Below are 144,179 nucleotides of genomic sequence, written 5' to 3' on the forward strand. Positions count from 1 at the left end.
GCCATTTGTGGCTTCGCATGCACGCAGAAGACATATTTTTTACATGTGAAAATTTTTGAAGCAGTTCCTTTTTTCATTAAGGCATAAATAAACATTGCATTTTTCACATTTCAAATACGACCGATAACCACAATTGTTTTGACATAATAAACGGGTTTTTTCATGTATCGGGATATGATCCAGCTTGTCACAACGTACAGAATTCAGTGGCAACTCTTGAATTCTTGCTGGCGTCTTCCTTGTTTTTTTAGCATGCCAAGTTTCCAGCGGGCGACCTGTTGGAGTAGTTGGCGTATGTGGCCGACTCGTTGGGGGTGTTCCGCTTGGAGTACCAGCTGCACTTGGACGGCCGCGTTTCCTCGTCACACTCTTTCCTGCCTTTCGATAGTGTTCAGAAACAGCAAGCTTGAAATCATACAAAGGCATGTACACGTCGGTAGTGCGACGCCATAACAACCAAGCATTCACTATACACATATCGATCAGATGGAAAAAAATCCTCTTGTACCAATTGCGAGATCTAATAGTGATTCTATAGAGGCCTAATAAGGAGTCTAATAAATCTACTCCCCCCATGTGTTGGTTGTAAGCATCGACAGCTTGAGGTGAAGGTATCTCGACATACTTTTTCTCTTTTCTGACATATCGCAATTGCTCCATTTCATCTTTTGTAAACCCTGCTGGTTTGTTAACATTATCTTGAACGGATTTTAAATTTGACTGTTCCACTATAAAATGTAAAATTTCGTCTGTGATGAAAAATTTAAAAAAATCTGCCGGAGATTGCAACTCTTCTATAAAATGCGGCAAAACGGTAGAACCAACGAATATAATTTTTTTTGCATTATATGCAGGCATTTTTTCTTCAGTCCAGATGATTTTTTCTTTGCGTGCCTTTCCTTTTTTCAAAGGTGTGGGTTTAGAAATAGTTAGTTCACACTCTTCATCTGAGGAATCAGGATCAGAATCGGGAATCATGACAGGAGTTTTACGCCGTTTTCTTGATTGGAGATTAGATAATGGCACATTATCGTCATCAGAGTCGGATAACGAATCGTCGTTACTTATGGATCCATCTCCGAGAATAGGAGTTACTTGTTTGGAACTACCATAAAAACGCAATGGTAGCATTATCTGAAAAAAATTAAATAATGTATTACTAATCAGTACACCGAATGCATGCGAAGCCATTTCTGAACTAACACACAAATATCTCTAAATGCATACGAAGCCATTAATGGCGTCACAGAAAAAAACATCTAAAACAAGTCAAAAACGTAACAACTTACAAAAACGAACACTAACACACATTAGCGCGTACTTTAAGTAAGTGGTAAATAATTTTAGTTATGTACATACTTACGTTTTTCACTTTTTATACCCCAACGAAATCACTCAATATTTGTTATCGTCGACACTCAGCGCACGCGTCACTTGAATGAAGTTTTGTTTACTGTGTGTTAATTCTATCGAAATTTTAAAACTACCCACTTATTTTGTTAATATTTGATTACCATATTTAATAGGTTTAAACCTTATATTAAAACTATTTAAGCGTGAAAAAAATTATAGAAACCTAGAAGCCAATTGTGGCTTCCTATGCGGTAAAGGGCCTTTGCTTGAGTTGCTCATATAAAAAAAAAGACTTATTTATCTACTTATAGTTTGTTCTTTTAGCATTAGGAAATGACGTGTCTAATTGTAAAACGCTTTTTAAAAATCAGTAAATTACTTATGAAAGCAAAATAATGTAAATAATTATAAATGATTCATAATTCTTAATATATTTGCCGTGACTTATTTTTCAAAAGTGTTTATCAATAGAAAGACAAGACGTCAAGATTAGGTAAACGCCTACCTTTTTTCTTATGCTAAAAAAACGAACTATAAGTTAAAAGTACCTACCATCAAGTATGTTTTAAAACGTATTCTAAGGAGCCGAAAACTGATTGCACAGCTCGCACTTGGCCCTTTTTTAATTGAAGCTCATCAGAATGCACAATTACCGTGACGCTCCGAAGAATCCGCTCGTTACTCCCGGGCACTGCATTTATAAACATTTGGCGGCGTTCCATTGCAGTATGCACATTTTGTAGTGTCTCCGGAGTGGTCGCTGACGAAGCAAAAACGTGACCGAGAGACGAGCCGAGGAAGGATGTAGTTGGCCGTTTATTTAGCTGTTCATGTTTAAACATGCCCAATTTAGGGATGCTAATTTTAATGCGTTCTAAGATTCATAGTAGCGATGCTACTAAGTATTTAAATATGCGAACCTAAATGCTAAATATTGTAGGTATGTATGTATTTATGTATGTAAGCACTTTATTGTATTTACATATACATAACATACACATACATATACAGAAAGGTTAATATACAATTCAATAGAAAGTATACAATGTACAAAGGCGAACTTATCCCTATAAGGGATCTCTCCCAGTCAACCTTTGAGCAATTGAAAGGAGACAAATAAAAATGACAGACAAACGAAAGCTATGTACAGAAAAGTAAGTTATATTAGGCTTATAACTACAAATTCGAAAAGGTATCTTGTATTACAAGAAGGTCAGATAATTTACACAAGTAAGTTATTGATAGTTCTCCAAATTTAAACGTATGTGTTGCCCTTTCAGTCCATTGCATGAACTGACTTCTGGGGAGAGCAGTTCCAGTGACAAAAAGCGTAGCAAAGCCACACGACTCTAATGCTAAATGCTAATTTTCTTTAAGTAATACTATAGTATACAAGTGTGTTATATATGGTCTATGGATATTATACGCATGAAAATAAATGATTTCATATGGGTTTGTTGTTAGTTGAGTACACATCCAATAACGGCACAAATAATTTTCACCCTTGCAATACTGCGTTGAATAAAAAGTCTCAACTGAAACACGCGCTACATTTGAATATTCTCTCTAAACCTCTTATCTCAAGCAGCCATCAAATAGTAAAATAAACTCTAAGTTTTTTGAAATAAGGATCGCAGTTCCATCCATGGAATGTGAATATATGCCGGTAACAAAATGTTGAGTACGTTCGAATGCGCGACACGTAGCAGGGCTGCAACAACCAACATACAGTTTTTATTTCCTGTTACATTCAACGACGAACAAACATTCGTACTTTCTTTAACGTACGACGCATGCAATATTAAAACGAGACTACTCGAGTATTGGACTTGTAAGTTTCAAATGTTTATGAGGTCACGGCTTCGTACAATTTCTTTGCAATTATTATTCTTCATCTCAGCCTCAACATCTAAATATCTGAATTTATTCGCTATAACGGGGTTAGTTTAAATATAATATTAATTTTATTTAAGTAGCTTACATTATTATAATCACAATAAATATTCTTTTAAACGTTAGTGACTTAAAATGCAAAGCAAAACGTATTTATTTTATACTGACAAGCAAAAAGCACGCGAAACACATAAAGTTATTGTTTTCGGTAATATTATTAATTTTACAGTACATATGGGGCTACTTTTCCGCACTAGTGCGTAAAATAGCACTTTTCGTGCGTAAGTATGTCGAAACTTTAAAGTGCCATATGTACTGTAAAACGCGTTGTTCGATATACGTGCGAATAGGTAATTCGCAACTCGTGTCGATTTAAAACACTCCCTTCGGTCGTGTTTTAATTTATCGCCACTCGTTTCGAATTTCCTCTTTTTCGCACTTGTATCAAAATTAACTATTATAAACTTCCGCTACACACCAATTCGAAAAATATATTAAAAAGTGGCCGTACAATTTTGCGGTTGGTGGTACCTACAAAAAAATTTCATAGATTATCTATCTATTTATTTCTAATGTACATTGCTGCTTTCATAATTATTCTTACAAAACGAAATCCCTAAAATTATTTAATATCTAAAGGTAAGATGTTATCAAATTATTCACATTTCCCATAGACTGCCAGAGTGTAATCAAATTAGGTACCTATTATTTTTTTCATAAATGTTGGTTCGTGTCTCTTCGTTCGTCGCGAGATGGAGAAATTATTTACTGGACGGCGGACGTAATAGAGAAACAGAGCGTAAAATTGCCTCTATCGGGATAACAAAATAACGCCAGCAGTGCTATACAAGCAAATACCCGAGATGACGTTATAGTTCATTTTTTTAGCATTAGAAAAAAGGTAAACAATCTTGATGTGTCTTTTTATTGAAAAACATGTTTTAAAAATAAGTCACGGCAAATATGTAACAATTATGAATCTAATACGATCATTTATATTCTTCTGCATTCATAAGTATAAGTTACTGATTTTTAAAAAGCGTTTTTCAATTAAAAGACTTATCAAGATCGCTTACCTTCTTTCTAATGCTAAAAAACCGAACTATAGTTTAACAAGTAACTAAAATCGTATACGTATTGTATACGATTTTAGTTACTTGTTAAACTATAGGTAATCTACATGTGTTCTAAACGGTTACCGGGCGTCTTTTTAGTCAAAGGGTACGAGAATTAGAAGATATTCTGTTCATAATTTCGTTTTTTAAAGAGTAAATCTCTCGTTAATACAGAAATTACCTTATGAAATATTTAAATAGAGGAATCCGGAACAATATGGGCAAATAGGGCAATATGAGAAGACTATACTTCCGCTCCACTTAGCATCAACATGGCAGGTACGTGATAGCAGAAAATACACGCTCAATAAGGATAAAATAAATTATTTTGACCTCGTATTAAAATTGCATTACACTATTATTACTGAAAATCTGGCGGTACACCTAGTAATTCTGGTAAAGACTAGGTTACTAGAATTACTAGGTGTACCGTTTCCTTGTCATTGTGATGATTTGGTACGTTTCGATAACGTGATAGCTCCTCTAATACACTATCTGCAATGATAGACGATGACTTTAGTCTTCTTCGTTGCCATGGCATAATACTTTATTGGCACAAGCCACAGATCATGTATTATTTGTTGTTTTTTTTTTTCAGTTTCCTTCATTTCTTATTTTCTTCATTTTTAGTTTCGGATTTGCTTTCTAAATCCTTGTTTTTAGAGTTCTGTACCCAAAGGGTAAAAAACGGGACCCTATTACTAAGACTTCGCTGTCCATCCGTCCGTCCGTCTGTCACAAGGTTGTATAGTCTCATGAACCGCGATAGCTAGACAGTTGAAATTTTCACAAATTATGTATCTCTGTTGCCGCTATAACAACAAATACCTACTAAAAATAAAATAAAATAAATATTTAAGGGGGCTCCCATACAACAAACACGATTGTTTTGCTCTATTTTTTGTTGATGGTGCGGAACCCTCCGTCCGCGAGTCGGACTCGCACTTGGCTAGTTTTTAAAATAAAACATTCTGCATCCTACATGTCGTTTGTTTACTTCATTATTCCGGTAGCTTACGTTATTTGATCTTAGATAAAGGGAAATGATGGGAAAAGAAAAGTACCTCAAAAGCAAAGAAAAACAATCCGTCGGTAAATTGGTAATGATACGACGGAATCCAGAAAAAATTACGCGAATACATCAAATAATACATGTCATCGCATGGAATATATACGCCATAGAGTAGGCGGATTTGTTATTTCAATTCAGACCACCCAGTATTCCGTACCTTTGTATTTGTGTTTTGCAAGTTTTGCTTACTCTTTTCTATTCTGTATCGTATAAGGAGTTTGTTGAGAAAGTTTTTTGACTTTGACTTTGATATCATTGATTTGTATGTGACCCTCTGAGTAGCCTGATAAAACCTGCGCTTCTGATTATAAACTGAAGATTATTCTGATGCTAGAATTTTTATTGTAATTATTTGATATGTTAGATTCAAGTTATTCAAGTACATATTTTATTACGATTTTGATTGCCCCTATTATAAATAAACATCGCAACTGTTAAAACTGTTTCCAAGAACCTTTACAATTTGTAACATGTAATAATAATCCTATTTTACAAATCTCAAGGAAATCGCCAGAAAACATATGTAACGAGCTTTCGTCTGTTGGAACGGTACCGAATTTTTTGGTTGTTATTTCAATTTAAAGAGGTTTGTAATCGAAGAACCTAATTAGTTATAATCATTGCCCGTTCAGTTCCGTGTTACATAAATACCTACCTATTTACAACTGCGCTTGTTCTTTTAACAAGCTTTTTCCACATAAGAAGGAGTGGAAAAATAAATTGCTATCCAAGAGAAATGAAGGCAGCTAAGAATGCGTACCACAATTCCTCCGGGTATTCTTTCCTGCACTCTATAATCTACTCACGCTTCATAAAGCGGAAACATGTTATGTACTTAGATATGGCTCCTTATCTCCAATAATAAATAAAGCGTTATAAATATTGGATTTTCAGTTTTAAATAAAAAGTTTTAGTTATGCAGGTAGTTTTAATTTTAGGTTGCTTTTTATTATAAGTTTGGTATTAATTATGTTTGTGGTTTTAAATAAATTACACAATAAAATACATACTCGTAATCTGTATTTTAAAATTTTCATAGAATTGTTTTTTTTATACCACGTCGGTGACAGCCCGCCTGATGTTAAGCAGTCAACGTAGCCTATGGACGCCTGCAACTTCAACAAAGCAAGCAAAAAAAGCAAAGTAAATTGTTGCATGCGCTTTGCCGACCATATAAAAACCAGCGGGCTCAGCACGGTTCCTTTTTTATCGACTATCACTATGCCCGTCACTTTCGCACTTACATACTTGTTAGAACGTGACAGGCATGGTGATAAACGATAAAAATGCTACTGTGCTACTAGGGCTGTACACACCTTTTTGAAAGAACCTCATACTGTAGGCCCTCGGGAAAACCTGCGTGTATGCACAAATTCTTTTTTGGGGAATAGACTAAAGACTTGACAACTATAAGGTAGGGTTTTAAAGGTGTGTGCACGACCCTTTAAATGACAAATAAAAGTACGGGAGTAGAAACAATTATTAACGTACTAAATAACGTTACTAAAGTTAAACACTTGTGTATGAGTAGAAACAACGTTTTCCATATAACTTTAGTAACATGACTGTTTGTTTTGTATTTTAGTTTGAGATCATTTGTACTTACGTCTAAAATATTCAAAGTGTTGAGTATAAGCAAAGCTACCTAAATAGCCCACATACGTACCTAGTTCATGAAATAATGGCAAACAAAAGTTTCAATTTTGGCTCTCCTGAAGTTGCCTTTTTGCACATACGACCGTATGGAATCAAGACGAGATAGGTACCTAGTGTGAAGCAATAAAAAATATCTGTACGGATATGATGGTCGTTCTTGTCTACGTGACAGCGTGATAAAACGGTGTCCGTCACTTTCTTTCCCACGGTGTTAAACAGTGACAGTTATTTTATCACGTGGATAAAGATGGATAAAGCTATCCATAATAGGCTGGCTGCTTATATATTTTTAAGCATTGAAGTGACTGAAGAGCGCTCGGGGACACATAACGTTAACAAATTACGGCAATTTCCAATGTGTAACACATTTCGATGGCCATTTACTGGGGCGGAATGACGCTCGAGTGCCTGTGGCGGTGCTTTTCGTTTTCATATGTCATCGAAGTGTATGTCATTTACTTCGTTATTTTAAATTGGAGGGCCTGCTTGCAATCAATGGAAGCCATCCATGATCGAGCCAAACTAAATGTCGGACATCGACATCAGAAATTGTTTTAAATTTCACTGCTACCCATTGCGATTTAATATTCTTTTGATATTGTTAGTATTGGACGTAATACTAACAATATCAAAATAATATACTACGTTAACCGCTTCTTATCAGGCGTGCTGTAAGCTTGGTCCCTTAGTTTTAGGTTAAGCGCCTAACCATTGTGTCTACAACAACTTGTATTTACCTATAAATAAAACTATAAAATAATTAATTGAAAGGAGCTTATAAAAAACTGTTTCTCTTACAAAAGTGGTTTTATACTTTCAGAGCCAGTAGTCAGAGGAGACAGCAATGCATATTCTCTGTTCCTGTGGACCAACTAATGTCAAAAAGAAGTAGGTATACCTACTTGGGGCGAAACGTATTGCAACCCTATGAGGTACAAACCATTACGGCCCAAAGAATCTGGAATTTCCTAGATTCAACGGGAAGTTCATTAGTAATGAACTTTTAAGGGCCATCACAATAGATCACTAATTGGTCGACGTGGCTCTCAAAGGCCCACAACACCCCCAATAATAAATAATAATAAACAAGAGTCCACAGAGTGTCTGTAAGTTACTAACTATGTCGAATAAAGTCAACAGAGGGTTGTTCTAATTATAAATTCGCGGACCACTTCAGTTGCTCCCGAAGATCCGCGGCTCACCGGTTAGAATTAGAATCTATCCAGCGCTCTACTTTACTACTACTTTTATATTTATTATGAGAGACACGTATTGGATGGCCTTTCAGTACATACATTCACACATCAGTCACGTATAATGGATTTTTGAGTACCTACGTTGTAGGTTATGAAACTTTTGTTTTTACGATCATGATAGAAATTCGTATATTTTGCCTTCAATGCTAACTTATTATGTACCTCCTATTTAATATATACACCAGCGACATGCCTCCTACCCAAAGTCATAAATTTCTGTACGCCGATGATATTGCGCTCACAACCCAGACTAGGAGTTTTGAGGCTGGCGAAGCTGTGCTCACGCGGGACCTTGATGCCTTACATCGGTACTACACCAAATGGAGACTCCACCCAAATCCTTCAAAAACAGAGGTTACCGCTTTCCATCTATCGAACAGCCTGGCAAATAGGGAGGTGGATGTTACTTTCTGCGGGCAAAAAATCCGCCACAATCCCAACCCGAAATATCTAGGGGTCACGTTGGATCGGTCACTAACATACAAAGCACACATGGAAAACCTAGCCCAAAAGGTAAAGACCCGGGTAAATCTTATAAATAAGCTGGCCGGAACTTCGTGGGGTGCTCGAGCTGACGTGCTGCGAACATCTTCTATGGCTCTTGTATACTCTCCAGCGGAATACTGCGCACCAGTGTGGTATAAAAGCGCGCACACCAGCAAGGTAGACGTTCAGCTGAACCGAGTGATGCGAACGATATCTGGCAGCTTGCTACCTACCCCCACCAGTTGGCTCCCCGTGTTATCGCACATTGCCCCTCCGGACATCAGGAGAACTCAGGCTGCTGCGCGGGAATGGGATAAAGCATCTACGCATGCTTTACCGATTAGAGAGACGCTGGACCACCTACCACAGGCGCGCCTACCATCTCGCAAACCTATTTGGTCTGACTACCAGCTACAAGGCCAAGAGCCATTCAATGTCTCCGCGGAGTGGAGAAAGCAGTGGCAAGCGCAGGACGGTGACCCCAGCACAGACCCCACCAAACTACCGACTGGATTCAAAGACCACCGCAAGATCTGGGTCACTATAAACCGCATCCGAACGGGAGTAGGACGCTGTAACCAGAACCTTCACAGATGGGGAATCTCGCCGACACCAGCCTGTGACTGTGGGGAGCCAACCCAAACAATCCCTCACATAATAGGAAAATGTCCTAGAAGGCGATTTGTGCAGGACTTGTTGGCACTCACACCGGAAGCAAGGGATTGGCTACTCAATTTAGATATTAAATTGTAAATATTTCATTTCTGTGTAAATTGTAAATTAAGTGTAATTGTTTATTCAGGAATAAAGCCATACGACATAATAATAATGTACCTACTTAATTGTCATTTCGTGAAATAAATACAGCAAATAACTACTAACTACTATTGTTAAAATAGTCACTCACACATTATAGGTGTAAGATGTAATAGGTCAGTAATATTGTATTCGCTTCTAAAATAGTAAAAAAAACCGGCCAAGTGCGAGTCGGACTCGCGCACGGAGGGTTCCGCACCATCAACAAAAAACAAGCAAAAAAAACGGTCACCCATCCAAGTATTGACCCCGCCCGACGTTGCTTAACTTCGGTCAAAAATCACGTTTGTTGTATGGGAGCCCCACTTAAATCCTTATTTTATTCTGTTTTTAACCGACTTCCAAATCTAAAAGGAGGAGGTTATCAATTCGGTTGTATGTTTTTTTTTTTTTTTTTTTTTTTTTTTTTTTTATGTTTGTTACTCCATATCTCCGTCATTACTGGACCGATTTTGAAAATTATTTTTTTGATTGTATGTATATGCATACAGATTGGTCCCGTTTTTGTCAAAACCCAGTTCTGATGATGGGATCCATGAGGAATCGAGGGAACTCCTCAAATCTTAAAGGCACACATATAGTGATTTATGTATTTTTATCAACAAATCAAGCATATACATTCAAAAAAGTGACATTTGATGAAGTGGAACTGCTGATGATGATCAGAACGGAACTCTTCAACGATGCATAGCACACGTCTGACGATTTGTCCTCTTCGTTATGTTTGTTAAGCAAGTTAAGTTTTTAAGCTACATTTTTGTCAAGCTCGAGTGCTGATGATGGGATCCATGAGGAATCGAGGGACCTCCTCAAATCTTAAAGGCATGCGTATAGAGATTTTTGTATTTTCATCAACAAATCAAGCATATACATAAAAAAAAGTGACATTTGATGAAGTGGAACTGCTGATGATGATCAGAACAGAACTCTTCCACGACGCATAGTTCACGTTTGGCGATTTGTCCTCTTCGTTATGTTTGTTAAGCAAGTTAAGTTTTTAAGCCACAATTTTGTCAAGCTCGAGTTCTGATGATGGGATCCACGAGGAATCGAGGGAACTCCTCCAATCTTAAAGGCATGCGTATAGAGATTTTTGTATTTTCATCAGAAAATCGAGCATTTTCATTAAAAACTGTCGCATTTGATGAAGTGGAACTGCTGATGATGATCATAACGGAACTCTTCAACGACGCATAGCTCGCATTTGGCGATTTGTCCTTTTCGTTATGTTTGTTAAGCAAGTTAGGTTTTTAGGCACATTTATGTCAATCTCAAGTCCTGAACATGGTATCCATGAGGAATCGAGGGAACTTCTCAAATCTTAAAGGCATCCGTATAGAATTTTATATATTTTCATCAGAAAATCAAGCATTTACATTAAAAACTGTGGCATTTGATGAAGTGGAACTGCTGATGATGATCAGAACAGAACTCCTCAACGACGCATAGTACACGTTTTGTGATTTTCAATTTCGATTTTGACTTGGATTGGGCCCCGGACTCGGGACTCGGGCCCGTACTCGGACTCGGACCCAGACTCGGACCTTGACCCGGAAAACCACTGTGATACCTAAACTAAATCAACCACTATGATTACCATAAAATGTATACATATTACCAAATAAAGTATAAGCACCGTTAAGTGGGTTAGGCTAGTAGTTAGAGAAGTCGGTTTTTTTCTATTAAAGATTATTAGTATTTGTTGTTATAGCGGCAACAGAAATACATCATCTGTGAAAATTTCAACTGTCTAGCTATCACGGTTCGTGAGATACAGCCTGGTGACAGACGGACGGACGGACGGACGGACGGACGGACGGACGGACGGACGGACGGACGGACAGCGGAGTCTTAGTAATAGGGTCCCGTTTTTACCCTTTGGGTACGGAACCCTAAAAATCAAGTTATAGGTACCGTAAAACGGGGTGAGTAGGTTTCGCGGGGAGAGGTGGTTTATGAATGGGGAGAGAAGATTTGAGAGGGGGGTGAGAAGGGATTTTAAGGCTACTGCTACAAAAATAATGTACCTATTCCAATTTAAAATGGAGCTATAGTAATACGCATAATAAAAAAAAATCGAACCAACAATCTTCCAAACTCACCTTTGTATGAAAACCCCTCTCACCCCAAATACGAGGCATTACGGGGTGAGGTGGGTTTTCCTCTTTATCGTCAAAGTTATGAAATGGAACTGCCCAAAATAAAATAAAAACTAAAATACAAACGTCCGGAACACTTATTATATACACCATTCAGTTTTCATATGTAAAAATAAAATGTTATCGAGGTTTGAATTTCAGTTTTGACCCTTCTCACCCCATTTTACGGTATTGAATAATTCAATACAGTTTTCATCTTCAATCGTGTTAGCAATTCATAAAAACGCGCTTTATATGCATTCTTTTCATTCGAAATGCAAGCTCAGTGAAAAATCCAGGCAAGGTTTAATCAAGTACCTAAGTTTTCAATTTGCAAATATTAGGTACTAGCTATTGCCCGCGGCTTCGCACGCCCCCTTAGGGGATGAATTTTGAAAAATCCATTCTTAGTGGACCCCTAGATCTTATAAGGAACCTAATTGCCAAATTTGACTTTCTAGTCCCAGCGGTTTGGGCTGTGCGTTGATTTAAGTCAGTCAGTCAGGTCTTTCACGTTTATATATATATATATATATATATATATATACATATATATATAATATATAGAAGATTAGCTAGGTACATCTCTATTGTGCGCACATGACGTTCATGTTATATCTTTTTTTTAATTAACTTTAGACAATACAATGCATATGTAGTATAAATAAGAATTTCAGTATTAGAACGAAGTGGAAAATACACGTTTTTCATGAATATTTCGAAGAGGAAAAATGTTAGCCATGATTCAAGAGTATTTTTTCCGGGTAGGTAGTAAATCACAACGATTTTGTGTTGATATATCCGTCAACATGGGCAGCGAATTTCCAGTGGCGCCGCTGCAAACATGGATATTTTACAGGATTTAAATAAATAAATATAAATATGTATCATGTATTATCAGGCAACTAAGGTATGTATCTATCCTTACAAACTAACAAACATACATACAATAATAAAAATCTTACAAGCTAAAAATTATTTCGCGTATTAATTAAAATTATTAATGTTGAAGCCATCACTTTGAGGGTTCCGTACCCAAAGGGTAAAAACGGGACCCTATTACTAAGACTCCGCTGTCCGTCCGTCCGTCCGTCCGTCCGTCCGTCCGTCCGTCCGTCCGTCCGTCCGTCCGTCCGTCTGTCACCAGGCTGTATCTCACGAACCGTGATAGCTAGACAGTTGAAATTTTCACAGATGATGTATTTCTGTTGCCGCTATAACAGCAAATACTAAAAACAGAATAAAATAAAGATTTAAGTGGGGCTCCCATACAACAAACGTCATTTTTGACCGAAGTTGAGCAACGTCGGGCGGGGTCAGTAATTGGATGTGTGACCGTTTTTTGCTTGTTTTGCTCTATTTTTTGTTGATGGTGCGGAACCCTCCGTGCGCGAGTCCGACTCGCACTTGGCCAGTTTTTAATAACTCGTAACTCTGGTGGATCAATCTATGAAACAGTACGCGGAGTCCAGGAGGCTTGAACTTTCAGGGTAAATGAACCATTTAAACATTAGGTACTAATAGAATAAGGATCAAAACATTGAATGCCAAAGGGAAATTGTAATATGATCCGCGCACCCTGGAGCCCTAATCCGAGTGTACTTAGGTTAATAGGTACTTGTAATTGGATAGTCTAGATACTATCCAATAACCCAGTATTGTATTTTTCCCAGCCATGTTTTATTGTTCTCTCTGCACGGGGCTAGATGGCACATTAAAAGAATCTGCAATAAATGTTATTGGCTCATTTAAAGCCTAGCTTTTTATACTATTCTACCCCTAAATATTAAACAGATTGATAAAACTCCTGAGAATAAAAAAGACGAGATCGTATTACACCTTACGAAAACTACGACTACACTGTAGTGACCGACCATTGCTTTTAATTGAGGCTTTAATTACTATTATCAAAATATACAGTGACTTGACATCCCTCGGTATTACAAAAAATATTCTAGAAGGAGAGAGTAGGAATTATGATATATTAATTTTGTTAAACTTAATAATCTTTATAAAAAGGCAGAAATCATATGAAAAGGGACGAAGTAGTTTAAAAACACGTAAGTTTTAAAGGATATCTTATTTTCATGTTGCAGACCGCACCGTTATATGACTAGATAAAATTAAGTGACGAAACGCTATAAGTGTACCTAACTGTACATTTTGACATATCAACTAGTAATGACACATCCCAAAGCTGCGTAATATTATCTGTATATTACGTATATCCATATCTGATCTGTTTGATTAGTGCTTCGTAGGTGAGTATATAGTCCCAATCATTCACGAATGCAATATTGCAAAGCACATTATTCGTGGCTCGAAGTATTGTGTCTGCTTTGTGTAATGGTTGCATGCAATTCGCTCTAGCATGAATCTCTCTAACCATAAACAGTAACGTTAATCTAAATGTAAACCATTAATGAGGTGGTTGTGTTATGTGGTGTTAGTTTAGATAGGCAATTCACTCAATCCTAGTAATTGACAACGTACAATATTAACCCTCTGCGACTGATGTGCGGTCTATCAGACACCGCCAAATAATTTATTTGTTGGTATGTCGGCGTACGGGCCGATATAGCTGTCTCGCTCGTTACCTTCCTCAAACGACTCGCGGCACCGCCTTTTGTGCCTGAGCGTACTCTAGCACTTTAGTCAGTTCTTCTGTGGGGTCTTGCTTCTCTCCGGGCAGGTAGGCGGAGCAGACTATTACCTTGAGTGCTCCTCTCCCTTTGAGATCGACGTAGGCAGCTACTTGATCTTCACTGCATAGTTCTGTAACAGGCAAGAAGTTAATATTTTTGTTAAATACGATGCAGGCTCTCGGTTTGGTTCCTTTTTCGTAGATTAGTACCTTTCCTGCTCTGTTCAGTCCTGATGCCATGGACTTGGTGTTGATCCATGGTTCTTGTATGAGGGCGATGTCCAGGCCATTTTCGTCAAAAAGTTTTTCTATGACCGCTGTGGCCGCTATGGCGTGGTGGAGATTGGCCTGGAGGAACATCACCCCCCTACCCCCGATTGCGTCGTTTTTATTTGCCACCGCGGTGGGCACTGGTGCGCCCTTGGTGGCCCCCTCTGTCCCCTTTACCCCTTGGGCGGTTGTTGCCCCTGGATCCTCCCCGGTTGGCGAGAAACCGCTGCAAGCCCGATGGTCCTGGTTTGGGATTGGATGTTGAGGAAGCCGCCCGTTTTAGACCTGAAGGCATCTTTCGGGCAGGCTTTTGGGATAGGGTGGTGGGTACAGTAGGGTTTGCATCCTGCGGTGGTGGGTCTTGGGACGGTTGAGTTTCTGGCTGTTGGGTCTTTGGTTGGCCCTTTAGCCGAAACTGGATCTCCCGGAAACCTAAGTTTGCCTTTAGGCCCTTTTTTTGTAGACTCTCCACCGACATGTCGTCTAGAGATAGGGTTACCATAACCCCACTCTTCTCGACTTTGGTGTGGAGAATCTTCCAATACTCTGTGTACAGCCCCTGGTTCTGTGCATAGAGTAGAGATAGCGACTGTCTTACCTTGGAGTCGTCTATCTCTGGGATAAACACCATCCCTATATTAGGCTTGGGAAGCTCATTTTCAGGGATGACCCCGAGGTTGGCTTCCGGCCACGGTTTTAGGGAAGGTGTTATTTGTTCAAGCCAGGCTTTTGATCTTTGGTCACTACAGGTGATGAGTAACCAGCCTGGCTTGTATGCGTAACCCTTGAACTTTGGTCCCTCGTCCATCTCCAGAGTCACAATCTTTTGCAAGATGGTGTTGCAGAGGGTCTCCAATTGCGCGACACTCATCGGCTTGGAGTCCTTGATTCCGACTCGGACTTGGCTGAGGACCTCGTTGTAGGGTTGTGGCGGTTGGGGTTGGGTTGGGGGGGTCACAGTCACCCTTGGGTTCTTGCAGATGTTACCATGCGGTGACTTCTCCTCCGAACGCGGCCGTTTGGTTGATTTTGGCTCAGGTCTGGAGTGTGTGGACCCGAACTTGTGCCCCATCTTTTTAAGCTCCGCGAAGCTCTTTGCGGACAGTTGTAGCACCTCCTCATGCGCAATTCCCAGTCCTCTAAGAGCTTTGTAGCGGCCCTTCGCAGAGCCCGTCAATTTCTTGACGGACTTACGTGTTTCAGGGTTGGGAGCCTCCGTTGGGTTGTTTGGGCAATAAGTATCGCTCCTTTCAACCGTGTCGGCGCTCTCCACTCCCTCCATGGCTTGCTCCGATGTTTGGGCAGAGTCTTCCGCACCTACCATCAGGGGCATTAGTTCCTGGCATAGGTCTTCCAGGGTACCTTCAGTTTTTTGTTCTTTAGCGTTCTCCATACAAATCCCACGAGAAGCTAGGGAAAAATGTGGTCAGTTTCCAGCAGAGCCCCGCTTGCCGGAACAAGGCTAAATACACCTCGAGGTCGCCCGGTATCGAGGGTCATCGTTAGCGACTGAGCTCCCCCTCAGCCACGCATCTCTCGGCACGATTGGTCCACCTTAGATTGGGGTTTTTTAATAGCTCTTGGAATGGAGTAGGAGTGGTGGTGGGAAAGGAGGATCTGGGGTTTGCATTCCGGGTCCTAAATGTGCGGAAAAGTTATTCCACACATTCAGGCTCCGGACTGCAAACCCCAGGAGAAGGAAGATTGAGACGGGAATAAAGACAGGAAGTGACTTGGATCATGGGATTAAAGATGGGATTCTAAGGAAAGGAACACCTGGCGGGTGGGGGTGCCACATCACTTGGCGTGGCCCACGCCAGGCGGGGCCCCCATACTTTGCTACTAGTGGTCCGGGGTAAGTTGGTAAATATAGCGACGCCCGATCCGACCACTAGCATTGCCCAGGAGGGACGACCCACCCACCAATGTGGCCCTGGGTGGGTTCGGCCCTGATCCGCGGCGGCAGATACAGGGACGACGGGGACGTGTATGGTGGACTTGAGGTGTCGGCCAATAGCCCAGCGTCGCATACCTGAGCGTACCTACTCCCTCCTCCCCCCCTATATAAGACAATATATAAGACAATAGTTACCATTTTGCCATTCGTTTATTTTTAATGAATTATCGAAAATGACGTCTGATAGACACCACATCAGTAGAATCTCTCTAAAAAAATCACCACAGTTGCAGAGGGTTAACACAATAAAATTACGCTTCATTGCATACCTCAAAATTAATATCACGATATACATAAATAGTAAGTAAATCAAAAAGTAGTCTTGTCGGAAAAGCTTTGGGTATTATAGTAAAAAAAGAAAAAAATAATGGTAATATTCCATTCCATACTAAAATACATCTCATGTGACTAACGACGATTCAGATTTAGTTTAGTAAGTTATTTAATTCAGTTTTATTTACAGGTCAGTATATAAATGGATCTTTTCCATCGAGTGTACTGACATACTATGTAATTTGAATCCTTTCAAAAACATAAATGTGAAATGAGAGCCAAGTTCAATATTAAGAATAGGTATGCGTCGTTGTTGACTTAGCCGGAAAAATAATTGAGATCTATATGGGTGCCATGTTCTAGTTCGTCGGGATGTTATTATAGTTCAGGATTTGACTTGGCTTGTTTTTACGTAGGTACACACTGTATTATATTTGTCTATGTTACTTTTCTAAAATTTCGTTTGTTGGTATAAAAACGAACGTTAAAAAAAGCTGATCCGGATTTTCATTTTGTATTTTACATGACTCATTTATTAGGTTGCACTGTTCTACGAATTTTTTTTTTTTATTAAACTACACAATAATGTACTTACCTACAAATGTTTTAGGGTTTTATTTTTATGATCGTTGTAGCTGTTGCGGTCTGTCGCTTTATAGTTTAAATATTAAAATAAAAGCTTAAGGCGAGTTTTGTCCCGCCAAACACAAAAGAATACCAGAGCAGAGAAGGAAAAACTACTTACACTGTTTTTTTTATCAAAGCATGAAATAATTCAGGAACCCGTACGAAAATCTGACTCGAACCTGCGATTTCCTCATTTCGTCCATCAATTCATGCAAAGCAAATAAAAACAGGTTTATTTAGACCTTCGCATTTATTTTACTTAATATGTATCAGCAAAGAATTAATTGTCACGTGCGATACTTAAACTTGCCTTAGTCTCTACAATGGCGAGCTCGCGTCAAGTCGTTCTCAGGGCTGTCCTAGCGAGCCTTAGGTGAGGTTATAAACAATACCGATATCGGAAAATATTTTCCGCCTGACTTAATTTTTCTCCTCAATATCTTCATCGTTTAAATTGCAGTGATTTCGTTATTTCCTTTTTGTAAGTTATCCTAGATTATCAAATAGCCAAACAGTGTTCATTTGTTTACAAAATACATAACTCAAAGTACAAAATAGATAACTCTGTATGTGCAAGCCGATTAGTGCCTTTACGTTACTGTACAAACTCTGGATGTTCTAATTATTGTTATTTGCTTATTGTTTGTTTGAACATTGTGTTTTTAGTGGTCTGTTTTCGTTCAGTCAAAAGAAAGAAAGTCAGTGACTACGAACTAAGAAATCAGCTAAGCTGTATTTTTAAAACTATAAAATTTCATTGATTAACAAAATTATATATTTCGCATTCCTCCAAAAGTAATTCACGTAGTAAACCTTCATGTAATCGATTGAGAAATCCCCAGTTGTTCTAAATGTTCTAATAATTGTTCATCGCCAAAAACAATATGGATTGTTTGCGCAGCGTACTGAGCGCTCGGGGGGCGTCGGGGCCGGGAAACTACACATTCCCTGACGGATTCATGTTCGGGGTTGCTACTGCTGCGTACCAGATTGAAGGAGCGTGGAATGAAGATGGTAAGTCGTTTAAATTCCATGATGGCTATGTTATGGGCAATACCGGTTAAATACAGTTTTCTGCAAAAAAAATTGCAAATATTGAAGTTTGAACAAATCTGTATTACTGTAGAAGGAACGCCTACATTATGGCCATCAAAGTGTATAATCAACAGCCTACTAATTTACATAACTTGCACTTGAATAAATTCAAGTATCAGCTCCACCAATGGCTTACTCAAAGAGTATTTTACTCAGTAAACGAGTTCTTTGCTTACAAAGAAGACTCTGTAATATATATATATTAGTTAAGTTAGTTGCATGGTAGATTTAGTCCTTTAATTTTAAGTTTTTCATTTGATATTCGCACGCCAGAAAAGGTGTAATACGTAGAACTACATATTTTGTACCTAATACTTAAGACCACTATGTAACCATATTACTGCGAATAAATCATTTGTATGTATTTGTATTTGGTTTTTTGTATATGACTGTACTTACAAAATAACCTAATGCACGAATTGATACAATTTAGTGTCAAAATTTTGTGTCTAATTTTATTAGCTTATCACCCGTGCATACAAATATGTATTATAACTAATAGTTTTGCGGACATGCAGATTATTTATATTGCCAAACTCGCTCGTATTCGATATTTTTAGAGTTTCAATATTTATTCACATAAATATAGTACATAATACTAGTTATATATAACTACATAAATTAACATAAAGCACCATTACATGCTTACAAATACACCTACTCTTACATAATTTATTACATATTTGGCCTTTTTTGATGCAAATGTATTTAGTTCTACATACCTATCTCACGAGGTCAATCGACAGCCTTGTTCGTCCTGTATGGCTACCACCAGTTTGGCACTTACTTAATTTACTTTCTATGCATCTCGCTCGTACTCGCATATTAGTGCGAGCGAGATGTACAGAAAGTAAATTACGTTCTCGATATGTATATATCAGTTTTGACACTGTCTCTGAATCATGGTACGGGCTCTGGCATGTTATTCCATTCGCTTTTCTAACAAGTGCTAGCCGTCGCATGTGGACAACAAAAATAAGTTTGATCTTCGATTACCTATAGTTAGTTTTTTTAGCATTAGAAAGAAGGTAAACAATCGTGACGTGTCTTTTTATTAAAAAATATTGAAAATCGCTTTAAAAAATTTGTTTATATTACTTATGAAAGTAAAATATATAATGTAAAAGATCGTATATGATTCATAATTCTAACATATTTGCTGTGACTTATTTTGAAATGGTGATTTTTAATAAAAAAAACATGTCAAGATCGCTTACCTTCTTTCTAATGCTAAAAAAATGAACTATAGGTGTATGATGTACTTGTTACACATCTCAGGTACCGTTGAAGAGTTAATAATGAGTAATAACTAGACTCAGTTGTATGAGATTGATTTAATTCTTCCGAGTTGTTTGAGTCATGGATCATTTTCCACGGCCAATCCACTTCCGAGTCCTAAGACGCGATCTTCAAACTTGTTTACCCTAGTCTTTATCAACACTTACTCGTCTATGCTCAGTAATCAATGGCAAAAAGAATAGCAGCCCTGTGTAGCATTTCTATATACATAATTAATCAACGTGTCAGTAGTAATCTCCATACGTCCTTGTCCTACTAGATAAGATAACTGATTAAAACACTCAACTGATTATCAAAATAGGGATGATGACACATGTTGAATTTTATAACAAAATCTAGTAAAATAGATAGCAAATGAGCAATTTATCACAATAATGTGGATATTAAAATAAAATAAATGGAAATGTTACAAAAATACAGGACTTGAAACTTTCAATTTTTTTTTTAAACTTCCAAAAACGATAAAATTAAGGGTTACATTCGATTGTAAATTAACAATATACATAAACGCAATATTTCAAGGACAAAAATGAAATTTTCTTGTTTTGTCCATAGTACAAGATGGGATCTCAGTGACCTTGACGTCATGTTCACTTATCCTTTTGTGAGGGGCGTTTCGCGAGTGAAGTGCGACTGTGACTATAATTTCTGACTTTTGTGTTGCTTAATGCAATGGGTCCCATATAGACATTTGATCCTAAAAACAAACCCGATCGATTGATACCATAAATGAGACTTGGTCATGTAGCCTATTGTTGAACTTCGTGTTAATTTACAGGTAAGGGTGAAAGTATGTGGGACACATTTCTTCACACCCACCCAAACTACACGCCAGATCACTCAAATGGGGACGTGGCAGCGGATTCTTATCACAAATATATGGATGATATAGCCATTGTCAAGGAGTTGGGTGTGGAGTATTACAGGCTGTCGATCTCTTGGCCAAGGTAAGGATGATTGGCAACCTAGTAACAGTAAATAGAATATTTCTATTTAAATATTTAAGTACATATTGAGCAAAATACCTTAATAATACAAAAACAGATGGAAATCTCTGTGGATCGTCTGTTGATACTGAAAAACAAATAACCTATTATATTATTTCACTATTTTGATGTAGGTATTAGTATATATTTATTTAATTGTATAGGTACGTATGTGTATTTTTCTAATTGCTGTTATTTATCCGAGCACTAAATAGGTACCAGTATTTTTAAACTTTGTTCTTTAACATCCTGTACGGATATGATGGTCGTTCTTGTCTACGTGACAGCGTGATAAAACGGTGTCCGTCACTTTCTTTCCCACGGTGTTAAACAGTGACAGTTATTTTATCACGTGGATAAAGATGGATAAAGCTATCCATAATAGGCTGGCTGATACCCTAAAGTTGTCTGGAAGAGATCGCTTACAGCCATAAGGCCACCTGACGCTAGCTTTATTTATATTGTAATTTTTTTTTTACTTTGTGGTGCATTAAAGTATATTTAATTAGGTATTTGGTAATCGAAAAAAAAAGGTATGTACTTTTTTTATAAAATCTGTAAGTGACATTTTGCTAGAACAGACAAAAGTAAATAGTAATTTAATTATTTTGACCAGTAGCTACATTACATATTATAGGTAATTAAGTTTTGAAATTATTTCTAAGTATATTCTTTTTTAAATTAAAGCTGTTCATTATATTTTATCAGTCTAAATTAAACTCTTGTGGTACCTAAATATAACTTATGACATAGCTAAGTACCTAAAGTCTATTTTTTTATTCGGTAGACTAAAATGACATTTCATATTATGAAATGTTATTTTATGTTCATATGAAATGTCATTTTAGTCTACCGAATAAAAAATTAGACTGTGTTCTGTGTATTATTATGACTCTTGTCAACAGGTTGCTTCCGAACGGTACTGACAATAACATCAGCAAATCTGCAGTCCGATATTATCGGAATGTGATAAAGGAGTTAATAAAAGCCAATATAAAACCCTTTGTGACTTTGTTCCACTGGGACATGCCCACCCCTCTTATGGACCTAGGCGGCTGGGCTAACCCTCAACTAGTGAATTACTTTAGAGATTACGCAAGAGTGGTGTTTAATCTATTTGGCGATGTGGTTAAAGTATGGACAACTATGAATGAGCCGCACCAACATTGCAATAACGTAAGTCATTGTATCCAATCAGAGCAGTTGATTTTAATCACTTAAAATTTAATAAGCTTACACTAACCGATTTTTGATACTGTACAACAATACATTATACGGATATTCGCGTTGCTAACGTAGCACGCGTTGCCTCAGTGCAAATAATACGAGTATACTCCAACGGAGTAGAACAAATGTCTATTGTGAGTGGTGTATCGAAAATAGCTTTAATTAGCTATCAAACATCACAACTTCTGACAGTAAGTATTCAAAGAAAATGCTTTGTTTTAAGTAGTGAGGTACTTAGTAGCTTCTATGGTGAATTTTAGTCGTCAACCGTCGAAATTTATTTAACTACATAATCGTTTTACCGAAATGTTGATGTTGCCGGTTCAAGTGTAAAACAAAGGCAAGGGGTTGGTGTTTAGTGTACAGGGGGTATAATCGGAGACAACCAGTTTTTTCCTTTTTTACTCTTTTTTAATATGGGTTTGTCAATTGAAGTAGTTATTAAATGATATATTTTTTAATAGGTAACCAATTAACCTAACGGATTATAGTCACTTTATAATTCACTACACAAGCTTCTATTGTTGTTATATTTAATAACACGCAGTAAAGGTGAATAATTAGAATATATTTTTATAACAATTTTAAACAGTGATTTGATTAATGGCTTATAACTCGTATAACTTAGTAAATTCCAATATCTCAATAACCCACCCTGACAGGTGACGCGGGTTGCACCTGTGTGTTTGGCTTTGACTCCGCGCACGCCCCTCCAACGTCCGGCCGCGGTATTCGGAAAACAAGATCGTTTTATAGAAGAGAACGATACGATATGTACTAGATACCAACTAGTTTAGATTTCAACTAGATATCTTTTGCAGCTCAATTCGGGCAACTAGTGTCACCTTTACGATCGTTTCAAAATCGTTTGAGATCTAAAAATACATAACGAGACGTTTTAGACATTGTGAAAATCGTTCAAGTGTATCACCAGAATCGCGAAAATGACAAATTTGACAGGCTAGGTCTTAAAAATATCGTTGTCGTATCTTGATGATGTCTAATAGATATCTAGTTCAAAATCCGAATCGGGCCCCGGGACACCATTGTCCCATCCCGTGTACAGAAAAAACCTTTGTCATTATGACTCCCTTTCAATACTTCACTCATGACTTGCTCTTTATTACGTCCCAGCGTTCACTACGGGCCCGATTCGGATTTTGTAATAGAAATCTAAAAGATATCTTTTAGACATCGCCAAGATACGATAACGATATGTTTAAGATCTAACCTGTCAAATTTGACATTTCCACGATTCTGGAGATACTCTTGAACGATTTCCACAAGATATTACTTAGAGATCTAATTCACATCTAATAGATATCAGGAAACGTTTATTTCATTGAAAAATACAGTAAAAAGACAAATAAATAACTTATGAACTAAATACAACTATGAATAATACTAAATTAAAACTAACAATCCTAAATATATCTAAAATAAAACAAGGAATATAAAAACTACTGAAAGAGGCCTCCCCGCGCTACCCCCGGTGCAAAGGTGCCCATCACACTCGCTGCGTTACCGCGTTGAATTGCGATGGACAGCCTTTGCACCAGGAAAAACACGATATCTAGATATCTAACACGATCTATCGTAAAAGTGACATTGGTTGCCCGAATTGCGCTGCAAGAGAGAACTAGTTGAAATCTAAACTATTACGTACCTAGAATGGATCTAGTACGTGTCGTCTCTTGTGAAAATCTTGAAGTTCGAATACGGCAATGTATATGTCGATAGTATATGTCGATAGTAGATGTAAGTATTTGTAATTGAGTTAATTTAATGAGGAATAATTCATATATTTTAATCGCCCCGAGGCTATTTCCACTTGTTACCATTAGACTGCGTTAGTATCACGGTCAAATTCGCGCAAGTAAAGCCCATGGTGATCAAGTTAATTTAAAGTCATAAAAAAATGATTTTAACTGATTTTATTTGCTTAGTTAATTGCTTCATTTAGTATAATCACATGAATGATGAATTTTATGACATTGTGCTTAAGACGTAAAATGGCGTTCGGAATTTAACTAGGTATGTTGTTGTACTTGAATGCTTTGGCATGTCCTATACTCGTGAATATTGATGAACTAGTATAGGACAAGTTATACGTATCTAAAACACATGTATCACCATTAGAGTTCTTTATTTTTAACACAGTTTACAAGTATTAAGTGAACATACAGTAATGTCAAAATCATTGACACTTTGTTATTTGAAATTATAAACATCGAACTGTCTCAACGTTATTATTGAATAAACCATAATTAATTATACGTTAAAACAGCAACATCAAAACATTAAATTTAGCTTCAGTCCTTTAAATAAATTCAATTACAAATTATTTAAGTAATTTTGGAAGTTGATCAGTGGCGGTGCGTGTATAAAACTCGTTTCTCATCGGTTTGCTGAATTTGAAGTAAGTAACACCAAGTTGCACCTTATTTTGCAAATTTAAGGAAAAACTTAGCTTATTTTAGGATAAATGTGGGACGCGCCGCCACTGAAGTCCATACCATACATATTCTAGGTACTCATTTGGTGTCCCTTATTTTGCGGAAGGTAGTATTCGTGTTATTTATTTAGAATAAATACTACATGGCACAAAAAATATATAATTATTAATACCCAATATAATAATAATTTCGTAATAGTTTCTCGGGTGACTAACGTTAGGGTGTTATAAATTCTGAATATCGGATTAAAAAGTAATGGAACACCTGAATATAATTATTGGAATGGATTGGATGTAATCATAAATTATGGGGGTGCGATAATTTGTTCCAAATTAGGGCCTCTCGAATTAACGGCACGCTTTGTGCTTCGTAACTTACGAGCCCTTAACACGGCTAAAATGGCCCTCCGGAAATTTATGTTGCAATGTTAAAAATGCCCTTTGTTCTCTTGTTGTGTTGAAAACACCGGTGAGATGTTTTAATTTGCCGTCATATATACATATATATGTCGGAGAATGGCTGAATTGTGCCATCTGTCGCCTTTGAGAGGCGTTTCATCACGCAATCTTTGACAAATAGAGCAAACTAGGGTGTATACCTGAGTGGCGTTCGGCACAGTTCCGCCAAGGCGTCATAGAGTGCGCTGTCAGAAACAAATGAAATCGAGAACAATTGAAGTTATGCTGTCAATCAATCTTCAGATGAGAACATGATGAAAAAGAACGGGAGAAGATGACGTCTGTGGCGGTTCCTGGGTCTAATCCACTGGTTTGCTTTGAATAAGAAGTGTAACGTGTGCTATGATTTGTAATTAGTCTTATCCAGTAAAGACTGTGAGTTGAATAACGTATTTCATTGACGAGGGCTCGTCGTCCATGATTGAAGGTCCTGATGTGCTCTTGATAGTATATATACATATATATCTATATGCATGCCCGAGAAGAACGGCAAAAACTAGCTTTAATTTTGGTAGAATGGGAATTTCTAGGTATATGCGAGCTTCTTAATCAAAAGTTACTACTTTGTCGCTTACCGTAAGGATGCTCAGACAGATTATTCGTATAAATTTCGTCTTTATGGTAAGGGACAAAGTGGTACCTTTTGATTGAGAACGTCACACGTATTTATGTTTACCGCTGCCCAGCGCCCTGCAGCTCTAGTTTTCGTCCACTTGAGGAAATTTGAATATAAACCTACATTACTGCACACATTTATACGTATTGCAATGCTTAAAAATGATATTTCGCAAGTAGAAAATTAAAAATTAAATATATTATTTTCGAATCTGTCAAATTGACAAAAACTAGAGCATGGACGGAAACTAGCGTATAATGACCCTACTCGATGTAATTGTAGCAACCACTTTACATGAGTTTCCGCAAACAGCATATATACGTACCTAATTTTTATAATTTATGGAAAGTATTTAAAAATAAAATCGCGCATGTATTATACCTAACACGTTTGGTAGAATCCCCGATTATTTCTTTTCAATGTTAAATATATATTTTAAGTACCTATTTTAGGGCTACGGCGGCGACTATTTCGCTCCCGCTTTAAAATCACACGGAGTTGGTGAATACTTATGCATCCACTACATGCTGCTGGCACATGCTGCCGCATACCATCTTTACGACGAGGAGTTCAGACCGACACAAAAAGGTAAAATTTTGGTTAAGGTAAACGTACTGGTGCTCAAAGCGGTTCCAGTACCTGTGATCTTGAAACTTAAGTCGTTGTCAATAGAGGTGAGAGCAGGATGTCAACTATTGAGCATTGCATGTCGAGCACTGGTACGTTTACCTTAACTGTTATTTTAAGCAATTTGGCAATGAATCACACCAGTACTATGAAATAAAGGGATACTTTTATTTATTTATATTAGACGCTTTTTGGCACAGTTTAAAGTAAAGCGGCGTATTATTAAGTTCACACCAATACAATATTAGCCAACGACATATCCAAAATGGCAGAAACGGCTTTGGACAGAGTAGCGTGGCGGTCTTTGGTGTCGGAGGCCAAGATCCACTTCGGGTCGTTGCGCCACAGCAGTAAGTAGTAGTAAGTATATCCAAAATGCTAAGTTCCGATTAGGTATGGTAGCTGTATCACAACACGTGTAACAACTAAACTAAATAAAAAAAAAACCGGCCAAGTGCGAGTCGGACTCGCGCACGGAGGGTTCCGCACCATCAACAAAAAATAGAGCAAAACAAGCAAAAAAACAAGCAAACAAACGGTCACCCATCAAAGTACTGACCCCGCCCGACGTTGCTTAACTTCGGTAAAAAATCACGTTTGTTGTATGGGAGCCCCACTTAAATCTTTATTTTATTCTGTTTTTAGTATTTGTTGTTATAGCGGCAACAGAAATACATCATCTGTGAAAATTTCAACTGTCTAGCTATCACGGTTCGTGAGATACAGCCTGGTGACAGACGGATGGACGGACGGACGGACGGACAGCGGAGTCTTAGTAATAGGGTCCCGTTTTTACCCTTTGGATACGGAACCCTAAAAATGATAAATATTATTTTATTTTTTTAAGGGAAAATTGGCATCACTCTTGACGCGTTTTGGGCTAAGCCGAAAAACAGCGGTAATCCAGATGACATCGAGGCCGCTGAAAGATATCTTCAGATGCGCGTAGGTATAACAACCTCGAATTACAGCCATATTCTAACTTTAAGATACGTCAAATATAAGATTTTGAAACGATACGTTTTTGTTTGAAGAAACGTCACTTTATACACTTGTTTGACACTGACATATCCGATCCATATCGTTTCAAAATCTTATATTTAGCGTATCTTAAAGTTTGAATATGGCTGTTAGTCATATATGAGATCGACTAAATGCTACTACACCAATATAATAATAAACATATAATTTAGGCTGGAAACAGAGCGAGCGTAAGCTTTAATCCGATGAAAGCCAAGTCATATTTAGCCACTCCCTACTTGTTTATAATATTACAATAATCATAATTATATACCCGCCCCGGCTTCGCACGGGTTAACAAATTATACATAAACCTTCCTCTTGAATCACTCTATCTATTTAAAGAAACCGCATTAAAATCCGTTGCGTAGTTTTAAAGAACTAAGCATACATACAGACAGACAGACAGCGGGAAGCGACTTTGTTTTGTACTATGTAGTGATTTAGATTTGATTTATCAATATCTTATTCTTTTTAACAGCTAGGTACCTTTGCGCACCCAATCTTCTCTAAGCAAGGTGATTATCCGGAGCTCGTACGCAACAGAGTGGATAAATTGAGTCTGCATCAAGGTTACACGAGATCTCGATTGCCATATTTTACGCCTGAAGAGGTATTTTTTTATGAAGCTTTCATTTTATAATTGCTAAAAATATTGTGCATGAAAAAGAAAAATATGGCACTGAAATATTAAATTCGCTCTACATAATAATAAATAGTTAATAGTACAGCATCAAATGAAGCTGATAAAACAAACGCGTCAAATAATTTTTCAAATAGAAATATATATTGACAGTTCGCATTCAAAAGTTACTTGTATAGTATAATTAATCAACATTTTTAAATATTTACAGACATATATATTTTTGTTAAATTTTTAGAAAATTATTAAGTTAGGCGATAATTTTGACGCGTAGTCTGATCCGTTACTTTTGATGATGACTGTACATACCTCTAAAATTGCTGGTATAGAAATAAATATGTGCGTGATGAATTAATTGAATTGACGAAATATACCTACATTTTGTATTAACATAATTCTGTTTTGCTCGATATCAAAATTAATTTCATTCATTGAAAACGAATTTTCATAAAGAGGCAAGTGGCGCTTTCTAATTTATTTTAACGATCAGTACCTACTTAAGAATGTCTGGCTTTGATTTGACACAAATTTCTACATTTTATAGTCTGTAGGCGTTTATCGCGCACGACATGACGTACCTACTTATTGTACTCGTCTCTTACCTACGCACAGCGTCGTATGCATGTCATGACGATTGACGCATACATACACGATTAGCGCGACCATAGTACCCCTCATGTACAGATATGATGGTTGTTCTTTTATCGTATATCGTGTCATATGAAGTCACTCCCTGGCAACATGTACGACAACGGCTAGGTACTAAACTTGTGGCGATGACTCTCAGTGTCTCCATTTCAAAACGGGTTTGTGTGAGTGAGAGATATATACCGCGGTATTCGGAAAACAAGATCCGTTCTAGAAAAGAGAACGATACGATATGTACTAGATACCTGGTAATAGTTTAGATTTCAACTAGATATCTTTTTTTTTGTAGATCAATTCGGGTAACCAATGTCACTTTTACGTTACATTATCGTATTAAGATCGTTTCAAAATCGCTTTGAGATCTAAAAATAGATAACGAGACGTTTTAGACATTGTGGAAATCGATCAAGAGTATCCAGAATCGCGGAAATGTCAAATTTGACAGGCTAGATCTTAAAAATATCGTTGTCGTATCTTGGTGATGTCTAATAGACATCTAATACATGTCTAGTTCACAATCCGAATCGGACCCATATTTTGATAACTTATCGACGATGAACGTGTTCATTGCTTTTAAGTCCATTTGTTTATTACAAAAATAGCGTTTTGTAAAGAAATACAAAATAAAAGTCGCTCATGTGGATGTTTTCGTCGTCAATCTGTTTTTAGATAATTTCATTGAGAGGCAGCTCTGACTTCTTTGGACTGAATCACTACACGACCTTCCTCATGTCTCCGTCCAATTCAGAGGAGAGCTGGGCAAAACCGTCAATGGACTATGACACGGGTGTCAAATTAGAGCAAGATCCAAAATGGCTGAAACCAGGAGCTGATTGGTTCTCGGTAAGTATAACCCGAAACGTAAGAAGTGCCTCTCATCTATATATGTGTACTACGCTCAATATTTAAATTTCTGTTAAACCAATGCTATACATTGTATGTATATATATTCTGTATATTGACGAAAGGCAATATTAGTAATTAATAAAGGCTCTTTAATGTCACTGGTACATAAGGCGCTGTAATACTAAGCGAATTTCCTATTTAGATGGAGAATTTGTTTTGCGCCCGATATGGGCCAGAATGGGCGAAGACAGTGCACTAATTAAGATAAGACTGATGAACTACATGTGGCCGGTAGATTTACTCGGATATTTTGGACAGTTCAGTTTTGGAATAAGTGTACACCAAATTAAATTTAAGCGTAGGTACCTACTTAAGCTCAATAAGGATTTTCTTGTCTGGGTACTTAGACAACGATATATGTATGTATATAATATACGAATACGTATTTATAAATACATAAATAGCTTAAAATAAATTAATAAATAGTTTTATTTGACGTTCATAAGCGCATTGTAATTATGCCTACTTGAATAAACTATCTTTTACCTTATCTTATCTTTACTGGACTGAAAACACCCATGATACAGGAATCAGGAACTAATATTGTGCTCACCACACAAATAAATACACTTACCAGGATTTGAAACCGGGACCATCGGCTTCATAGGCAGGCAGGGTCACTACCTACTAGGCCAGACAGGTCGTCAAATAACACAAAATACATTAATCATTTTGGCACTAATTTTCAAATGAGTTAACAAATAATTAGTATCTTTTTTCGTTATTGATTAAAGAACATTTTTAATTGCTTTGTTCTGTATGTTTCTTAGATGCAGGCAAAGCAATGAATCTAAGAAACATACAGAAGTTGCATAGATAGGTACAGTGTCTAAATGTTTGTCTATTATAAAGTCAAACTTAAGTTTAATCTTAGTGTTTACAATCGTTAAGTATGGAAATTCCGTTATTTATGTTGGCAAGTTCTGGCTTCAAGGCGACCAACTTGTGCAAATTTATTATCAAAAATGTTTTCTTCAGTCATTACCATAATTTTGATAAGTAAAGTATTTTCAGAAGATGGACGGAAGATGGTGAATATTTAGAAGCTAAAAACTGTAGTAGTAAAAAAAAAAATGTAGGTACGTTTTCGAGATTTATAAAAAAATCTGTCATTAAAAAGTATTACAACTAGGATTTTGTTGGCTTGTTAATGAATAAACAATAATCCATGAAAGGATTGTTGTATCGATAATCATGTTTATAAATATCATAAAAGTTCACCTGTATACACATGTCATGTTTACATTGAACAATACTCGTTAACTAGACTGCCTCATTCTTCGCTGCGTTTTATTAACACGTAAATATCACGATCAACTAATTATCTGCATTTTATGTCTACAACAGGCATTCTTATGGCCTTATCAAACTTTCGTTTTCTGAGTGGGACGGTGGCGTGCTCGGAACAGTCGGAACCAGTTTACAAGACGCAAGCATTAAAGTAGTTGTACGGGTCCGTGCCTGTAGGAACTCTAAAGGAAAACCCTAAAACTAAGTTTCCACTCCTGTTCATCAGTCGGTTTGTCCGGCTGAATCTCGACATAATCGTGTATAATAGGAAAGTATTTAAAATCTTACTTTTTTGTTTTTGGTTTAGTAGTATAGTTAGTTAGTAGATTTACAACATCATTGATGTCCATAAACTACTTAACAAATAATATCTGGGTGACCGAGCTTCGCTCGGAAAACATAAAAAAACTCGAAAATGCGCGTTTTCCCAGAGATAAGACCTAGCTAGATCGATTTTTCGCCCCCAAAAACCCCCATATAGCAAATTTCATCGAAATCGTTAGAACCGTTTCCGAGATCCCCGATATATATATATATAAACAAGAATTGCTCGTTTAAAGGTATTAGATTAACACGGGACATAATAAAGTACATAGTTAGATGTAGGTAACTAGGTCGCATGATAAGATATATTTTTCTTAACATGATAAATGTTGAGTTTATCACATAACTTCAAATACAAGGTAATATTTTAATGACAGCAAGTATTACCTGCACTAGGATCACAATAAGATGATTAGATTAAACGTTCTGACTTATTCTATAGAATGGTGTCACTATGATAATGGTTTGCGGTTTGTCGTTTTACGTACCAATATCGGTATTTTTCCAAGTGACATGGTAATGTGTTATACCTAAGGTTTTATTATACAATATTTTATATGCAAGTTTTTAGGGTTCCGTACCCAAAGGGTAAAAACGGGGCCCTATTACTAAGACTCCGCTGTCCGTCCGTCCGTCCGTCCGTCCGTCCGTCTGTCACCAGGCTGTATCTCACGAACCGTGACAGCTAGACAGTTGAAATTTTCACAGATGATGTATTTCTGTTGCCGCTATAACAACAAATACTAAAAACAGAATAAAATAAAGATTTAAGTCGGGTTCCCATACAACAAACGTGTTTTTTGACCGAAGTTAAGCAACATCGGGCGGGGTCAGTACTTGGATGGGTGACCGTTTTTTTGCTTGTTTTGCTCTAATTTTTGTTGATGGTGCGGAACCCTCCGTGCGCGAGTCCGACTCGCACTTGGCCGGTTTTTTTTATTATAATATCACTTGGTACTGTGTTATGATTGAAAGACGAACATAATTCAACCTGAGTATTGAACGAAGGTCAGAGTAATTAGTAGTAGTAGTTAGTAGGAAATCTATATTAAAGCAACGCGATTGTCGATTCGGCTATGCGATTGATTGTTCATATTAATATATTAAACACATACTTATGTTTATTAAAGGTATATCCTCCTGGTTTTCGGAAACTTATTAACTGGATAACCCATGAGTACGGGAAAGATATTCCAATCATCATCACCGAAAATGGTTTAACTGACCTTGGAGGCACCAACGACTACGCAAGAGTCGACTATTATAACCAATACTTAGCTCAAATGTTGCAAGCAATGTACATCGATGGCTGTAACGTACAAGGATATTTTGCATGGACATTAATGGATGACTTTGAGTGGAAAGATGGTTACACGTACGTATTTATTTGTTAATTTTAAACAATTATAGGTCGCAAACGCTATGCGATTGTGCTGCCTCACGATCTGATGAAGACGTAACATATTTTTATTCGGAATTTTTACAGGTATACAAGAATGTATATATTGTTACACGAAACAGTTCGTGAAAATAATGAATAATGCTAATTTAGTGGCCGTTTTAAAACTATCAAATTTCCTAGTCACCCCGTTTTACGGCGTATCGTACTTTTTTCTATTATAACATGGGTTTAAACGTGGAAGGCTATGAACAATTACATAACCTTCGTTTGATTATGTATGAGTTAGGTACCGGATTATATCAGGCACCTGAGATAATAAAACAAAACAATAAAATTGTGTTATAAGGGTAACATTCCATTTCTGACCGCAGCTGCACTACTGGTACTGAACGCGTCGCTGTTACTGTCAATTTCCATAGTAAATTGAACAGTAGTGCAGCTGCGGTTGGAAATGAACTGTCACCTTTAAGGTGCATGCGAGGAATCTATATTAATGGCATCACGATTAAACCTGTTTCCTGTTTCACTTCTCACGTTTGAATATAAATAATTTGAATTTAATTGCTAATTGCGTCTACTTGTGTATTCGATTCATCAAACGCTGAAGGAACTATAAACCCGCGTAGTTTTAATTATTTTTAAAGCTAAGTACTGCCCTCAATTGAAGTCTAAACAAATATTTAAATCTGCTGATAAAATAACACTCCTTTTGCATTGCTATTATTGTTGGGTAGTGAATGCGCGCAAAAATTTACGAACATGATTTTTGAGAAATTTGACACACAGATAGAGTTTAATGGGGTTAAAATATATGAAGCCACAGACACAGGTTAATTGTGAATTAGTTAACATGAGTTTAATGTTTACGCTATTTACAATGTAACGTGAGGAATCATTTTTTTTCAGATCAAAATTTGGCTTGTACTATGTAGACTTCAACAGTACCAAGAAAACCCGGATACCAAAATTGTCTGCGATTAACTATCGGGAAATAGTGCGATCTAAAAAAATCAATTTCGAGTTCATAGAAAAACCATCATCGTCTGCCCAGTCCAATATAATAAAGGATTAATATTGACCAAACATGTTGATTTCATGTTAAATTGTACATATGAAATAGTTAATAAATATTACGTTACGATTTCTAATTTCTTTACATCAAGTTTAGGTACTTATTAAATAATTATTAATTGCAAGAATTACGTGAGGGTTCCCTACGGTAGATAGTTTTGCCAACCCTCATTTTAAATGAATAGTAACATTGATATAGTCTGTCAAAGGTCTGTTTGATTTCAAACATAGACAGAGAAAATCATACTATCTTTGTCTTACACTAGTACTAGCACTCAAAAGAAAAGGATGAGTATAGTTTTTTTTGTTCCTATTTACTGACAAGATTTGGTTGACCCAGTATAAGGTTGAGGTTGGAGTTTTTTGATAAGTAAAACTTGACAAAAAAAAAACAGGCCAAGTGCGAGTCGGACTCGCGCACGGAGGGTTCCGCACCATCAACAAAAAACAAGCAAAAAAACGGTCACCCATCCAAGTACTGACCCCGCCCGACGTTGCTTAACTTCGGTCAAAGATTACGTTTGTTGTATGGGAGCCCCACTTAAATCTTTATTTTATTCTGTTTTTAGTATTTGTTGTTATAGCGGCAACAGAAATACATCATCTGTAAAAATTTCAACTGTCTAGCTATCACGGTTCGTGAGATACAGCCTGGTGACAGACGGACGGACGGACGGACGGACGGACGGACAGCGGAGTCTTAGTAATAGGGTCCCGTTTTTACCCTTTGGGTACGGAACCCTAAAAACAAATCAAATTGTTAAAAATATTGCATACCTGCATGCAATATTTTTAACAATAGCAAAACTATGATTCATTGTTAAAGAAGCACAAAAACTACGCCAACTACTAGTTATTTCCTCTGCTATTGTGCGTTTTTTAAGAGCATTAAGTTTCTTGTACGAAATATAGTTTTCTAAAGATGGATTCGCCCTGTAATATTTTAATGCCTCATAGGCTTTAATGACACTATCCTCACACTTTTTATTCCACCAAAGAACTGGCGGTCTACTAATAAATTTTGTATTTTTGGTAAGTTTCGGGATACATTGTATTTTTAAGAGGTGGAGTTCAGAACTAAATTTGACATATAATTGTATAGGATCATTATTCTCATTTAAAGGAAAATTAGAGATAACCTCTTCAGATAGCTCTTTATATTTGTTTCAGTCAGCTTTAGTGTACCGTGGGCTTACCGTTACCGTTACCGTTGACTTCATCTATTTATTCGATATCATAGATTATCTACTAGTGTAGATAGATAATCTATGATATCGAATAAATAGATGAAGTCAATCCGACTAACAAAAACGCAACAATTAATGTTCAAGAACATACAAAACAAACTACTTTAGTAAAAGTTACATTAACAGATGGGCTGGCAAGAACAGGAATAACAAGTCATCCATCATTATTAGTAAACAAAGATTAATTAAGCCAAAGCTAAAATGTATTCTGCAATGCCTGGAGTTGATATATCACTCGTTTCACTTCTGAACCGGTAGAAGCGTTAGATTTTCCTGGTTGTTACTGATTTAGAGAATATTTCGCGGCTGCAGTCGATAAGGTAATTGATAGAACAAAGGCAGCACGCCAGACCTGCTAGCATGTGTTGCGTTTTCGTGCGCGACTGCATACATCTAGCGCGACCTCAAGTATGATATGAACTCGTGCGCTGCGTGGCGTCCACAACTATGTCAACTCATGGTAGTCGTACAGCGGTTAACGCTACGGCTTACGTATAGTAGGCGAACAACGCGCGAACGCGGCGCGGCGCGGCGCGGCGAGGCGCGGCGCGGCGCGGCGCGGCGAAGATGAAACAAACCGTTGATACGTATAGGTATACCCTACTCGTACGTGAGCGATTTAGACACGAAGCGGCGCGGCGGCCGCGCCGCGTTCGCGCGTTGTTCGCCTACGTAAGACGTAGCGTAAGCGATTTACATTACCGTTATAAAAGAGGGCTTACCGTGAAAAACGAAAATGGAAATGTGCCTCCCTATCGCATGAATATAGTGAGTGATAGAGAGGCAGATAGCGAAATGTCATTTTGCGCGGTAGGCCTTAAGGGCTCGGTAGGTAGGTACCAAGTATAATCGCTCAGACGCCGAGCGCGATTTGCTGCTGCGCTCTGTGTACAGTCAGCAGCAGAAGTTGCTAAGCGGGCGAGGTGTCCCAAATTACCTTGGCACGCTCTTATTCTCTTAACAATAAAGACGCGTCAAGATCATTTTGAACAACTGGCCCGCTTAGCAACTTCTGCTGCTGACTGTATGTGTAGTATGGACTTGGCAACTGGCACATGATCAGGCTATAATATTAGGTACCTATATCTGCTTTCCTACGTTATCCAAGTTAAATTGTAACATGAAATTAGTTAATATTTGGGTAACGGCTATCCGATGCTGCTGTATCAAATTAATTTGGCTCGGGTAATATAGGGTGTATTATTATCTTATTACCTATTTAGTCGGTATGGATTACCATGCTCCGCTTGTGACGAAGCTACGGTCTTGTTCTCCACAGTAACCTTTTCAGCGCCATGCCTTGTTTTCTTTTTTGCTTAAAAAAATATACCTACCTATTACCTAGCTAATATATCTAGCTATGTAAGTTGACATGTAATCACCTATTACCAATAAAGAATGAGTATGAGTATGAGCATGAGTATGAGTATTAAATATTTTTAAGCGTTGGTTTGTAGTAATCCACCTATCAATAATTTTATGAGGATAAATGAATCCAACAGGTGTTGAAAAATGAGACAGCGTTGTAATCTGGCTGTAGGTACCTTATTACAATGGTTACCCTTGAAAATGCGGAACAACTACATATATACGTACGCAGTTACGACTTAAATATATAAAAACATATATAAGTCGAAAATATAAGTATGTATAACAATAAAAAATAAAGTGTCGCAAAACTGTTTCACTTAGCCATTAAGTACTTGCTCTTTTTTTAACTGGCCAAGTGTGTGTCGGTCCACGATTACAGAAGGGTTCCGTACCCACACAAGCTATGAAAAAAGTATACTAGTGGCTCTCTAAGCTGTAGACCTCGCGAGCATAACTCAAAATTAAATAAAACTCTGGCTCCACCATTATTTCACAGTACCAATTGTATGCTACCGTATACCGTTTTTGAAAAATAAAATAAGTACGTCACGGAAGCTCTACACTAGAACTTAATCATTTTTCAACTTCTCTGTAACAAAATTTGCAGATTAATATGACTTCATTAGAGCCTTAAACTGACCTAATTCCAGGCTGTAATAAAAAGGGATTTAAAATCGTCACACCATTTCCGTTCACATGGGTTTAAATCCGTTCATTTTCTAACCACAGCCCGCTATTACAACAACACAAAAAGGCCGCATTTCATAAGGAAGTTGGCATTCAATTTAAGTCCTTACTCTTCCAGACAAAAGGCTCAGTATTAGATAAGAAACTTTGCGTAGCTCAGTAATTACTTTACTAGTTAGAAACAGACGGTGTACTCTGGGCTATTGTTGCCTAATTATCACCTTTTAATGAACTTTGGTTCATCCCGAGGAACGGTGAATGATTATAACATTATGGTATTAAGTATAATGAGCTTGAGCATTTGATTAATAGTTCTAAACATTTACAAATAACTAAAATGACATCTTAGATTTTTGGATTTTTTGTTTTAGAAATTATCTTAAATTAAGTTAGTAAGTAGGTATATTACGAGTATTAACAAACCTCAATAAGAGGAAAACCCTGATCAAGGACGTGATAACGTTTAGTTTGACCACTTATGTAATAAACGTGATTTGAAGCGCGAGGGCGTGCGTCTCTGCTATTTACATTGCCTGGCAAAGGTACATTTTGTAGAAAATCGCTCGCTCGGTAGCGCACACCGCACACACCGAATTTCCTTAGCTACCTATGTTTTCTTTGCAGTCGATTATACTTATTTTTGGGCACGTACCTAGATGACGATTCGGTATGTACAACCGGGTAAGTGCAGTCTAATTAGCAGAATAACTTTAACAGAAAAACGTCAGCAGTATATTACTAAGTAAATCATGCGTTTTGTTGCTAGCCAATTTTGTTAATAGCAGATCAAAAATTAACTCCATTAAAAATGCCTAAAATCTAAAGTATGGCATCTCTTATGTGCAGAGATCGGACAGATTGGCGTCATTGCTCGCAATAATGTGGACATGACTCCAAATTTGATTAAATAATTAATCATAAAATTATTTTAATTAATTTTTTACCTGAGATTTAATTTTGTTTCCTAGTCAATAAATAGCACTTAAATATATTTTTGATATAAAAAAAATGAGTACCTTCAGAAAATTTGGAAAACATACTGATTATTTTTTTAAATAAATTTACATTATAAGAAATCTTTGTGTTATTTATTGATTAGGAATCAAAATTAAACCTCAGGTAAGAAATTAATTAAATGATTAATTATTTAATCAATTTTGGAGTCATGTCTACATTATTGCGAGCAATGACGCAGTCCGATTTCTGCTTATGTGTACAATACTTTTATTGTAAGCATTACCTGCTTAAGTTGCATTATTTAATAGTCTCCACGAAGGATCGCATATAGTCCTTTTATACTTTAAACGATCAAACATCGCCTACTAGTTTGCTTGCCAATAAACAATGCAAACTTGTACCACTTAATTATAGAACAGTTCAGGAACCAATTCGACGTTTCCGAAATAGGCATTAAAGTTAGAACACTGGCTATTCTAAACTTCGAGAGTTGGACAGACAGTCTGGAATGGAAACGGGATGTAAATATAACTGACTTAAGAATTATGAATATGCTACAGTAGTGTATGCATTCGTAATAAATATTTGATTCCGTGAGAGCGTCTGAGCTCAGTATTTGTACCTGTGTGTACGCGTAAGAATTTGCATGTTACACGTATAGAAAAATATATTTGTATTAATATGAGTTTTTGTTGCTGTACAACATTTTCCAAACTACAGCGACGATAAAAATAATAGCTGTCACTCATGCTGTCACCATCATGTTAAAGTCTATTTTTTTATTCCGTAGACTGAAATGACAGTTAATTGTATGAACATGAAATGTCATTTCATACTATTAACTGTCATTTCAGTCTACCGAATAAAAAAATAGACTTTACGTAGATCTATTTGTCAAATGTCTGAGCCGCAGTCTGGCGCAGTTGCGTTTGGAAGGTCAAATAGATCAGCTTAGAAAAATCTCAACTGGTTTTTATTACTTAACTAAAATGGAAAAAAAAAGATTAAATTAATAGTTAAATATGCTCAGCCCGATTAGTGCAATTTTGGATTTGATTTACTATCGAATGAAATTAGTATCGTGTACTGATTTAGATTTTAGAAACGTCACTTCGATCTAGCTACATTGCTAAATAGTATACATATACGATTAAGTAACTAAGAGAAAATTAAACCACAAAAAATCTAATATTATTTTCATACGCAGGATACAATTTCTATAGATAGTTTTTAAGAAATTATCAGGTACTTATTGAATTGTATTGTGGAAGATGGCTTAATAATTGTCATTCGTGGTATTTATCCCTATTCACCCCGGTTGAAGATAATAAATAATTTGACTATTTGGTTTGGCATGGCAGTATAACGGCCATTAGACAAATGTGACAAAACAGTATACACTATTAAAGAAGCTAGATTGGTTTCATCAAATGTTCAAAATGAAAATATGTAATTTTGGACATGAAACGTCACTTTATTCGTGTGGCTGTCGGTGACACTCGGTGGTCAAATGGACGGTTATAATATAAATGCATTAAATAACTAGTTGTTGTATTGAATTCATATTTTTTGGCTGTTTGTCCATGTCATAGGTACCTAATAAGAGCTCTAATTATCTACTAGACTTGCTTTATTATCTACCTAAATTTTTAATATCCACTTACCTACATTAATATACTACTAAGTATATACGAGTGACCATCGACGGGATCCCCGGCCGAATAAAAGCGATTAAAATCGTATTAGAATCATCTACAACATTAAATTATTTAAAATATTTTTTTACGTACAATTAGACAATACATATAAAACAATAACACCAAATAGTATTTGACCTATTTTAATACAAGTCGCAGCGGGTAAGCAGGTGGCATATTGCTGTGTAAATATTGAGTAAACGCGGTTCCTGGTCCATAAAGGTCGACTAGTCACGATTTCATATAGATACAAAATACCAGTTTCTGTGTGTAGGTAGGTACTTCGGGAAAAACATTACAACAAAATACAAAATAGTTTATTTGGTTTAACTTATGATACACTTTACATAAAAGGCTGGAGTCTCCCATTAAGTAAAACATTACAGGGTCTCTCTACTACAAAATACGCTAGGTTTATTACACCACGGACTGGTAAAACCTGACTGATTTTATTTTAAGGTGTATTCTTGACCGCGCGTATTTTACTTAAATGTCATATTACAATTACAATTTCCTTAAGTACTAGGTGAACTCATATAGACACAATATAAGACACAAGTGTAGGTAACATAAATTTATATACTTATGAACTGTCTATGGTTCCCAAGATACAGGCTCGGCCTAGTTTGGGGACCACTGTCAATTTGTTTTTTCATTTTCATTTTCATTTAACGTGTTCTGAAATCGGTCTTGGTTTAGATGAACCTCCTAAATATTTGTTTATAAAGCGGCAATAGAAAAACATGCTCTGAGAAATTTAAATGGTCTACCTATTAGAGTCTGTGCGGAAAGAGAAGAATCGTGGAATGTATGGGGCCCAATACATTCCACGACTCTTCTCTTTCCGAACAGACTATACCTAACTGTTTATGTGATAGAGCCCGCCGACGGAAGGACGTAAGATTAGTAACAAGGTTCGAATACCGTACGGAACCCTAACACTTGGTCCTTAATAACACCGACTGGCGGTGGCGGTAGGACCTATAAGTAGTAAGTAGGTAATTTAAAGGAATTATTTATTATTGTGACTGCTAAAGGAAAAAGCAGATGACTAACACAGGAATATTACTTACCTGGGTTTTTTGAACAGGAAAGTAGTAAGATTAATTTCTACATCACGCAGCACTGCATGCAGGTATACGTTAATGCGATTTTTACTTAACGACATATCCCGAATTGTTGATTAACATTAAGCAATATTGAATCACTACTTACTTGGTATCAAAATTAAGATATTAATGATCTTCCGTCAACTGATTATAATAGTTAGGTATAAAATTGATAATGTTATACATTATCAAAAATAACTAATTAACTTGTTGTTTCTGGTTAATGTGGATTATTAATAAAAATAAGACAAAAATATGCCTAAAATATTGAAAACTGCAATACAATCAATACACTTACCTATAACTTTATAACCCTTGGCATAGACATCTTTATTTAACACTGGATAAGGGAGTGATTCATATGTAAGGACATAGCCCTTTCATTTATTTGCTGTAAATTTACGTGTGGCAAACAGAGGCTATTGTGCTGTACAGTTACCATCAGTTTGTCACTGACATAAACGCCGTCGAGAACGTAATTTACTTTCTATACATCCCGTTTGCACTAATATGCGAGTGCGAGCGAGATGTATAGAAAGTAAATTACGTTCTCGACGGCGTTTATGTCAGTGACAAACTGATGGTAACCGTACTGGTGTATTGAGAGAATGCAGCTTTTGTTATGTGCATTTGATTAGTATTCGGACACAGCGTAGCTAATAACGGTATTAAATAAACCTATTGATGATGACTTCGTAATCAAAATAGTTCGATATTTAGTTTTGGAGATAAGTGAGCTCAAACATTTATGAATAATATGATCATATTAAGTATGAGACTTGGTATTCTTTAAGATTTTAAAAATACAGGGAAATTATGTCGCAGAAATAAATGTAACGGAATAAAAAAAAATACTGACAGTAGTATTCAATAAGTAATATCCAAAATTTTCCTGGCACTTTCAAACTGGAGTATAATGAGTTCTTTCTTTCGAATGTACTCATCGATTAATTAAACTACAAAATCCTTTAACTTATCGCCTTACTTCGTCATGTAGGTCCTGGTAATTAATATTTTGAATCTATTAGCAGTTATATAATCATATATACTATACTATACTAATTTTTATCAAGCCAAAACGTCTGCAATCGGTACTAAAAATGTTTATAGTAAAGGAAATATGGAAAATAATAAGGAACACGGTCCAATCGTTGTTACCAACTGAGCTACGGAGGCTTACCAGGTGCGTGCGCATCATCGTCCATTCCTTCCCTTTGCTTTGCTTACCTACACGATTTAGGGAGGCGCGCAAGGAGGCGATCAATACCACAAATTTTTCCTTTAATATAAAAAAAAAATGTTTATGGTGATTATGTTAATCATTGGCCAATCTTGTTTTCCTTCGAACCTTCTCATTTCCTTTGAGTAAATTAAGGAATTACCTTCAAAATAACAAAAATGGGATGGAAAGTACTCGGAACGTATCTATTTTATCGAATATTATTTATCATTTTATCGATATACCTGAAACGATATGTTCATATGTATGTATTTCTTTCTTAGAACATACAGTAAGCATTTAGCAAGTAGCCTTTCATTAACTTACCCCACTGCCAAAAACCTTGTACAATGTACAAAAAATAGTATAAAGACATCTCCATGTGTGATTGGTTTTGTATTTAAATGTGCGTGTCTTTTCGTGTTTCGACACAGATCTTTTTTGCATGTGCGAGTAAACTTTTTCATGTTTTACTAACATCACCTGACTGAAAAATTTGACTGAATTTTTTGTACGCAAATACGATATAAGTATTATTAATCCTAAGGCTACTTCAGTTGTAGTTGTACCTACTCGGCAGTCGACAAATGAATACTCATTATGACAGTAAGACAAAAAAATTGTAAAACATTTTACTCGTCAATTTTATGCAAAAAAAATATGCAAAAAAAAACTTTAATCCTGGCAACGAAAATGGGAAATGAAGGGACCAAAAACACTTGACGTCTTGTTAGTGTCATTGATAGAGCGACATGCTTATATTATATGGTAGGTGGAAAGTTTTAGGGCAAGTTCATTACGCCGGCTCGTCTGTCTCCAATTAAATCATTAATGTTATTAATACGTCGACAAACTCGTTAGACCTTTTCTTGCTTATTGATGTGGGGAAACGTGACATTAACAATGTAAAAAATCATCTGGTTAATGATAGAACGATATCTGCCACGATCCAGTTTATAGACGTTTAGAAATGCGCAAGTAGATACAGACATCTATCATTCGATCTAGATCAGTGGTTCCTAACCTTTTTAGTCCGGTTACCCCTATGACTAACTAGGGAACCTGATTTTACCCCTCCTCCCAATGGTAATAAAAAATAAAACGTGTACGTTTGTTGTATTGTTATATTAGGTTAGCTTATTACCCCCGTAAAATACCAGTTTTACCCCCACGGGGGTAATTACCCCCAGGTTAGGAACCACTGATCTAGATGGTGGGGATTACGAAGCTACTAGTAGGTTCAGATCAATAATACTAAATATTTTTGAAATCCCTTCAAAAGTAGGTAAGTATTAGATGAATCACTGAGCTCTGTAATACAAAATTATTAAATCCGCCATTTGAAATAAATATTAAATAAATAAACAAACATTAATTAATGTAGAGTTAGACCTAGTTAACTCGACGACAACAAAGTGTGGTAGTGCCATGACATTAAGTTAAATTCCTTTAAAAAAAAACGTGATGTTTCAAGTGGCACATCCAAACTACGATGCTGCAAAGTCTGTGCATAGTTAGTAAGCAAAATAGTCTGTTACTATTTATGATCCATAGATGTTAGTAGGTATTTAGTTAATTTTTGTTTACTTATACAATTGTTTTTATAGGTAGCTTATTATTATGAGTATATACATACATGTATGTACCTACGTATATATTAGCTACTAAGTCATTTTCACATTTTGTAAAGAGGGTCGCCCAATCTCAACACTCGCCTGCCAAATTAGGATAAGCCTTAATCCGTTCCCGAATCCAATTTATTTCTCAAATCAGCAGCGTTCTAAACGACGAGAAATCGTAAATAACAGACCGACACTGGCACCACGGCCGGATGCGTGCGACACTCCCTCACGAATATGAATAAATCAGAGGAAGGCGTTGAAGTAATGATTTATATTCAACTCTTTCTGCCCGACGGAAATCGAGTCCGATCCCTACCTACCACCTTGATTTACTGCTGGGGCAAATAATTGTATGGAGCTCTTTTTAATAAAGCCGTGGAATAAATAAAATACGTCTATAAAAAGAGCCTTTTTATAGACATACTAGCTTTTGCCCGCGACTTCGTCGTTAGTAATTTGGGCGGCTTATTTTTACCCAATCTGCTTTTTATCGATTTCCCATACAAATTTTTATCCCCCTTCTCATCTTAAAGGGTGATTTCTGGGATAAAAACTACCCTATGTCCTTCGCTGGGACTCAAACTATCTCCATACCAAATTACATCTAAATCGGTTCAGCGATTTAAGCGTGAAGAGGTACAGACAGGCAGACAGACAAACACACTTTCGCATTTATAATATTAGTATGGATATGGATTGCTGTGTCGGCCGTATTTTATTAGTTGCAAGGCAGACGGTATCTAAGTCCTAAAGGATTACGCTAGAACGGTGCGGGTGCGAACCGAGGCGTTCGACACTTTAGTTTCGTATATAAAGTATTACTTGATCGCCGATCACACGTTTATATGTAGAACACGGAAGTCTCGGCTCGGACCCGGAGCGTTCTAGGTACTATGGGACATTGAAAGTTTAGAAGGCTTATGTTATGGATAGGTTACTCGTGTATCCAAGACCTGAGATTTATAAATCTGCAAAAAATATATGCCTGTAAATACTACGATTTAAATCACGGACTTTCGGCATCGTATCTATACAGGATCACTATCGTAGGTGACGTTCAGATGAGAACGGCAGCAGCGGGATAACATTCGGATGTCAACTACAGCTGCATTACTGTTCCGACATCACTACCGCGGCGTTGATGCCGCCGCTATATCTGTAAATTTCCGTTATGTCCTTCGTATGATGCCACTAATTTTATCAAGCAAATTGACAGATTCTGACGCCGCAGTAATGTCGCAAAGGTAATGTTACTGTTGCATATCACTGTCAAAATCCTTCCTAAATTGCATTGATGTCATTGTCGCATTACGGCACGATTGGAACGTTAAATCCTACTCATTTTATCAAGAAAATTGACAGTGCAATTGCCCGCGTCAAAGCTGCAACACGAAAGTCCCAAAAATAATCACCGGTGTTTTATTTTTACACATCATTTGTACGAAAGTATCTATCGCAATAGGAACTGAAAAAACGTTATTTACTCTAGTCTAAGTAGATGCAAAAACATGGAGCGGCTTGTTACTTTATCCATCGGAAAATAAACCTATTAATAAAAAGCAAACGTAAGCATAATTAATAAGCAGGATTTTAGACTAGTAAGAATAAATCCAATTGCGAAGAGTGGTTGAAAAACCTCCTGTCTTGCTTTTGCTCAATGTGGACACAGGGCACAGTTAATGCGTCATGTTCAGTAGCATGACTAAGCTAGGTAATTACCGCCATATAACGCCAAACAAATTACAGCTTTTGGGACTTGTGTAAAGATTTTATTGGGCATTTCATCCACGCGAGTTCATTATTATACCGCTATAATAACGACATAATCTCAGCTGTCGCGATACGTTTTTTTATTTCATTTCCTCTAAATTGTGGCACAAGAAGTAGCGGCTTTAAAACTTTTTGCTTATTTCTGCGGAGTTAAAGTACTGTTAAATATTGATATAGCTATGTTCGAGCCTTCTGTTGATTGCACTAGTCTCTGAGTTCGTTAACGCTAGTGGGTGCAAAGTGCCTGACGTTAAAGATAATTGAAAGCTTAAGACTTGACTTTGAGACTTGACGTTTAAAACGATTGCATATTTGGAAGTTCATAAGTTGAAATTTGACAGATTTATGTGTTGAAAAATGTAGATTTTTGTTCTTAATCGTCCATAACCAGAAGAAATCTTTTTAGCAACTTAAAAAGGTAATAAAAACTGTGACCCTAGTTTCGGCAAACAAGTCATATTACTTGATCACGATTAATGAAGTTAGAGCTTGGAAAAGTTGGCCTCAAATCAAAGAACTTAATAATACGAGATCTGATTATTTTTTCTAGTTTTAAACCCTTATCAATACCCTTTTTCAAGGATGACTGTAATTAGAGATGATACGCCATGCGCGTATGACGTAAAATTGTCGTGTTATGTGACAACACACCCGCCTAAAAGGCTTATTCGATTAGACAATTCTGTTACAGTAACCCACGATCGAGTTGGAACACATCCAAGCCTATTTATGGACTTTTCGGTGACTTGGTAACAGAAGTCTTGTGGCATTCCAAATAGTTCCAAACTCAATGACAATAAGAAACGTTTCAGATAGAGAGGGTTTCGGCCCGATTCGGATTTTGTAATAGACATCTGTTAGATATCTTTTAGACATCGCCAAGATACGATAACGATATGTTTAAGATCTAACCTGTCAAATTTGATATTTCCGCGATTCTGGAGATACTCATGAACGATTTCCGCAAGATATTACTTAGAGATCTAATTCACTACCATTTGGAGTTGAAACTCTAGGTCCATGGGGTCCCAGCGCGCATAAGTTGTTCGCAGAAATCGCGAAGCGTCTGGTTGACGTAACTGGTGACCGAAGAGCTGGCGGCTACCTCGCACAACGTATCAGCATTGCGATACAGCGAGGAAATGTCGCCAGCATCCTTGGTACAATGCCTCAAGGGCCTATTTTAGATTTAAGCTAGTTTTTAATTTCTTTTAGTAATACACTGTATATATCTTGTTTGTAAATAAATGATTATTCCATTCACATCTAATAGATATCTAACACGATCTATCGTAAAAGTGACATTGGTTGCCCGAATTGTGCTGCAAAAGAGAACTAGTTGAAATCTAAACTATAACGTATCTAGAATGGATCTAGTACGTGTCGTTTCTTGTGAATATCTTGAAGTTCGAATACGGCAGTTTGAGTGTGCCGTGTGCCTATCACTTAACTTGGGTTACTATGAAGTTGGAACTTTTCTATTCATATTTATGAGGGATGACATTGATTTGTCTAAGTCAAGGTTATAATAACTTTTCTTTTTGCTATCTGAAATAAATAATATTCAACTGCTATCATTTTGTCATGAAAACAAAGAAAAAATCAAAATGAGATAGAACAAGAGTATAATCCTACTTCAAGCTAAGTTTCGTCGAAAGCCGTTTATATTAGGAAACCTTGTTCTTTTTATAAGCTCGAAAAAGATCTTATATTTCATGCAGGTGAACTGAAGGACAAAGGTATATATTGTTCCCGCGGGAGTTATGGATTGTAAAAAAAGCTATAGCTCACTTTTAGGGTTCCGTACCCCAAGGGTAAAAAGTGGAATGAAGTTGATTTAGATACTCGTATCACTGATTTAGATATTTTACTTTGTCCAATATGATATAATAATATTGATAATTTGCTATTGAAGTAGACAAACCGTCTCCGATATCAGATTCTACATCGTGCAGATAATTTTGTTCATAGGTCACAAACTACGATACTTACCTAACCGTCTGACTTATCTGAGCTGAGAATGCTCCGATATAGCCTTTGAATACTGCTGGTGTTAGGTGAATATTATTCTTTAGGTTATGCTGAATAATTTTCACTACATAATCAACTCAAAAAATCGCAAAATTGGTTGTCTAATAGAAAATACCGACATCTGAGCAGCCAAAATGTATAATTTTAATTTTTAACAAACATAAACGTCTGCGAACGATGCTATTAAGCTTATAATAAATTTAAAAGTGGAAAAATTACTGCCTTGGGCTACTGGGTGAGACTTGAACTCACGGCCTCTGGATCCAGTAAAACTAATTAAAGTGGAAGTAATTTTTCCACTTTTAAATTTATTCTAAGCAAAATGTATAATTTATATAAGTATCACAGGGTATTTATTTTTTCAGCAGAGTATGGCTACATAAAGTGAAAGGGAGGTAGGTATTCAGTTTTTAAAATATGTTTCGATTCTTATAGGTACTAATTCATATGATATGATCGCTTGCATTTGTTATTGTTATTGCGCGCAATATGCAGTGCGAGTAGTGCTAAAAAGCACCTTGCTCAAACTCATTGGTTCTTTCGAGATGTATTGCACTCGCGTATGCCTGTGCCATGCTCGTGTCATCTTCTCGGCACGTCAATGAAAAATGTCGATTTATTTTGCTTAGCCGTTGAACTTAATATTGTAAATACTGTTGAGCATCCTTACGATCGCTATATAGTTACATATAATATGTGCCTTTATATGTCGGGTCATTTGAATGTATGAGTGTTGTGTTCCGAAATATATCATTTGGTTTTCACATCCAGGCTTTCATTTCGTCTGTTAAGAAGATTATAAGTCAGGCACTGCATTCCTACATTTCTATTATATCATAACATTTATAACAATATTGTGATACTTATTTCAGAAATAAAAAATAATTATTAAGTCAAGAATTTCACACAGAGATTTAATTTGACGCATAAATTATATTTAACGATTGTTTAATCCGGCTACCATTAGCGACACCTGAATTCGAATTAAATTAATTCGAAGGGAAATTGTATTAAAAAGGTAAATTAATTCAATTTTCGCTTGGCGCGCAGGCTGGAAGTATCCTTAGATCTACCAATAAAATTGAAAGGCTTACCCGCTCAAGACTGAAACTTATAGCCATATTACCATAACTTAGTTTTGCAACTGATGCAAATCGCTGCAAAATTTCCTAGCCGTCGTTCAGCTGCCGGAAGTGATTTGATCTTTTAAAAAGCAATCAAACATATGCCTGAATTATGGATGCTTCTTCCTTCTTATAGATTTTTATATCAAATGAGATCTAGTACAGTCGCCATCAAATATGTCGGAGCGATCAAGGCGCTCACAAATATCTGAACACGCTTCTATTGTCAAGGCGTTAGAGTGTGTGTTCAGATTATTGTGAACACCTTGGCCGCTCTGATGGCGACTGTTATGTACCAGTTGACTGGCAAAAACGAGATTAGGATTTATAGCATGAACAGTGGAGACGAATCGCGATGCAACGATAAGTAAAATCTAGACTAGGTCAGGAATTCACGTTAGCTTTGCATTCTAAAGGAAAGCGTTTGATAATCGGTGCACGTTATATGTAGGTATATTATATATCCCAATTTTCCAATCTCGGGGCTGTGATCCACGCTCCGGGTCGTATCTGGTGCAAAGGATTTCGTTGGCTACAGCGCGGAAACGCTGTTAGTGTGATGGGAACTATGAATATTATGATGATAATGATGATAAAGGTACCTATATGTTTCGCGATTTTATTATGTCAATATTCTTCTATTTATCTCTATGTGACATTCGGATGATGACGGATTGAACGTGGTATTTAATCGCGACAGCAATTGACAACGACATCAACACAATTTGTCAAGAAAGTTAACGACATCGTAGCTCACGAAAAAGAGTTTTTCAGAGAAGGGCTCATTTAGACGGCTCGCGAACTCGTATACGATTTTAGTTACATTGCGGACCATTGAGGTTACATCAATTCAGTGACCGATCAAATAACGCAATGTAATGAAACTCGCATGCGGGTTCTCGCAGTCGCTCCGTCTAAATAAGCCCTTAAATCTTCTTTTCCTGAAAAGTAGATATGTATCAGATTTGTGTTAGTTGTACCGTATCGACTTGTGTAAATTGAAGAGGAATCGGTGCTGTTTGTTGTTATGTATCTGTATCAGTACATTTGCTCCGGAAATAACTTGCTCGGGGTTGCTGTGTTAGCAGATTCAATATCAAAGGTATTCGTTTTTGTTTGCACGTGCTGGCTGAGGCAATAAATTGTAAATCTGGAATTTATCGACCTGTGATTGGTCTGACGTCACTCGTGTTTCTACTTAACCAAAGGAAATACATTACGAAAAAGTAAATACCGTATATTTAAATGAAGTTATATTGTATTGCAAAACAAAATCCTTTTAATCAATGCAATCCTTTAAAGACTTTAAAGAATTTAAGCCTCCATTAGACGAAACACGAGTTACATTCCGGAATTTTATGTCGAAACGAAATTTTCCAATAAAACTGTGCGGTATCGGTTTCTCGAAGCATTTTATGATTTATTGCTTTCGTTTCAAACTTCTCACGGTGACGGATGGCATCACGTCTGCACACATTCCCAAAAGATCGTATCCGTCATTAAAAAATATTAATTTTACGAAATTGCAATCTATCATCCGAGCGCCTAATGACTTACGGTAAATGTCGAAATATTTTCAGCGGGCCTGCGTGTTACGACCTTGCACGTGAACGACGTATTCGTATACTATGTCCCTACTTTCTGGAATATTTTGTTGCTTCCACGCCGAGAAATTTATTACTCTCTCCATATTATAGATACAGAGGTATTTTGACTGCAGGTGAGACTTGTTCTCTCATTTAAAATCTTTATGCTGAGATTAGAACATTAAAATATGCGAAGAAGGGAAAACTAGACGCAGGTTAGAAATATTTGATGCCTTGTCTGTTTCACTTGTATGTATGCAGGGACCGGAACCGGTTACCTTAACCGGGGTTTTTCATAGGGTTATTTTAGAAGTGGTTATAAAAACCCCTACCATAACGGTAACCGTCTGATAAGGTAACACTTTGATTCGGTAACCGTATCAGATCGAGTTAACCCCTGTTACCGGTAACCGAAATAAAAACCCAGTCTATTCTGTTACCTCATAATAAGGTTTTGAACCAGTTCAAACGATTGTAATCTTTACGCAGACTTAAATTCAACTTATTATTGAATAACCGTGGTTGGCATGGGCGGTCTATGAAGCCTCCAGCTCAAACAAGTTTTTTTGCCGGTAACTTCGCTTATTGTCAATTCAAACAATATTGTACTTTGAGTCCTTAAGCTAAAATTGAAAACATAAGTGAGCGACAGCCGGCCCGCAGCGCGGCCATTCCTTTGTTTATCTTTATACCTGTGTGTTCCTATTGTTTTTGTTAATTTCGGAGCAATTCTAGTTTAGAAATTTTTAGAAAAGGGGTTGCAAGTGAACAACATCATATCCTAGTAATATCTGCTATTATTTAGTTATATTTTATGCTACTTAGATTATTATTTTTATTTTCGGGTTCACACTTGGTACCTACAGATTAAAGACTGATTTAAAGAAAAATTTTCACCTAACTAGTAATTTTACTGGTACCTAGTTAGGTATAATTTATCTTAAGTGATTTAAAAAAAAATCACTTTGTGATAAAGATACATGCGCTAGCGGATTGTGGTAGATATTTTACCATTGTTAACAAATGACATATGTACTAGTTATTATGAGCTTATTTTATAATAAGCAATTAAAGTCTATTTTTTTATTCGGTAGACTAAAATGACATTTCATAGTATGAAATGAAATGACACATGATGTTCATACTATGAAATGTCATTTTAGTCTACCGAATAAAAAATAGACTTTAGTTTAAAATGTTTTCAGATGCGGTGAGTTGTATGAGCTAAAAGTCGTAATTTACCTTGTACCGCTTAATGCAACGATCAGAAAATATATATCTATAGCAGTTATAAACTTATTTTAATACTACAAATCTTTCATTAATACCAGAATTCATTATACATATTCATTGGGTATCTATAACATTGGTAGGTGAATTAGTTTTGATTAAATTAAATAGATACATACATACTTAGTAAGCAGTGTTGGGCATTCAAGAATAAAATCATTATTTAAATAAGAATTCCTAAGAATAAAATCATGTTGATTTTATTCCCGTCAAAATTATTTAAATAATTTTGATCGGAAATAATTCGTATGTGAAAAAATTGAATAAGAATAATCTCATTCTTAATCAAATAAATATAATCATGATTTTATATTCTAAATAATATTCCTGGATTAAATATGTAGTCTGGGTGCCGTATAGGCGTTACGTATAGATAGAAGTAAATTAGACAAGAAACTACTATGTTTCTTGACTAATTTATACCTGATTTTATGCAATAAAATCTTACAAATTTAATTTACTGCCGCATAGTCTTGGTATTGGACGATACCCGTATTTATTTTAATGTGATAACTAAATCATCAGGTACAATTCAGCTGCTCTGAACGGATGGTGGATAGCGAAACTCTTCAATGGCTCACTGTGCCTAAATTAATGTAAAAAATAAAAAACCGGCCAAGTGCGAGTCTGACTCGCGCAGGAAGGGTTCCGCACCATTACGCAAAAACCAGCAAATAAATCACGTTTGTTGTATGGGAGCCCCACTTAGATATTTATTATATGCTGTTTTTAGTATTTGTTGTAATAGCAGCAACAGAAATTAATTATTTGTGAAAATTTCAACTGCCTAGCTATCACAGTTCATGAGATACAGCCTGGTGACAGACAGACGGACAGAGGAGTCTTAGTAATAGGGTATTGTGGTATAGTAGTAATAGGTGTATTCCTATTTCTCCCCGCCGGGCACAGATGGGAATAGGCGCTTCATTTGAATCATTCCCATATGTCCCCGCCTCATGTATCGCGGCGATCACGTTGGGCAGGAACAAATGGGGAAAATACTCATGATTTTTTTCTGTTTTCGAATTATGTTTATAGTTCGTTTTTTTTTAGCATTAGAAAGAACTTGAAAGAAGGTAAGCGATTTTGACATGTCTTTTAATTGAAAAACACTTTTTAAAAACCATAACTATTACTTATGAAAGCAGAAGACTATAAAAGATCGTATTAGATTCATAATTGTTACATATTTACCGTAACTTATTTTTAAAATGTGCTTTTCAATTAAAAAAGAGACATCAAGATTGTTTACCTTATTTCTAATGCTAAAAAAATGAACTATAGTATGTGGTTTCAGTATCTGAGTTACTACCAAGACATGGTGTTTTTAAAAGCTCTTCTGATATTTAAAATTTGCATTTATTATTTAGACGGAAATTAACAGGTATTAATATCGTTTGACACAACGCTTGCCGCACGTGTTTAGCAAATGCTGACAAAGAATTCACCACGCCACGACTTAATTCTATTGTTATTGCCAATGAGTAATAAATGACGGTCTCAAGTGGAAACACGCCTGCAACTTTCTGCAAATCTATTTAATTATAGTGATAAGCGTAGGACTCTTTTCTTACCTGCAGTAATTTACTATCACATTCACTTTCCGTAGGTGTGAAAGAGATAGCATACGTAAGACCTCAAGGCTGATAGGAATAATAAACAAAATACATACTTAATACGCAAAGAAATATACATTGAACCATCATAATTATAATTTCGCAGTTTACTTTCTATGTAGCTTCATTATAAAATTATCATCACCGTTTCGAAGGCTTCAAAAAATTCAAATCAATCCGACCATTGAAAAGAGGGCTGAAATTCATTTTACTATCTATATACATTGTACTGCATATAATATGACGTATAATATGACCAAATAAATGCCATTTAACCTTGTTACCACTAACTCATGTATCTACAATTACATCAATTAGTCATGACACGGCAGAGCACTGATAACGATACTGTAGTGTAGTACAATAATAAGGCTTTATTGTTGTCACTATGACTCTCACCGCATTCTGCTTAATCCTAAATATCCTAATACAATAGAAAACGACCGACGAAAACGACGAAATACCACGACCTTTAAACATTCGATGCACTTGCGTTGTAGCGCGTGCCAGCGGAGCGCAGCGTTTCGATTTAAATACGCATGTTGCTTCGCCTGTGTAGGTATATTTATTATCTTCATGTTATTAGGTACTAGGAAGTCCAAATAATTGACTTCATACATGAAATATATTTTGTAGATTTTGTTCAATAGTCACCTTCAACAACACAAGAGTAATCTAGAGCAGAGTTGGGCAAAAAATAACTTGAATAAGAATAAGAATAAAAACAGAAATTTCATTCTTATTCCAATCGATTTGGATAAAAATAATTCTTGCACTCGTTATTTTAGAATAAAATGAAAGTGAATAAATCATGACACTTTTATTTTAAATGAAAAAGACAAAACGGATTATTTATTCCAGATGTAGGATTATACTAAATAACGTTTTATTCAATTAGAATGTTATTCTGAATTAATTTAACTTTTGTAGTTACTACTACTTTTAATTTTGTAAGTTTCTAAAATAAATAAAACAAATAGAATAGATAAAACAAATAAAATAAAAGAAATAAATGAAACAAATAAAATAAATTATATTATTTTCATCTATTTCATTAGTATTGCATTTTAGTTTTTATATAATATTATAAGTATTAGTTTAATTTTTAAGTAGGTTTATTTTAATTTTAGTTTAGGTTTTAAATTTTTAATTCATAGTTAGTTGTAATGTTTTTTTATTATTACCTTTTAAGTTAAATAAATGAACTTTATCCTAATAAAATAAATAAAATAAATAAAATAAATAAAATAAATAAAATAAATAAAATAAATAAAATAAATAAAATAAATAAAATAAATAAAATAAATAAAATAAATAAAATAAATAAAATAAATAAAATAAATAAAATAAATAAAATAAATAAAATAAATAAAATAAATAAAATAAATAAAATAAATAAAATAAATAAAATAAATAAAATAAATAAAATAAATAAAATAAATAAAATAAATAAAATAAATAAAATAAATAAAATAAATAAAATAAATAAAATAAATAAAATAAATAAAATAAATAAAATAAATAAAATAAATAAAATAAATAAAATAAATAAAATAAATAAAATAAATAAAATAAATAAAATAAATAAAATAAATAAAATAAATAAAATAAATAAAATAAATAAAATAAATAAAATAAATAAAATAAATAAAATAAATAAAATAAATAAAATAAATAAAATAAATAAAATAAATAAAATAAATAAAATAAATAAAATAAGTAAAATAAGTAAAATAAGTAAAATAAGTAAAATAAGTAAAATAAGTAAAATAAGTAAAATAAGTAAAATAAGTAAAATAAGTAAAATAAGTAAAATAAGTAAAATAAGTAAAATAAGTAAAATAAGTAAAATAAGTAAAATAAGTAAAATAAGTAAAATAAGTAAAATAAGTAAAATAAGTAAAATAAATAAAATAAATAAAATAATCAAAATATATAAAATATATAAAATAAATAAAATAATCAAAATAAATTATATAAATTAAGTTAACAAAATTAATAACAAATAAAATAAATGAAATAAGTAAAATAAACAAAATAAAAAAATGAACAAAATGAACAAAATAAACAAAATAAACAAAATAAGTAAAATAAACAAGAACATTAAAATAAACAAAAACATTAAAATAAGCAAAATTAAAAAAAAATGACAAAGATAACAAAATAAACTATTAACTTTCTATTAATAAATTAACTATTTCTTTTAGTAGGTATTTGACTGACGGCACATCACTAAATACGAATGTAGCAAACCAATAAGCAACCGATAATAAAGTTTACCATAACTGAATAAAAACCGGTTAAAAACCCCTAACAAAAACCCTAACGCGATGGGGTTTTGAGATTAACTCGGTTAAAGGTTAAGGTTACCGTTTCAATAAGCTTACCGTTACAATCAGGTAACAGTATGATAGGGTTACCGAATGATACGGTAACCGAATTGATTGGGTTACCGAATGGATAGGATTAAGCGTAAAGAGGGGTTTTCCGGTCCTTGTATGTATGTAGCCATTTTTTTATTTTACAGTGAAGTGGAATTGGGGTGGAAACCCTGGGGCCGTGGGGACCTAGCGCGCGTAGCCTCTATGAGGAGCTGTCAAAGCGCCTTATAGAGGCTTCTGGTGACCAGAGGGCTGGCCAATATTTTGCCCAGCGGATCAGCATTGCCATCCAGCGGGGCAATGCGGCCAGCCTTCTGGGTACCCTACCGAGCGACCATAACCTAGGCCGATTTTTTTTATTTATAAGTTTTTATTTTAAGTGTTAATATTATGTTTTAATAAATACATCTCAGTGAAGTTAATAAAATCGTAGTGATTAGGTATATGAAACTATATTATAATATAAGCTTTATTATTTATTAATTACACGAATTATTTACATTCCTCATAGGTAGATCCAAGTGTTTGTGCTTCATATAATACATATGTACAATCAACAAGTAGTATAAGTATAGATACCTAGTATTTATGGGTTTTGTTTTTATAAATAAAAAACATTCTTAATCATCTGTAAGATCTACTGTCAGTATCTAATACTGAACTATCATAAATAGGTTCCTTCATGTCAAATAACATTGTTTATGTAAGCACACACAGTAGTAGAAGGCAAAGAACAAACGATGCAAGTTTACGACTCTTAAACCGTTTAAGAGCTGAGCTTCATTATCAAACACTCAACTCACTCGTCAGGGTTAAAGGCATCCAGCACACCATCATTCGCATGCGTAAACCATCCTACCCTATCAGCAACATTCAGTACCCTACCAGAGTTCGGGGAGGGAAGACGTCCCGTCGACGTCAGGATCCCACTTACGTTCGCGAATCATATATTTCACTGAAAATTTAATAAGTTTTAAAGATGTTACGTCAGTGCTTGTTGTAAAAAGTGACAAATTGTACTGTGACGTTGTTTTTACTATGTGATCCTTGATAGTTGGGTGGTATTCAAATGAAGAAAGTAAACCATAAAAAGTCAGTGTCATAGATAAACAGTCCGCCCGTGAATAAATGAAACGATGAAGGTTCCAACTCGTTCTTTAAGGAAAACTAATTTGCAATGTATAAAATTATAATAAAATGCAAAGGCGCTGTGGATTCTGATTTAATTTCTGATCGTTAGGCGAAAATCAGTCTTTAGGATTTTAAAGGAAAAAAATCTTTATAGAGACGGATGGGAAAAATCCTTTAGCCGCTTTTACCGGCTTCAAAATCAATTGAGTATAATGCGATGCGACGTAAACTGGCGCAGAACAATTGAGTTAACTTGGCTAATATTCGCAATTTGCCGTTTGCGGGTGAGTGAGTGTTTGCGCAAATGCAGCATACGGAAACGACTTTCAGCGAGCATTTAAAATGATAAAGTAGATTGGTATTGGATTGGTACCTAATTAAAGAGATGTAAAATTACGCATCAAAGACGGAAGTTTCGGTACGAATGAAAGACTTAGTTGTAAATCAAATTGTAGCATTTAGGGCATTCTGACAATTAATCGGAGACTGTTTAATATGCACTTTTATAACAAAATAACACCATCGTGACAGAGTAACACGAGCTTACTTTTATGATGGTGCATACTTGTAAAACCGTGAACATTTTACCTTACATTTAGGATATTTGAGCTTTATTCTTATTGCTAGGTCCTAATCACGTGTATTTAATCAAACTCTAGCATTTTTGGCATTCTGAGAATAAATTGGAGATTTAAGAATGTCTAAAAAAAGGAGTGCTTTAATAAAATATCTAACACTGACGTGACTGAGTAACACAAGCTACCTTTTATGACGGTGTTTTCGTAAATATTTTAATTTACATTTACGCTATTTGGGCTTAGTTCTTGTTTCTAGGTCGAGTACTTATTTAAATGAAAAAAGACCTAGGGTTTGTTCATAATTCCTAGTTTGCCTTTCCACACGTGAACAGTAAAGCGGCTCTAAAACATAACGAGAAGCATTAATAACACTCAAGACTTATACAATTTAGCATTCTAACCCTTACTATTTACGCCAAAACAACCACACATGTTTAAACAATTACGTGGTTAACTAATTGGGTGTTAAACTTTTGCGGTGTCATTGTTCTGTGCCGCATCAAAGATTTTAACAAGGATTTTGTGGGGTGCCTAAACACCGAGTGATAGAATAAGATAAATTGTTAGAAAATATATAACAAAATTAGATAAAAAATGTTCCGTCCAAAATTCATTGGTCCTAGTTTTTTAACTGACTTAATTTACAGTTTGATTGAGAAACTATACTCGTAATTAAAAAAAAAAACTCATTTTATAGATATTGTTTATTGTTGTGTTTCTGTAAATTATTATCACTGATTATTAGCAAATAGTCTGAGGTCAATCATTTTGTCGTGTTTTTGGTGTATTCAAAAATTGTAGCAGGTCGTACAACCTTTACGTATTTTTTTTAGGATAAGTGTTACAATAAAGTAAACATACAAATTATAAACTGAATGGCAGTCAAATTATAGATTTTTTTAAAATAAATAATTACTAATTATTGAATAGTAGCAGTATTCCAGTGTATGGATTTTGTAACCCGCATAGGTACATGTTTTAATGTTGTTTATTCCTAAAGTGAATTTCATATTTTTTATGACAACTACAACAATATACTAGGCGTTACATAACTCAATGTCACGATACACAAAATCAGAAAAGTGGCATCACGGTCGATCTGTAATTTTTATTATTATAGCTTAATTAACTGTCTGTGGAATGAACTATCGCCTGCGGTATTTCCGGACCGTTACGACCTTCAAATATTCAAGAAAAGAGAGCGTACTCCCATTTTACAGGCCGGTAGCGCACTTACAACACCTCTGGTGGGTGCCTATGGGTGACGGTTATTGCTTACCATCACGCGATTCGTCGGCTCATTTTTCTCCTATATCATAATATAAATAAATTAAACATCTAAATCCTGCATAACAAAACACTCTTTATTAAAATGGCTACGTGACCTTGTCATATATAGCTTTAAGTGGACAGATTTCTATTACGAGAGGTTTGCAATTCATTCCCGAAGACCGTGAGTATCGCTCGGGAAGGCGTGGCACATGGTTTTAATATTTCACTCGTAATTTCAAAATTAGCCTCTCGCGCAATGTCCATTGAATATGCACAAACGTTTGAATTAACGCGAAAGAACCAAAGTATTCCATAATGTGAGAAAAAATTACACGATCTTTTTGTGATGCAAGGATAAAACAGTAAACATATTTCAATATGTGGCATATTATATAAAATTACCTGGATTAATTGAACTTATTTTTAAGTATAGGTACCTATTCTATTATTCTATTCATCGCAGCCGAAGAAGTAAAGTTTATTTTATTACTCTATATCAATAATAATCAGTCGAGTTTTCTTAAATTACAATAATAATAAAAAAAGCGGCCAAGTGCGAGTCGGACTCGCCCATGAAGGGTTCCGTATTTAGGCGATTTATGACGTATTAAAAAAAACTACTTGCTAGATCTCGTTCAAACCAATTTTCGGTGGAAGTTTACATGGCAATGTACATCATATATTTTATTTGGTTTTATCATTCTCTTATTTTAGAAGTTAGGGGGGGGGGGGGGGGTGACACACATTTTACCACTTTGGAAGTGTCTCTCGCGCAAACTATTCAGTTTAGAAAAAAATGATATTAGAAACCTCAACATCATTTTTGAAGACCTATCCATAGATACCCCACACGTATTGGTTTAATGAAAAAAAAATTTTGAGTTTCAGTTCGAAGTATGGGGAACCCCAAAAATTTATTGTTTTTTTCTATTTTTGTGTGAAAATCTTAATGCGGTTCACAGAATACATCTACTTACCAAGTTTCAACAGTATAGTTCTTATAGTTTCGGAGAAAAGTGGCTGTGACATACGGACGGACAGACAGACGGACAGACAGACAGACAGACAGACAGACAGACAGACATGACGAATCTATAAGGGTTCCGTTTTTTGCCATTTGGCTACGGAACCCTAAAAAAAGCGGCCAAGTGCGAGTCGGACTCGCCCATGAAGGGTTCCGTATTTAGGCGATTTATGACATATAAAAAAAAAACTACTTAATAGATCTCGTTCAAACCAATGTTCGGTGGAAGTTTACATGGTAATGTACATCATATATTTTTTTTAGTTTTATCATTCTCTTATTTTAGAAGTTACAGGGGGGGGGACACACATTTTACCACTTTGGAAGTGTCTCTCGCGCAAACTATTCAGTTTAGAAAAAAATTATATTAGAAACCTCAGTATCCTTTTTTAAGACCTATCCATAGATACCCCACACGTATGGGTTTGATGAAAAAAAAAATTTTGAGTTTCAGTTCGAAGTATGGGGAACCCCAAAAATTTATTGTTTTTTTTTTATTTTTGTATGAAAATCTTAATGCGGTTCACAGAATACATCTACTTACCAAGTTTCAACAGTATAATTCTTATAGTTTCGGAGAAAAGTGGCTGTGACATACGGACGGACAGACAGACGGACAGACGGACAGACGGACAGACAGAGAGACAGACAGACATGACGAATCTATAAGGGTTCCGTTTTTTGCCATTTGGCTACGGAACCCTAAAAACATGCGAATGCAATAATAATAATAACCGTAAGTGCAATTCGAAAACTCATTCGTTTGTTTAACGTATTCTTGCGCTATTAATTTGAAGTTTACTTCGTTTTCGAATGTCGCTTACGCTGCTATGCGTGGTCTAAAAGTGGAATCTTGAGCTTTGCGAGGGTTTCACGGCACGAGGGTTAAACAAATTTTGCCACCGAGTGAAACACAAAATTTTTCACCACACCAACGCGAGGAAAATACTAACTGTAAATTATCAAACAAAATCGAATTCAAATGAACGTTATTAAATATTTATCATTCAAAATCAACATATAAAAGTTAATTCTACCAGCAAACATATGTAAACAACTAAAAATTGGCATCAGATTACTTTGCCCCACATGTGGATAAAAACCGGCCAAGTGCGAGTCTGACTCGCGCACGGAGGGTTTCGCACCATCAAAAAAAAACAAGCAAAAAAAACGGTCACCCATCCAAGTACTGACCCCGCCCGACGTTGCTTAACTTCGGTCAAAAATCACGTTTGTTGTATGGGAGCCCCACTTAAATCTTTATTTTATTCTGTTTTTAGTATTTGTTGTTATAGCGGCAATAGAAATACATCATCTGTGAAAATTTCAACTGTCTAGCTATCACGGTTCGTGAGATACAGCCTGGTGACAGACGGACGGACGGACGGACGGACGGACGGACAGCGGAGTCTTAGTAATAGGGTCCCATTTTTACCCTTTGGGTACGGAACCCTAAAAAGCAACTTTCTCGTTAGTTTTCGAATAATCAAGACAGCCTCTAGCGAGTGGTGTGGTGAAAAATATTTATTTTACAATAACATCCTGTTGCCTGATGTTTACCTCTACCTACTTCTGTTGCAGTTCTCTTTCTATATTGTTTTCTTTTACTGAAGTGTGCAATAAAGCGTATTTGTATTGTATTGTTACTTATTTTTATCAATTGATCAGATCTCAGTACATAAAACAAACACTGTAATAAAGCTTTGTGTATATGGATTTATCACGATCCATGATTAAATTTTCCTGTAACGTTATATTATAACGTATACGTGGCGTTACACGATTTAGTAGATAATAATAATTAATTCCCAGTAAGGAAGCGTTACTTAACGACAGATTACGAACACGCGTCAACAATAATTACCAGGGCTCAGCCATAAACGACGTACGAAACTGCTCGTATATTAAATTGAAGATGCTATTTATTATCCCCTGGCTTTTAGAACAAGATTTTGTTGTGAATTGTGTGCTTTCGAAATGTGTTTATACTTTATACATGTTAATAAAGAAAAGAGGCCGCGATTAAATCTGATTATTTTACAGTTTAGTATTTTAAATTGTGTCTGAAGCACAAAGCCTGATGCATTTACTATCGTACCTTTGTTCAGAACTACAGCGAATAAAACATGAAAAAGTAAGCAAACTTCTTTTTTTATTAAAGCAATCTTGATTATAATTCATCTTTATTGTCTTTGTAAGATATTAAACAAAGACTCAAAAGACCCGTATTAAAGCGATCGATAGTTCACAGTTGCGATTCTTGGACACGAAGATTGCACTGAACTCGTCACTAAAACTGTGTCGGAAAATTTAAAATTAATTAAGTAAAATAATAGGTATACCGTAGAATTGTTAAGTCTAGACGTCTAGAGCTTCAACAGTAAATTCTCAACGCATACGGAGAATTTTCCTCTTGCTTTTAAATACGCAATTTAAAATTCCTCTCTCTTTTGTTTCGTTTCCTCTGACTATTAAAGGAAACCGCTGTCTTCTGCAATTTAAAAAAATACGAGACGTGAATCGGGCTGCTCTCGCAAATTTAAAAATTGATAAGACCACGATTTTTCCTTTAAAACTTTTTAGGATTCTCTCTTAGGTTCATTGTCGTCTTCTGTTCCATTAGGTATCTAATATGTGGTAGATGAGTGAATAGTCTTTCAGTAGTCTTTTAAAAACCTAATTTAATAATAAAAATACAATAGGTATGCAAATATTATTCTACTCACCTCAAAAAAAAAAAGAATCAATCTAAGGTAGACAATAGGCGGTCTTATTGTCATATCATAAATGTAAAAAACGCATCAAGTCTTAAAAAGGAATCTGTCCCAAGTGCCATACGGAAAACGTACTTGTACAAATTATGTTTCTATATTCGTAAACTGAAAAGGTATCTTTATAATTATAATCATTCATGCACTAACACTACGATTACACACAGGTATTAACTTACCTTAACTATAAAAATAATAGAATCCAGTTTCAAATTATTACTAGTTGTTTATGAAATTGCTACGGGATTTTTGATATTAGCTTATATATCACACTTGACCTCTTTTCTTAACGTTAATTTTATTCTCGTGGAGAGGAATTCTCGCTCGTTTGTGACGAATTGGTATCTTTCATAGTCTCTTAACGTAAGGATAGTCATTTATAACCTTGGGGCGGCAATTTATACTCCACATTTATCATTTTATAGGTTCTTCCAATCTTCTTCCATGACATTGGAAATGGTTGTAATGTTAACTGAATTAATTATGATAAGATACCATTGCTTAACCCTTTAACAGCCAGAGTCTGATATATAATACATATATAAAATATAATACATATCCAGCTCATTTCGCCACCATCTGATAAATAGGACAAAGATCTGATTTGGTTTTTACAGTAGGTACATTTATAACTCCCGTAACTATGCCAACCTTACTCTGCGTGGTATAATTACTGTCGGTGGCGACACGAGCACGCTCGATCAAAAATTGCTGGCGGTTAAAAGGTTAATGTTATGGACGGGCGACGCTATTTGCGATAGAGCGACAAAAATTAAAAATATTACCTAATTAATTTGGTCACAAAATTTCATGAAAATCGTTTGTAAAATGCCTTGTTTGAAAATTTTCAAAAACCGAATCCAAAACACCTATAGGTATAATTATCGAACCTACTCATAAAATTTCAAGGGAATCGGTTGATAATTGCGACCTGTAGTAAAAATACGTACAGCCGGACATACAGATCTAGGAAATGTTTTACCTACGCTGAATGAAACGGAGACCTACGCTTTCGCTCAGTCAATAATTATTATTTTTCTTGATAGTTGGCAAGTATTAGCTATAGGTTTCGTTATTCTAGAATACAAATAAGACATTATCCAAATCCTCAGGTAAACAAATAAGACGATAGAAAATTAAAACTTAATGGTTTTCCATAACGTGTGCATTGATTTCCGTAAAGGTTAGAAGGAAAACAACATTTTTGATCAAATCTTTTTCATAAAAGCGAATATACATACAATCCAAATCTGTTTGTGTGCAGATAAGCATAAAAAACATAAGTAAAATACGAATTCGTTTCGTTTGAAATGTACGATCAAAATTTGGTGAATAACATTTTATTTCTTTCAAATATCGTATTTACCAGGAAGTCAAACGGTAGGGCTCGGAAAGTGTTCGACGCCCACTCGTTCCGGACTCGCGGAATGTGGAACGCCTTGCACTGCTGTCTGCTAGATACTAATTTAAATGCGAGTCACGATCACAACTTATGTCCATTTCTCACTATTACTGTATTAAAATATTTAAACCTTATTCGTTGGCCTTTAAGGGTAACATTCCATTTCTGACCGCAGCTGCACTACTGGTACTGAACGCGTCGCTGTTAGGTACTGTCAATTTCCATAGTAAAATGAACAGTAGTGCAGCTGCGGTTGGAAATGGACTGTCACCTTAAAAGTAAGCAGTTTATGGCTGTGGTCATAGGAACACGAGTAAGCTTGCAGTCGAATTTATTAGAGCGAAAGTGCCTAACGACATACCTACTTACTGCATGTACTCGAGAGACGCCCAGTAACACTTGAACCATTTTACACAGAAACGTACCAAAATCGAAATATTTATCTTTGGCATGTACGTGTCATGCCCAAAAAGGTGATATTGGACTGTTTATAAAAAATATTTTGATTAAAGACATTTTTAATAAAAGGTTCAAGTAACCGCCCTGGGCAAGTCTCCGAGCTCTCCCTAAAAGTTTTACGTAACGTTGTTGTTGAGTCTGTTATATAATTTTATGGATTTGCAAATGGATTATAATGAAAACCTTTGTTTAGTTTCAATTAAAACATCGTTTTAGGATCGGACGTAGGCTACCTAATAGTTCGTTTTTTTTTGCATTAGAAATAACTTCGCAGAAGTAAGCTTGTGGTTCCAAATCCGGCACTTTTAGCGGTAATAATTTGAAGTAAATTATATGTATTGACCATGCTACATTAATAGATAATTCAATAATTATTAACAATTAAAGAGCCTGATAATAACTGCACGCTTGCTTCAGAAGCACAGAATCTGTGGAGTTCTTTCTAATGCTAAAAAGAACGAACTATAGTTTCACTTTTAACAAGATAATTGAAATATGGAATTACCTATACATTACAAATTATAATTAGCACATTAATAATTAATTTTGAAATTTCCCTACTACAAATATATGATTAAAATACGCGCCTTAGTTCCGCTTACACAAAATTTCATAGATTCAAGCTGGCCAAACGGCTGGTTGATGATACTGGGGACAAAAGAGATGGCAGCTTCCTCGCTCAACGTGTAAGCGTTGCGATTCAGCGAGGAAACGCTGTCAGTATCTTTGGCAGTGTGCCCCAGGAATATCTTTAGATATAGATTTTTAGCTTTTAACTAGTTTAAGTTTGTATTGTACATATATTTACATTTTATTCCTATACTTAATCAAGATATTCCCTTAAAAAAAAAGATTTCATAGACTTCAGGTGGCCCCGTACTAAAAAGAATTGAATTCAAAGAACTAAACGTCGTTTAGAGAACGAACATGTCACGTCTATTTCATTTAAAACCCATTAAGTATACAATCTTCGACTTTTGACGGAAACACTTTTTCATAATCTAGATAGGTAATCTTATGTCTGAATTAGATGAAGACCGATAGCATATTTTTAATCCTTACTAGCCTTATTAAACGTTAGCTATTCTCCAGATATATGACAAATGGGTATTAACCTCAATGGGCTAATGGGATTTATTATAAAAAGTGCAAGTGACGTATAAAATGCCTGTGCAAAAACACAAAAGCTAAAGCTTATAGACGGCTAGCAATGGCGTGTGACAGTGGAACCTAGCGTGATGGTGCTAAAGTCAGTATGACAACGTGGATGGCGCTGTTCGGGCTAGTATGGCTGCTACGCGTGCGGGGTTCGCTGTGCGGCTGCGCGGCGTGCAAGCGCGCGCGGCACGAGCACGACACGCAGCCCGGCCCGCGCACGCCCAGCCCCGACGAACGCGCGCCCTTTGACGTCATCACCCTGCAGCAGTACACGCGTGACGTCACCGTGCAGACCGACTTCGATGATGAAGACGATTTGGATAAGATCGAGCTTCAGATCACGGAAGAATGTAAGTACATTTCATTACTTGCAATGATTTTAGGCCACTGTCATTGTGACGTGGTATGTTCGTCTGTAAGGTATTTGTAATATGGGCCTTGTTGCCTGATTTAAATTTCCAAAAAAAAAAAAATTAGCGGCGGACGGAAAAATAGATATATAAGGACAAGATAGATATATATATTGTATGACTATACAATGCGTTTAACCCACGGTTTAACCCAACGTGACGCTCACGATAACACGGATAGGTCGTACAGCATTTAACAAATAACCTCTTGTCCTAACTGGCGCATACAAGAAACACCGCAACAACACCACGCTCGTATTTCCACAGGATAATACATTTATCGAACATAATAACACTAATAACACTTCCACTCACAATAAGAGAAGTCCCTTGAAAGTTTAGTTCATCCTCTTTGCACATAATAATAATATGTCTTAGGTAGAATATGTAGGTAAGTTTGTAGTAGATGTAAGGTTCGCGTAGGTATACCTATTTATGGAGTATAAATTATACGAAGTACTTGCGCGCGACGTCACAGTAAAATTTCCTACACTTTGAAGTGGTTTACTACGCATTTATCTTTTTATTAGAAATTTATAACTAAATGACTTATTGACGTTTGTCTAGTAGTAGATAAGATAATCCTCGTATGAATATACATTTTTCGACAATTGTCTTAACAATTGATAACTACAAATTGGCATATTACTTATGTAATTAACTCTTACTATAAGGCATCGTATACAGGGTGTCCCAAGAAGTAGTGATATAGTGAAGCTGGGAGGTAGAGGACCTAGAGGGCTATCTGAATCACCCCCATGTATGTTCCGCGATTTTTCGTATTTTCGGAGTTATGATTTTTTTTAATTTTTCACCTATCGCCGAGTACGATGAGATTTTTATTTATGGTGACGTGAATTCTTGCGGTAGATGCTTGATTTTTTTTGTGTGCTAAGCTGATAGATAGGCCAATTCAGTATGGTAACATTTACTATCGTTAGATCTTTGAATGGAATTAAAAAAAAAATTAATGCCAAGAAAGATAAAATTACAACTTCAAGGGCGTTTAGAAAAATAAAACATACTGGGTAATTTTATCTTTCTTGGCATTAAATTTTTGACTGTGACTGTGACTGTGACGAATGACTACGACAAACCTAATGACAGCTTATACGTTGAAATATGTCAAACTGTAAATGTTGTAGAGCGTAACAAAGAAGTAGATACACATCATACATACATACACACGAAAAACAATTTTCTGCTTTGATAGTGGGGCAATAATAGCAAATGATTTATAGCTAATAAAATACCACTTCTAAAGAGTACATATGCCTCTAAATTAATCAAACGAATAAGAAATTTCACGACCACGTGTCCATATATCACAAACGTGGACTCAAAAGTCCGTGGCGGTGACAGATTTTTGAGGCCACGGTCGTGACAGTTTGGAACATGTACGATATTACCTAAAAATTATCTTCTACTTTGCAAATGTTAAATAACTACCTTAATCTTCAATGTATGACGTATATCTTATGTTACAAACAATAACGTGAAACTGGTACTTATTTTTAAATTTCAAACACGGCGGTGACGCGTTAAGGTTGACCATTTTTACAAATTAACACAAATAAATAATTATCGTCATAACTTCTCCCATCAGCCATTTGCAAATCTGACAACAACACAGTGTTTCTGTTCTTAAAAAACTTTACATTTATATTACCACGCGCGGCGGTGACACGAAAACTGATCACAAAATGTATGTTGTTTAAAATTGTATAAAGTCATTGTATATCCATACAATTTTTAAACCGTGTTGTAGAACAAAGATTATTGTTTTATATTTGATATAAATTCTTGCAAAATCACTTCATATTTTTTCAAAAAAAAATTAAAATATCACAAAATCTGGGAAAGTCACACTACACGGTCCGTGACATTTCGAACTTGTAATTTTTTTAAATATGTTTTTAATACTCTTAGGACAATCAATTTAGGTTAACCTAAAACTAGAGGTAAATTGCTAAGTATATTGATAAAGAGTTTACTTATTTTCTTAAAACGATATGCTATTCTTACGTGTTACACAAAAAAGACATAAGAATAAGAATTACCCAGCTGCACCTGTTCTAACTAGTTTGAAAATTACAAATTTTATATTGTTTTATAACTGAATGCATATGCAAGCTGTTAACGCCGTAAACAATTTTCAGTCAGACTGAAACAGCGAAACCAATTTTAATTTTCCAGCTTTACATTTTATTTTACCAGAACTGGTCACTTGAATTTGACAAACAAATTGTATGTAAGTACCGTAAAATGGGGTGAGTAGGGTTCGCGGGGAGAGTTGGGTTATAAATGGGGAGAGAAGGGATGAAAGTGAGATGGATTTTTAAGGCTACTGCTACAAAAATAATGTATTCCAATTTAAAATGGAGCTATAGTAATATTCATATTTAATAAAAAAAATCGATCCAACAATCTTCCAAACCAATTACGAGGGACTACGGGGTGAGGTGGGTTTTCCTGTTTATCGTCAAAGTTATATAAATATAAATAAATATAAATATATTGGGGGACATCTTACACAGATCAACCTAGCCCCAAACTAAGCAAAGCTTGTACTATGGGTCCTAGGCGACGATATACATACTTATATAGATAAATACATACTTATATACATAGAAAACATCCATGACTCCGGAACAAATATTAGTGTTCATCACACAAATAAATGCCCTTACCGGGATTCGAACCCAGGACCATCGGCTTAGCAGGCAGGGTCACTACCCACTAGGCCAGACCGGTCGTCAGTTATGAAATGGAACTACCCAAAATAAAATACAAACGTCCGGAACATTTGTTATATACACGATTCAGTTTGCATATGTAAAAATAAAATGATATCGAGGTTTGAATGTCAGTTTTGCGCCTACTCACCCCATTTTACGGTACTGCACAAAACCAAAGGTTAAGGTGCTAAAGTAAAACCAATATTAAAATGAACGCTTCTTCACTTTTGAGCGAAAACGAAGGTGGGACGTTAATTTTGTTTTTTTAGGGTTCCGTACCCATAGGGTAAAAAACGACTTCGCTGTCCGTCCGTCCGTCTGTCACCAGGCTGTATCTCATGAACCGCGATAGCTAGACAGTTGAAACTTTCACAAATGTTGTATCTCTGTTGCCGCTATACCAACAAATACTAAAAATACTAAAAAATAAATATTTAAGGGGGGCTCCCATACAACAAACACGATTTTTTTGCTCTATTTTTTGTTGATGGTGCGGAACCCTCCGTGCGCGAGTCCGACTCGCACTTGGCCGGTTTTTTTCTTTTATTTCAATTTTTTTTTAGAGCTTTTGACGGAGTAACTAATATACGCTTATTAATCTTAAAATGATTCAATGAACTACCTCTTATAATAGGATTATGTCAATATTATCGTTTAGTTAGAGTTAGACCATTTGCGTAATTAAATTTTGGAGCACTTCTACAAGGCATTAATTATAATTTAGACATCCATAAAAAGTGAGTTTATAAGTTTTTATTGCTCCAGATTGTATATAAAACAAAAGGACGTGCCATTTTAAACCATTAATCACTTCTTTTTAGGGTTCCGTAGCCAAATGGCAAAAAACGGAACCCTTATAGATTCGTCATGTCTGTCTGTCTGTCCGTCTGTCCGTCTGTCTGTCCGTCCGTATGTCACAGCCACTTTTCTCCGAAACTATAAGAACTATACTGTTGAAACTTGGTAAGTAGATGTATTCTGTGAACCGCATTAAGATTTTCACACAAAAATAGAAAAAAACTATAAATTTTTGGGGTTCCCCATACTTCGAACTGAAACTCAAAAATTTTTTTTCATCAAACCCATACGTGTGGGGTATCTATGGATAGGTCTTCAAAAATGATATTGAGGTTTCTAATATCATTTTTTTCTAAACTGAATAGTTTGCGCGAGAGACACTTCCAAAGTGGTAAAATGTGTGTCCCCCCCCCCCCCGTAACTTCTAAAATAAGAGAATGATAAAACTAAAAAAAATATATGATGTACATTACCATGTAAACTTCCACCGAAAATTGGTTTGAATGAGATCTAGTGAGTAGTTTTTTTTTATACGCCATAAATCGCCTAAATACGGAACCCTTCATGGGCGAGTCCGACTCGCACTTGGCCGCTTTTTCTTACTCGGTTTATCGCTAGAATAAAGTATTTGCATACATTTTTAGGACCTAAAACAGCATTATTTTTTCGAGTACTTTGTATACGGTATAATTAAAACCTATTCGCTGCTAATCACGACACGTTGTCGTTTTGCCTCTACGAAAGACGCGGTTTACGCTACTACATACCGGGAAACCCATGTTATCGGCTACGACGTAGCGCTACGACCGTAGCTCAGCGGCGAAATAATTTTATTTTTCACAGTTACGTATAACTCAATATTTACTAGTTGATGTAAATTGGCACATTTGAGATTCTAGTTCATTTTATACAAAGCATAATTTTCTAAGCATATTGTCAGTCCTTTTACACCTGCAGCCTGTGGGTTAACTACAAGACTCTCAGGACCCTTAGAGTCCAGTATAACAATGGTTTTAGCATGCTGTTGGGGTAGCCGCGATTCTGTAATGCATCATAGATGGTTGCAGATGCACTGCACGAGTGCACACACAGCTTTGCCGCTATTTTGCGCAAAAGTCTGGCATCCTTAGTGCAGATGCATAGATTTCGGGACAGTCTAAACAGCATAACTAAACACTGTTTGATTGATTGATTGATTGATCATTTATTTGTCAATAGTGGGTTCACAAAGAGGTCTTAAAACTATTTACAATATGTAAGTATATAGGATCTCCACATTGTGCCTACAAACTGGCATACAAATTTAATTAAACTAGCCTAATTACATGCATATTAAAATTAACTTATCTATTAAGGAACTCGCCCACACTGTAGAAACATTTCTCACACAGCCAAGCTTTCATCATTTATCATCATTTGCTTTGCTTTTTTGCATTTGCTTTTCATCATTTTGTTGCAGATATATATCAGGGTTGCTTTCAGGAGCACTTTATATTGCACACAAAGATATTTGGTTTTTGTACTAACATTAGCTCTATGTTAATTTTGTTACTAACATCTATGCACATGCTTTTGAAATATATGATTTGATTTATTTATTTATTGAAGTAAGACAAACACTGTATACCAAGCAAAATTTCCAAAAAATACTGCAAGGAATCCCATGCAATAAAACAGATTTTGCAGTACACAGCCGGCTCGGCTGAGCCGAGCTGCAAGTTTAACACCAGCTGCTGCATTACCGTTGCCTCGTTACTGCCACATTGAAACTTCCAAGCCGTCACCCATTTTTAGGGTTCCATAGCCAAATGGCAAAAAACGGAACCCTTATAGATTCGTCATGTCTGTCTGTCTATCTGTCTGTCCGTCCGTATGTCACAGCCACTTTTTTCCGAAACTATAAGAACTATACTGTTGAAACTTGTTAAGTAGATGTATTCAGTGAACCGCATTAAGATTTTCACATAAAAATAGAAAAAAAAAAAATTTTTGGGGGTTCCCCATACTTAGAACTGAAACTCAAAAAAAAATTTTTCATCAAACCCGTATTACGTGTGGGATATCTATGGATAGGTCTTCAAAAATGATATTGAGGTTTCTAATATCATTTTTTTCTAAACTGAATATTTTGCGCGAGAGACACTTCCAAAGTGGTAAAATGTGTGTCTTTACAGGGGGGGGGCTGTAACTTCTAAAATAAGTGAATGTAAAACAAAAAAAAATATATGATGTATATTACCATGCAAACTTCCACCGAAAATTGGTTTGAACGAGATCTAGTAAGTAGTTTTTTTTAATACGTCATAAATCCCCTAAATACGGAACCCTTCATGGGCGAGTCCGACTCGCACTTGGCCGCTTTTTTTTAAAGACATTGACAGTGACAGCGCTCGCGTCAATAGGGAGTATTACTTCAATGTTTTGCCACCAGAGTGCAGCACTAGTGACTTAAGTATACCATAGAGTAACTTATACACACTGTACCTTTTTTTTTTCATAGACAATCAAATATGACATTGATACATCAAGGCGGTTTGTGTACAAAGGGTCTACCGGGAAACGCGAAATCGAAACTCTGCTATCTACCTCTTTACGAGTATCGCTCGAATATGCAAGAGTGATAGAGAGGTTAGATAACAAAATTTCGACTCTCTTGTTTGCGGTAGACCCTTAGATTGTGACTTACTGTGGGAGTGGCGCCGCCTACGCAGTTTCGCGTAATATTCGCAATAATAATACAGGTGCAGTTGACATCCGAATTACACCTTTATTCTCGTAGCGGCTATTATGCGTCGTCTGATCATCCCTGAAAATAGCACAATTTATGATTCCATTTTTAGGGTTCCGTAGCCAAATGGCAAAAAACGGAACCCTTATATATTCGTCATGTCTGTCTGTCTGTCCGTCTGTCCGTCCGTATGTCACAGTCACTTTTTTCCGAAACTATAAGAACTATACTGTTGAAACTTGGTAAGTAGATGTATTCTGTGAACCGCATTAAGATTTTCACACAAAAATAGAAAAAAAAAATTTTTTTTGGGGGTTCCCCATACGTGTGGGGTATCTATGGATAGGTCTTCAAAAATGATATTGAGATTTTCTAATATCATTTTTTTCTAAACTGAATAGTTTGCGCGAGAGACACTTCCAAAGTGGTAAAATGTGTGTCCCCCCCCCTGTAACTTCTAAAATAAGAGAATGATAAAACTAAAAAAAATATAAAATATGATGTACATTACCATGCAAACTTCCACCGAAAATTGGTTTGAACAAGATCTAGTAAGTAGTTTTTTTTTAATACGTCATAAATCCCCTAAATACGGAAACCTTCATGGGCGAGTCCGACTCGCACTTGGCCGCTTTTAAACATTCATATTGGAAATCGAATTGACGAACAAGAACTAGTCATAAATATGATAAATACTGCACTATCAAAGGAAATCTTGTAATTCCCACTGCTGCATTGCCCTCTCTGTTGCGTAATTAATGTGGGATTTCTCACTAAGTAATTTTCGTCTACAGACCAAAGCTTATTCGCCACCTAGATTCCAGGAACTCCCAAGCGTCGCGTCGTGAACGCTAATTAGAGGATTTAAGCCATTTCAAAAGTAACTTTTATTTAACATTGAAAAAGCGATTGACAGTTGGTTGCTTTGTAATCACTTTGTATGCTTTAACTCAGAGCCGTTTTTTTCAAGAATTCTTTGTATCTGCTTATGATCGCAGTAAATAATTACGTCAAAAAAATAAGATTTCATTGGAATCGAGCTTTAGGACAAAATCTAACTGGTTTTTGACGAAGGTTATGAAACAGTATCTTTTTACCCAGAATTCGTATTTGCTTAAGATTTTTCAAAGAGCTTAGTTTTTCTATCCAGGTTCAAACAAACATACCTCATATACCTAATGCATTTTGTTAATTTAGCTGATAGTAGTGAATTCTTAAGCGCCTAATGTAATCAATAAAAAAAACTGGCAAACTAGGAAAAGTGCCATCCTGCGAGACAGGCATAGCCTAGTGCAGGTGTCACGGGCAATTTATATATCTTGCAACAACTTGTGCAGTGTTTAATCATAGAATAAGTTTACATAAATCTTGTTAATCATACGTTTCACTGTTTCAATAAACTATTTTGTTTTTTTTGATAAATAATTATTTTTGTATCAAGCAGATCAGCGGCGGTAGCACGGTCGCATTTTTATCGCTTGTCACCATGCCTGTCACGTTCTAACAAGTATGTAAGTGCGAATGTGATGGGCATAGTGACAGGCGATAAAAATGAAAATGGAACCATGCTGCGCCCGCAGACTACGCGTCCAAAGTGGGGTCGTATCTCGTCGCATAATAATTGATTGACCTAATGTAATGTTACTCATAAATCTATTTTGGCATAATTTTCGCAAAGTATCTAAGATCAGGTCCCCCACCTATTTTATTAATTAACATTAGTTTTATTTTTAGTATTATCACGTAATTTCGTTTTTAATATCTTTAAGTATTTCTAACAGTTTTTCCCTACAAGTGTTTCTCTTACCTCACCTAACTTTACCATTATCTAATAGCTTTACATAAAGATAGATGTCTCTATTTAGATTAGAAAAGTGTAGGTGTCTATTTGGAAAAGTATACCAGGGTGGCACATACTTTTGGTGCGTTGTATCATCCGATAATATTGATGCTGACTGTGCAGCAATCAGGACTCAATATTTATTTTTTTTTACCACTGCTTTTGTGTTCCTGAACTGAACACGTGAAATTATACCATTAAATCAGATTTGATTAGCTTACGCGACTTTAAACGATTATTTATCGTTTCATAACGTGCCGCGTGCAGTTGTTAGTTCCCGTAATGATTACATCGTCACCGAATGGACTGGATGGATCACAATTCCTGAAAGCACACTCGTGTGAAATGCGGATAGGTGTACAGATACGTACCTATTAGGTACCTATTAGGTACGTACCTATCAGTAAAAATAAAATTATAATTATTTTGATTATATATATAAGCGTTGTCGACACTTAAAAAACCTTTTTAGGGTTCCGTACCTAAAGGGTAAAAACGGGAGCCTATTACTAAGACTCCGCTGTTCGTCCGTCCGTCCGTCCGTCCGTCTGTCACCAGGCTGTATCTCACGAACTGTGATAGCTAGACAGTTGAAATTTTCACAGATGATGTATAATAACAAATACTAAAAACAGAATAAAATAAAGATTTAAGTGGGGCTCCCATACAACAAACGTGATTTTTGACCAAAGTTAAGCAACGTCGGGCGAGGTCAGTACTTGGATGGGTGACCGTTTTTTTGCTTGTTTTGCTCTATTTTTTGTTGATGGTGCGGAACCCTCCGTGCGCGAGTCCGACTCGTACTTGGCCGGTTTTTTGAAGAACCCCACACAGGTCCCTCCAGAAAACCTCAGCTCATTCCACAGCCGGAGCGTCCGCGGGAGGAAATTCCTCTTAAACCGCACAATGCGCGACCATTTAGGTTCCAGGGTGTGGCCGCTTTGTCGACGGCGAACGATGCGGTGGTAGTATTCATACGCGCACCTTTGGAGTATTACCTCTACATACGTATCTATCAGGTGTAGAAGTAGACCTATTAAACACAGTTTCAGCTTCAAAATTTAATTACTAAACATACTGCCGTATTCGAACTTCAAGATATTCACAAGAGACGACACGTACTAGATTCATTCTAGATACGTTATAGTTTAGATTTCAACTAGTTCTCTTTTGCAGCGCAATTCGGGCAACCAATGTCACTTTTACGTTAGATAGAGTTAGATATCTATTAGATGTGAATTGGATCTCTAAGTCATATATTGTGGAAATCATTCAAGAGTATCTCCAGAATCGCGCAAATGTCAAATTTGACAGGTTAGATCTTAAACATATCGTTATCGTATCTTGGCGATGTCTAAAAGATATCTAATAGATGTCTATTTCAAAATCCGAATCGGGCCCTTATTCTCACTTTTTCTTAACGTTAATTAATTACCTCATGAAGCTATTTTATTTCAAAATGTAGGTTAATTAAAGTTAATAAAAAAATAAACAAACGTATTTCGAATAAAATACACAATTTAATTTATACTTCAAGAAAAGTAGGGATATCCCATAAGTTCAATTTGCATTGCCACCACGGAATAAATGAAAGCACAGCAAAATATTTTTCAGCTTCCCTCGCTGGAAAATATCTTTTCACTTATTTTTTACTGCAATTGAAAAATTATATTGGCTCTACGTTGCTAGTATAACCTATTATAGATTTATTGACGTCCTCTGCGCTTCTTATGATATTTATTTTGTTTTGAATAAATAAACAGTTAGTATTGAAGTTTTTAATTGAATAAATTGGAAAGATGGTCTAGCTAGACAGATCGGGCAGAGATATAGGCGCTACGTAAAACTTTTTACAAATTTTGCTAAGCTTTTGGTTTTAAAGCGTGAGGTAGTTAATTTTTTTGGTAAGTACAAGAAAAATTGGATGAAAAAAAAAATCGACCAAGTGCGAGTCGGACTCGCGCACGGAGGGTTCCGCACTATCAACAAAAAATAGAGCAAAAAAATCGTGTTTGTTGTATGGGAGCCCCCTTAAATATTTATTTTATTTTATTTTTAGTATTTGTTGATATAGCGGCAACAGAGATACATCATTTGTGAAAATTTAAACTGTCTAGCTATCGCGGTTCATGAGATACAGCCTGGTGACAGACGGACGGACGGACGGACAGCGAAGTCTTAGTAATAGGGTCCCGTTTTTTACCCTTTGGGTACGGAACCCTAAAAAGGCACACATTAGGTACCTATTTTAAAATACAGGCCTGAGTAAGTCGACTGACTGTGAAATGGCCGCATCAGTCATTCAGGCGTATTACCGAAAATAATCGTGTTACTTATAATTATTAAACGTCCAGCTGTTTCATGGAAATATTTTATTCAGTATATTTTTAAATAGTCTGCATGCCTGCATGGGCGGCCTTCAACTTAATTATAGCAGACTAAAATAGGTATCGAATGACGGTATTACTCGGCTATCGAGGTCAGTAAATTGATATCACTACATATATTTTTGAGAATTCAGATTTTTCCGTATGACCGACTCGAGTTGACTTTTTGCCTATCATGTTATGTAGTTTTTTTCAGTTATGCATTATGTTTATTATAAGACTAATAAGTTAGAGGATTTTGTGTTTTAAAATATAAATGAACACATTTCTAATCATAATCCTCCTTTTGCTTTGCCGTAGTCGGGTAAAAATGAGCTTTCTATTTTGCTTAGAAAATTTCAACTATAATTATGTTGTAACGATTAAGCTCCTTGAGGTACAAGCGGTTGACGGACAGCTAGACAAACAGCAGAGAAGCAGCAGAGACCTCAAAATTACTACACGCAATGTGCTGCAACGTATCGCTTTGCCGCTCAGCCAAGCCATGGCCAAGGCATGAGAGACTGTGTAGTCCTATTTTATTCTAGTAGCCAGAGCTACGCAGCTATTATTTTTGCACCTAAACCTGGAGTTACATGGTTATCAAACAATTTGACACTGGGTTAACGGTTTAACCACTTTACTCCGGGTTAGTAGGATGGTGCAAGTGGGCCTAACTCTTCAAATCATATTCAATTACACAAACGGGTCTACCGCGATATAATTTTATTGTTTTTACCTTTAATCTGATCTTTGTCTTTCCGTGACCACAGCTGGTGTAACTCAGCTGAAACGTCGGATTTAAAGGTAAAAACAATGAAATTATATCGCGGTAGACCCGTTTGTGTAATTAAATATGTGTACAAAACGCGAGAGTTTAAAGTCTTCAAATCATATCATAAAATAAACTCCCCTGCCGCGTCTGTTTGTTATGTTCACGATAAACTCAGAAACTTTTGAACGGATTATCATGCGGTTTTCACTTATTAATAGAGTGATTCTTGAGGAAAGTTTAGGTATATAATTTGTAAAGGTTTTGTGTAAATTGATTAAACTACCCGTGCGAAGCCGGGGCGGGTCGCTAGCAATACAAAAGTCATATAAACATGAAAAGCAAAACAGAATTCGTGATGAAAATTAAGTTTGCAGTGTTTCTTACTTAAATATTTCAGACTATTTTTATGTTTCGTAGCTCAAAGCACAATTTAACTCAATATTTGTCTGACATACCCAAAAATTCATTAGAACAAACACACTCTATTTGAAACCCGCCTAACGCAAAATATATTTGAGTAGTCGAATTGAATCGAAACTTAATCCTTTGCAGACTTCCTCTCCCTCAGCTTAAAGTTGTTATAACCTTGATCTAAAATATAGTTAGTGTTCTTATTAATAAAAGTTTTCTTTATCACGATTGTTTTTTTTCTTATTGAATAAGAAAAATAAAATGACTTCGCCTTTCCGCGCGACATTATCTCAAATGAAATACAATATGAGACTCGTAGAAGCTTTGAACAACTAAACTCCTTAATAAATAATTTTAAATTGTTATATTTAGACCAGTTATTTAGATCAGATACAAATTGAATCATTGATTGATTTATTTATTGAGGCATTTCTGCAATGAGTTAAGAAAGATGTATCATGAACTTTCGTAAAAGTCAACTGCCACTCCGTTGCTAGAACGAGAAACGGGAGCCACCCAAATAAATACGTAAAAAAATCACTAAAGTTAATATTATTAAGAGTATATGCCAGAACGGTGTATTTTGTTGTTGTAGTAGATATTATTATAGCGTATAATTCCGTTCAAAACGTTAAGATTCTCTTGAATTGATTTCTAGAGTTTTACTTTTCAAATTTCAAATGTGTATAAAACTAACTATACACATAAAGCCTGTAAAATGAGTACCAACCTTATTTTTCTGTTTGTTTTCAGCAAACGTTGGCAACTTCGAAGGCGGGCGGGAGCAGCCGACGCAAAGCCCGGAAAGCGCCCGTCGCGGGCCAGGAAGCTACCAGGTTTCACTTCACAATATTATCAGGACTCAACAACACTTTTGTTCCTTGGGCTACAACATTTTATTTGTAACTTAAGGGAAAAATTGTTACAATTTTATGTCGCTTGCCTCGCAAAAAGTTGTTATCTCGACAGGAAGGTGTAGGTTTTCACTTTACAAAATGTCTGCATAAATTAAAATAATACTTTTAGCAATATTTTGGTCCTTACTATAAAACCTCAACTGCTCATCTAAGGCCAAAGGCATGTATTATGGAGTTGGTTAGAATGGAAAATGAACCATTTTTTCTTGGTGGTCATACTTGTAGCGCCTATAGTTGGCAAGATATGAACGTTGTGTCTTGTGTCTTGCCTGTACAAAAAGGTACCGGACAGACAATAGATAAAATTACATAAAACATAATTCGTGGATATCTTTCGCCAAACAAAATATTATCGCTCACGCTCAAGCACCCGTTAAGGCTCTTTAGAGTAATTATTTTAGTCCGACAACCTTCCTCTGGAATTTTTATTCTCTCGATTTTTTCCTTTAGGTCGCTCTTCAGCATGCCCGAGGGTATTTTTGTGCTTTTCATATTTTCTAAAAATAAATCTAACAGACAGTGATGTACCCTGAGCGTGTGTTATTAGAATGAAACATAAAAAAATAAATGGTTCGCATACGCGGAAATAAAATTAAACAATTAAACGTTTCTATTATTTTAACCATAAAAACTACAGAAAATGAGAATATAATTGAGTATCATCAACCGACATAGGTATAAGTATAAACGTCCAATTGCTGCGCAAACTGCTTTGAGCCGCCGAGATGGTTTTTCACTAAATAAAATGTAGGATTCGATTTTTATCATATAATTTACCTAAAAGGTTTATATTTAGATTTACATTCAAATCTTTAAGCATCATGTACACGTGGTGCACGTGCACGTACGATTACAATGTAAATACAAAACACGACTGCTCGTTGAGCATTGTAGAATATTATATTGATATAGATCATTTATTACGTTCAGACATCTAGTTTCGTTCGGTACTCAGCTTCATACAACATAAAAACATTTCAGGCGAATTTATTGAGGTAGACTATTAATGACAGTGTAGTGATTGGAATGAAATGAAAATTTCATTATGAAATTATATGAAAATTGATTGGAACAAAGGAATGATAATATAAATAATGTCATTCTAACTGATAGTGTCTGGTTCGCAGAAAACAAAACGAAGTTATGCCGATTTACCGTCGTTACCATTTTCCTACGTCATATTATTGAACCAGAGTTAACTTAATTATTTAATTGTTATGATGGCTCATGAATTTTACAAGGATAAAAAACATATACACAGTAGATAAACCAATTTCAACTCAACGCATAGTCACTGCAGATGACTTTCATTAATTTGACGTTTCCAGTTAGACGCATGAGAAACATTTCCTATTCGAATAGGGTTGTCAACCGAGCGTGCGAGTGTACGTGACGTCCCGCCTTGTGGGTGACTTGTTATCCGTTATCATTTCACCGACTTTAATGTAACGTTTGACATAGGTCTAAAAGAAAAAAGTTGTGTAAATTGATCTGTTAATTTAAATTAAATGAAAAACTATTAGCGCCATAAAAGAAAGTAGGTATATTTTATTAGAGAAGAGTCATTTGCCATGCCTACGCATTTGCAGCAGACGCTTTAACATGTGGACACCATTTGATATCGTATCTAATAAAAACTTGTACGCAACGAAGTAAGTGTGGTTAAAACTGGCAGCAAAACTGTGTCACCATACATAAAGAAATAAGGATACTTTAATTTATATTTTTATAACATACCAATGGTCTCTACAGGTAAAAGCGTCAATAAGTAGGTACAACACTCTCCCTTACAATAAACATCTTCTCCGCAGCCATCTGATTCCGATAACGAATCCGTTTGGGAGACTTCGGACGTGACATTGGAGCGAGGCGCCGGCGGACTCGGGCTGAGCATCGCGGGCGGGGAAACCGGTGGGGACGTCAGCGTCACACGGATAGCCGAGCACGGGGCGGCCAGGAAGGATGGCCGGTTGCAAATTGGTGATGTGTTGTTACAGGTTTGTTTATTAAGATTATTTTTCTACACACTTGCTCGTAACGTGGAACCTATTTCAACCGCTTGCTCATAACCTAACGCGTGCTCTTTAAGATATTATCGCACTTGTGTAATGTATGATAATCCGATCGAGTTAGGATTGTAGCTAATAATTGCTAATAATAATAAGTATGGAGACCCTTCTTAAATTGGTAGTGTAGAATTTACAAGGGCGCCGGGGCCCCGCCGGGCCGGGCCGCCAGCGGCAGGGTCGAACCGCCGGCAGGCAGTACGAGTATGATAGATTTTTGACTTTTACTAACTGTAAATTTCGTTTTTGTTCGCAAGTGTGTTGAAAAACGTCTGCATTATCGGCGTTCTTATTGCGCGCTTGCTTTAATTATCTACGCACCATACATATCCTAAACCCCAAATAACGACCTTGCATAAAAGTAAGCTGTTTTGTTAGATACAAGAAATTTCTCAGCTGTGACTTAGTACAAGTTTGTCAAGCGAGTTTATAATAAGTATATTAGGATTACGAGCCTAAAAGCGGTTCAATAAGTTCCACATTTCGAGCAAGTGTGTTGAAAAATAATTATATTATTAAATGCGTCTTTCTTTAACATCCATGTCCTAGCATGCGTATTTAAACGTTGATTAAAATATAACTAAATGACATATCATTAATACAAAGGTAAAGAAGCGAAACGAAAAGTTAAACAACGTTGTTAAAGCATCGGCCCAAAAATATTGGAAAACAAAGGATTGCTTATTTATGAAACCGTACCCACAAATTAATCCTGTGAAATTTTAAAAGGTATTTATGTAGCGCGCTAACTTAATATACATTTAATATATAGGTATATGCCAGCGAACTTAATAAATATAATTATTTGATAATAAACGGTATAATTACGTATGATTAATAACGTAAGTACGTATTTGCATCTACAATCCCACACTAATTAATTATTTATTTGAAATCTTTTGCTTGCTCGGATATCAATATTTATTAGCACGGGGGGTTTAAAGCAATAAGTTTGTAATTTTTAATCAGATTTTAAATGAGTTTTGTTAAAATGTGTTATAACATACCCATTACCCATTTTTATAAAGCATACTGATTTACAACTTTCAACAAGGAAATGATTTGATCTTGATGAGGGTGAAAGCTGGTAGCGATTAGGGCTACACATGAAATAACGTCACACAGTTCTAAACGTAACATTTGCCATTACAGTACTCTACAAAGTGAAATTCGACACGTGATCAGATATTTATAAGGAACTAGATAAAGTTGTAGGTAAAATTATTCAGTTAATTGATATAAATTGTTTAATATAGGTAAGTTATAAAAGTTACCTATATTAAACAATTTGTTTCATGTAATTACGATTACATTGCAAACGTAATATAATATATTTATGTAGTAGAGCGTTATTAGAATTGTTCATTGCAAAAAGAAATCGGTTTATTTTTTTTGTTAGCCTGGTTTAGCGTCCCACTGCTGAGGAAAGGCCTTCCCTCCTTTCCTTCACTCAACCCTCTAGTTTGTACTTTCCCGCCAATCCGAATAAAATGCGTCCAAGTCGTCCCGCCATCTCCTTTTCGGTCTGCCTGAACGGCCTGCACCATCGATGGTGTTCCGTGGGTCCCACTCGGTAACCATGATATCAAATATTTGCAAGAGTTGGTGTATAAAACTTATCATTTTATAAAAATATATAAAACATAGGTCTTTAAACATATGGAAAATTATCGTCTATGTATTATAGGTATAAGAATCGGTATCAGGTTCTGTACTAGATTCAGACAATCCATAGATTATTGCTTACGTGAAAAATCTAAGACTTGTTTATGTTTTGTCAATTCGAAAAGAACCGGCAAGGTTGCTGATCCACTTTGTTTCTCTCTCACCAAAGTCTAGTCACGTATGTTGCGACCGCAATGCTGTGACCCAATTTGCATGAAATTCTTTTCAAATACCTACCTACTCTTAACTTGATTAAACTTAGGTTTCGTGCAATCTTCAGTAACTACCCATATTGGCATCTTGCATATTTGTGCTGCACAGCGTTGAAATTCATTGGGGATATGTGAAATAATAAATACGTTGATTCCATGAGGTATTTATTACTTTCAAATAATATGAAAATTAAGAAATTAGTTTACAGTATAGTTTATTAAGTTTTGAAATTAATACAAGATTTACTGAATATTAATATTGACAAATAAAATCAATTTGAAGAGAAAGCTTTATACATTTGTGCCAAAGTTAACGCTGTACGTAATCATTTACCCTACCATGAGACTTGCACACAACCAATAAAAAAAAACGGGTTGCACTCCGGGAGTGCCGACAGAAGTGAAAACGCAATGACTAGTGATTGAGGTTAACGCCATCTAGCATTAGCGTTAATTACTTGAAACCCCTAAGCACATCACTATTAGTACTCGAGTTATATTAATACCAGTCAGAGCGAAACTCACTAGATGTCATTTAAATCAATAAAGAAAAACTCAATGACATACATGTAACAGGTTTTCATGTAATGTCATTGAGCTTTTCTTTATGGATTTAAATGCCATCTAAATGAGTGGCCATTTAAATCTTACGGTCACGTGATCGTCTTACGCTGTCTCGAGTTTAACATTTTTTCCCCACCTCAAAAAGTGCACAGCGCCGCTAAAGAAGTTTTCACTTGAAAAATATATACTCACGTCTATTTAGATACATTTACAAACGGACATCCTGCAGGCGAATGCGAAATAATAAATACAATATCAAGTAAAGTGGCAATATAAGACAATGCCTTCCTCCCGAGTAAACATATAAGAGTTAATAACTTTGTTGTTGGACGAAGGACAAACATGGTCGTGAGAAGGTGAATCGAAGTGTAACAATTGGTTGAGCAAGGTCGCATATTGATATTTGCTTAACTTTTTTTACGGGAAGTGGAGCTTACTGCGATGTATACGAGTACGAGGAAAATAATGGTCTTAGAGCAGGCCACGGAATAAGGAACATTATTTGCAGAGCAACCATAACTCTCTCTAATTAGTAAGGACTATCGTTACCTATTACTTTTTTTAAATACTTACTGGTTCTTAATTGACAGCTTTTCTGCGTGCGTGCTATTGTGCGCTCGGGGATGGTATCCGCCACGTTTATCCCTAGCTTCTAGATAATATATGGATAATAAGAGAGATACGAGTATCTTAAATGGACTCTGCGCTGTTGGCTTTGGCCCCACGCATATTACTTATATCTTCCAAATGTCATGGTCCCGAGATATGGTAGGGCATACAAACAACATACAATATGTTATTTGCTCTTATTGTGTCATATCCATATTACAGCCATACAAACTAGAATCGTCCGCAATATTGAACTTAAGGGTGGCAGCTAGGAAAATGAAATCAGAAACTTTCGACATGTCTAACTTTTTTATCGCCTAGTTAAAAACTCGTAGTTACGAAGCATGGTCTGCAAACTTTTCTTTTTATTAGGTGAATTATGATAGTTATTAAATTTGATATCCATTGTAATATTATAAATTCTTCTCTTTTTTATGTGATTTTGAACTATGAAACTATTCAAACTATCATCGCAAACTGCATGTTTCAAAGATCTCAGCTACAACGAACTTTATACTTTTGGAAAGCTTATAAAGTTTCTCTACAGATAAATGTGACACGTTTTAAAATTTAACATTGTATTTCTAAAGAATTATTACAGCTAGACACAATGGACTTTGAGACAAATACAGAATACACTTTATGTTTAATTCAAAGTTATTATTATGCATTGTGAACAATAAGAGAAAAGCCCTTTAAATGCATTATTTCTGCAGATTTGTGTTAAAGAGACAGACGAATTAGATTTATTCTAAAAGAGTCCTTTTATATTCATTTTAAGTAAACCGTAAAGCTAGCTAGCGGAATGAAAAAGCTGGACAGAAACCCTCATTTAGTTGCAAATTTTGTGCACAAAATCTTCATTTATAAGTTTTTGGTATGAATCCGCTTAATTTTTCGCTTATGTTGCAGGTTAATGACGTTTCGGTGGAAAATGCCCCTCATTCTGTAGCCGTTAACGCTCTACAAAAGGCAGGAAATGTTGTAAGATTAGTAAGTGGACACTTTCATGTTGTATTTTGAGTTTCTTATTTAACCTCTTTAATCTTATATCTCAGTACATTAGTCTGGTGCTACATTACGTAACTACGTCGAAAATTTAAAGGGCCGATTTCGGGGTTGGTCCCATAGTAAAAGTTGTTCAGCTTCAGTATGACCTACATGTTCAACCGTCAGAGTTTGGCCAAAGATAACAAAAGCACCCTGTATGTCAATGTCAATTTCCTTGATAAATTGCGTTGCCGTCGTTGCACCATTGCTTGTCGCGATTAAAACGTTCAATACCTACGTTACTGATTAAATATATTAAATTGACAATTTAAGGTGATAGTCCATTTCCAACCGCAGCTGCACTACTGTTCATTTTACTATGGAAATTGACAGTAACAGCGACGCGTGCAGTACCAGTAGTGCAGCTGCGGTCAGAAATGGAATGTTACCCTAAGGAAATCGCCTGTTTCCCGCTGCTGCAGTCGCAATTATAATGTAACCTGTATATAAAAATCTAAACCTACACCGGTACAGAGAACCTCCTCCTTTTTGAAATCACAAAAAATTTGTTGCCACAAGTTGACATGCAAACTGCTGTTTGTAAAAGTTTATACATGACCATATTGTTTAATATTGTTTACGTCACCCTAGGCCCGTAAGTGGGATTTTCTCCCCGCTACGCGAGGAGAAAATCTCACTTCCTGGCCAAGGCAAGACGTAAAACTTTAGACAAACCAAGGGCGGTAATTCGTAAAGCCCCAGATCGCCTCCACCTTCGGTTCGGGCCACAAACACCTGCGATCTGGAGCATTCACGAATTCACCTCCCTAGGTATGTAATGTACTATTACACATCCCACCATTCGCATATATTATATCTTTACATCCCAATCTGTTGTATAAATATGACTTAGATTGCATCTGTTGGTCACCGGGTGTCCCAAACCCTGCAAGTCATGCATAATTTATCGCTCCCAATAGTGTGCAAGCATGTACTAGCAGCCAACCAGGTTCCGATACCGAATAATTTATGAACTAGCACTTTTACTCAGAGCGGGGAGGTCTGAATACAAAACTAAAACATCTTCCAAAAAACCTGTTAGGTACCTATAGTATTTTTCAAACAACTTGTGTACGGGGACAGATGTCATCGCAATACAATTTTGCATTTTAAGTTTATAATAATTTTCATCCTCATTTTGCTCTACTTAGATGGCCGTTGTAGCAATTTGTCTCCACTTCATCTGATGGCAACATTCCAAATACACACTTAGATTCCGTTATCTATCAGCGGTTTATGTAGATAGGTAGCTTACTTTATTCTGACATTTACTTATCACCACCAGCGGGTTCGTCGAGCCCGGCGCCCGCGAGTGGTCACACTGTGGCGAGGGGCGCGGGGCTTGGGTCTCGGCATCGCAGGCGGAGCGGACGACGCGGCGGGCGGCGGAGGCGTTTTCGTGTCGCACATCGCGGTCGGCGGCGCGGCGCACCATGACGGCAGACTGAGGCTAGGTGATAAGATATTGGCTGTTAGGGATGAAGATGTAAGTATTTGTAGGTCTTCCGCTAAATTCAGATGGCTGATGAGAAGAACCAGATTTCTTTTCCCAAGATAACTCAACAACAACATGCGCAACAACTTCATCAACCATCTGAGCTAAGAGATGGCTTTAAATAAATTGTTTTGAAGTAACTTTATGATTAACGACTTGCCAAATTTGATTATTCAGCGACGAGTAATGGGTGTTTTTATGTATTTAAGTAGGTATTTACATATATCGGTGTCTGAGTACCCACAAAATAACAGAAGTTTTCTTGGGCTTTCTGTGGAGCTTAGTCAATATGAGTAAGAATGTCCTATAATATTTATTTGTAAAATAATATACATTTATTATTACAGATTACATACCTTAAAACATAAAAATTAGTATTTAAGAATATTTTTTATTGTCTAGTATAATCTTGTAACAAAATTGTATATAATGAAATTGTCCAGGGTATAGAAACGTCACTAATAGGGGCGACCCACGCGCAAGCTGTGACAGCCCTGCGAAGCACAGGCGAACAGGTGACGCTGGTCGTGCTGCCCGCTGGCTCCTTTCCGCCCGTTGCCAGAACCGCTCCGCTTTATTCTAGTAAGCGCACCTTTTTTTAAAATTACCTTAAATTTTGTATGTAGCAATGAAGCATATGCTAAATTTATAATACACTTAAGAGCAATAGAAATAAATGTAGGCTTTTATTAGCATTCCATACACGCAGCAGGGGGGTGAACGGAACATGGCGTAAATTTGAATAGGTATATAATTTCACATAAAATAGCATATTTGCAAAAACGTCGCAGAAATTGGGCAAAATTAGTTTTTTAAAAATCCAACTTGGATTTTTTCACTGTTGTTATTTTCCGTGATAAAGTATATACATAAAGCAAGTTAACATATTTAGTTAAATGTATTTATGTTTATATTATGGAATATTTACAAAAATTTACTGTTCTTTTGACATATAAGGTTCCCTAAACCTAACCAAGTTCTATCTATAAAACATACCTGAAAGATATAAATGGTTCTGAAACATTACATACAAAATATAATTATGCTGCATGTCTACGCAGCTAGACGCTATCTCGAATATGGGGCATAGCACACTGCTTCACACTTCGGAACGACGACGTCCGATGCTGAGATTTTGAACTTTGTACTGTATAATCTCGATTTTTATGCAAAAATCGCACGGTCGCACATTGGCTCCGTCTCTCCATGCGAAGGTGCGAATCGTACGACAATTCGTGCTTTCGTATGAAGACGCGGTGCGCACCGCAGGGTATGCCACACCAAGTTCCATAGTACCGTACGGATTTGTGTACGGAGACGCAATTCGTCCCTTCTCACTTCGGAACGACATGCGACAGCAGTGTGCTATGCCCCTATGCACTGCTTGAAGTTCCGGTATGACCTTGAATAATACGGGTTATCTAAGTGGATAAGAGTGACTGTATTGTATGTCATAATTTGATAAAAGATCATTACACTTATTCGTACTGATCTTGTCAAAGCATATCTACGGAAACGAATATAACTTCAAGCATGTTGAACCTTCATTTTAAAATAATGAGCATGCAGACACTAACGGAATAAGGAATTTAATCTTCATTTGTCCGCACAGCTAAAACTCAAGCCACGTCGTGTTCCACGCTTCATGAACTTTTGGAAGAGGAGCCGAGTGAAATCCCGAGGTACTAGCCCGCTTTTGTTTCTGAGCACGTTTCATTTCGCCAGAATAGAAGTCATTTGACGTACCTTGACTTGAGGCGTGAAATTGGCGTAAATAAAATTATTCGACAATCGACGGATGCTGACATAACTTTACACAGTAAAGAGATTTTCAAAGATTTTAGAATTAAATACATGAAATAAATTAAATACATATTATCATATGAACGACAGATAAGTGTCGATTTATTGGTATGATGAATGTCCTAAACACTTTCCATGGGGTCTCCAAACTTTTGGACCCGAGGGCGACAACCAGGCCTCTGCTTCTTTTTCGCGGGCCGTAGTTTGGATAAACCCCTACTGATCTATCACATCAATATGAGATTCATAATCATACTAACAAACTGTAGCACGTTCACAAGTCAAGGTACTGAACATAACATTTCTACTGTTGTTTCACTGTACAGTATACGCTAACGTGTTGCCAGTGTTACCACCGTCGCTTGGCACTAAGTCAAAAACTATAAAACGTTAACTGGCAACCCCTTTTTGGCAAGAACGTATCGCGTATGCCTGGTGTTACAACAAACGCGATTAAATTTACAGAAAATGCTTCAGCTAGATATATAAAAGATGATTTGTTGTAATAGGAGGCACTTATGGTATGATTTGTTTTATGCTTTATAAAAGTTGTTCCAAATTGCGAAATAGATAAGATCAAGACCTGACTTCGAAATAGATCTAGTTTTACAACTTAAAATAATCAGCCGAAGTCTCTTAATAAAGATGGGCTGAAAGAAGGCTTTATTAGGAATGATGTAGGTATGTGTATTCTAAATTATTATGCGAGCCTAAAATATATAGCAATTCATTAATATAAATCAATGATTGAATATAAATTTTTAGTAAATAAGATGTAAATTTAAATATATAAATAAATTAAAAAAAAAATAATTAGATTTCCATAAAAAGCCATGCAAACAACAATCCCTTTTTGAAATCGTAATAAATTTTTATTTAATACAACAATCGGACTGTTAAGAATGAGTTACGGTCACATTCACATGTCATTTAAGGGTATTTTTTCTGCAGACAAAGAACGTCGCTTGCTGGGTACATGCAAAGCGTTTTATCCTGATTAAAGGAACTTTTGTGCGGGCCAAGAATAAAATACCCGCAATAAAATTCAGTGCAATTTCAAACTCGTGTCAAGTTTGGTCGAGTTTATTAAGAAAGTGGCGCCCATAGGTAGATCAGAACCTTTGTGATTCCTAAACTAATCAGACACGTTATTAAAATCTGGTTAAAAAAATAGATATTTGTTCATATAGTTTACTTTTCAAAAAATGGTTATGTAAATTTCGAGTCTTACTTTCAATTATGAAAGTAAAAATACAATTATTATAAAAACAAACTTTCTGCTCGCGATTAACTCGAAAATAATCTAACAACAGTAATCCATAGCAATATTGACACAGATAAATAATATATAGCTATTTATAACTTTTATGAAAAATTATGTAGATTTTTTTATGTTTTCAAAGTGATAGCAGAATCTAAGAAATCTACACTTGAATTTGCGCTTCGAATCATGACACATTAAACTAGTCTCGGCGCGGTTGTAGGTAGTTACACACAGGAAAATCTTTATAAACGATCTTTCTTAAAATAAGATGTAGGTACCTATCTAAGCTCTGGCAACTACATTCTACCCAATGTAACTTCTATCAGCAACCAAATATGAATAGTTAATGAATTCAATGTTTCCGGGAGCTATCAAAGTATGATAATATACAGGGATCGGGGTGCTAAAATTAAAGTTTTAATGGCATACATTTAGTTTGGGCACAATTTCTAAATTTGTACAATGATATTATATAACCATAGATAGGTTATACTCATACTTGAGGAGCACAAAAAATACTTCCATATCTATTTCTGTGCTTACGAAGAAATCTGTTATTTTTGATTAGTTTTCTCATTCCATCCATCTTTGTCACACTCGTTGTTAAACATAAGGTCGTCTCTTTCTCTTTCGGTGTGCGGGAGCTCGTTAGCATGTGCGCATTTCTCGCTTGTCCAGCCGCGACTAAAAGAAACTTGTCCAATTTGTCACAAGGTAAGCGCTTCAATTTTGGAACGCCTATAACCTATTTTGAGTTATAAATCATTGAATTTGAAAGGACGTCTATCGCGCTTTAAGTACAAGTTAATTTGATCGTTGAATTACGTGCTGTGAATGCTTATTTTATATCGTGATAATATGAAGTAAGTAGGGAATTAATTTACGTCACCGTAATTATCATCATCATTAACTTAAGAGTTATTCTCTTGTCGGTGGAGTATCTTCCAGCATTCCCTATCTTGCGCCAGCTCTTTGACTTTCTGATACGACACGACCCCCACTTTCTCTTTCACTTGGTCTAGAAAGCTGCGTCTGGGTTTTCCTTTACCCCGCTTGCGTCCTATCCGCCCCTCCAGGATAGCTTTAAAGAAGTGGTCGTGTCGTATTAAGTGTCCAATCATTACCGTAATTATATTTTATACAAAAATATACGTTAAATATTTTCAATTGCATTGCATTTAAAGACAAGAAAAGAGGCACCCGCGTGAACCGCAAGCACTTTAGTGTTGTTTTTCATAAATTATTGCTTTTTGCCCGAACCAGGTGCGTGCGAATGGTCCGACTAGTCCGTTCCGGGTCCCGACTCGGTATGGACATAGTTGGCGGCCTCGGTGGGGAAGCGGACACGGCGAGCGGCGTCGAAGACGATGCTTGCGGGGTCTTCGTTTCTGGAGTGTCGGCGGGCGGGGCAGCGTACGGCATGCTCCATCGAGGCGATAGGATACTGAGCGTTGACGGACGGGACTTGACGCGGGCCACGCATGAACAGGCTGCGGCGGCATTGAAGGTATGTCGCAGTGTTTAACCAATTAAATGTAACCATAGCTTTGGTCGGTCCAGAGCAGTATCACGCCAGCTTTCGCCGACACCCACGACGAAAAAAGACGATAGAATTTGGAGGAAAATTTAAATAAACTAAACACAATTTTGGCATGAAGGGACGTCTTTATCAAGAGGATGGCAACATTGGATTAGCATAACTGAATAACAATAAACCTGAAACTTTTTCTGGCAAAAACAAGGGTCATTTATTCTAACAAAAACGTCACTTTTGACACTGACATATCTGGTCCATATCGTATCTTTAGCAAAATTTTGACGTATCCCAAAGTTCTAATCAGGCCGGTAGACAAAATTTCATATGACATAAACAGTTACTGTTATCCATAAAATATGTACAGTCGACGTCAAAAATATGTTTACACTTTTGCACCTTAGGTACTCCTTTCTAAAAAATGTAAACATATCTTTGACGCCGACTGTACCTTAACTTTTTTAGAAGAATCTAGCAATTTTAAAACAATATTTTTAAAAGGTAACTACTGTTTTTATATTCAGGCGTTTCAGGTACCTAAGAAATATAAATTAGGCAAATGAGTTACAGCTAATTATTATTTTCTTTTACGTAGGTATAAGTATATCTTTGACTTTGTGATGCTTATCGGTAACAGAGGTTCATCGATGTTATTTTTTTTTCAAACGCACGTTTTTCTTGGAAAAGCTCTAGATAACTAAATGGGTCATTCTAGATGTTAATCTATTGAGAGAGAAAAGTATGATAGATATTGAATTCGTGTATAAAAATTGTAGTCCCAAATTGTACCTAAATCAAATAATATAAATTTGTTGACCAAAATTCATATACTTATTGATAATGATTAATGTAAAAATATAGTAACGCAGGGGTGAATGCCTTATTTTGATACAAATCAGGAGACAATCAAGGACCACTGAGTTACTGTGATTAATATTATTTACAGTAGTTCTTTATTGAACAAAGCTATCGGGATTGATAGCATAATTAAGCCTATTTCTCCATCACAGCACAGAAAATAGAAGTAATGGCCAAGTATTCTAAAATATGCATTTTACGAATAAGTGTAAAAAACTTACGTACTTACAACAAAAAGTAGAATGGCCGAAATAACATAATTAATAATTATAAATTGGTATAGGTAGATTGGTTGTAACTGGCCCCGAGTAAACACTGACAGCCATATTTGAACTTTAAGATACGTTAAATATTAGATATCGAAACGATATGGATTGGATATGTCAGTGTCATAAGTGACGTTTTTGGTTGAAGAAACCTCACTTTTGACACTTGTTTGAAATATGGCTGTGAGTAAGAAAAGGACGTAGATAGAGTAGTGAAGGTAATGTTTTCACAGCAGTATTCCGGCGCAGCGGTATCGATAGCGGCGCAGTACCAGCCGGAGCAGTACGAGCGGCTGCGCGCGCGCATACGCGCGATCAACGCAGCCGCCGCCGCGTCGCCGCACGCGCACCGCCACGCTACCCACGTGCCCGTGCATCCTGATCTACACGCTGTATACCCAAGGTAGGCATGGTTTTGCCTTCAAACGAACATTTTCAGGAGATATATCAGCGATCATATGCGTCGAATACCATAAAATGCATGTACAGTACAGATATTAATTTGGCATAAACACAGACACATAATGTTAAAAGCGGTTTAGACTCTCGCGCGAGCCACGAGACGAGCCGCGAGCCGAGCCACGAGACGAGAGTGTAAGCGGTGGGCTCGCGGCTCGTCTCGTGGCTCGCAAGCTCGTCTAGCTAATATAATTTAAACACTAACGGCACGGCATAAGGTATATAACCGTATGACAAGCCGAACGCGAGTGTAAGCGGTGGACTCGCGTCTCGTGGCGCGGCTCGCGGCTCGTCTCGTGGCTCGCACGAGAGTCTAACTTGGCTATCAGAATCGCTTTAAACTTGATCATATATTTGTAAATCAAAACAAGCCTATACCATTTAAAGTATTCTTTAAGACATATTGTCTCTGTCTAAGAGTTATCTTTTCGTAGTTAGTTTTATACTTATTTGTAATATAGGTACATACAATAGACATGTACCTAACACAAGACACAGTAACTGACAATCTCTTACTGCTTTCGAACAATGCAATAAAATAATTTATTTATTTATTTAGAAATTTAAATCAGACAACAAAGCCCATACCTATTACAAAAATAATAATTACATATTATAAACTTCTAACAAACCAAGTACCGCATAATTAAACATACGAGCTTGGAAATATGATAAAAACGGCATTAAGTAGTAACTTCATATCTACCAGACAGAAAACTTTTCTCATTTATTAACGAACTACATTACGGAAAATCCCATTTCCCATTTCGAAATTACTAACGTGGCTTCAACGCCACACTCAATAGAAAAGCCAGATTATATGATTACATCCTTATGCGGATTCGCTAAATAGCAGCCTCATTCACACACTTGGTATCGATTCGGTACAGCGATTAGAACCCGCTGTATAAAATCAGAATATAATTAGCATAGATATTAAGCTCTCGAGCTCGACACGAGTCAGTACGAGCGCCAAGGATCAGTGCGTGTGACCTCATTCAAAATTAAGTATATATTATACAAAAGTTTCTAATATCTATCTATCTATCTAATACCTTTAAACGAGCAATTCTTGTTTATTTATTTATTTATTTATATATATATATATATATATATATATATATATTTCGGGGATCTCGGAAACGGCTCTAACGATTTCGATGAAATTTGCTATTTGGGGGCGAAAAATCGATCTAGCTAGGTCTTATCTCTGGGAAAACGCGCATTTTCGAGTTTTTTTATGTTTTCCGAGCGAAGCTCGGTCACCCAGATATTAATTATAATATCTGGGTGACCGATTACCCCCAGGTTAGGAACCACTGATGTAGTAAACCAGCTTACATCGGAGTTTCAAATATTGGCGCGAATTTATAGAAACAGTTTCATGTAAGTATTATACTTATCTAAGTTGAACTAGGCTAAATCTAAATTCCAACTAGTCTAAGGTAATAAAATAAATTAATTAAAAATTAAAAAACACGACTGCAATTTAAAAGCGAACTGAAAAGCTAAAAATAATTTTTAGTTATGTTAGGTACTCAACTTAATGAATGTAAAATATAATATATAGGTAAGTGTTCTGTCAGGGTCGTAAACAGCAAACGGAAAAGTTTAGGCTCATCTAGGATCGTGACTGTACCTGTATATTTTATTTCGATTGCAGTCGGGGACCTTGATATATTGAATTTTTCCCATTCACAGGTCCCCGACTGCATCGAAATAAAATATACAGGTACAGTCACGATCCTAAATGAGCCTAAACTTTTCCGTTTGCTGTTTACGACCCTGACAGAACACTTACCTATATATTATATTTTACATTCATTAAGTTGAGTACCTAACATAACTAAAAATTATTTTTAGCATTTCAGTTCGCTTTTAAATTGCAGTCGTGTTTTTTAATTTTTAATTAATTTATTTTATTTTATACATTTTAGTGACCATACAAACCAACCACATTTTTTATATGATTTAAGGCACTTAAGTTACTTCAAGGAGCTTTCATCATGTTGATATTTTGATATGTTAGCATAAAACGTGCTTAAAAACCTAAATAGGTCGGACCCAAAAACCAGCCGTATTGAAAAGTGCTATGGCTTAATATCTCTGCAACTACATAATTATAAATTGGCTTTCGGCCTTCGCAATTAACCCCTGGAGCGCCCCAGAATTACCGTAGTATGGAACTCCTATACTAGTTACTAGCACACGTGTCTTGTTAGGGCGCTCCACGGGTTAAGATACTTAGGGAAGCTGCAGAAAGCATGCACCTTTCTTACGTTCCGGGCCTTCGGCCCTACGCGAAGCTCGGCCTCCGGCCTTTGTAATTAAGAATCTTGAGGAAGCTACAGAAAACGTGCACCTTTCTTACGCTCTGGGCCGTCTGCCCTACGCGAAGGTCGGCCTTCGGCCTTCGCAATTAAGAAACTTGGAAAAGCTGCAGAAAGCGTGCACCTTTCTTATGCTCCGGGCCTTCGGCCCTACGCGAAGCTCGGCCTTCGGCCTTCGCAATTAAGATACTTCGAGCTGCAGAAAGGGTGCACCTTTCTTACGCTCCGGGCCTTCGGCCCTACGCGAAGCTCGGCCTTCGGCCTTCGCAATTAAGATTCTTGGGGAAGCTACAGAAAGCGTGCACCTTTCTTACGCTCTGGGCCTTCGGCCCTACGCGAACCTTCGGCCTTCGCAATTAAGATACTTGGAAAAGCTGCAGAAAGCGTGCACCTTTCTTACGCTCCGGGCCTTCGGCCCTATGCGAAGCTCGGCATTCGGCCTTCGCAATTAAGATACTTCGAGCTGCAGAAAGCGTGCACCTTTCTTACGCTCCGGGCCTTCGGCCCTATGCGAAGCTCGGCATTCGGCCTTCGCAATTAAGATTCTTGGGGAAGCTGCAAAAAACGTGCACCTTTCTTACGCTCCAGGCCTTCGGCCCTACGCGAACCTTCGGCCTTCGCAATTAAGATACTTGGGGAAGCTGCAGAAAGCATGCACCTCTCTTACGCTCCGAGCCTTCGGCCCTACGCGAAGCTCGGCCTTCGGTTTTTACAATTAAGAAACTTGGGGAAACTGCAAAAAGCGTGCACCTTTCTTACGCTTCGGGCCTTCGGCCCTACGCGGAGCTCGGCCTTCGGCCTTCGCAATTAAGATACCTACTTGGGGAATTTACAGGAAGCACGCACCTGCCTTACGCTTCGGAGCGTCGACCCTATGCGGAGTTCGGCCTTCGGCTTTCGTTATTAAAATACTCGTGGAAGTTGCAGGAAGAGCCCATCTATCTTAAGCTCCCAGTCTTTGCTTCTCGTAAAATATTGTTTCACAACAGTAGCACGTGTGCTCCGGGATTTGCAAAATTTGTCGTGCAAAATTCAAATCATCATCAAAGACCTGCCTTCTACAGTCATGATAATAGTGTCTTCTATTCAAAGTCTCAAGTTAAATCTTATAATAAATAGCACAATATGTTTATTCAGAGTACCTGAGCATTTCTCAAATAATTTGTACATTTCGATCACATCTTAGATTTCTATAAAAATTGGTATGCTGGTAAAGTACATGAAGCTGAACAATTTCCACCATATTTCCCAAAATGTCCAAGAAAGTTTGTATGAAACATTCCTTTTTTGTTACCAAATGTGTAAGGAAATCTGGTAACAAAAAAGGATGTTTCATACAAACTTTCTTGGACATTTTGGGAAATATGGTGGAAATTGTTCAGCTTCATGTACTTTACCAGCCAATTTTACATTACCAATTTTATAGAAATCTAAGATGTGATCGAAATGTACAACTTTTTTGAGAAATGCTTACCTAGTCAATCGTTCAAACCGTTCCTTTCGTATTTGACACTTGCGCAATTGAAAATAACGTAAGCGCGACGTATGACGTTGTCGTATATAGCTGCAAAGAGAAATGTCATTAGCGTGATGTAGAACATTTCGTATTTTCTCTCCAACGATACAATTAAACATATAACTTATATATATTCGTATGATCACCTTAAAAAATCCTTTCTTTTAATACCCCATTCAATAGATTTAGACAATTCATTTATCTTTGCGTTATACTTATATTTTGTAAAATCTTTTCCTACCAAATGAATAGTTTAAACCATATTTTGTGTACAGTTTTAGAATCGTCTTTCAAAATCCTTTATTTTAATACCCAACTCGATAGGTTTATAAGTTTTATTTTTGTTTCGGTTGCACAATTTGCAGTGCCTAATCCGCCATATTGGTTTTGTGATGACGTCACATAGCCTATGTTACTCGGGATGACGTAAGGATTCCAATGATATCTCAAACACCTAAATCGGTTCAGGCACTTAGCTGTTACGGTGTAACAAAGAAACTTACATACCCACATACAAACATGAACCCTGAAAACAATACACTCTTTTTTTGGGGCAGTCGTGTAAAAAACAGACGTTATACATAGTATTTGGTCATTAAATTTAGAAAATAAATTGAAATAAGATAAATTGCTAAACCCCAGAATTTCGAATTATCCAGAAAACTGCTTCTTATTATTACATAACTAGATAACATCAATTCCGCTTACAATATTTTTAGTTTCAAAAGCGTATAAATCTTCCTTGATTTATCCACATAGTCCATTAGAATTTACCGCAAAGCAAAGTATTAACTCACTATTCAGGCTATTCACGAGCGTTCAACTCACTGTCAATACACTATTAGAACTCAATGAGCACAACCAGCCTGTCCCATTTCTATGGAAAACAGAGTAAAATGACGTTGAAATACATGCGAAAGGGCAGTTGGATATAGTGATGTGACCCAGCGTAGGTATATGTCCCAGAAATATTACCCTAATAAAGAAATATCGATAACGACAACAATGTTTCTAATTAACGCTGTGATATACTGGTAGATAATTTCTTATTTATTACATTAAACCGCCTCTCGCCTCGATCTAGCTAGGTCTTATCTCTGGGAAAACGCGCATTTTCGAGTTTTTTTATGTATTCCGAGCGAAGCTCGGTCACCCAGATATTAATTATAATATCTGGGTGACCGATTACCCCCAGGTTAGGAACCACTGATGTAGTAAACCAGCTTACATCGGAGTTTCAAATATTGGCGCGAATTTATAGAAAAAGTTTCATGTAAGTATTATACTTATCTAAGTTGAACTGGGCTAAATCTAAATTCCAACTAGTCTAAGGTAAAAAACAGACGTTATACATAGTATTTGGTCATTAAATTTAGAAAATAAATTGAAATAAGATAAATTGCTAAACCCCAGAATTTCGAATTATCCAGAAAACTGCTTCTTATTATTACATAACTAGATAACATCAATTCCGCTTACAATATTTTTAGTTTCAAAAGCGTATAAATCTTCCTTGATTTATCCACATAGTCCATTAGAATTTACCGCAAAGCAAAGTATTAACTCACTATTCAGGCTATTCACGAGCGTTCAACTCACTGTCAATACACTATTAGAACTCAATGAGCACAACCAGCCTGTCCCATTTCTATGGAAAACAGAGTAAAATGACGTTGAAATACATGCGAAAGGGCAGTTGGATATAGTGATGTGACCCAGCGTAGGTATATGTCCCAGAAATATTACCCTAATAAAGAAATATCGATAACGACAACAATGTTTCTAATTAACGCTGTGATTTACTGGTAGATAATTTCTTATTTATTACATTAAACCGCCTTTTATACCCATATACCTGGGTTACTCATTCTCAGAAATACATACCTATTTGTTTTTTTATCGATATAATGGCCTCTGTAGGCCTAGGACATGATTGGCGCGATAGTATCTCGCGGCGAGACAGACTACCCGTCTTTTTCTAACTATATTAATTAAAGAGGGAAAGGTAGTCTATCTCGCCGCGAGATACTGGCGCGCCCATCATGTGCTAGCCGGGCAGAACCATCTAAGGAGATGGAATACAGTTTTGGCCATTACGTATGGAGAATTTACTTTCGGACATTACCTATAAAGAAAAATATGATTGTAAAAATAACATTATAGGACAAACCTCTGAAAAAATACGACAAGGTAATGGAAATCTAAATATCAATTTATTTATAGGTAAGCGTACCGTACAACACTAGTTGGACGCGCTCCACCCGGATATTATTCAACGCAGTACTGCTGTTACAATGTATTATTTTGTATCTCAATATTCAGTCCATGCATAATAACACCTGTGGCCACGGAATGTTTGTTCTGATAGTCTCTTTTGTTTACGGATTTGCAACTAGTATTCAAAATTAATTGTATTCATACATAATTTTAAACCCTTTACCAACACACGTGACTAGAAATGTAATGTATTACTATAAAGATTTGCATAAAATACAATAACAATATATTCTTTATTGTTTTATAACATCTTGAAATTTACAGGTAGCTGGTAACGTAAATGGCTGTGAAATCGACCATTCGAAAGTGGAAATCGAGGGAAGTTAAGGATATTCAGGTATTTTCTAAACACTTAATTTATTTAAATTTAACAGTTTAGTAATTCGGTTTTGTAAATATTGTTACCTATTTATGTCGCACACGGGGAAAAATGGACCTAAGTTAGCTACCTGTTGTCTTATAATATGATGTTTCTATTTGTCTCACGTCTGATATAATGTCAATTCTCTGACATGCGTATTTGAGGCCTACGCATTGCGACAGTAACAGCCTGACAGCTGTCTATTTATAATACGGTCACTGTCTTACTCACAGTTACCACGAGTGTCGCTGCGAGTTTCAGTAATTATCAATTATTGTATTGAAATATTGTTAATATTTGCATCTGTAGTCTGCTAATGTTAGATCCCTTTTTCCACGTGACCAGATAATGTAAGATATTTGAATTAAATAATTATTTGTTTATGCATTGTATCTGCGTATACAAAAAATTTCTCTATAAGGTATGTTAAAAAGTATAAATGATATTTTTAAGACAAAAGATGATATGTGTACAGATTTTATATCTAATTAAAAATGTTTTACACAATCATTCAATGAAATTGTATAATACCTAGTATCATATAAAATGTATTACGAATAATTTATAAGATAATTTAGGTAGGGTCTATTAATATCATTATCAAGTCAAGCCGTGCACCAAAATTGCGGAAAGTTTCATTAATAAATTACTCTGGCGTCTGAAAACGACTCGAATTGAAAGTGCCGAAATGTGTGACATAAATAAAAGACTAAAGGTAAGTTTTTAAAGCACTATAAATACGTGCTTTAAAAAAAATGTGTCACAACTCACAACAGATATACCTACCAATTAACTCATTTGTTGTCCTCACTCGTGTTTCGGAATTTAGAACACTCATTATTTTAGGACTTATTTATTAGGACTTCATTTATTTATTATTGTTTTATATCGAAAAACGGCATCATATTGTATGAATGTAATTATTATTTTTGACTTTCACATGCATTCTTGGTTGATCAATAGGTTAATAGGTTCTTGGTTAGCTTTGGATGGGAAACTTTAGAAATGCTCTCCACGTGGACCACTAATATGACATTTTATTACGTCCGTCGACGTTATTTTTCATAGTCTGAGAGAATTCTTAGATTTATTTAGGTAACTATTATAACACTTCAGGTTCATAGCAAAACTGTTGTTAAAATTACATAATGGCGTGTTACAATTATTGTAGTTAGGAACGTGGAGAATTTGGTAACTTGTAAGTTAATTTTATTGTCTGTGTCGTAAGGCGTAGATAAGTGGACATAAATACTGTGTAAGTTATTTTGTAAATAAAATAAAATTAGAAAATGATTGTAAATTTATTTCGCAACTGTGATATTAAACTTAATGTTAGTATGTTACGGTAAAAACTGAAATTGAATACATGACACTGATAACGTAAAGTTGTTTTTACTATTTCTATAATGACCTGTAGCACCCTGTAGCCGTATATGATCTGTCCGTTTACCTTTATCCTCCTCATTAGACTTACAAATATCTAATTGAAATGAGAAAAAGGACCAAACAAGAAATAAAATAATATTATCTTATATTTCTTATTTATGAAACCCTAGAAGATGAATAGCTACATCTGTTCCGAAATGAAAACTGCATTAGAGAATAAGTAGGAGTACCGTATAAAACGGGGTGAGTAGGTTTCGCGGGGAGAGGTGGGTTATGAATGGGGAGAGAAGGTTTGAGAGGGGGGTGAGAAGGGATTTTAAGGCTACTGCTACAAAAATAATGTATTCCAATTTAAAATGGAGCTATAGTAATACGCATAAAAAAAATCGATCCAACAATCTTCCAAAATCACCTTTGTATGAAAATCCCTCTCACCCCAAATACGAGGCACTACGGGGTGAGGTGGGTTTTCCTCTTTATCGTCAAAGTTATGAAATGGAACTACCCAAGATAAAATAAAAACTAAAATACAAACGTCCGGAACACTTATTATATACACCATTCAGTTTTCATATGTAAAAATAAAATGTTACCGAGGTTTGAATTTCAGTTTTGACCCTACTCACCCCATTTTACGGTAAATATTTCAATATTTTGCTTCTACTTCAATCATTAGGTACCTATAGGTTTAATTTACTCGTCATCTTCATAGAACCTAAAATGGAATATTTCATAGTGACGAGATTGGTAGCGATTTAGTATAAATTGTTTTTATTTTTATTACTTTAACTGTTGAATTTAAGTACAGCCATACAATCAACACACACAATAACTGCACGGTTTATTTAGGTACTCGTAAAACAAAAAGCAACTAAAACTGACTGTAAAACGCAAGCGAACGATTTTCTCCAGACCTTTGTGGGTTTCACAATGCGCTGAAGTTGCAAATGGGTCCACCGCTATCGTATTCCGTTGTCGGTGTTTGTAACTAATAACAAGGTGACATACAATACATACAATATATGTACAGTCAGCAACAAATAGTAGCGTAGCGGCGAATGTTGCTAAATATAACGATGTAGCTTTATTATCAGGACCTCTCCTCCGTTACTACATTCTACGATACCATACAACAATGTTTTTATTAATGATGGTACATTGTTTGTATATATTGAAGTAAAGTCATGTTGATCGTATTATACACAGGTTACAAATCTCATATCTACTCTTCTTTTTTTGAACCCATGAAAAAGACTATTTAAAAAAAAATACAGTGAGCGACCTATCAGAAAGAGCAGCACACTTAGATTATATTATATATGCCAATTAATCTTTATCGCATTTTGGACAAATAGTGTTACAAAGACAATTTTATAAAATTGACTAATCATACAAGTATAGATATACTTAAGGTAGTTTTATAATAAACTACTACTAGGTACTGTTTTAATAAGCACATTCCACATTAAGCTACACGGTAGGTAAGTCAGAATCAGTTATGAGTACAATCAATTATTCGCACTGGTGCTCATTAGTCCGCCAAGTCACAGTCAACGTATAACATCAGCAGAATAATAGACCAGCGGAGAAAATAACTCGAAATAAAACAACGAGGGGCGTTCAAAATATTCTCGGTATTGATATCTTACGACCTCTTCTAAAATTTCTTTCGTTACTGGCCGCTAAGGTTTATTCATTGACATTAAAAAAAAGTATAATTCGAACCGAGATGGTCTTTTGTTTTTCTGCAATTGCTGAACAAACATGAACATCATGTGCGAATTGACAATGTTAACTAAATTAGAACATCGATGCGTGATAAAATTCTTGACAAAACAGGGTAAAAATCAAAAAACCATAAAAGAGGAAATGGATTGTGTTTACCGTGAGTCTGCTCCTTCTTTATCTACCATTCAAAAGTGGTCAAGCGAGTTTAAACGCGGAAGGGAGAGTATTGAAGATGACCCTAGACCTGGCCGGCCTGTAGTAGCTACTTCACAAGAAAATATTGATAAAGTGGAAAAACTTATATTGGAAGATGGTCGAGTGAAGGTAAAATCTATAGCACAAGTAACCAATCTCTCTATTGGTACCGTACATGATATTATACATGACCATCTTAATATGTCAAAAGTAAGTGCAAGATGGGTTCCGCGAATGCTGACTCGGCTTCAAAAAGACATGCGTGTAGCTTGTTGTTCCGATTTTATTGACCTGTGCGGTGAAAATCCTGATGAGGTGCTGCAAAGAATAGTTACTGGAGATGAAACCTGGGTTCATCATTATGACCCAGAGAGTAAACAAGAGTCCATGCAGTGGCACATTAAGGGTTCAGCTCATCCCAAGAAGTTCAAGGTCATCCCTTCAGCTGGCAAGGTCATGGCCACGATATTTTGGGATTGTGAAGGAGTATTACTAATCGATTATAAAGAAAAAGGTGTAAATATCACAGGACAGTACTACGCTAACATTCTACGTCAATTAAAGGATGTAATTAAAGAAAAGAGGCGAGGAAAGTTAACCAAAGGTATTCTGCTTCTGCATGACAACGCCCCCGTCCATACTGCTCATATTGCCAAGGCAGCTATTGTTGAATGTGGGTTTAAAACTGTTACTCACCCACCGTATAGTCCGGACTTAGCCCTCAGCGACTTCTTTTTGCTCCCCAATCTTAAAAAGGATCTGCGTGGAAATAAATTTTCTGACGATGAAGCATTGAAGGCGGCAGTGGAGGAGCATTTTTACACGAAAGATAAAAAATATTTTTACGAGGGATTAAAAAAAATAATTGATCGATCTTTTAAGTGTATGAACATAGGGGGGGAGTATATTGAAAAATAAAAATATCAAACTTTTCGTACTTGTTTGTTTTCATTCTCATACCGAGAATATTTTGAACACCCCTCGTAGGTATGAGTACACTGTGTGAATTTATACGATTGGTAATTACTTATGTACATAAAAGTACTAAAAAGGTGCGATAGAAGAGTTTAGAGATATTTTCACAACTAACTGGAGATTATTCAAGTACCATTGTTGTTGTGTGTTGTTGAAGGCGCTTCAACTTTGACAACAAATAATGCTCACTTGCAGCATTTGACATGTATTCTGTTTTTTAATACGCCTTTTTATTTCGCATAAAATACATAAACCAACATTAAAATGTTGTTTTGTAATAATATTTCAAACAATAAGAGCATGCATTTTTAAAACATATGTAGATATTAATAATTATTAGATACCGTGAAAAGCTGGAAACGCAGTGGTAAGTGCCGATTTTTCATACAAAGGGCGAAGACATGAACGTGTTCAAAGACTGCCGAATTACTCAATTTATGAATATTGGCACTTTAGACTGCGATATGGAGCGCGCATCGCGAGGAAAATTGCCTCATACAAAAACCACCCTATGACGTCACAACACAAACGGCTGCGCCAAATTGTAAAAGAATTATAAAAATAAGTCGTGTTATTTACACCTTAAAAACAATTTCATTCAATATAATTAAAAGATATACTGAACGTAAAATAGCGGTAGCAGTAATATGTGAGATTTGTTACAATTATTTGCAATTGACACTTGATTTCTAATAAAACGTTATCACGACTGACATTAAGCATAGAAGTCAAGTCAAATTATTCAGAGTTGTTCAATATTTTAATGCTATTATAAAATAAATGTTGATGTAATAATTATGCAATGATAACATTTTCCCAGATAAAAATATTGTAATAAAACAGTGTGCTGGTCGTAATTGCAGATTTTGAACACATCAGATTTTGATGTGTGTGGAAAAAATTACCTATATTTAATTCGGTAGAACCACCTGATTTTTAAATGTAAAAATACCTGTGCGTAACAATAGGTACTGTTTTTGTACAGTTCTACTGTGGCCGGTTCCATCAACGTCCACGATTACCTCTCACACCGTCCTTAATTAAGTGCGCTGAATTAAATAAGCCTCAGTCGTTGGCGTAGATATTCACAGTGTTATGCGCAGCATTACTCGGACTTAGTTGAATAAGGTGCAGGGTGGCAATTTAGACTGCTAAATATCTTCCATGTTTTACATTATTAACCAGAGTCACACACAACACATCTTTTTCGATATCTGGACGTATATGGCACTCTAGTTAATAATGTAAAACATGGAAGAAACGAAATTCGGCCAAACATTATGCTAACATTACTAACGTAGCAGAATGTAGAAGAGACTAAAAACCTATGGCAGCTCTAACAGTGACGAAAAATGTTTTATCATTTCATGTGTTGAACACTATAGCTCTCTCAATCGAGATTTAGTCAAATAAATAGTAAACGTACTTACACTTTACTTGAAATACTGTTCAGTTCGATTGATAGTGCTACTATTACCACCTTAATCATGGGAGAGGAACCTTAATTACAAAATACTGTCAATTTTATTGTAACTACGCTTTTAGACGTTAGACTCTCTCACATTCATTAAGGAAGGTAATGGTATAGTAATTGAATAAAAGAAATGGAATTAACACTTACTCTTATATTTGGCAAACCTTTATACAACACCTTTAATTTAATACAATTTCACTTTAACTCGATTATCACATAGATTATCACTCTTTGACCACTAGTGATGAACTGCCCTGGTTGGCGCAATGGCGGGTTTTTATATTGACAATCAACTGTCAGAAAGGGCGCCAACCGGAAGTTCATCACTACTCACAACATTTTAATCATGAACAATTTTCAACAGATATTGCAGAAAGTATATTATTTGACAATTTGATTTATAAATGGTCGCTTAATAATATTAGAGACTGTTAAAAGTGAACTTCCGTTATTGGCGACAATAAGAAACTGTCAACAATCAGAAATGGCGTCAGCCGGAAGTTCGGTTTTAAGTGAGATATCAACCACTGGTTTCCAAATAAACATTTTAATCTAAACTGGTACACAGCAAAGTCACATTAAATAATCACGTAATTATACGGTTGTTAACAGTCGGCCATCCGATTCAGAAGTGCGACCTCGGACTTATCATTGTGCCCTCTAATTAACGATTACCTCTAAATGTACATGGAATAAATAACAGTCTAATATATAATATGTATCTAATTATGAAATTAAACATTACACCAAGTAACATGTTTTGTTACATCTTTCTCTCTTCTTCTTTTTAGTCCTGAATGCCATTAATCATTTCATATTGTTGACAACAGGCCCCATTTTGTCCTGAATGTCATCCATCATAGTTTTGACAACAGGCCCCCTCTGTGTCCTGAATGCCATATATCGTATTTTAGCAACAGGCCCCCTCTGTGTCCTGAATGCCATATATCGTATTTTAGCAACAGGCCCCCTCTGTGTCCTGAATGCCGTGTATCGTATTTTAGCAACATATTCCGCTACGTTTTGAATACTGTAAAATAATAATTATTTAAAATAACAATAACATTCTCGGAAATAAATTGATATATAAGCAAAATAACTTCACTTCTTATTCGTCATTAGTTGGATTTTTATTGCTAAGATCAGGATGCTACATCCTACACATAAGGTCTCTTCAAAGGGTGCGCCATAGTTCACATAGCCCGAAAATGACTCCGCTTCATTCATGTTCATGTCAATAAACAAATATCTGTAATACTCATATTAATGTTATAGTAATGACTGATACTCTCTCAATAAAACAATTTCATTTAATAAGAGATTGTAGGTACTTACGTATAATTTGTGACATTATCGTTTTATTTACCTGAACTGTTAAAGGTTACCGTACCACAACGACCTTTACAAAATTAGACTGCTACTAGAAAAGTGAGCAAAGGCCTTTGAATTTCAGAATCCTCACCAACGTGCTCAAAACATTATTGTCAACTCACTGCAATAAGATCGCGCCGTGCCCTAACTTGCACGCATTTACACTCTTACTAGGTGATGATATTTATACGCATAAAAACACCTAGGTATGACAGGGACAAATATGTAATGCCTTCAAAATAAGAAATAAATAAGGTCTGGTTAACTTTGTAAGTCTACAATAGTTCACCTCATCAACCTAAATAGTGACCCTGCACCGGCTAAGCGTTTGAACAAGAAGATCACCCAAACTTATTCAACATCGGTATTTAATCCACGTAACCTTGCTTCTTATGTTGTCAAAACAAGAAACCCTAACCACAAAGCTTCTGTTATTCTGTTGCCGAAATCAGTAGATAAAAACTCAGAAGGCTAGGTTATTTTTATATGTAAGAACAATCTCATCAAATAACTCACTTGCAAAAATTAGAGAGATCTAATAAGTTGCCTCAACTCCAGAATCTACCACTGTACACGGTGCCGAAGGCAAACAACGTATATGGCAAACGAACTTGTTGGTATATTCTCCCAGATTAGTACACATTTTAGAAAATAGAAAATCATCGCAACTCAATAAAATTCTAAAGGAATATTTCACAAATGATAATGCTCTGGCAAATATACTAGCAAACAAACGAAAATAAACCCATTCCTTAAATTAAGAAAAGTAGATATTTATATGTATTTCGAATTACTCAATGTATTATTAGGTAACATCAAAACGCGAGTTTAGTGACCGCGCACATAATCTCATACTAGAGATTTTGCACACAGATGTATGTAGATTTAAGTACTTTTTTAGCGAAATAAATTAAAAATTAAAAATTAATTTAATTATTTCATTTTAATAATCAATTCTATACCCCAATGACAATGTGCGATCAAAACCGGTTTCTAGGGTGAATGATTGATTCTAAGCTGAATTATTGATTCTAAGCTGAACTGGAAATGATAACTGAAAAACCCCTTATATCTCAAGATGCCTTAAGATCTGTGTACTATAAACATTTCCACTCATTAATATCGTATGGAACAATAATATGGGGAAATTCGACGGATGCAAAACGAGTTTTAATTATTCAAAAACGCGCGCTACGCATTTTGGCTGGAGTGAATACTAGATACTCGTGTAGGGATCTGTTTGTAGAATATCGCAGAATTATGACGTACTTTTCATTATATATTTTTGAAATCATAATGTACGTGAGAAACAATATATCTGAATTTAAACGGGTTCACGTTGAGGATATAAACGTCCGTCCCACGGGACGGCTAAGAACGGTTCCTCGCCGTATGTAATACTAATTAATTAATTAAATAATTTTAATCTCTATTATTGTGTTGTGTCATTATTGTGTTTGTGTTGACTTGTAAGATAGAAGTGACAACCTTCCACCTGCACAATAATGAGGCTAAAGTTGAACCGCCAACATTTCCTTCGGTAGGTCAGTACTAAAATACAATCCAACGCCAAAGTACCTTGGAGTGACCCTGGACCGCAGTCTCACTTATGCTCCTCACACTCGCAACAACCTCCTGCACAAACTGGTTGGTATCACATGGGGCAAAAGTCGACGTACTTCGTAATACTGCTCTTAGCCTAGTCTACTCAACAGCGGAATACGAACACACAAAGCGAGTAGACGTACACCTAAAACAAACCATGAGGTGCATTTCCGGAACCATCAAAAGCACTCCGATCCAGTGGCTTCCAACCCTTAGTCATATATTGCCTCCACACTTAAGGAGACAGCAAGCGCTAGTACGTGAGGCACAGAAGATCTTGATCCACCCCAAACTAGCTGCCCACGCTGAATATGAGAACCCTCCAACACACGGGTTAAAAACTTGACACCCTCCTCACCGAACTGCAAGAAACCTAATGAAAGCAAACTTTAATATTTCGACAAATGGGAAGAGGAATGGAACCCTCCGAAAGGATTGGGAATACTAGGATTACTATCATTCCTACAGTAAAACCACCTGGCTTCTCATTGCCTAGAAAATAATGGTGCCAACTGAATAGGCTGCGAACCGGCTGCGGTCGCTCACAAGCATTCCTGCACAAATGTGGATGGATAGAGTCTCCAAAGTGCGATTGCGGGGCTCCTGTGCAGGACATCGAGCACATCATTCAGTACTGCCCACTTAGCAAATACGACGGAAATCCTGCACACTTGTTTACCCTCGGCAGCGACGTAATCCAATGGATACAGAACCTTAGAATAGCTTTATAAACGACTGAACAACTAAGCCATACGAATAAGTAAATTGTGTTGTTTGTTATACCTAACTTATGACCGTAGTTGGTCGAACTACAACTAATTTAACTCATTTTACTTTTGTGTGAACATAAAAGCAGCATGAGACAGATTACTCAGTAACGATTGCGGTTGGTGTTAGTGATTTCGAAAAACACTGCTCAGCTTCATGAGGTAATACACTGAGTAGACAAGTAACCCTCTTGTTTACAGTTGAAACAACGCCACTTAATAGATCGAGAGGTATCTTCCTGAGATTTTTCCATAGTTGTGTTTTTCATTACTTTACTATCAGAAACCGGCTTAATGTTACGTGCATAAAAGTGTATCGGGGTCGTGAAACTGCGCAGCTTCGGCTCATAATCTGATTTCGACTGATAATCTGCCAGTTATGGCTTCGCTAACTCTATTTATTAAAGCCACCTTTGTAGAAGTAGACTTTCAGCGAATCTCCAAAACGAGCTCGTATAGACAACATGTCACTGCATGAGCATCTGTCCATAATTTTCATTGGAAGGAAAAGCCGCAAGTAGTTTTGCTTGCCATTCCGTCCAAGAAAATAGGACAGATGGTAAACATTCGAACCGCCTTTGAGCTACCCCTTTTAATTTCGGCAAAGCATAATGTATCAACTGTTTTTCACACTCATTAACCTTAAGAATCCACATGCTCATTGTTTGTTCCCTTTTTTTTGCTGGATCGAATTCAGGGACCGCGTTTTGCAAGTTTCCTACCTTATCTAACGAATCATTACGTCCAAATGTTTTTAGTGCATCAAGCAAGAGTTTTAAATTATTATTATCTGAATAAGAAGAGGTTGACTCACATATTTAATCAGGTGACTTGCTCGCGAAGAGTGACTCTGCTTCGATTTGCGTCGGCTGGTTTTCTGGCTGCAGGTTGAGCCCACTCCGCTGGCTCACTCCGCTGCGCGAATGGCGGCCCGCTTAGCTGCACGAGCAGCAGCTAGCTCGGCTGCACGAGCGACGGCTCGCTCGGCTGCGCGAGCGACGGTTTGCTCGGTTGGGTAGGCGACGGCTCGCTCGGCTGCGCGAGCGTCGGCTCGCTCGGCTGCGCGAGCGACGGTTCGCTTGGCTGGGTAGGCGACGGCTCGCTCGGCTGCGCGAGCGACGGTTCGCTCGGCTGGGTAGGCGACGGCTCGCTCGGCTGCGCGAGCGACGGCTCGCTCGGCTGCGCGAGCGACGGCTCGCTTGGCTGCGCGAGCGACGGTTCGCTCAGCCGCGCGGGCGACGATTCGCTCGGTTGCGCGAGCGACGGCTCCCTCGGCTGCGCGAGCGACGACTCACTCGGCTGGGCGGACGACGGCTCGCTCGGCTGCGCGAGCGACTGCTCAGTCCGCTGCGCGAGCGACGGCGTGCTCGGCTGCGCGAGCGACGGCTTAGTCCGCTGCGCGAGCGACGGCTCAGTCCGCAGGTTCCACTGGAATTGAGCATGCATTTGCGCACAATTTATTCTTTGTAAATAAAAGGGGATTATACTTCAGCCCCGAAAAGTAGCTAGTGGTAATAATGTTTTAACAAGTTTTTAATTTTAAACAATTTAAAGGCATGCTAACGTATTATTAGTACTTACGTATGTACTATTACTGTATCGATGTGTTGTCAACTGACAGACTTTTTTTTTTATTAAAAAAAAAACCTTGTAACATAAGCCTCTCATTGCATAAATACAATACTGTTATTTTGTACGTAAAAAAATGCCACACGTGTTTCGTATTATTTTATCTTCATATTACTGCATTCAATATCTCAACGTGAAATATCATCATGGACTGTGACTTCGTAAGGTAATTTAAACAACAAAAAAATTGTTCATACCCACTTCTGAGATGTTGAACACTATAGCTCTCTCAATCGAGATTTAGTCAAATAAATAGTAAACGTACTTACACTTTACTTGAAATACTGTTCAGTTCGATTGATAGTGCTACTATTACCACCTTAATCATGGGAGAGGAACCTTAATTACAAAATACTGTCAATTTTATTGTAACTACGCTTTTAGACGTTAGACTCTCTCACATTCATTAAGGAAGGTAATGGTATAGTAATTGAATAAAAGAAATGGAATTAACACTTACTCTTATATTTGGCAAACCTTTATACAACACCTTTAATTTAATACAATTTCACTTTAACTCGATTATCACATAGATTATCACTCTTTGACCACTAGTGATGAACTGCCCTGGTTGGCGCAATGGCGGGTTTTTATATTGACAATCAACTGTCAGAAAGGGCGCCAACCGGAAGTTCATCACTACTCACAACATTTTAATCATGAACAATTTTCAACAGATATTGCAGAAAGTATATTATTTGACAATTTGATTTATAAATGGTCGCTTAATAATATTAGAGACTGTTAAAAGTGAACTTCCGTTATTGGCGACAATAAGAAACTGTCAACAATCAGAAATGGCGTCAGCCGGAAGTTCGGTTTTAAGTGAGATATCAACCACTGGTTTCCAAATAAACATTTTAATCTAAACTGGTACACAGCAAAGTCACATTAAATAATCACGTAATTATACGGTTGTTAACACATGAGAACTAGATATTTGCTTTGTCAATGGTTAGGTACTACGGTAAATACATTTAATGGCGATCGATGTTGCAAATATTTGATTACTGTAAATGCACGGTTTAATGTAGGTACATTTATCTCTCAAATCCTTAAAGGTAGGTACGCAAAACTGAAATGAAGTATGAGATTTATTTAAGAGATAAGTTCACCTTTGTACCTACTTAGGTAGGTAATATTAATTAGGTACTCAGCATACATTTATGCAACGTGTTCTACACAAGAAACGTCAATGACAGGTTTAAGAGCCAACAGGAGCTGAGATATAAATATTTTAGGTAAATATACCCGTCTCGCTAACGGAAGCGGCTCCTAAAACTAGTGCGATAAGGACAAGGCGAAAAATCCTGCGTAAAAATCTCAAAAATCGAGGTTTCGTACTCGAATGTTTCCTCCTCCAAAACTTAACCAATCGTAACCAAATTTGGAAATCAAAATTATTATGACACTATCTGTGTCGGACCGTTTTGCTTTTTTGGCTAATTGATATAAGTTTTGAATAGCGCGCCTCTCATTGCGGCATAGTCAATTAGGCCATTTTGGCCATTTTTGAAGGGCTCTAGCGCCTTAAAAAACAAAAATATCAAAAAAAAGCAAAACGGTCCGACACAGATATTGACAACATTAATCTGTGTTGAAAAAATCATTGCTCTAGCTTCAAAACCCACGGAGGAAACAGTCGAGTACGTTTGTATGGAGAAATGACCACTCCTGTTGGCTCTAATAAATACTTAGATGAAACACACGAAATATTTAAATACTATCTCGCTAGCAAAAAAGGGTAACGGAATCTTATGGGTTTATCTATTTATCCGCAGCGAGACATAAATAAATTGCCTCAAATGAAGAATCGTTTGGGGTCCCTAAATGTATTACTACTCGAAAGAGGTGTGTTGTAAGGTAATGCGACAACTTACAAAGTAGATTCTGCCCGTGACTTCGCCTGCGTGGAATAATAATTTCGGGATTCAAAACAATCTCCAAAATCTAAATCGGTTTAGCGTACAAAGTTGTTTTTGTATTATTATAGAAGTACAGGATATTTATTCATTTATTGCATCCATGGTTAGTACATAGGTGTTCCATAGTAGTAGTGAGTTTCACATGGACCCTGATAGGGTACAGCAAATATATGTATAAAGATATATCAGATGGATACAATATAAATATTGCAAAGCAAGTCAAAGTCAAGACACGGTCGTGTTTTGCATTAAATAGTTTTTCGTAAACCTTGTTCAAATCATGAATTATGAGAGGAACCCACTATGACACACACAACCCATATACCATCATCCAGCCAAAATAAAAGCGCTTAGCACTTCTGTCGTCGTTCGGTTTTCTTTCCTAATTTTTAAAAATGTCTTGTTGTCTTCATCACATAAGACACGCGACCACAATACACCTCTGGTAAAGTAGCCCAAACTTGGTTGTCAATTAAAAGCTTTTCGCCTAAGCGCATACCTGGTAATTTGCCTAACAAATAAGGCTCGTAGTTCGGTACTTAATTATTAATGAGCATCCCTTTTGGTACTGCGGTTAAGGCCGCATATACTCAGGGATACTGGGATTGCAAACCTGGGGATAGTTGTTAAAAGTTGACTTTAAAACAAACTTGAATTTCAGGAGTTACACAACATGGGCCAGATCTCGGTAAGTGTCTAGTAAAAAGTTTTAGAAGAAGTGAGTTCCTTCTAAAAATCTTGTTAACAATATTAAGGTGATAGTCTATTTCCAACCGCAGCTGCACTACTGTTCATTTTACTATGGAAATTGACAGTAACAGCGACGCGTTCAGTACCAGTAGTGCAGCTGCGGTCAGAAATGGAATGTTACCCTTAGGCTCATATAATTCAGATAAAATAAATATATACAAATTTCTTCGACTGGCATAATAGTCAAGTGACATTTAAACCAATTATCGCTCGATTCAATTTGCATCCCGATTCCAATTCGAGGCCAATTGATTAGCCACAATGCTTTTTCATTTGCGGTCACATTAGCTGCACAGTTGCACATTAATTTCATGCCGATATACCATTGAACTACTGAAAATGTTGACACGTCTACATTTCAACCTGCGCCCTAGAGGCGTATTCATCATTCTCTTGCCCTTGTCCCATTCACTTGGGGTCGGCGCAGCATATCTTTCTCTTCCATACCCTCTCTGTCACCCGTCATCTCATCATTCACTTACGTTCGTTTCATAGCCTTAGAGCCCTAGAGGCGAATTGTGATTGTAATAACAGGTAATGAATTTGATCTGGATATGATCTGTCAGTATCAAAAGTGACGCTTCAGGTAAAAAAAAACTTTTGACATTGACAGATCATAACCTTAACAAATCCAAATAAATTTCATAACCTATTATTAAAATCAGGATATGTCTCCTGGTCAATTTAATACGAGTATGTCCGAAAGAATTTTGCACATACTAACTATCGTAATCTTGTCTCTGCGTATCAGTTCAGCTTAAAAAAATTAAGCTTGTACAAAACGTTTCTGTCAAAGGAGTTTTCATTTCTCATGATCTGAAAGAGAGTCATTGTTGTTCTAAAGAGTCTGCAGAAAGTGATACGTTTCTGCACTCGTATACATTTAACTTTTCACGTACGTTTTTTTTTTCTTTTTTTTTAAAGATAATCAGTTGAAATGCTTTAAATGGATTTGTTATACAATTTCCATTCTGACTTTTAACTCCCCGTTCCATAAAATAACAATACTTTTACTTTAATTGTTAATTGAAAGTACCATGAAATATAATAGTATAAAAATGTAGTCACTTTTTTTTAAATATTCATTATACTTTCCTCGTATTCGAAATGAAAAGTAGTGTTTAACTCGGGTGAAAGGCATCATTTCATCCCTGAGTTAATAATCTACTATTGTAGAAACGCATTCTATAAATCAATAGAAACTATAGAAACCAAAATGTTGCTCACTTTGTTACTTACTTGGCAAAACCCTGTTGGGTCATGAAAACCGCAACGTGTCTTATTCGTTTTCCACGCTATTTTATTTTGATGGTCCCTCATTTGTTGGCAGTAAATCGGACAGAAAAAGATTGATATCGGTACGTGGATGACCACAGCCGCAACATATTGTAAAGGTACTTACTGTGTCCCAAAGGACATCATGATAAGATGACATAGTGGCCAGTTAAAGATAGGTCGTTTAAATAAAGTGTTTGGTAAGACAAGGTGTAACAAAAATAGTGGGGATCCGTTTTAGGGTATATTCGGTATCGTGTTCTGATTAGGCTTTCCTAATAAAAAAAAAAAAAAAAAAGAAAAAAAAGAAAAAAAAAATTTAAAAATAAAAAAAGAAATTTTTTTTTGACGCGAAACAATTTTTTTCTTCGGGGCAGGTCGTCCAAGTCGGCCAACCCTCCACAAAAAGGACAAAAATCGTCCAATCATATATATATACAAATTGGTTAACACTAGCTAGTTAGAATAAAAGTAAATATAAATAGGTATATTTTTAAAGCTTTTTGTTTGTAAAAATTAATGATTAAATCAGTAAATGGTTACCAAGGTGGATGTTACACGTAACACTGTTTTGTAATTGTCATAAATGTGTTTATAATATTAAAAAAACCAATGATCCTGACCAATTAACACATGACATGGTAAGCCGCATTTTCATACATGTCACGGAATCGCAACATTTCGTGCCACGTGTTAAGCTCTCTGGCAGTCAACGAGAGCGCTAGAATTTCTCTAGCTTCCTGTACAGAGGACGCGTTGCATAACGCCAAATACAAGTGTTAAATGACGTCATTTGTTCCGTGGGATGTGTGAAGCAAAAATAGTCGATGAAGCCGGCTTTTTCCAGGGATTTTTTACAATATCGAATATGAAGCTGTGGCGTCTCCTCCAGCTGTCACTGTCAACGACTTGCCACATAATTCTAACAGATGGCGTTAGTGAGGTAGAAACCTACATCGCACTTACGGAGTTTCAAATGTCACTTACTATATATACTCCTTCTGACTATCTCTCAGTGGACTTCGGTCCCCAGGCATAACAATCGCCTGGAGAGTGCCTCTGCATGCTAGGTGGCAAACTCAAGGAGAGGAATTGGTTTTTGCTGCAAGGCGGCGTCATCAGGATCTTGAGGTCTTCATGTCTGTCCAATGTCGGAAGATCACCATTTTAGGGAAGGTACAGAGAGGGCAATAGAGAGTACTCTACAGAGGTACAGTCCTGTACATATGTATATATCCTGTAAAATATCTTGTAAATATTCATGCCTGGTACCTCAGCTTCTCTCTCTCTCCGCTCGCCGCTCTGGCTCTGAGCAACTGCGCTCGTTACACTGGCTCTGAGCAGCTCCGCTCGCCTGTGACTCTGAGCATCTTCGCTCGCCACACTGGCTCGAGCACACCTGGTTTCGCTGCACGTTTCATACGTCGTCGCTGACCCCTCCGCTGAAAGGGGGGCTGTTGTGGCGTCTCCTCCAGCTGTCACTGTCAACCTTGCCACATAATTCTAACAGATGGCGTTAGTGAGGTAGAAACTTACATCGCACTTACGGAGTTTCAAATGTCACTTACTATAAATATACTCCTTCTGACTATCTCTCAGTGGACTTCGGTCCCCAGGCATAACACTCGCCTGGAGAGAGTACTCTCTATTGCCCTCTCTCTACCTTCCCTAAAAGGCCATGTTATATTTATAGCATCTATTTGTGCAAGGTCACGTCATCTTTAAATAATTATTATACCCGCAGGTCAATTTTTGTTAGGGGTCCATGATCGCTAATACACAACCAGAAATGTCATCAAAATGTAGAGACACGTCGTCAACAATGTGTCCAAAGTAATTAGGCAGCTGTACGGCTACCATCAGTTTGGCACTGACATAAACGCCGTCGAGAACGTAATTTACTTTCTGTACATCTCCCTCGTACTCGCATATTTGTGCAAACGAGATGTATAGAAAGTAAATTACGTTCTCGATAGCGTAAATGTCAGTTTTGACACTGTCAGTGACTCATGGTACGGGCTCTGAAACGCACATGATATTAACCTCTAAGACATTTTCACGCTTCTTCTCGGAAATGCGACATTAAATTTATCTTAGGCACTTCAGATTAAAAGTTCGCACACATTTAGGTGTATTTGTCGGGTCAATATTTTTGTTCTTTGATCGACACTTTCGCAAGAAGTAATAAGAGTACTTTATCTAATTTTTAATATTACATCTTATTTTAAAGGCAGTCTTGTTATAGGTCCAGAACAAATGTTTGTGTCTGTGTATCAAAGTAAATAGTTTTTTTTTATATCTTAAATTGCATCATATGTACATTTATTAAACCAAAAAGTTATTAATAAATAATACAAACTTAACACTTAGTAAATCTATTCTATTATAATTATGTATATTGTAGATAGTACATTTTGTTTTCGTTACTTCAATAATTTATTGTAGTTTTTATTTTTATTATATTTTGTAAAAGACGTGTAAATAAGAAAAATATTCCTAAAAATCATTTGTCAACGTATTTTGGGCCAACCTCTACTAGTAGTAGTAGAGGTTGCATATACATGCAGCATATAGGTATAGTATATGGGCTATATGCTTTTAAATAATATTTGAGCTTTTTACTAACAAGTCGGTCTTCAAACTAATTCGTCAGTCTTTTACTTTCGAGCTTCTTCAAAAGTAATTATTTTAAACCTGATTTTGAATTTGAAACTCGCAAAAACTTAGTTAAGTTTAACTGCTGAACTTCGATTAAGTACGTGGATTCATATATTATAGCTGTAGGTGCGGTATTAGAAGAGCGCGAAATTTTGACACCAGACTAATTAATAAGTTTGTTAAACGTTTGTTGTTTTTGTCGTTACGTTGTTAATTTTCCCTAATTGGCAACAAGGATGGTCGTTAAACAAGGTCCTTTATTCAAAAAACTTTCATTTTGTGAGAAGTCCTTTAGAGTAAGACGTTGTGGGTTGATGGTACTGTGTTCAGATTGCAACCTTATTACGTTTTTAATGTACATAATTTGATAATGACATAATTTTGAATTTGAATAATTACAAAGAATTGTGTCACGCATTAATCACTCACATCTGTCATGGAAATAAAATAAGTCGCTCTTCGACGATTATATAAATTTCGGATTTTTATTTAAATTAGTACAAATTACACAAATAAATTCACCAATTAATTCTTACTGTAAACTCTAAATATTGAGGGCAATGGAGATATTTTTAATATTTTGTATAGTCAAAAGATTTCCGATAATATTTTATACGCACGTAATACCCCATCAACAGAGTTAATAAAAAAAACATGGTGGTAGCATGTATTGTTATTAAGGTCACTGTAAACCACTTCTGTAGCAGAGAATGGGTCATTTCATTTCCCATGTTTTAATAATGGCTTACCAGCAATGTACATTATAAATGTTTGGATAAACGTTACGCTACGCTAAAACCGTTGAACGAATTTCAATGAAATTTAATAATAATTTCTGTATACCTATAAATTTTATAAATAGGAAGTCATCCCTTAAGGAAAGGCAATTATTTTACATAACTTATACTCAGAGAAAGTTGCAGGCAGAGGTTAATTACTTAATATAGGCATCGAAGCAAAAAACGATTCTTGAATTAATTACGGCTGTATAAAGTAGTCCAAATAATTAATAGCACAATTATTGCTCGACATAAAAATAGGCACTAAACTTCACCTTTTAATTTTTCAAGCATATTCTGCCCTAAGAAAGATTTAGCAGGCAAGCCACGCCTAGCAAATTAAAATTATTTATTGCTGTGTAAATTCTCAAACCAACAAATAGGCGAAACTCAATAAAACCGCTGATCATTTGTTTTCAAGCCGTACAATTTGTCTTCAAAGATTTGGCCTAAAGATTTGTTCATATCATTAGATAAGTTTGACTTCTTGATGACTTCTTTAATGACTCCGATGTTTTAGTTATATAAGAATAATAATAATATACAATGCCTAATCACTACTATACTTCGTTTTTTAGGGTTCCGTACCCAAAGGGTAAAAACGGGACCCTATTACTAAGGCTCCGCTGTCCGTCCGTCCGTCCGTCCGTCTGTCACCAGGCTGTATCTCACGAACCGTGATAGTTAGACAGTTGAAATTTTCAGAGATAATGTATTTCTGTTGCCGCTATAACAACAAATACTAAAAACAGAATAAAATAAAGATTTAAGTGGGGCTCCCATACAACAAACGTGATTTTTGACCGAAGTTAAGCAACGTCGGGCGGGGTCAGTACTTGGATGGGTGACCGTTTTTTTGCTTGTTTTGCTCTATTTTTTGTCAATGGTGCGGAACCCTCCGTGCGCGAGTCCGACTCACACTTGGCCGGTTTTTTAGTAATAGAAAAATACTAAACGATCTTGACGTGTATATTTATTGAAAATCACCTTTGAAAAATAAGTCATAGCAATTAATTAACAATTACATAACATATAATTATGTTCATTTATTAGTTACAATTTTTTTAAAGCGAGGTATCGTACTCACGAATAAACAATATATTATTTATGAGTACTTATTTAAAGTATTTTTGTCAAAAACAGAACATGAGACATTATAGGGTTATATATATATTTCATTGCACTGATAACATGCAAACCTTATTATTCTGGTATTCGGGAGATAAATACACGATACCCCCTACGCATTGTTCAACCCTTTATGAGTACGCCGCAATACCGATAGATACTCGGTCTTAATTTAAAGCCGCGGTCCCGTTTTAAATTGCGGAGTGGGATGCAATAACAATCCCTTGGTTATTGTAAGGATTATTCAAATCGAATCGGTCCGAGTTTATTGTTCTGTGCTAACAGACGGTTTGTTGTTACCACGATACCGGTACCGTGTGCACGTGCAGCTAAGTCAATACCTTGGCTAGTCTATCGAAATACATTATATTTAGTGAAATATGGATAAATCTATAGGTAGCGCTGGTGGCCTAGCGGTAAGAGCGTGCGACTTGCAATCCGGAGGTCGCGGGTTCGAACCCCGGCTCGTACCAATAAGTTATTCAAAGAAATATCATTTGATATTTACCAGTCGCTTGCTCGCTCGGTGAAGGAAAACATCGTGAGGAAACTGGACTAATCCCAATACGGGCCTGGTTTACCCTCTGGGTTGGAAGGTCAGATGGCAGTCGCTTTCGTAAAAACTAGTGCCCACGCCAATTACTGGGATTAGTTGCCAAGCGGACCCCAGGCTCCCGTGAGCCGTGGCAAAATGCCGGGACAACGCGAGGAAGAAGATGGATAAATCTATAGGTACTATGTAAGGTAAGACTTAAGACAGTTTCCCGTTATCATATGTAGATACGTATTTTCCTTCAATGGCCACTGCTCAAGGTTCAATTTTGGAATTTTTCGCTTGCTCGAGTCAATCAATATTAGCACGAAAGGTTAAACAACAACTTTGCCCCCTTGTAAAACAAATAACCATTAACATCGTTTTAGCATTTACAATAGCTACGCGATTTACACACACGCAAAATACATTCAATAAATTCCTGGTAAACACTAAAAGGTCCTAACAATTCATTTTGAATTTCGAAAAGTTCAATAAAAAAATACGTTTTTGTCATGCCTCTGCGTGTAGGTACAGGGTGTGATAAACGACGTCATTTTTATTCCAAACTGTGCCTACAGCGAACCGGTGTTTGTGTTGTTAGTCTGTACAATGACTGGCGTATGTCGACACTCAAATGACTAATCGATCCGTGCTCACAAAGGTAAAGGTAGGTTAATGAAAATATAGAATGCGGATTACTAGGATATATTTTTGAAATGATTATGATTTGTCTCTTCATAATAGCACTAAAAGTAGTGCAGAAGTGTTCTTACCATGTACCTCCACTCATTTATGCCCTTACATCAAAGGTTTTATACTTATTCAAAATTAATAATAGCAGTCTGAACACACTCGTTCCTCAGGAACAACATGTGCCTTTATCCAACCTAAATACATGCCTACTCGACTTGGAGGCATTAGGTTTTGTATGTATATAAAATATTATCATTACTTACCTACTTTTTGTTCCTTAGTCTACTATCAATAAACTATAATATATAAAATTTTGCGTAAGCTACTTCAGCTTTTAGTCTTTCCAGTTTAATCGAAAAAGATTTTCCAGGCGAGCCTACGCGACATTGATAAATTGCTAATAATAGCATTGATTACAGGACGTCTTTATCCATAAAAAAACTATGTGAGGCTAATATTTTAGAATACCTAGTACTAATAATATTTTATACAATTGTGATATAATGGAGAGCTTTTCAGTCGAGTACCGTGTTTAGGCAACGAAGCTTGCTGAGTTGCCTAAGTAAGGTACGAGATTGAAAAGCTTGATTATATCACTATTGTATACAATACTTTTTCTACGCGTCAACAAAAATAATACTTTAAAACTAGTAGAATCATATAGGTACAAACTAAAAGTACCTATACAGCTAAGATACGCGAATGTGTTTTTAGGTTTATGAAGCGTATCGCGACGTCTAAAGCTCCAAGAGTCACTAGTTTATAGTATACACAATGCTACATAGATACCTACCCTACAAAGCTGATACAAATTTATTTCCGAATACAGAGTGCGACGACGCTACCATTGCAACGAAGTTAAAAACCAAATGGGCCTGTATTTTCTTTTTCAAGTTATTTCGGACGAATGAGGGTATGATAGATATTCTTAGGAAACTCTCAACGGTATTAGATTACAAAAACCCGACGAACCCAAGTAAATCAATCCAAGGAACACTGATATCGGAGCAGGCCGCAAACGAAATGCTTGTTTATATCTGAATAACTTTTGGAGGATTTCTGTCATTGATTTCTTCGAATAAATACTTAGTATTTTTTTTTACTCTAAGTATAGGTATACAAATTTGCGAGTCTTTTTCATTCTTGTTTATTTACAAGAAGCTTTTCTTTGAAAACTGATCGACTTTTTGTAAGTAAAAGAACCTAGTTTCTTTTTAATGGCCTTGACAGTGTATACAATTTATGAATTAGCAAGAAAATTACCACCTAACCGCAGCTAAGAAAAAAGTTGTTTCACAAAACGATGATATCAATTATATTGACAAATTTACCTTAAATTGGTAAAAACTATACCGAATCATGTATGTATATTGTTTGTTTTCGCACGGTAGGTCCAATCCTTCTATTGTATGTCTTTCTTGTGTCGAACGATGGCCCCATATTCATATTATAGTTGCTTCAATTCTCTTTTAGTTGAGCTTAATAAAAAATTAAGAAAAATGTTTCTGCTGTATTTTCTGTTCCTTAAATTTTACTTTTCTAAATAAATTAATGTACTGAACTTACAAAAATGTCTTATAGTAGTTTATGCAACAGTGATATAATAAGGGTTCTTAAAATTCAAGGGTCGAAGTTACAAAACGAGACGTAGTCGAGTTTTGTAAAAAAAGACCCGAGAATTTTAAGAACCAATTATGAGCTGTTGCATACATTACTTTTTCTATGACAGCTGCAGCAAAAAAAAAAAAAAAAAAAAAAAAAAAAAAAAAAAAAAAAAAAAAAAAAAAAAGACTGACAGCTGCAGCAAAAAAAAAAGAGATTATTAAAAAAAAAGAGTTATTATTAAAAAAAAAAGAGTTATTATTTAAAAAAAATTGAGTTATTATTTAAAAAAAAAGAGTTATTATTGTAAATGAAAACATACCTCTTTCAATCAAGATGATCGGAGCTTGTATCTTTAAAAAAAATAAAGCAGTTGTATTATACTCATAAGATGACTGCTAGCAGTCATCTTATGAGCCTATAGACAAAGCATTCAAATGACATTGCTTTAGATATCACTGTCAGTCATTTAATTGACACATTTAAGTGCTGGAGTAGAAAAAAATATTTTTAGTGACAGCTACTACATACCTGTAAAAAATAACTATTACAGGAACCATCATTTTCAACGCGAAAGGTTTAGTTAAGGATTTACTACAATTTTCTACAATTTTGATGCAAAATATTTGTGTGACGCGCGTTTCATTTTAGTCCGGGAGGGCTCAACCCTTTTATTGAGAGCGGGAACATATTACCCTTGGCTATTAAGGAAGAAAGCTTTTAAAAGGAATATTTTCTGGAGCACATTTTATTTCATAATATTAAGGGATGTGTTGAAGTGATATTTACTTAAAGTATTTGTGTATTTAATAATGAATGATATACAAGGAATTATACATGTAGGTAGTAATAACATGACGGATGGAGTGGAATTGAAAGCCTATTTAATTATATTTACACCCAGAAATAAAATCGTTGTAAATAAAAAGTCTTACTAAATAATTCTAATTTGTTTGTGAATATATGTAAAAGGTATATTTGTGTATGTAAGGTAAAACTCAACTTTATTCAAGCGCTTCAAGCTTATTCATACTTTACATTTATTCTTTATTCAAGTAAAAACGATTGCCCAAAAGCGCAGAACCGTCGCCTTATATTACAATTTTGAAATATCTTCTATTAAATTCAGCTAAATATCGAAGACTTGGAATATTCAACTGTTTCATTGTCACCTTTCGCAATTCTAATTCGATTTATTTTCCGCGGGTTTGAGTTCTAAAAAGACAGAGGTATTAAGAAGCCCTTTGGTAAGCCATTCTGAGCCACGTATTTTGTCGACAGTGAGTGATGGAGAGTAGAAACGGGTCGGCCAATGTGACTAGTAAAATTCGGTAAATATAAATTAACTAAGGGGGTCAATAAATATCCCAGAAGTTTGCTCTAGTGCAAATTCATACTCACTGTGCAAAAAAGTAGAGTTAACTTAATGCAAGGATCGATATAGTTTATACTCGTAATATCAATTAAAGCCGTAGGTTTTTACAAGCTTTTATTTACTTTCACCTGACCGTCTGTCTGTAATCAAATCTTGCAAGTTAAATTTGATCCACTTCCCGGTTTCCGATTGAGCTGAAATTTTGCATACACATGTAAGTCGGGTGACAATGCAATATTATGGTACCATCGAGCTGATCTGATGATGGAGACAGGAGGTGGCCATAGGAACTCTGTGATGAAAGAACGCAACCTAATTGTGTTAGGGGTTTTTAGAATTGTCTCGATGAGTATTAGTTGTATGTCGTAAGAAAAGTTCATTCAGTGATAAAAGCTTGTACCAAAAACGATTTTTTTGCCAAAAACTTATTTTTAATGTGGTAATTTATATATTGCAAAAATAATATAATTATGCCCATAATCAAGTGGAGATAAAATATGACTCAGTAACTCTAGATCTAGTTTACTCACAACACAGACAAGACATCCACTAGACTGAGCATAGTAAACGCTACCCCTCTGCCACTTATACGGTAGTTTTACTCCATCTTTGAGCCAATCCCGTGCCACTGATTGATCCGTGTCTTTGAACGGACCAATCACGGCACGGGATTCGCTCACCTCGTCCCCCCGCACACCCGTATTTTTGGCAGCATCGGTTTCATGAAATAATTGCTCTAAACTCAGTCTAGAGGATTCCTTATCCTTAGTCTATGTGACTCAGAATAAACGCTCCATTGGAATTGATTATGGCTCGCCGCCAGTGCCTCGTGCCACAGTTGGCGATTGTCGTCCGGTTCGCAATATGTACTGAACCACGGTAGAAGTACATTAACAGTACCTTGAACTCATGTATAGGAATCAGGGCACAATGACGGAGCTTTAAGTTCAAAGGGGAATCTAGAGAATAGTGCAACATTAACACATGCATATCTGGGATACCGAGCTTTGCTCGGAAAACATATAAAAACTCAAAAATGCGCGTTTTCCCAGAGAGAACACCTAACTACTTAAATAGATTTATCGCCCCCGAAAACCCCCATATAGCAAATTTCATCGAAATCGTTAGAGCCGTTTCCGAGATCCCCGAAATATACATATAAATAAATAAACAAGAATTGCTCGTTTAAGGTTCTAGAGGATTGTCACTGCTTCTGCTGAAATACTAACCGGTATAAAGTGCGGTTATTTCAATCAAAAGGGCTTTGATATATAGATTGGAAGAGAATACCAATACTCGTAATGGGGATTTTAGGGGAACAATCTTAAATAATCTTCCTTGCCCAAATCAATCTCAAATACTTTTCTACAAGTGTTTTCGAGGCCAATCGATAATACTTTTTATTCTAGAATTAATCTCCTTAAGGGATACAATAATGCCATTTAATAATCAGTTACGTCAATTACTAAGGGCTCCCCTGGTTGGGGGCAGTTTAACGACTTCTACGTCAACGTAATCACGGGTAGTGGCTACCCAGTAAAACATTTATAAATTTCAACCAGAATCAATGAAACATAATAGTGCACACATATAAAAAAAACAGGCCAAGTGCGGGTCGGACTCGCGCACGGAGGGTTCCGCACCATCAGCAAAAAATGGAGCAAAAAAATCGTGTTTGTTGTATGGGAGCCCCCCTTAAATATTTATTTTATTTTATTTTTAGTATTTGTTGTTATAGCGGCAACAGAGATACATCATTTGTGAAAATTTCAACTGTCTAGCTATCGCGGTTCATGAGATACAGCCTGGTGACAGATGGACGGACGGACGGACGGACGCACAGCGCTTAGTAATAGGGTCCCGATTTTTACCCTTTGGGCACGGAACCCTAAAAACTATAATATTTATCTAAATTTAATTGCAAGAAATTGGATGCATAATAATTGTGGATCTTAAGAATCAACACGAATATACATATACACATCCTGATTATGTAAGTTACACTGTGACCAGCGTGCCCTCTACGTGATCAAGCGATTTCTCGCTTTGTTCCTTTAGAAGCTAAATTCACAGCGAGCGCAATTGCGCAAATAAAACGCCTGCATTTCGCTCCGTTCACGGTTATTTTGTCGTAAAGACAAATCAAGACAAATCCTGCGACTATATATATCTTTCATAGTGTACGAGTAAATTGTTTCACTGCAGTAATAGAAACTATAGAATTTTAAGCACTTGTGTCAGATTATTGTGTGTATTTTTCTAGTTCAATTTGTTTACTTACCTATGTATTTATCTTTCTGAAAGCTTTTAATAAGCTGGATTCTACTGCTAAATAAGGAAACGTAGCACCGAGTACTAATGTAAAAAAATTATAAGTTATGGAATCTCAATATGCAGTATTTAGTTATAATTATACCAACCAAATACCTATATCGTCGTCTAGTATTCCAACTTACAGTCTTGATTGATCATACTATGGGACTAGGTGAATACAACTTGTATTTGAATAGAAGTGAAGTGAAGTGAATACTTCTTGTCTTTGTTTACAGACGAAATTAACGAACATTTAGAAAAAAAACACCACGTACTTGCTGTAATGATTGATTTTAGCAAAGCTTTTGATACTTTGGACCACATTACACTTTATAAAAAATTAGAACAAAATGGTATACAGGGACCCATGCTAGAACTTATAAAAAATTACCATGTTAATAGATACAGCGCCGTAAGCATAGCGGGCGAACAGAGTGACCTAATTCCGACCTTATGCGGCACGGCACAAGGCTCGATTTTAGCTCCGACGGAATACTTGCTATATGTAAATGATATGTGTAAAATTTTCCGGCATGGTTCTGTATACCAGTTTGCAGACGATACATGTATAATCACGGCCCATGAGAATCTGGAAACTGCCCAGAGCATGATGCAGCATGACTTCGATACACTGTGCAAATGGGCTCACGACCTAGGTCTGTCACTAAACTACGCTAAAACTAAACTGATGCACATTCACTCGCCGTATAAAAAAATCAACTTCACACCAAAGATCGTGGCCCATGAGCACAAATGTCTACACATGCCTAGCACAACTTGTAAATGTAATCATCTTGATATTGTAAAAGAACATACTTACCTCGGGCTAATTATAGACCATAACTTTAACTGGGGCCCTCATATCCACCGGGTATGTAACAAACTTAGATCTATCCTATCAAAACTATGTATACTAAAATACAAAGTCCCTTATAACACATTAAGACTCCTTTACATGTCTATGGCGGATTCTGTTATAAGTTATGGCCTAGAAAGCTATGGAAGATCATACAAAACCTACCTAAATGATATCTATAACCTCCAATTACGTATACTTAAGACTATTGTACCTACGAAAATTAAATATAAACATAAAAGTAATTATGAAAATCTATTCAATTACTGCGGAGTGCTAACGGTATTTGAAAAAATAGACTTATCCATTGTAACCCAATACTACAATAACATAAAGTACTTACACAAAAAAACGCGACCCCCACGGTTACGTAACTTAGATAACATCCCTACATTCGAGATCGTAAAAACGAACAATGAATACGGTCGAAGAGTATGGAAATGCATTGTACCGCGTATATTGAATAGATTTCCAAATGAATTATTAAGCTCATTAGAAGATCGAACATGTGGGCAAGCTAGATACATTATAAAGAAACACATGCTTAAAATAAGAGAACAATCGAATCCCTATCTTGTAACAATATAATAAAACTGTAATAGTAGTGTATAATTAATTCTATATGACTACCTAGACTCCTTAACTCAAAAAATCTTTTTAATTTAAGATTAGTAGTTAAGTTTTGTAAATATGCATGCTTATTTTATGAAATAAACAGATTAAATTTTATTTTTTTTTTAATTTTTTTTTTTAACTAAAAAACAGTTTAGTTTTATACTGTTCTTATAGTAACCTTTTATTAATTGAATCCCAGAATGCTCATCTTCATAATGTACAGCCATGATACTGAAATTTTATAAACAGGGGTCGGACAAAAAGTGCGGATGACGTAAAAATGACGTAATCTTGCACACAGGATGATGTTTGAGTTTGTATTTAAACTTCCGTGTGACATGTAGTAACAAAGTAGTATTAATGAAGTAACAAAATAATCGTAAACAAATCCATGGAATTAATAATACAGGTGGTAGGGTGATGTAGTGAATAAAATAAATTTCACGAAACTTGCCACAATATTCGAGTAAAGATGACATTTTAGAGCGTTTTCTTATACATTAGTAAATATAAATTTTAGCTAAATATAATCGTGAAGATACAATAGCTAAACAATAACGACGTCAATTTATTGTTCATCTGATTGACAATGTGTCAGTCAAAAACGTACTTACTCATTTCAAGTGGCGATATCGTTTAATATAGAGGTTGATAAATGATAAGTCATAATTGTTTATGAAAATCAAAAATACTATTTGAAATCATCCTATAAGTGGTTTGACGTCATCCGCACTTTTTGTCCGACCCCTGTTTATAAACATAGTCAAACACATTCACGGCGATACCCGTTCAAATTACTCGACTATAGGTATGCAATTTGAAAGGCTAGACGCCTTTGACCAACTCTAAGGGGGTAGCAGTACGTGCTTGCACCTCCTATACGAATCCATTACAGGATTACGGTACATATAGCGAGAGAGATGGTGCTGTCATCAATACAACTAGGGGACTAATCAAATTAGTTTGATTAGTAAAAGTGACCATGCCCTCTAGTGGCCGAGGTCGCTTTTTCGTTATATATAACATCTACTTCAGTAAGTATTCAATTTATACATATATAGCAGTGTGACTACTAAACTTAAAACCCCAAATACAAATATTTAATAAAAAATAGCTTGTTTTGTACCTTGGTTGTAAGCAATTTTTATTTATGCTGCTGTCACCTCTATTGACAATGACTTAGTGTAAGGTCTGAGTGGACGCTCGGAGCGGAGCGTTCGGCGGGGCGTGCAGCGGGGCGTCGGGCTTTTAAGTGATTTGAGCAGCGTGCACTAAGGCCGCTACTATACGTTTGCATTTGTTTGACATGCACGCCGCACGCCCCGCCCGCTGCACGCCCAAAATGAGCGTCCACTCAGGCCTTACACTTAAGTTTCAAGATAACATGTACTGGTACCGCGTCGAGCACCAGTACATTTACCTTATATTAGTAAAAGTAATGCTAAATTTGCTAGTTTGTTGTTAAAAGATTATTTTACTGTATGCAAAAATTTGACATGAAGCAGTGGCTATCCACACGCAAATGATTTTTTTTTATTTATTTACCCAAAAAACTCTTAAAAACGAATATGTACTTACAATAATAAAAAACAGCGAGCGAAAACCGCGTACGGTTTATCTGCCGCCATTGTCGCTCGTTTACATTCCGGTTTGGTAGATATTTATCAAGATAATAAGGAAATAATGGTAAGTACATATAGTCATTTTCGCTAACCTGAGTTGCTGATAAACAACGAGTAATTGAAAATGTCCCCAAAATAAATATTAACTCAGTCCGGTGTTCCATTCAAAGTTTTGCATTTGCCTACCTGATTGCATAGGCACTTCGTAGAGATTGAAATAATAAATATAATATTATGTAACCTTTTGAAGCTTTGTGAATACTCCAGTTTATAACTGGCTATAAAGAAGTTTGCAGCATTTTATTTTATATCGCACTTAAACGGAATAATGAAAGAAAGTTACTCAGCATTGCTCGGTTAAAATATGCACCCCTATGCAAACCAAACAGTGGAATAGGCTTTTCGTTTCGGGTTGATGTAAAATGTTCATGTGCTTCCCTATAGAGCTTCCGAGAAAGCGCCGGGAAAATGGAATTAGTTTCTCGTGAGAATCCATCAAAACGAAGCGTCAGAAAGGAAAGCTGAAACTGAGTTACTGAAGTAAGATTTGAATTGCGTTGAGGAAGCATTGCTGGCAGCATTGTCAGTGACATATCAATTATCTAGGACATAGATATTGGTTAGAAATTTATTGCTGCAGGTAATGCCAAAATCAAAGTCAATGTCCTGGAAAATTTACATGCAACAATGCAGTCGAAACGCTGCAACAATATGGTTACCTATATGTGGTTTCGGGGCAACCTGCCGAATCCGATACAAGACCAGACGATTCAATGGAGCCACGCCGTTGTGTCGCCTAAATAGTGTTTAATTTTTAAGTTTATAAAACGCATATAGGTATGTTAAGTCTGTAAGGCATTTGTAATATGGGCCTTGTCGCTTGCATTCTCGATCCGAACCGGCGGCCTAGCCAAGGTGACGATCGCTTGCGCTTCGCCATCGAATCGATTTGTGTCTCTCTATCACTCTTCCATATTAGTGCGACAGTGATAGTTGTGTTCCGATCGCTAAGGAGCGTAAGCGATTTGCACCTTGGCTACGCGGCCTGAACCACCATGGCTTCATTTTCACTGTTTTGCTCATGGACCTTAGAATATTACGGACGGACTGTCACCTAAGACAAACTGTGACACTGCAATGGCGGACGGTTTGAATGTGTGCGTGTAGACGAGTGTTACCATGTAACACAAATTCTCCCCTAATGGTGAAACAATTATTTTTAACATCGTCCTTGTTTTCAAATAAAAAAATTAGGACAGTTTTACGTTAGACAATAAAATAGGTGTGTACGTATCTGATTTTATAGGTCTTGAAAATGCGCAATATTGCACAATTACTTTGTGCAAACATTATTTTCAATACCTAATGATATTTAGCATCGTAATGAAATCAGTTCGTCATGTTTTTTTTAATTTATACATTTAACTTGAAACATATCTGGTTTTCAACAAAAAAATTATAATACATAACAAACAAACGTTAAGTATCGCTCCTTAGTATCGGGAAATTACCATACCGACCTAGTTTGAAATGCATAATCAATAATTTAACCATTTACCTAAATGATCTCTTAATACATAATGATTTAATAAGAAGGGTATCAATTACCCTACTTTCGGGAAATTACCCTATTCATGTTACTGGTCACACTCCTGTTTTGCAGTTTGATAATTTATAAACAACAAATTATCGTGATTTTACGTACTAATTGATAAACTTAAGTATGAAAAGTTATTCCGTGACTTTTTTTCTTTCGATCGGTACAATTCTAGCAGGATTTAGCTACGCATGCCGGCATATTTTATATTTTTCTTCGACATGTTTACTTCAATGACGTTTCGATTCGTCTGACGGCAAACTGGTGGATGTGGGCTGTCAATGTGTGTGTGTCACGCGTAAATACTTAGAAACTGGTGGATGTTGGAATCACAGTTGTGTTGTAAGCGAAACTCTGTCCGTAATATTATAGGTTCATGATTAGCTACACACATTTGTACTTTAACATAGGAAAAAAGCATTTTACCTATGTAAAAATTCAGGTTTATGTAGTGTATCATGCTGTTCAGTTTCACTAGGACGCGGCCACTGTTTCTCGGGATGGTGCGAGCGAGACGGACTCAGACACGCTTTAATTTGTTGATTTACTGTCGGTACGGAACTCTTAGAATAGTTTGCCGGCTATTAGTAACAAGAACTTGCTAGTAAAAATAGGTAGCTTGTTAAATTGTAAACCATTACTCGTAATTTCAATAATTTATAACCGATCCATAAAGTGCCTAATCATCGAATAATGTTCATTATACAGTTGGCAACAAACCGAGTAAAATAATGGCGCTAGCACACTGTGTTTATGTGCAGGCAGATTGCCACGCATGTATCACTGGCTTAATGTGTCCTGCCGGATGCCTGGTATCGTATTTTATTGGTGCTGACGGTGTACTCGTAAGTGAAATCAATTTTTGCTCATTAATTCTCGGAGCATTTTCTATAAGAGTGCCTAAACATTTACATAACAATGCTATGTTATAGGTTACTGCCCAGATAAACTTTAATCTGGCTACTTTTAACTTTTTTATCTGGCAACGACAAATGGCGTTATTCATAAACGTTTGTCAAATCAAATCTAACAAACCGTTTATAAGCGTTTGTCCCTATCGGTCATTATTACAAGCTTTAACTTGCAATGTACCTATGTTAATAAGTATGTAACTATGTTTGTACGGGGCAAATCTTGCAAGTTAAATTTGACCCACTTCTCGACTTCCAATGAAGCTGAAAATACATATATGTAAGTCTGGTGACAATGCAATATTATGGTACCATCGAGCTGATCTGATGATGGAGACATGAGGTGGCCATAGGAACTCTGTGATAAAACAACGCAACCTAATTGTGTTAGGGGTTTTTAGAATTGTCTCAATGAGTATTAATAGTTGCATGTGGTAAGAAAAGCGATAAAAGCTTGTACCAAAAATGATTTTTTCGCCAAAAACTTATTTTCACATTTCTGTTGGTTAGAAAGGCGTTGAACAGAGGTTGCTAAGTTTTATGAGTGACAAACAATAAAGCAAAGCGCTCGCAAAAAACTAACCGACATAAGTAGATGGCGTTTATTTTTTTTTTTATTGAAAAAGAGACATCCTAAATTAGTAAAAGTAGAATATACGTCGCCAGTACAGATAAACCTCTCAAAAATAAGTCTTATGACACATTAATCACGTAATTTAAGTTAATAAGTTAATAGGCTTACAGTTTAGATAGGTAGGTACCGAGAATCTATAGGTATATATTAGCAAGTAGAATTAGATTCACAATTAGATTTATACTGTATTATTTTAAGTTATGTAACTTATGTGAGCGCACACAATAGGTTAAGAAACGAGTGTTTTTATTCGCCAACAAACTGTACCGCATGTGCGAGCGCACATAAGGTTAATAAATGAAGAACGAAGATTTAATATAGGACTTAGCCTTTAATAGCTAGGTATTACAAAGTATGAAAAAATGTATGGTAATATGGGTCGCGGCCGCGTGTGCTCGGTCCGGCGACCTGAGGCAAATAGGAGGAATAGCGGGCGCGCTGCAGGCTGGTGGCGGGGGTTCCTCACCCCCGCGCTCGTCTGATGACGTTGTAAGCAGCGGCGCAGACACCGCAGTTTGGTGAAATTTAAAAGCTGTAAATTTGTTGTATGTTAGAACTAAATAAAAAAAGGTAAATTATTGTAGATATTATTATATCCTCTATTAATTGGTATTTACCTACTCAATTAAATATTCTAGAAATTTTGGCGTAGAATAATGATGCACTTGAATACGGATTAGTTAAGCACCAACAGGAATTAATAAACATTATTGTGCGGGTTACACGTTAATTCGCTTACGAGCACTATAGTCGGGGTTCCGTGATAAATGCACTATTCGTTAATGTAATGTTTGTGCCATATAGCTTTGTAAATTGAACGCACACGTTGCGCGCGGGTGATTAATGCTTTCATATAAATCCTACCGGTATGTTCGCAACAGGTAGATTTAAATAATAAATAAATAAATATTGGCGGGCATCTTAATACACAGATCAACCTAGCCCCAAACTAAGCAAAGCTTGTACTATGGGTGCTAGGCGACGATATACATACGTATATAGATTATGTACATAGAAAACATCCATGACTCCGGAACAAATATTAGTGTTCATCACACAAATAAATGCCCTTACCGGGATTCGAACCCAGGACCATCGGCTTAGCAGGCAGGGTCACTACCCACTAGGCCAGACCGGTCGTCTGGCCTAGTGGGTAGACGACCGGTAATAATGCAAAGCACTACTTTAAAAGCCAAGAGTTAAGGATGACTCACGTTAGACCGGGCCGGAGCTTCCGGCGCTTACTTTTCTATGACAGATGACAGGTGATCACGTGATTCTTTCCATAGAAAACGAAGCTCCGGAAGCTCCGGCCCGGACACGGCCCGTTCTAACGTGAGTCATCCTTTAGATAAAAGGAAAATATTCGATTAGTTTGGCGCTGTAAGAATTATTTTTTACTATCAGGGAAGACAGAAAGTTCAAGTATCAGGTATGAAGTAAATCGAACGGTACTGACCTAATACTGTGAAATTGTTATTTCGATGTAAATATTAGGCGTAATGTACGGCCAAGATGAGTTTGACCAGATATTATAATAGTTATATTGTACCATGCATATAGTAATTTATTGTCATGTATTTTTAACTAATGTCTATCTTTGTCTTTTGTATGTATTATATTAATTTTGTTGTTATATTCATGTTACCTGTCGTGATTGTTTCACCGGATGGTCTCATCGGAACATCAGCGCTGGAAGTCGCCAGCAACATGCTGAGGTGAGACTGTTTCGTGGCACTTTCTCCTTTTTAATGTTTCTCTGCTTATACTAATTTTCTTTTTTGTGTTTGTGCTCACGAATAAAAATATTTCTATTCTATTCTATTCTATATATTACGCTCGTTTCACAGCTACTTGAGAAGATCAAGGTATCAAGGAAAGGTGCGATCCTCAGTAGTCCGGAAGCGATCAAAGGGATGAGAGTTATCTGTAAAGTTCGAAATGACGAACTTCTAGCAAGTTGACGTTATTTACCGGATGAATGAGTCAACAACAAATTCAACTCCATTTTAAACATCCTTGTGCCAATCAAAGCAAATCTGGCGCTCCATTCAGCTTGTCTCGAAATACGTAAGATGGCGATAGCAAGAGGGTCAACGGTTTTGTTATTATGAAAAGTATTATTGATAAATTTAATGTAGTAGTGGGCGTCATTCTTATGTCAAATTCACTAATTTCAATTCAAGGTTTACACACTGAAGGTAGTTTATCCGGCTCCGGCATACCTATTTACACCTATTTACGGTATTAAAGTTGAATCCCGCAGTTGATAGCATGTAACGCTGCGGTTAACCCTAGTTGCTTTGTTCCTCAGTCATATTTTCTGCTAACGAGGTAGACAACTTTTTACGCTTTAATGTGTCGAAACATTAAAAAGGTAGACTAATCTACCTTTTATTAAATGGACGATACGAGTAAGTTGATCTCAGACTGGTCAAAATTAAAACTTAACCAGGACACCCGCTATTATAGTTGGTTGTTTTTAGCATTACAAAAAAAGTAAACAATCTTGACGTGTCTTTTTATTGAAACACACTTATGAAAAACAAGTCACGGCAAATATGTAACAATTATGAATCATATACGATTATTAAAAAGCGATTTTCAATTAAAACGCACGTCAAGATCGCGTAGGATTTTTCTAATGCTAATAAAAACGAACTATAGTTTATCTAAATAAACATCAAGCCACATGATACTAATTTTCTGTTCGTCTAATTATTACTGACGCTAGAAATGGACTCCATGGAATTTTTTAAGAGATCGGAGGAGTATAATATAAACATTTGGATTAATTTCACTAACTGAGGTAAAATCATTATTTACCTAACGGACAATGCCATATTAACGCACACACATACCTCGTATTAGACTAGCTCCTTTCCTAAGCCGTTAAAGCCACAAAGTCAGTACCTACACGGATTCTAATCTCAGAAGGTTTAACCCCGTGTTTAAGTATAAATAAGGGCACATAAGGGTTAACCGTCCCTCATTCACTCATGAAATGGCTAACTGGGGCAGAAAATGCAAGTATTATACTCTTTTGTTATAGAGAAGATAAACAGCTTTAGACTAAGTAAGTACTTGTATTTAGTCTAAAGTCTATTTATATTAATGTGGATATGAGCAGATACATTTTAACACAAAATTTTCTGCAGCTTACTGGAGTATCTACGGAACCTTTACATATTGTTAATGACAACTTTGGTTAATCACGTCAGTTAACTTCCGCGAATACAAAATCATGTGCTTTTTCATTGAATTTTGCATTATGCACAACGTATGAAAATATTCCAACATATGTAAAAGCAAGGTATTATTCGCTATTTATTTTTATTTTATTTTATTTATTTAAGGTTCACTAACAATTGTTGACATCGATACATTAAAAAAGTACTAGCTAATACATATAAGGAGTGGTGTCACAATCAGTTACAGGTAAACACCGCATGCAAAACATATATAAGTAAACAACTATAAAAATACTTAAATTTAAACTTATTATATAGTCTATCAATAATAGACAGATTATCATTAGCCCGAAAGAACAAAATAGTTTACATGTATGTTATTATTGAAACTATACAAATAACAAGAACTACACAATAGTTAAGTAATACAATAATAAGTTATAAAAAAAACAATATGAATATTTCTGCTATAATTTTATACCTATTATTTCTTTAAATGTTCAACCCTGTTATAAATAATGTCACCAAATTGATATTTGGGCTATTTTCGAAATGTTTAATTATGTTTTGCTTTACTTGAGTCGTGACAACTCAACGAAGAGGAAGATTAAATTACCTAACATGTTATACAACTGGATTTAATTTAACATTTTACAAATTTGATCATTAATAATTATTTTGTTTACATATTATGCTACCTAATATTATGTTACAATGAGTAAAGAACAATTATTGGAATGCGAAAGTCACAAATGAAATAAAGCAGATATTTATGTTCTGGGGCGTTTTTTTTGTTGTCCCCTACACTTTTTTTTTCAAATTTGGGATTGTTTATGTCATTTCTACTCAGAATCACGAGCTCTTTCTATCCTAATAGGAGAAAAAAAGTGTCCCAAAATTTCCATACATTTTTCGATCTTTCCATTCCGCGACCGCCATACAAAGTCTATGAAAAATGGTGACGTAATGGAAATAAAAATCTTAGGACACTTTTTTTCTCCTATTAGGATAGAAAGAGCTCGTGATTCTGAGTAGAAATAACATAAAAAATCCCAAATTTGAAAAAAAAAGTGTAGGGGACAACAAAAAAAAAACGCCCTCTGATATCATTAAAATTAGTTGAATCTTAACGTTCACTTTACTGTGAAATGAAAATGGACTAATGAAGATACAGACTGATTTTGTACAGGTATTTTAATGTTTCTCTTTTATTTAAGGTATAGTCCAGTAATTTCTTATTAAAACGATACCGATGTTCCCTGCCACCGTTCATTAAAGTTATGGGCATTTAATTACATATAGGGATGTTTTTACATAAATTGGATTTGTTGGGAAAACAAATTTAATCATAAAAATGTTCTCTGACATTATTAAATTAATTAATTATATGCTTGATTATATGCAGAGTTGTTTTACATGGACTGAAAGAATAAATAACTTGATAGGAAGACAAATGTTTCACATTAGATGTTGTAGAAGTTAAGACTACGCTTATGTAAAATAAAATTATTTATGTAATCAATACAAGAATATTCATTGAGAATAGTAATTTACAGTAAAGAGGAAATAAGAGGAATTTGATGTATTATTTACTACTTAGATGTAAGGAACTTAGTACAGACTCAAACGATTTATTCATCCTCCAAAAGAAATGCATTAGAATATTAGTAAACATCCCACAGTTAGACACCTGCAAACCGCACTTTTTGACCCTAAACATATTGACTCTACCTTCTTTGTACATTCTGGAAATTGCTACCTTCGTCAGAAACAATATCGATATGTTTGAATTCAGCAATAGTGCACGTAGAAAAGATAAAATTGTCCCTCCGGAACCAGTCCTAGACATATACAAAAAAGGTCCATATTACCAAGCCATACAAATTTACAACAAATTACCCCCCGATATGAAAAACATAGAAAGCAAAAACGTATTCATAACTAAACTCACATTTGATAAAGAAAACTTATTATACTGTTAAAGAGTTTATGGAAGACAATTAATTAAATTTTTACAGAGTAGCCTCTATTTGTTTAGATTCACAAATTTAAAATACCTACCTAGTGCTTTCATTATGAAAGTAGTTAAGTTTAGTTTGTATACCTAATTATGTATAAGCTAGTTATAAGAAAAATTGCTACACCCCACCGGGGTCCATGTGCAACTTAACATAATTGGTAACATCTATGTAATACCATGGTTTGCAATAAAGAATTACTTACTTACTTAACTTTGTATGTCAAAAATTATATGAACACATAGGAGCTCGCTTAAAAAATAGAAACTTAATTTTGTTAATTACTATAAAACTACATTATTTTAAAATAAAACGAGTCCCTGTATGTACTCTTTATGTAAGATTTTGTCAATCAAGTATTTAATGTAAAATAATTGTTTTCATTATAAGCACTTAGGTACCTATTTATACATAAGTAGGATAAGCAAATAAATTGTAAAATGACAATCCATCTAGTAAAAAATTATGTAGAATGTATTTAATTATTTAGTAGTTATTTATTGAACACAATGTAAGCTTACAGTTTCAGACGAAATCACTTACACGCTAGGAAAAACAGATACATTGTCAATATACATGCTAATTAATCAAGGACAATTAAAAACATACAAAAATATAAAATCATACGCATAAAAGTTTAAGTAAGTTAATGAAACTTTATGATATGATTATAAGCTAAAATTTACAAAGGAAAATCTTTTGATTGTATGCATGAGTTTGCACCTAGAAAAAGTCTGATTTAGATTGCAATTGAGAGGTTAGGGACTCTTTAAGGCTTAATGGAAGTATATTTCAATCAATTTATGTAATATAATGTAAATAAATTCAGATGTTTAATTAAGAAAAGATCATTTGTCCTTATTAGTAAAGATTTGAACAATAAAAGTTTAGATGTTAAAAATTATGGAAAAGTTAGGGTTATTGTTGTTAATGAATGTTGTAAAAAGGTAAATAAGATGTTTAAGGAATAGTTTTAGCCATGATTAACAGTGGAAATGTCCGAAAACTTGAGAAAGGATAGAAAATAATTTGTTAGGTAAACTTCGTATTGGACAAAATCAAAAGTACGTAAAATCAAGAAAATTATGTTTTGATATTAATTGATGCTGTAGAATATTAGAATATATGTTCAAAAGATAATTTTGGCCATTTTAATAGTGAAAACATTGGAAAAATCGAAGAAATTTGTAAATAAAAATGTTAGGTTATTTATGATCATAACTTCAAAAATATAGAGTTTGGACGATAGAAGGTTATTGGAATATGTAGATAAAAAATAAATACATCCAATTTTGTATAAAAGGACATCTAAAAACAAGTATTTTACTCAAAATTTAGGAAAAACATTTTTCATAGGAAAATTTTCAGTATACAAGCTCATTGGAAAATGGACCTTAAGTTCATATATAAAAGGTTCAAAATAATTTGCACCTTAGCCTAAAAAAATGGTTTGACATAACGTGTGAAGAGTAGCATTTGTTTTAGTCGACTAAAGTGACTAAGAATTTGAAGTTGCACTCTCGCATAGAGAGAACCACAAAATATTGGGTATAAAACGGGCGCGAGAGCCAGGGTGGATTCATTCAGTCTTCGGCAGCAGAACCAGAAGGAGCTCCAGAGGAACTAAGAAGACCCAGAGGAACCAAGAAGATCAAGAGGAACCAAGAAGATCAAGAGGAACCAAGAAGATCAAGAGGAACCACCGAAGAAGCTGCGAGCCCTAAGCGGGGCCGTCACCGAAGAAGCTGCGAGCCCTAAGCGGGGCCGTCACCGAAGAAGCTGCGAGCCCTCAGCGGGCAGTCACCGAAGAAGCTGCGTGCCCTAAGCGGGGCAGTCACCGAAGAAGCTGCGAGCCCTAAGCGGGGCAGTCACCGAAGAAGCTGCGAGCCCTAAGCGGGCAGTCACCGAAGAAGCTGCGAGCCCTCAGCGGGCAGTCACCGAAGAAGCTGCGTGCCCTAAGCGGGGCAGTCACCGAAGAAGCTGCGAGCCCTAAGCGGGGCAGTCACCGAAGAAGCTGCGAGCCCTAAGCGGGGCCGTCACCGAAGAAGCTGCGAGCCCTAAGCGGGGCAGTCACCGAAGAAGCTGCGTGCCCTAAGCGGGGCAGTCACCGAAGAAGCTGCGAGCCCTAAGCGGGGCAGTCACCGAAGAAGCTGCGAGCCCTAAGCGAGGCCGTCACCGAAGAAGCTGCGAGCCCTAAGCGGGGCAGTCACCGAAGAAGCTGCGTGCCCTAAGCGGGGCAGTCACCGAAGAAGCTGCGAGCCCTAAGCGGGCAGTCACCGAAGAAGCTGCGAGCCCTAAGCGGGGCAGCACCGAAGAAGCTGCGTGCCCTAAGCGGGGCCGTCACCGAAGAAGCTGCGAGCCCTAAGCTGGGCCGTCACCGAAGAAGCTGCGTGCCCTAAGCGGGGCAGTCACCGAAGAAGCTGCGTGCCCTAAGCGGGGCAGTCACCGAAGAAGCTGCTTGCCCTAAGCGGGGCCGTCACCGAAGAAGCTGCGAGCCCTAAGCGGGGCAGTCACCGAAGAAGCTGCGTGCCCTAAGCGGGGCAGTCACCGAAGAAGCTGCGAGCCCTAAGCGGGCAGTCACCGAAGAAGCTGCGAGCCCTAAGCGGGGCAGTCACCGAAGAAGCTGCGTGCCCTAAGCGGGGCCGTCACCGAAGAAGCTGCGAGCCCTAAGCGGGGCAGTCACCGAAGAAGCTGCGTGCCCTAAGCGGGGCAGTCACCGAAGAAGCTGCGTGCCCTAAGCGGGGCCGTCACCGAAGAAGCTGCGAGCCCTAAGCGGGGCAGTCACCGAAGAAGCTGCGTGCCCTAAGCGGGCAGTCACCGAAGAAGCTGCGAGCCCTAAGCGGGCAGTCACCGAAGAAGCTGCGAGCCCTAAGCGGGGCAGTCACCGAAGAAGCTGCGTGCCCTAAGCGGGGCCGTCACCGAAGAAGCTGCGAGCCCTAAGCGGGGCAGTCACCGAAGAAGCTGCGTGCCCTAAGCGGGGCAGTCACCGAAGAAGCTGCGTGCCCTAAGCGGGGCCGTCACCGAAGAAGCTGCGAGCCCTAAGCGGGGCAGTCACCGAAGAAGCTGCGTGCCCTAAGCGGGCAGTCACCGAAGAAGCTGCGAGCCCTAAGCGGGGCCGTCACCGAAGAAGCTGCGAGCCCTCAGCGGGCAGTCACCGAAGAAGCTGCGGAGCTCTAAACAGGGCATTCTCCGAAGATCTTCAGAGCAACGGGAGCAGTTGCAGAGCATCGGAGCAGGTTGCAACAAATCCTGAGCATCCCGTCTCAAAAGAAGGTCACTCCGGGTGAGTGTTTATATATTCATAAATTTGTGATTTCACTTTTGAATAACTCAATACTAATATTACTAATTTACTAAGAGGCTATAAAAGATACTCACAAGAAATAAAACAACTTTATATTATAATTGGCGATGCGAAATATTTATTGTTTGTTTAAAAATAGACTGAAATAATTAAATAAACTTTTACTCTGGCCATAAGAAATTATGTGCTATTAATATTATACAAGGAACCTTTGATTTCAAAGAGATTTGATACTGAATTATTGAGATTAAAATGCTTTTGCTCTAAAGAATTTGAGTGACTTATGAAATATAAATAAAATTGGAGTGAAGCCTTGACTAAAATGTAAAGGTTGTGACTGGTATAAAAAAATATACCAAAATTCTGTTCAGATTTCAAGATATTATTTCCACCAACTGAGCACCCAATATGGTGTACACACTAAGTATCAAAATAATATGAGTGCCGTATCGCTCCGGGGCGGTCTATCGTCCTACACTACCAAAACGTAATATCTAGAATATCAGTAACATTAAATTTGAACCTTAATACTATGACGATACCGGTTGTTTTTCAATATGAATGTCGTACTGGCACGTGCTAACTCGGGAGCTAGTGGCAATGCGATAATAGAGACAATGGCCTTTGTTTGAAAGATTAACGTTTGAAGCGAAAAGTTCACCTCAGAAGAGCCGTACTATACCAACTGTCAGTCATGTACGCTTGTTTAAGCCCGTGTATTTTTGATTAAAGAAGAGGAGGAATTACGTAAAAATGGTTAACAAATACATATTTTGTATGAAACAATTACATTAATTATTTCTGAAAGTATACTTCTGAGAGAGTTGTGCCCATACAAAAAAATAATCAGGAGAGCCAAATTAACATCATACTAAAATTTTGTGAGATTTAACTGAAACCACTTTTTCCCTATGTTGGGTCCTTTTCTGTCTCTAAAAATTACTGACATTGCATCTAAGTTCTGCATATATTTATCAACACTATAATTTCAACACAACTTTGACCATTTAAAATTGTTGATGCTGATCAATATTTACCTAACGTTAATACTTCTGTATTAATTAACCTAGCCAAGTACCTACCTATTAATTGGTAATCAATTATATTTTGAAACTCTCTGCGGGATCCATATTTTATCTCATAACTCACTCGCCATGACATACCATGGTTTTGACCATGAAATATTTTGACAGTTAAATATCTATGGAATAGCAATAAAGTTATTGGCATCATAATTAAGGTTTTTCGGTTCATCAAATAACTTTTGGTACAATAAGTAGGTACTAAGAAATATATAGGTTTAGATTGATGATGTGGTTTTAACTAGTTATATCCTCTAAAGGTTACAAAATTATTGGTATGATGAATCAAAACCCCGAACCGACTCTGGCATAATCTTCGTATAGTCTCGTCTATTGTTACGCGTGTACAATAGGATAGTTGATTATGATTGGAATGGGCTACCTATTCGTTTGTTGAAAAACTATAGCTGACCAAATACAGCTGTGGGCAGCTGTACCACTGACGACGCTGGACGAAAAGCGAATAGCCGTCAGCCAGCGTAAAGGTACTTACGTTACGTGAGCGTTTGGTTAAAAATCCGGCCAAGTGCGAGTCGGACTCGCGCACGGACCGCACCATCAACAAAAAATAGAGCAAAAAAATCGTGTTTGTTGTATGGGAGCCCCCCTTAAATATTTATTTTATTTTATTTTTAGTATTTGTTGTTATATCGGCAACAGAGATACATCATTTGTGAAAATTTCAACTGTCTAGCTATCACGGTTCATGAGATACAGCCTGGTGACAGACGGACGGACGGACGGACGGACAGCGAAGTCTTAGTAATAGGGTCCCGTTTTTGACCCTTTGGGTACGGAACCCTAAAAACGAAACGAAACGAATGTACAGTCAGCTGCAGAGAAAAGGTACCACCCCTGCATACAAACTTCTATGCAGGGGTGGTACCTTTTGTCTGCAGCTGACTGAACGATTAACATAGGGATACGCGCTCATCCTGTGAACACTTTCCAGACCTTCATCTCAGACTTGTATTATCAACCCTCCCAGTGCATACGCAGCCACAGTTGGGATTGCGGTGGATTACCTGATACCTACGTCGTTAGATCGCACCGCAAAGGTCGGTGTGTATGCCTAATATATTAGGCGCCAGAGGAAGGCGGACGGTGGCCTACTTTCCGCAGTTGAAAACTTTTTTTAAGGTTCCATGCGTTCTATGCCTTAACTAAAGGTACCACATTAACCGAAACATCAAATCTTATTTAATGCCCTTTGTTTCGTAAATGTAATTTGTAGTTCGACGAAAAAATCGGAAATACATTTTAGAACTTGAAAATTTGTATAAAACTAACTTTAATTGAAAAAAAAATGAGTGCTTTCGTTATAAGTACTGTACCTACATTTCATTTATGTATATAGTGTATGTACAGAGTTCTTTGTATCAGCTACAAAAAAATATACTCATTGCCAGTTTATAGTACAAATAAAATCGCACTGCGCACCGCAGAAATAATTGAAAACTGAGCAATTCGAAAAACCACAAGGCTATTGCGAGATAAACTGTTTCATAATTGCCGTGGCAGTGAATAATTACAACCAATAGTTGCACTCCCGGTACTTGTATCTGGTCAGTAAAGAAAATGATAAATACGTATTAAATGTACTTATGATAAAATCAGAAACCTTTATTTGTTCAACATATGTACATTATTTCGCAAAGCTTACCTCCCATTCCGCCTTGTGTTTGCCTGGTAAGTATTAGTAGCTGTTCATGAAGAACCTGATAATCAAAACCATTAAATTATGCTGGCTGTTAAAATTACTTATAAAACACTTTAGAAAATTCACTTCATCATCATCATTATTATCTTTGCTATGTATGCAATTCAGTATACATATAAATTTATCTTACACCTTTCAATCATAAAACGCGCTTTTCTGCTATACACTTATCCACAAGTTACCAACTGGCCAAGAATTTCATTGTGCATATAAAACCGCGGGCGAGTTGATCGCTCTGGCGAGTCATTATGTACGTGCTTTTACCAATTACGAGCAGTTATTAAGGAAGTGAGGTTACGTCACACTGGTTCGAAGGGTGTCAAAATCCGGCGGCGGTTCCGCGGCTTACTCCCTGACACTGCGTGATTGCGTAATGCATCACAACCATAATGTATTTTGAAGTGTTTATTTTAAAATATAGATTTTATAATGTGTATGCTAGATTTAAGGTTTATCTGTGGGCCACTAGTTGCCTGAAATAAAGATTTACATTTCATTTTTATATGAATACGCCACCAGTACAGTAGCTGCCACATTACGTTTAATAGCGCGCCAGGGCGGCGCCCGGGGAGGAAATTTTTGTTACTCTGCTTTATGATAAAGCCTACCCGTACACGCATAAAGGTTAACGACTGACAGCGGCTATGGGCCCGATTCGGATTTTGTAATAGACATCTATTAGATATCTTGTAGACATCGCCAAGATACGATAACGATATATTTAAGATCTAACCTGTCAAATTTGACATTTCCGCGATTCTGGAGATACTCTTGAACTAATCGTTCAAAATCGCGGAGAATATTACTTAGAGATCTAATTCACATCTAATAGATGTCTAACACGATCTATCGTAAAAGTGACATTGGTTGCCCGAATTGCGCTGCAAAAGAGAACTAGTTGAAATCTAAACTATAACGTATCTAGCATGGATCTAGTACGTGTCGTCTCTTGTGAATATCTTGAAGTTCGAATACGGCAGTATGACCGATTAATTCATCCTCGACATGCTTACCGCATTAACTGCGGCGATTTCGGAAAATTACGTGCTTCAGTTAATCCCAATATTACCAAAACTTATAATGAAAGTGTGTACTTTAATGTTTTATAGGTACCTGACACACTTCATTTCATTAGGAATATTAGGATCATGTTGAGACATTACAAAGCCATTGCTTTGGTTCTGAATAACACGAATAAATTTACGAATGTTTTCAAACGAGCACGCGTGTCAGTGTAAGTCAGTTAAGTAGTGCAGAAAGTTTTTGCCGAATGCAAATATTACTTTTCATAAGTTAATTTTTAACATCACTAAATCGTACCAACCTATCCATGACAATAAAATAAGTAACTGAATCCTACAATAAAACCAATAATTTGTGCAATAATCAATATCTGCAAAATATTGTCACACGTCGGCCCTTTTCCCGATTTCATTTTTCAGGCACATTTGTACTGAATTTACAACGACACCCTCTATAACAATGTAAAATCGAGGTAATATATTTGAAAGAGCTTCGCAAAAGGTAGCTGGATAAAGTTTTATTCGGACCATGACGCAATAAAATAAAAAGAAATGACAGTAGGAGTGCGACGGGCTCTAATATGATAAAACGGTCTCGTAATGCACGGGACTTGTACTTTAGTGTTAGACACTGACCTAACTGGAGTAATAAACGAGACAATGCGACTCGACATGAATTGTCACGACTAAAGTCTTATACGTGAAAATTAAACACGGCTGCGACAAAACGTTTATAATAAAAAAAAATATGGCTGCCACCTTCGAGTTACGTAGACGTGTCTGGTGAAATGCGCGGTTGTGATATAATCGTTGCTTTGTAGCGCCAAGAGAGGCTTTGGGACAGCATCAATGATAGTCAGGACCAAAACATTTATTCATTTATCTTTGTAACATACATTGAACTAGAGGCAACAAATGCTCAACTTCAGTTTTAGTAAAACAAGCAACAACGGTTGCACTCCGGGAGTGCCGATAGAAGTAAAAACTCACCTCACTATGTTACCGA

General features: G+C 36.3%; 2 protein-coding genes across 6 annotated transcripts; both read left to right on the forward strand.

Moving 5' to 3' along the window:
• The first annotated feature begins 17,855 nt into the window (after nt 1–17,855).
• Nucleotides 17,856–33,686, forward strand: LOC134649458 (myrosinase 1-like). Its single transcript, XM_063504214.1, has 10 exons — nt 17,856–17,929; nt 18,458–18,570; nt 20,729–20,897; nt 21,842–22,112; nt 26,146–26,281; nt 27,168–27,265; nt 27,822–27,953; nt 29,301–29,474; nt 32,282–32,526; nt 33,460–33,686. Exons 1-10 carry the CDS (start codon nt 17,880–17,882, stop codon nt 33,623–33,625), a joined length of 1,554 nt encoding a protein of 517 aa, XP_063360284.1. The 5' UTR covers nt 17,856–17,879; the 3' UTR covers nt 33,626–33,686.
• Nucleotides 33,687–56,055: 22,369 nt separating this feature from the next.
• LOC134649574 (disks large homolog 2-like) lies at nt 56,056–98,438 on the forward strand. Of its 5 annotated transcripts, none has more exons than XM_063504374.1 (11): nt 56,056–56,409; nt 65,061–65,476; nt 77,946–78,028; nt 79,921–80,106; nt 84,138–84,218; nt 85,561–85,761; nt 86,214–86,352; nt 87,383–87,452; nt 90,101–90,344; nt 91,729–91,898; nt 98,342–98,438. In XM_063504374.1, the coding sequence occupies exons 2-11, from the start codon at nt 65,224–65,226 to the stop codon at nt 98,343–98,345; spliced, it is 1,431 nt and encodes a 476-aa protein (XP_063360444.1). In that variant the 5' UTR covers nt 56,056–56,409; nt 65,061–65,223; the 3' UTR covers nt 98,346–98,438. The 5 variants fall into 5 exon arrangements, with proteins under 5 accessions (XP_063360444.1, XP_063360446.1, XP_063360448.1 ...); XM_063504376.1 differs by having other exon boundaries at nt 91,732–91,898; XM_063504378.1 differs by lacking the exon at nt 84,138–84,218.
• The last annotated feature ends 45,741 nt before the right edge of the window (nt 98,439–144,179 follow it).

Source organism: Cydia amplana, chromosome 7 (genome assembly GCF_948474715.1).
Source record: "Cydia amplana chromosome 7, ilCydAmpl1.1, whole genome shotgun sequence".
Lineage (NCBI taxonomy): Eukaryota > Metazoa > Arthropoda > Insecta > Lepidoptera > Tortricidae > Cydia > Cydia amplana.

Bases quoted from the DNA above. Each gene is read 5' to 3' on its own strand.
- LOC134649458 (XM_063504214.1), top strand. From the start codon at position 17,880: ATGGCGAGCTCGCGTCAAGTCGTTCTCAGGGCTGTCCTAGCGAGCCTT. The intron at 27,954-29,300 runs GTATTTTTTTAT...ATCTGTTTTTAG, and splicing joins CATATTTTACGCCTGAAGAG to ATAATTTCATTGAGAGGCAG. The intron at 32,527-33,459 runs GTACGTATTTAT...ATTTTTTTTCAG, and splicing joins GAGTGGAAAGATGGTTACAC to ATCAAAATTTGGCTTGTACT.
- LOC134649574 (XM_063504374.1), top strand. From the start codon at position 65,224: ATGACAACGTGGATGGCGCTGTTCGGGCTAGTATGGCTGCTACGCGTG. The intron at 78,029-79,920 runs GTTTCACTTCAC...TCTTCTCCGCAG, and splicing joins GCGGGCCAGGAAGCTACCAG to CCATCTGATTCCGATAACGA. The intron at 84,219-85,560 runs GTAAGTGGACAC...TATCACCACCAG, and splicing joins CAGGAAATGTTGTAAGATTA to CGGGTTCGTCGAGCCCGGCG.